At 42.5% G+C, this 144,179-nt stretch overlaps 1 long non-coding RNA gene across 2 annotated transcripts; it reads right to left on the reverse strand.

Moving 5' to 3' along the window:
* Positions 1–2,550: 2,550 nt before the first annotated feature.
* LOC103220871 (uncharacterized) lies at positions 2,551–68,944 on the reverse strand. 2 transcript variants are annotated; one of them, XR_012095188.1, is made up of 6 exons: positions 68,830–68,944; positions 67,363–67,553; positions 63,726–64,008; positions 61,472–61,609; positions 52,896–53,031; positions 2,551–4,585 (listed from the first exon to the last, which is right to left on the reverse strand). It is a non-coding gene; the product is annotated as an uncharacterized lncRNA (long non-coding RNA). The 2 variants fall into 2 exon arrangements; XR_012095187.1 differs by lacking the exons at positions 2,551–4,585; positions 52,896–53,031 and having other exon boundaries at positions 60,218–61,609.
* Positions 68,945–144,179: the final 75,235 nt, after the last annotated feature.

Consider the following 144,179-nt stretch of genomic DNA (forward strand, 5'->3'; position numbering starts at 1 on the left):
GGGATTGCAGGCATGAGCCACTGCGCCCGGCCAGAATAATAGAATAACTTTTTAAAATATCTAAGGAGCGGCTCAGCTGAGATCCTTGCTTAATCCCTTCCAATGGTTTTCAATCAGAATACACCTCAAGCCCCGCCCCTTGACTGGGAGCTCTGTGTGATGGCCCCGCCCTCTGCTCTGCTGTCCTGATGTCACAGGCTCCCTGCTGCGCTCCCTGTGCCCTGGCCCACTGGCCTCCTTTCCCACTCTCCCACACGCCATGCTTGTTCCCTCATCAAAGCTTTTCCACGTTATCTGGAATCTCTCCCCAGGTACTTGAGTAATTTTATATGCTCTTGATTGTTCAGGTCTCAAATAAAATATCTCCTAGAGGGTTTCCATGAGAATCTACACATGTGGGCCCCAGTACCTAGCATTCTCCAGCACAACCAGTCTGTGTACTTTCATGTCACTGGGCAGTACTAAAAGCTGCAATTTTTCCCATGGGATATAGACTCCAGGACAGCATGAATATTTTCTTTCTTACTTATCATCGATTCCACAGGATCTAATACAATATACACTTGTATTATATTTAGTGTGTAGTTGGCACTCAATAAATATTTATTAAATCAATCAATAAATCATTATGAATTACACGGCTGTCAGAGTTGGGGAAATCTTTTCCTAACTCATCTCAGTGCTTGTATGGGTTCTCTCTAGATATAATGATTGGATAATGTCTTAGCACTGAGTCCTGGGATGAGAGAGGTGTGGAAGTGGTGCAGGCAACACGGGTGAATACACACAGTTCTGAGTGGCCATAAAGTCATACTTGTTTCCAAGCTGGAGGTTCAAATGGAACTGGAGATGTGAAATAGCACAGGTCACATGAATAAGGATTACAAAGGTTCAGCACAATGTAAAATGCCTGAGTTAGGAGAGCACCAAGTATTCTGGCCAAAAGCCTTTGAAAATATCATTGAAATTTAAACTTAAAGGCTGGTTGGGTTTGATGTTCATTTTGACAGTTCTTCTGCTCTTCCTGTCCAGTGCCCAGGAACAGTGCCTGATGCATAGTAGGAGCCTAGTGAGTACTTCAGGATTCACACGGAATGATGAAGCCGAACACTAATGCCAGAGTCAGCTGAAAGTCTGCATCTGGGGAGGCACGCAGCAGAGAAATTTCTCAGTGCTCAAAGCCAGTGAGTTCTTTAGAATCCAGACAGAGAAACAACAAATGGATGAGATAAGTAAATGTGATGTCAAAACCTGACTGTGGTGTTACAAAAGACATTACAGACAAATATCCCGTATAAACATAGACTCAAAGCTCTTCAACAAAATATTGGCAAATTAAATCCAAATACACACACACATATGCATATGTATACATTATGCATTATGACCAAGTGAGATTTATTTCTGGAGTAGGAAGATTTTTACGATATTCAAAAATTAATCAATATGTTGGAGTCAAGACAAGGATGCTTACTCTCATTACTTCTTTTTAAACATTATACTGGAGGTTCTAGCCAGTGCAATAAAACAAACAAATGAAAAGAAAAAATTATAAAGTTTAGAAAGAAATAAGTAAAAATCCTTTTTCTTCAGATGGCACAATTATGTATGTAGAAAAACCCAAGGAATATAACAATTACTAGAATGAATGGTTATTTTGGAAAAGTAGCAAGATACATTCTAAATACACAAAAACAAAAATTAGGCTCTATCAGTAAAACCAAACTATATTTGAAACAATTAGATTAAATACATAAGCCTTTGGTAAGTCCAATGAACATATAAGAAGAAAAGACTTTGATGAATAATTTATACTCCAGAGAGAGTATATAATTCCAGATTTGGAAAAGCTCTATTAAAATTGCAATTTTCTATTTTATGAATTGTTACCAAAAACTAAAACTGTTAATCACTCAGTAAAATAAGGATTGCAAACATCTACCAAAAAAAAAGTGACTGTAAATTAAATAGTGACTAGGACAGAGCTAATTATAGATACGTTGATATATGGAGATTAATTCGCGCACATATATGTCCTACCTCTGTCCAGCTGAGAGGGCCTAGAAGCAGTGACATCCTGGTAGCAATAAGCATACCTAATGCCCAGATCTTGCTTTCCAAATACCATTCTCCAATAAAAGAACCCAAAGCTCCTTAGAGAAATGGCTGATTCTAAAGATAGAGTAAGAAAAATACAAACTAAGACTGGAACGTCTTGAAGTGACAAAAGTAAGAAAGTGCTAAAAAAATTAAATAATAATAACAATAGATGGAGGCATGTCAAAAGGACACAGAAGTCAACCTGAAAGAGCCCAATGGTCAAAGCTGAAATACTCTCAGCAACAAAATATATAATAATGGATTATTCCAATAAAATGAGTAGTTATGAGTTCATATTAATAAAAATGAATGTATGAAAGCATTAAACATGAAACTACAAGAGACAAGTCTCCTTACAGAAGAATTTTTTTAAAAGTTGATATCCCCCATGCAAAAAGGTGAGGTTTAATTTCCCTGTTCTTGAGTGTGAGCTGGACTTCATGACTTGCTTCCAAAAAATTGTATATAGGAATGAAAAAAATAGAAACTTTCCTTGTGGTAATTTGGCAGATACTCCCTTAACCATGTTGTCAAGATTAACATCACCAGTAATAAGTTTGGTTGATATCCTATATCCATTGATTAGATGAGATGAGAAAGATACTTCCTTTTTGTAGAGTTCTTCCCTAAAACCTGTAAGCCCAGTCTAACCATGAGAAAACATCAGACAAGCAAAATTTAGTGACAGTTCACAAAATACCTAATTAGGATTCCTCAAAAGTTCAAAGCCAGGCAATACGAGAAAAGAATAAGAAACTGTCACAGCCCAGGAAAAACAAAGGAGATGTAATAAACAAACATAATGTGGTACCTAGATTGGAACCTGACACAGAATAGAAAGTTAGTAAAACAATTGACAAAATCCAAGTAATGTCTGTAATTTAGTCAATAGTATCATACCAATTCTCATTTCTCAGTTTTGACAAATGGACCACAGTTATGTTAACAGTAGGCGAGTGGGGTGAGGGGCATGTGGAGACTTTCTCTGTTTGTAAATTTTCTGTAAATTATAACTATTCCAAAATTTAAAAGTCTTAAAAATATACAGAAGCAATCCTAAATATTATATAGCATCTGCCTTGGTCCATTATGCACTTCTATAACAAAATGCCGTAAACTGGGTGTTTATAAGCAACAGGAATTTCTTCTTCACAGTCCTGGTGGCTGGAAGTCCAAGGGTTAGGTGCTGGCAGGTTTGGCATCTGGTGAGGCCCTGCTTCCTGATTCATAGATGGGATCTTTTCACTTTGTCCTCACATAGTGGGAGAGGTTAAAGAGCTCCTTTTGCCTTATTTGATAAGGACACTAATCCCATTCATGAGTTCTCCACCCTCATGGCCTGATCACCTCCCAAAGGTCCCACCTCCTAATACCACCACCTTGAGGCTAGGATTTCAACATAATGAATCTTACAGGGGTACAAACATTCAGTCCATAGCAGTATCCGGACCCCAGAAGAGACACCAAACCCACTGTGTTTTATAAGGTGATTCTACCAAATATGCAAGCAACTGATCATTCTTATGTTTTGCAAAACATTCCATGGCATGGAGAATAATGGGCTAATTTCCAGCTCATTCTATGACGCTAGTGTAATTTTGAAACCAAGAGACCAAAAGGGTATCAAGAAAGTATGGAAGGAAGAAATAATGAAAACAAAACAGTAAGTCATTATCATGTATGAACTTGTACATCAAATCCTAAAAAAATAGTAAATTAAATTTGTCAGTATATTTAATGAGCAAAACATTATAGAAAACAAGCAGTGTTTAATCCAGGACTTCAAGTAAATTTCATGTTTGGTATCTTAATAAATAGGAAAAAAGAAACATGATTATCACAATAGTTACTGGAAAAACCCTCTGATAAAATTTAGCATCTCTTCCTGGTAAATAGCTTTAGCTTGAAACAGAGGGAACCTTTTTAACCTGCCAAAAGGAATTGTCCAGTAAACCACAAGAAGTCCCTGTATGAAAGATGAATCATTAGAGACATTCCCATCAAGGGCAGAGACAGGAAAGTGAGGCTCACTGTTACAAAAACTGTTCAGAATTGTTCTAGAAGTTTTAAACCATAAATGAGGTGAGAATTTTTAACTATATGAAAAAACATAGTACAACATTTCTCAAAGTGTGGTCGCTGGACCAACAGCATTAGGTAGTTAGAAGAACGAATTATCGAGCCCCATCCCAGACCTCCGGAATCAGAAACTCATAGAGTGGGAATTGGCAATCAGTGCGTTAGCAGTCCCGAGGGAGGCTGGGATGTATCCTAAAGATTGAGAAACTCGCTGTAGTCAATGCTGTTGGTTTCAATGCTGTTGGAAGCCAGAGCACTCCAACCCCCAACTGCTGTGAGTGTTGGCTTCCAACATTTTGCACCTGTCCGCTTCTCCTGAGGACTGTGCTCAGCTGAAGGAAGTCCACTTGCTCAGAAATGCCGAGAAGATTCTGCTTTCTTTCTGTGGGGGATTGCTTTCCAGACCCTCGAAGATATAAGATCCACAGATGCTAAAGTTCCTGCTATAAAATGGCGTAGTATTTGCATATAACCCAGGCACATTCTCCCATATACTTGGAATCATCTCTATATTACTTATATCACCTAATACAGCCTGTAGCCAATGACTGACTGATACAGGGACGTTGAAGGCAGCCCCCTTGCTTCAAAGTAGCATAACTCTATGATGCTATTCGCAAGCCAGAAGGCCCTGTGGGGTCAGGCTGAGGTTGGGCCACAGCTGAGGCCACACCTGCATGATTTTCCCCTTGCCCTGGCCTGCTATCCTCACTCCCTGACAGGTTTCACCTAAGAACACATTTTCCTGGAAACCACTGGCCCAAGAATCATGTCTCAGGGTCAGCTTCTAGAAAATCCAGTCAGACATAGATTGTAAGTTGAGTAGAGGGGGTGCTTAATTTTGAAAACCATCATTTTCCACCTAGAGATTTTTAGATAACCAACTATGAGACTATTATAATAGCTCATACTTAAATAGCCCTTACTATATGCCAGGTCATACACACACACACACACACACACACACACACACTCATTGAATATGCACAACATTCCTCCAATGTAGACATATTATTTTTATCCTCATTTTATAGATGAAGCAACCAAGACACAAAGAAGTTTAACAATTTTTCACATTGCCATACAATTAAAGTTCTTTATCAATTGAGTAAAAGATACAGGTTCAAGTATAATTTAAGAATTTGCAAATAGGTAATTGAAAACTATTGGAAATTTAAATTCATCATTAAAGATTTTAAATAAAAAGAGTTTATCAAGTGTGGACACAGTTGATGATTATATTTGCAGATCACTCTGTTTGGTTTTCACTGCAGACATTTACTTACTTTTATAGAAAGCTCTGGCAGAAAAAGCAACACTCACCACGTACAGGTATCCTTTGCTCTTCCAATTCTTGCTTTCTAAATTTAGACACTGAATAGATTCAACCAATTTTTGGATTACCCCATGTTATATGAATTCTCCCTACTTGCTATTCAAAACTCGGGTTCAAAGGGATTTGGAGAACACAGTTCTCCACACTACCTGAACTTGCTATCGAATTCTCACTCTCCAACTTTAGAAATGGAATAGATTAAATTTGGAGAAACACTTGCATTCCATCCTATTCTCTCTGTCTTTACTACATTAGGCAAGGCCCTCATACTAGCTTTGGCCAAGGCAATGTGAGCAGAAGGGACCCAGGAGAGCCCTTCCCAGGCTGAGCTTCAGAGGACCTGGTGATCCTTTAGCCTCACCTATGTTGTAATGCCGTGCCCAGGAAAAACACACGTTGCCTTTGGAGCAGCCTCAGGACGTTGGGACCTTCATTACTCTGGCTCCCCAAGCAGCTGTGCTGAGCTGAGTCCATGCTACCTTCAAAGGATACTGGTATGCATAAGAAGAAAGAGCATTGCCATGTGGAACCACTGAGATTTTGCAGTTAATGTATTGCCATAGTGTATCCTAACCTGTCCAGACTAATACAGCAATCTTCTATTAAATCTCAAATAAGAGTAAACTAAGTAGTGTTGAAAAAATTGTCATTATACTTAAAGAAAGATAAAGCTAGACTTCTTTCATATAATGCAAAAGTAATGCCCTAATGAAATTAGAGTTGTCCCTCTATATCTGGGGAGAATTGCTTTCCAGACCATCAAAGATACAAGACACACGGATGCTCAAGTTGCTGAAATAAAGTGACATAGTATTTGCATATAACCCAGGGACATTCTCCTGTATGCTTGAAGTCATGTATTACATACAATACTTAATACAATGTAAATGCTATGTCAATAGATATTATGCTGTATTTTTATTTGTATTTTTAATTTTTGTATCATTATTTTTATTTCATAAATTTAAAAAAATAATTTGATGTATAGTTGGTTGAATCTGCAGATGTAGAACCCAAGGATACAAAGGACTAACTATAAGTAAAAAGTATAAGAAAATGTGAAGCCTATTTTAAGTAACATTTTGGTAAGACAGGCATTTTTATGCAAGGTATAAAATATAGGCATTAAAGAAAAAATGACAAATACGACCACATAAAAATGTAAAAGTTTCTTATGAAGAAAAACAAATTCAAGATTTAAAAAACAATTTTCAGTTGTAGAAACACCTTTGTTATATACCTGTGCACACACACAAACATGCACACAAACACACACACACAATATGATTTTAAATAGTATCCAAACTATTTAAAAAGAAATTCTATATATCAACTAAGAACAAGATATCACCTAGTAAATTTTAAATAATAATAAATGAAGGATATAAATTGACATATTACAGATGACAAAAACAAATGAAAATAAGATATTATTTTCATTCTTTAAATTGGTAAAAATTTTCAAAGAATTATAATATTTAAAGACAGAATGTGAAAAATCAGACTGTATCATGAAGTGTTGTTTTCTATAAGTAGAACAGGCTTTTAAAGGACATTTTAATTGTATATGTTGATTTAAAAGATACTTTGGTTCACCAGTTCCATCTCTAGCAACCTCTCCCAGGGAAATATTTACCCGTGTGCATGAATATTTGAATACTGTTTTTGTGACGTTGTTTGTAATAGTCCACAATTAGAAATATGATGTCATTAAAACGAATTAGATTACATCCATATTAAAGAACATCATTTATGTATGAAAAATAAATTATTAAGACACTTTTAGTGACATGGAAGAATGTCTCATATATAGTGTAAATGAAAAAGAAAATGAGCATAGAGCAATTTTTTATATAAGAAGAAAGGATACCTGTATGAGTGATCACACGTTACTTCTAAGGATACAAAGTAGCTCTTTAAATTCTAGGCTATAAGCATTCTTAAATGTATTAAAACGAGACTACATGCAGAGCATTCTATTCAATCAACTGCATATGTATATCCTGGAACACTCTTCCCAGATCTATTCATTCTCAAGTTTACAATATGTATTCTTACTAATATTTACATATTTTTTAAATGGATTCACTTTTATTCTCAAGTAAATTTATTGGTAAACAGTTATGCTGTCACATAAATGAAAGATAAATACAGTGTTAAATGCAAAAAAGTTATTCAGTTCACAATAAAATTGTACAATTAAATACTGTGATACATTATGTAATGCAAACATAATAAATCCAAACATTTAAAAAAATGAATAACTGAAAATAAACTTCTCAATGAAGGAGAGAGATGTTTCTGGTCAGTCATATAAAAGATATATGTAGCTGGACACTTGGGAGTCTCTATACATATGATAATTTAGTTTCTTTGGTTTTAGCTAATGAGCACCAAATTAACTTACATGTGGTTGAAAAGGGTAAATGATCTTCTCTGACATTGTTAAATACTGAGATTTAATTGGTATTTTAAAATAATTGAGTTACCTAATAAACTGTTACTTCTGAAACACTCCACAGAGTCACTTCTCCTGCTGAATATGTTTATGTGTTTGCATGGCGATATCCCAAAAGAAGAACAGCAATGTCTAGGAGTCACTGTTGCCATCTGACTTGGAGAAATACCCGTGGATACCGTGTATGAAGTCTCTATTGTCTTTTCATGATGTTTCAAATTGTTTCAGCTACGTTATATGAGTTTATAACCAGGTTGGTAAACAATAGTGTTTTAGATATTTGATTGAATGAGTGAATTTCATCAGAAGACTCACTCCCAGGATCTGGGTGCATTTGTGTGATGAACAATTATAATAATTGCTGGCCCTGAGAGATCCTTTAAAATAGCATGCACACATTATCTCATATAATTCTCACAATCCCTGACATAACTGGGATTCCCATTATACAGTTAGGAGTTAGAGGTTCAAAGAGGTAAAATGCCCTGCCTGGGATCACATAGCAGTGTAATGATAAAAATCAAAATATGAACCTCAAGAATGTTGAATTCCAGAGTGTCCTGTTAACTTCTAAATTGGAATCAGAGGCTGCAGCTACATGCCCCAATGTCCTCAGCACAAGGAGTCTCATGTCTCCACCATGGGGCCTTATCTCGGGGAAGGGGGAATCTCTGGCACCAGGGCCCCTAGAATGTTCAGGCAAGGGGATACCTGGCACCACTGTTGAAAGTGCCACAGTCATACCTTAAGTGAGCTGTTGGCCAACAGAGTGCCTGTGAGGCCAGGCATGTGTGTGTGTGTGTGCATGCGAGCTAGTTGAATGTTAACATCAGAAGCCTGGAGGCACAGAAGTCACCCATGAGGAACTGCCCTTCCTACTTCCTAGCTTCCTTTCCCATCCCTTTCTTCCTCTCAGTTCCCAACCTGCACACCCATACAGGCAATCCAACCCTAGCTCTGTCTCCTGTTGCAACACAATTCTATGGAAAATCACCCTGAGATTGCCATGGTAAACACATTATACTTTCCGAACGACCAAACAAGATTAAGAACAAAAACATTCTGGGGCCAGGCATGGTGGCACACGCCGGTAATCCCAGCACTTTGGAAAGCCAAGGCAGGCAGATCACAAGGTCAGGAGTTCGAGACCAGCCTAGCCAACATGGTGAAACACCGTCTCTACTAAAAATTAGCTGGGCATGGTGGTACCCGCCTGTAATCCCAGCTCCTGAGGAGGTTGAGGCAGGAGAATTACTTGAACCTGGGAGATGGAGGTTTTAGTGAGCCGAGATCATACCACCGCACTCCAGCCTGGGCGACAGAGCAAGACTCCATCTCAAACAAACAAACAAACAAACCACTCTAATGCCTGGCCTTCCTGGCAGATGCATGATTTAGATATGTTTCCCAAGTATACGATTGAGTTTTCTGCATTTATGTTTCAATAATCTCTTCAATCTTCACTGAAATCATCAATCCCAGTCAGCAATTAACGTGCTCAGACTTCCCTATGTGTATCTGAATGATCCACTTGCACCTTCTGCTTTCAGGACTCCAGAATCTGTCTGAAGTTCCAGGTACTAATGCCCATGGTCCAGATCTAGGCAGGATGCTGAGTTGACAATTCGACCTCGCTTCCTCCCTGTGGTATCACCTACCACACGGTGCTCCAGCCCTAACCCAGACTCCACGTGGAGAAGCAGCCTAACGCTCTGATCTGCTGTCGAATTGTGCCATGTGGTCTTTAAAAGCTTTTGTCTTTTTCGTTTTTTCCAAACAGTCAAGATGAAATTGGCTTCTGGTCAGCAACTCGCTTTCTTTCCCTCCTCTGAGGTAGAGTCGCCAAAAAGGATTTTGTTTTGTTCCATTTTGCCTGCAACGATATGGATAGCCAAATGGGACTACAAATTATCTACATTGTTTTTATGAAGAAAAATATATTTATTTTCCTCGTACTTGGAATCGTCGCTTGCTAGGGCCAGGGAACCGATGTTGTCCCCTGATTTCTGTCCCCCTCTCACCCTAATTGGAGAGATCTGAGCACACCAGAGGATGTTTGTGGCTAAATTGGGGTATTATGAAAATAGTTCACAAAGCAAGTGGAAAGCTATATATAAAAATGATATTTACTTCTCATTTTAAATGAAGCCTAAGACAAAAGGCATATAGGTAAACACAGCTGCAACATTTTTAGGCATATAATCAAATGCAAAAATAATATTGGAAAACTATGTTAATTATTGTAATTAAATTGTGAACGGTATTGATAGAAAAATATCTTTAAAACATATAAAATCAAAATGGAGCTTCTCACATTACAGGAGTTTGCTGTATTGTATATGATGTGCCTAGATGGAGGTGCCATTTAGCAAACTGCCCACTACTCTCCAGTAGTAGAGTAGAGGGAAGGAAGGGCTGAGGGACCAGAAAAGGACTCTAGACCTTTGCATAAATCTTAGCCCCAATTCCATGGTTTTGGGGAGTAAGTTTGCTGACCAACTTCTGAAAGTTGGTAGAGAAGAGTCAAAAGGGCCTAGACTTTTGAGTCAAATTTATCCGTGTTTGAAGCATGGCCCACCCCTCTCTTAGCAGGGTGTTTTAGGATCCACATCCCCAGCTACAACAGGAGACAAGGGTCTTGAGATCTTTACAAATCCAAATTCCACTCAGATAATATAGTTTTCCTGGGAAAAGGAAATGTGCCATAATCCCAGCATTGTTTTCCTACATTGTTACTATATGGCTATGAAGTTTTTAGCCTTGCTTCTAAATGGGGGTTTAAGGAATGGTTCAGCAAACTTGGCTCAACCTTAAAGCCCACCATATCCCCAAAGTCTAGAAGAATCTGTCTTTGGCTGCCTTTAATCTTGGAATTCGCTTTCCTCCTGGATACTTGTGTTCAGAAGACACTTTGGCCCCAACAGAGGTGTCTAAAGCAGTGTCTGACTCTTCTTCTGGTTTACCACGTTCCTCTTGAGGATCCTTCTGAGTGCAGAAGAAAACTGGACATCGACCAAGAGGTTAACGGGTGCCATTTCTCCTTGTTACTTTGCATCATCCAAGAAAAAGAAATACTTCTTCAATTTTTCCAATCAATTGCACTCACAGCAAAGGTTGGTTGAGGAGCCACTCTGGAGCCTTCCCATCTGCTGCTTCATGGAAATGTTTGTACAGGATCTGGGCTTCCTGCCCAGCCCCGTTTCCATCATAAGTCGTGTGTTTCCTGTGCATGTTCTCACTCCACACATTAACCCCCTTTTCAGTTTTCACTTAAGTCTTATCTCTCACTTGATGAGCAATTTTTTCACTGGCTGGATCATTTGCAACAGTTTCACAAATGTCTTTTTCTCATTTCTGTAGAGAGAAATTGGTGAACTTGTTCATTCCTCAGATCTGAGCCACTGCTGAATTCATTTCTCTCTTTAGTTTACTCACTTTTATATTCTGGCGAAGAAACGTACGTGCCTTAGCTTGTCTCACTTTTTCTTCATTTTCATCATCTGCACTAGCAGTTGGCCTTTTTTGGGGGGGGGGAGGGGATGGACAATTATTTCACAAACAAACTAAATTTTTAATAATTGAATACAAATCGCTGCATATACAGCAAACAGAGACACTCTGAGCCACCCAGGAGTGAGTCAGCTGTCACAGTAGGAGGGCTCAGCCATGGACCTCAGCTGCAGGGGACAGGCAGGTACTTACTTAGCAAATTATCACAGTATTTGCTGAAGGCCTGCTCAGAGTGGCAGAACCAGATAGATCTGTTGAACCTCACACCCCGGGCACCTCCATAGCACATTGGAAGTCACATAAGCCAATCAGCCTCCAATAACCTGCCTGTCAATTGAGAATCATGATGATAATGATGCCTGCTTCACAGTATTGTGACGATTAAATGAAATAAGATTTGTAAAAAAAGTTTGACAAAGTGTCAATGCTCTGTTATTATTTTCTACCCTCTCACAGAAATCCCATTTAGAATATCCCTCCACTCTGCAACCTGCCAAGTTGAATTTGTGATTTAAGGGCGATGCGGTTTGGTTGTGTCCCTACCCACTTCTCATCTTGAGTTGTATTTCCCATGATCCCCACATGTTATGGGAGGGACTCAGTGGGAGGTAATTTAATCATGGGGGTGGTTACCCTCATGTTGTTCTTGTGATAGTAAGTGAGTTCTCCCAAGATCTGATGGTTTTATAAGGGGCTTTTCCCCTCTTCACTCAGCACTTCTCCTTCCTGCCACCATGTGAAGAAGGATGTGTTTGCTTCTCCTTCCACCATGATTGCAAGTTTCCTGAGGCCTCCTCAGCACTGTGGAACTGTGTGTCAATTAAACCTTTTCTTTATAAATTACCCAGTCCTGGGTACATCTTTATTGGCAGCATGAGAATGGACTAATAAAAAAGGTCAGAACTGAATCTGTGTGGAGAAAATGTAGTGGGGAGGGGGTATGCAAACTCTTAGGAAGTAAGTGTCTTCACACTCAACAGGATATAATATAGTAACCCTTGTGCTTTGCTTTTAGACATGTAAAATGGTTTAGGTTCTGTACAAAACAGTGTGGCTGTTCCTCAAAATTTTAACCACAGAGTTACAATAAAATCCAGCAATTCATCTTCTGAGTGTTTACTCAAAAGAATGCAAAGTAAGGACTTGAACAATATTTGTACTCCAATGTTCTTAGCAGCTTTATTTACAATATCCAAAACGTGAAAACAATCCAAATGTCCATGAGTGGATTAAAAAAATGTGGTAAATACCTATAATGGGATATCATTCAGCCTTAAAAAGTAATGAGAATCTGATATGTGCTACCACATGAATGACCCTTGATGTTATGCTAAGTGAAACAAGCCAGACACAAAAGGATAAATATTGTATGTGAGGTATCCAGAATAGTCAAACTCATAAAGACAGAAAGCAAAACAGAGGTTACCAGGGGTTGAAGGGAGTGGAAATGAGGAGTTAGTGTTTAATGGGTACAGAATTTCACTTTGGAAAGATGGAAAATTCTAAATCTGGATGGTGGTGATGGTTACACAGTAATAGCAATGAACTGGACACTTAAAAATTGTTAAAATGACAAATTATATGATACATATATTTTATCAAAATAAACAATAAATTATATATATATATATATAAAAAATACTTTAAGTTCTAGGCTACATGTGCATAACGTGCAGGTTTGTTACATATGTATGCATGTGCCATGTTGGTGTGCTGCACCCATTAACTTGTCATTTACATTAGGTATATCTCCTAATGCTATCCCACCCCCTCCCCCCACCCCATGACAGGCCCCAGTGTGCAATGTTCCCCTTGCTGTGTCCAAGCGTTCTCATTGTTCAATTCCCACCTATGAGTGAGAACATGCGGTGTTTGGTTTTTTGTCCTTGCGATATTTTCCTCAGAATGATGGTTTCCAACTTCATCCATGTCCCTACAAAGACATGAACTCATCCTTCTTTATGGCTGCATAGTATTCCATGGTGTATGTGTGCCACATTTTCTTAATCCAGTCTATTATTGATGGACATTTGGGTTGGTTCCAAGTCTTTGCTATTGTGAATAGTGCCACAATAAACATACATGTGCATGTGTCTTTAGAGCAGCATGATTTATAATCCTTTGGATATATACCCAGTAATGGAATGGCTGGGTCAAAGGGTATTTCTAGTTCTAGATCCTTGAGAAATCACCACACTGTCTTCCACAATGGTTGAACTAGTTTACAGTTCCACCAACAGTGTAAAAGGGTTCCTATTTCTCCACATCCTCTCTAGCACCTGTTTTTTCCTGACTTTTTAATGATTGCCATTCTAACTGGTGTGAGATGGTGTCTCATCGTGGTTTTGATTTGCATTTCTCTGAAGTCCAGTGATGATAAACATTTTTTCATGTGTCTGTTGGCTGCATAAATGTCTTCTTTTGAGAAGCGTCTGTTCATATCCTTCACCCACTTGTTGATTTTTTTTGTTTTGTTTTTTTGTTTTTTTCTTGTAAATTTGTTTGAGTTCTTTGTAGATTCTGGATATTAGCCCTTTGTCAGATGAGTAGATTGCAAAACTTTTCTCCCATTCTGTAGGTTGCCTGTTCACTCTGATGGTAGTTTCGTTTGCTGTGCAGAAGCTCTTTAGTTTAATTAGATCCCATTTGTCAATTTTGGCTTTTGTTGCCATTGCTTTTAGTGTTTTAGACATGAGGTCCTTGCCCATGCCTATGTCCTGAATGCTATTGCCTAGGTTTTCTTCTAGGGTTTTTGTGGTTTTATGTCTAACATTTAAGTATTTAATCCATCTTGAATTAATTTTCGTATAAAGTGTAAGGAAGGGATCCAGTTTCAGCTTTCTACATGTGACTAGCTAGTTTTCCCAGCACCATTTATTAAATAGGGAATCCTTTCCTTATTTCTTATTTTAGTCAGGTTTGTCAAAGATCAGATGGTTGTAGATGTGTGGTATTATTTCTGAGGGCTCTGTTCTGTTCCATTGGTCTATATCTCTGTTTTGGTACCAGTACCATGCTGTTTTAGTTACTATAGCCTTGTAGTACAGTTGGAAGTCAGGTAGCGTGATGCCTCCAGCTTTGGTCTTTTGGCTTAGGATTGACTTGGCAATGAGGGCTCTTTTTTGATTCCATATGAACTTTAAAGTAGTTTCTTCCAATTCTGTGAAGAAAGTCATTGGTAGCTTAATGGGGACGGCATTGAATCTATAAATTACTTTGGGCAGTATGGCCATTTTCACCATATTGATTCTTCCTATCCATGAGCATGGAATGTTTTTCCATTTGTTTGTGTCCTCTTTTATTTTGTTAAGCAGTGGTTTGTAGTTCTCCTTGAACAGGTCCTTCACATTCCTTGTAAGTTGGATTCCTAGGTATTTTATTCTCTTTGAAGCAATTATGAATGGGAGTTCACTCATGATTTAGTTCTCTGTTTATCTGTTGTTGGTGTATAAGAATGCTTGTGATTTTTGCACATTGATTTTGGATCCTGAGACTTTGCTAAAGTTGCTTATCAGCTTAAGGAGATTTTGGACTGAGATGATGGGGTTTTCTAAATATACAATCATGTCATCTGCAAACAGGGACAATTTGACTTCCTCTTTTCCTAATTGAATACCCTTTATTTCTTTCTCCTGCCTGATTGCCTTGGCCAGAACTTCCAACACTATGTTGAATAGGAGTGGTAAGAGAGGGCATCCCTGTCTTCTGCCAGTTTTCAAAGGGAATGCTTCCAGTTTTTGCCCATTCAGTATGATATTGGCTGTGGGTTTGTCATAAATAGCTCTTATTATTTTGAGATACATCCCATCAATACCTAATTTATTGAGAGTTTTTAGCATGAAGGGCCGTTGAATTTTGTCAAAGGCCTTTTCTGCATCTATTGAGATAATCATGTGGTTTTTGTCTTTGGTTCTGTTTATATGCTGGATTACATTTATTGATTTGCGTATGTTGAACAAGCCTTGCATCCCAGGGATGAAGCCCACTCAATCATGGTGGACAAGCTTTTGATGTGCTGCTGGTTTGCCTGTATTCCATTGGGGATTTTTGCATCGATGTTCATCATGGATATTGGTCTAAAATTCTCTTTTTTTGGTTGTGTCTCTGCCAGGCTTTGGTATCAGGATGATGCTGGCCTCATAAAATGAGTTAGGGAGGATTCCGTCTTTTTCTACTGATTGGAATAGTTTCAGAAGGAATGGTACCAGTTCCTCCTTGTATGTCTGGTAGAATTTGGCTGTGAATCCATCTGGTCCTGGACTTTTTTTGGTTGTCAGGCTATTAATTATTGCCTCAATTTAGAGCCTGTTATCAGTCTATTTAGGGATTCAACTTCTTCCTGGATTAGTCTTGGGAGAGTGTATGTCTCCAGGAATTTATCCATGTCTTCTAGATTTTCCAGTTTATTTGTGTAGACGTGTTTATAGTATTCTCTGATAGTAGTTTGTATTTCTGTGGGATCGGTGGTGATAGCCCCTTATCACTTTTTATTGGGTCTATTTGATTCTTCTCTCTTTTCTTCTTTATTAGTCGTGCTAGCAGTCTATCAATTTTGTTGATCTTTTCAAAAAACCAGCTCCTGGATTCATTGATTTTTTGGAGGGTTTTTTGTGTCTCTATCTCCTTCAGTTCTGCTCTGATCTTAGTTATTTCTTGCCTTCTGCTAGCTTTCGAATGTGTTTGCTCTTGCTTCTCTAGTTCTTTTAATTGTGATGTTAGGGTGTCAATTTTAGATCTTTCCTGCTTTCTCTTGTGGGCATTTAGTGCTATAAATTTCCCTCTACACACTGCTTTAAATGTGTCCCAGAGATTCTGGTATGTTGTGCCTTTGCTCTCATTGGTTTCAAAGAACATCTTTATTTCTGCCTTCATTTCATTATGTACCCAGTAGTGATTCAGGAGCAGGTTGTTCAGTTTACACGTTGTTGAGTGGTTTTGAGTGAGTTTCTTACCAAGCAAATGTAAAACAAAAAAAGGCAAGGGTTGCAATCCTAGTCTCTGATAAAACAGACTTTAAATCAACAAAGATCAAAAGAGACAAAGAAGGCCATTACATAATGGTAAAGGGCTCGATTCAACAAGAAGGGCTAACTATCCTAAATACATATGCACCCAATACAGGAGCACCCAGATTCATAAAACAAGTCCTTAGAGACCTACAAAGAGACTTAGACTTCCACACAATAATAATAGGAGATTTTAACACCCCACTGTCAACATTAGGCAGATCAACAAGACAGAAAGTTAACAAGGATATCCAGGAATTAAACTCAATTCTGCACCAAGCGGACCTAATAGACATCTACAGAACTCTCCACCCCAAATCAATAGAATATATATTCTTCTCAGCACCACATCACACTTATTCCAAAATTGACCACATAGTTGGAAGTAAAGCACTCCTCAGCAAATGTAAAAGAACAGAAATTATAACAAACTGTCTCTCAGACCACAGTGCAATCAAACTAAATACAACATTAAAGCTACCTATAAAAAACAAATTAATCCTGTCATACTAAGAATGCTAGCTGAGTAATAACGCGGTTTGCAAATTAATTTCCTTTTCTCACTGTTTAGACAGTCTCAATAATCATTTTTTTGGTGTCACTAAGATGGTTGTGAATTCATCTGACTTCGTTGTAGATTATAAATAGACTAGAGGTCATTTATTTTGCCTTCATCTGGTCCTTCATCAAAATATTCAATAAATGTTTGGTCTTATATATGAAAATGTCCTTCCTTTTGCACCCTAGGTTGTGCCATAACAAGCAAAGTTTTGTGGATTTGTGAGACATAAAAATATTTGTAAGTATTTTTCACCATTTTCCTAGATTTTACTAGCTTTCTCCATGTAAGCCCATGTTAGAGCGTGGGCCATGAGATCCCTGTGGGGTGCCCAGCTCTGAGGAACCCAGCCATGCAGTGCCACATCTAGGCTGCCATCACTCCATCTTTCCTTCCTTCTCTCTCTCAAGACCTCATTGCACAAATCACGTTTTTTAATGTCCTCCATTCTGTTTGTTTTTATCTGTTGATGACATCTTTGTCCCTCTTTTATTGCAATCATTCCCAATACAGATGATCTGAAACTCTAGCCACCAGAAGCCAACATTCTTTCAGTGGATAAAAAGGAGTTCCAACACTTTTTCTTACTAAGGAAATGGATTGCAAGGGATGGTGAATTATTATAATAGTAAGTGTCCAATAAATGTTTGTCAGTTGAAGTCAAACTGTTCTGAGAAATAATGACAAGGCATTATTCTGAGGTTTCATTTAAGAAGTCTTGTCCCAAGCTCCACTCAAACATGAAGGAAGGGCAGTATTACTCAGTAGTTAAGGGCATTCACTTTGGAAACAGCCATAGTTGGGACAGAATCCAGTCTTTACCACTGACTAGCTAAAGGACACTAAATTTTAGAGTCTTCTTCCTGGGCATAATACTTGTGAAGGGAAATCAGGCTTGCAAAGTGCAAGGTCTATGTTTTTTTTGTACATACTAGTTACTATGCTTATGATAATAAAATGGAAAAGTATTTTTCTCTGTGTTTTATTACCAGGAATATTTTTACCCTCCATTTTACTCCTTTATAAAATATGTTTGTGAATTATTTAAAAATACATTACTACTAACCTAGATTTGTTGCTTCTAGTGCCTAAAGCTATAATACGCAATTGGTATTCCCGAAGCCCCTCATCCAAAAGAATTGAGTGAAGGCCCATGTTGTAGGGTCATACAATTAGTGATTTTATCAGTCTCATCCCAGATTTCTCCCACCTCTGGGTCCATGCTATTCCCTGAGATATTCTTTACTTGTACATCAATGAGTATTAATGGGTCCATGTTTATGGTCACTAGTTGGAGGGAATGGGTCCCTTGAATTACAGATATCAGCAAATAGCCCCCAAAGTACCTTCAAGAGTCATCTAAGGCTTCATGAGTATAGTGAATGGAAGGAGCAAGGAGATATGGTTGGTTTTTCCTATCCCCTTCATCTTTTAATCATAAGTATCTAGTCTCATTACTCAATTTGTGCCAGTTCAAGTCTGCACTAAAGTGAAGTCAAAAAATAATACAAGTCTGATTATCTTTGAAGAAAGCTATGAGCTTTGCATTCCAGTCGGAGATTTTCAAAGACTGGTCCAGGACTCTACAGGGAGTGAATGTGTGTACTGAGTTGGGAGCATGACTTTTCTGACTCTTGGTCAGGCCCCATCCAGTAGCATCTGCAGATTGGGCCCCATGTGTTGAATGCTCAGAGTTCAGTGGCTGTCTAAGCAGTGTATGTGGGGGGGCTGCAACTTGGTTGGCTGCAATAGGAAAAGAGCTGTAGTTTTCCTCCAATTACTGCTTTCAAACACGCTTTGGAGCAGTACCCTTCCTGTTCATGTTTACACTAATTTCTGGACAGTCTCTTTTATGATCTTCTAATTTGGTAATTGGGACTTAAAGGTTTAGAAAAGTCCCTTTCACCTGATTCAAACCTTCACCCTATTCCCAGTTCAGGCCCGACTCATAGCTAGAGGGCCTTCAGTGCAGAAGGAAATGTGGTCTGTTTTTGTTGTTGTTGTTGTTGTTGTTGTTTTTAATTTGTATTTTAATTCCAGGGGTAAATGTGCAGAATGTGCTCTACAGAAAAATTACGTGCTCTGTGGGTTGGGTGTAGATTATTTCATCACCCAGGTAATAAGCATAGTACCTGATGGTAGTTTTTCTATCCTCACTCTGTTCCCAACTTCCATCCTGAATTAGGTCCTGGTGTCTGTCATTCCCTTCCATGGGTGCTCAATGTGTAGCTCCCACATATAAGAAAGATCACATGGCAATTTAATTTTCTGTTTCCTCATTAGATCACTTAAAATAATGTCCTGTGGCTCCATCCATGTTGCTTCAAAGGATGTGATATTCTTTTTCGTGGCTGCATAGTGTTCCATGGTATATTTGTACCATATTTTCTTTATCTAGTTCACCATTGATGGGCTTCTAGATTGATTCCATGTCCTTGCTATTGTGAATAGTGCTGTGATATTCATGCTCTTGCCTGGTTTAGTTACCTCCTCTTACTCCTGAGACTAGCACCACAAGGGTCAGAGTAAAGTGGAAGACAACCTAAGAAAACGTACAGAAGTCTTAACTGGATTGATTTTGTTATGAGATGTTCACTGAAGTCCTTCTCATGACTTACATTCCAATACTGGAGTTTTCTTTGGAGGCGGATGTACAAGTTTTTCAGAAGCCATGGGCAACATGAATACTGCATGCTTCCCAGAAACATATGGTGAGCTTGTCAATCCCCTTTTGGTGCCCTCCCTCGCATTACCAGCTCCTATGCCTGCAACTCCACCCCACAGCCTTGTGATGCTGGCTACTCTCTTGGTCTTAGTCTCTTCAAAGCATCCCAAGTTTGGCTACTTTCTTCGGGATCCACATAGCCCAGGGGAAGCTCCATATTACAGCCAAGGCTACTATGTGCTGCCTCTTCAACATCCATCAGCTTCTCCCTGCTCAGACTACATGGAGCGGAGGGTGCAGTGGCAGTGCCAGCTGAGCCCTAGTGTATTTGGCCCAACAAGGAAAAAATCTAGCACCTTCCTCTTTAAGGGGGGTGGAGGGATTTAGCCCAAGGAGGATAAATCTAGCACCTCCCTCTCAAAAGGGAATGGGAGGATTCATCGCTACTTCTCTTTTCAAGCACTTATCAAATATATCTAGACCAGTAAAGTTTCATAACATATTTTTAAATATATGAAAATAGGCTTTCTGTGAGTGTGTGTTGAACGGACAAATGAATAAATGAAGATATTTTCATGAGTGGAGACATCTCCTGTGTATGTACTCTGTTCTCAAGTAGATCAAAACTTGCTAACGATAGAAAAAACACGGCATCCTCCAGTTCTTTTAGTCATATGACTGCACACTGACATTGATTTAGACCCTATTGAATTGCTTAAATATTCCATTGATATATTTCTTGCTCCCCATTTTGATTATCGATATTTTGAAGTTATTTACCCACTTAATACCATGACAAAATTATTGTGCTGATATACCAAATTAGAAGTATGAAAAGGATAAAATAGCATACAGAGATAGGCTTGGAGTTCTCAGAGGAGAGGAGAAAGGCCACTGTTATGTGTTGATCATCTAACAAGGTAACTGCTGTGCGACATCTCCCTTATCCCTTATAACAATACAGCAAGGTGGCTAAATTATGGTTGCAGAATCCTGGGCTGCAAGAAATTAAATATGTGACTATGAGGATGTGGCTGCCTAATAAGTTGCAGAAGAGTTCAAATCCATATATGTTTCAAAAACCCCTTTTGCTTAGTCTTGGTGAGCATTGAGGTGGGAGAAGGTTGTGTTTTTCATGCTCTGGTGCTAAACTGCTCTTCTGAGTTTCTTTCTCACTGGACTCGTTTTATGAGGAGAACATACAAAATAAATATATTCCCACTTGATCCTGAGTTCTATGAGACAGGGAATATATGTTCTGTAGATCTCAGCTCCCAGTGTTTAGATACTACCTTTGCTGGGCACTCAGTGAATGCTCTGTATCTTTAAATAAATTAATAAGCAGAATTAATAAACTGTATGTGGTGAAGCTCAGTGATACCCAAGAAAGAGTAGCAAATACATAAGTGAATACCTTGAATGTGATCATCTAAAGACAGGTTTTGGGAAATGTCCATATTTTAAAATTTAAAACAATTCTGAAATTTGACACCTTTATTCTTTCGTGAAATATACTGGCAAAAAAGAGAGAGATTTTCATTTGAGAATAGTTTTCCTTCGTAAGACAGGGATGAGCAGATTGCGGCAGCTGAATGGAACATCCTGGCAGACTGCATCAGGAGAATGATAACATGAGAATCAATGTTTAAAACATTCCCCTAAAAACCAACTCTCAAAATTTTTTTTAAAAAAACAATCTCAGAAATGCTGAAATATTTGGAAGATATGAGCAGGAATGAACAATTACCTTCATCTTATTTAAATCTTTCATTTCCTAATTGTCCCTGGTCTGGCTCATAAAGATCTCTAGATAAAGTTAGTTGACTTTAAATATGAGTGGTAAGCTCTTTTACAACTTTTTAAAAATATGTCTTTTAGGTTCCTGGATAACCTGTAGTTTTACAATCCTGATCTGGAAACCAGGAGCTGCCACAAATGATGGTGCTAAATCTGTGCTTGAAATGGTGGGATAGAAATGCAAGGTGACTTTACAAAGGATGGATGATTTGAGTCTCTGTTCCTACATCTATGCTTTGATTGTGCAAAAGAAGTCCTTACTACTTCTCCACCACCAATTCTGGGGACAGTTCAGGGGTTTGTGGGCCCAGCCTACATCATTCTTCCCTGCTGGATGCTTCCTGGTCTTGAACATCGGACTCCAGTTCTTCAGTTTTGGGACTCAGACTGGCTCTCCTTGCTCCTCAGTTTGCAGATGGCCTATTGTGGGACCTTGTGAGTTAATACTTCATATGCTCCCCTATCTATCTGTCTGTCTATCTATCTATCTGTCTGTCTATCTATCTATCTATCTATCTATCTATCTATCTATCTATCCATCTATGCTATGCTATTAGTTATGTCCCTCTAGAGAATTCCGACTAATACAGTGGGCATGCTGATTTGGGTACAGAAATATTCTTACACTTGGCATTATACTAGCGGGATATTTCTTACCTTCTGGTGCAAAACCCTCCAAGAGCGGACTTACTAGATATCTTATGATTGTGTTCATCTGTTTCTCAAATTGCTCCGGACTTCATATAACCGGGGCAGAATTTTATAAGGGGCAGCTCTGCCTTCCTGTTTACATATCTGTGTATCTGCTCTCTCTTAATCAGACTGCTTAGATAAAAATTTCAAATACAGCTCTGAAGATTCTGCATTTAGGAGTCCATTCTATGATGCTGAGACTCTCCATTTCAAATCCAACTCTCAGTCAGTAATACTCCCACCTCACTTGTAAACCATGTTGAGGAGGCACTACCAGCTCTCGCCTACCCAAGCATTTGTCTGCATTCCTTGCTTCTAAGAAGGCAACAAGGCCAGCTTTTAACAAAATTATAACAATAGTGTTGATCATCGTCATCATCATAGCAACATTAATACGTCCAGGATACATTGCAGGTAAAAGTAGGTTGAGCAATAAAGGCATTCATTATCTGCATAAGATACTCAGGGAGAGGAGAATTCCTTGACTAGTCCATTCTCCTGCTCAGCTGCATTGCCAAGAACTCAGGTTCATTCCTCCTCTCTGCTCCGCATACTTAATGTGCTGATTTTTGTCCTCAAGCTCACTTCTTTTGTGATAACAGGACGGACGCCTGCAGCACACATTCCTACACAGCAAATAAAGTCAGAGGAGGCAAATTCTCTCCTTGACTTCAATTTTTAAATGAGAGAAAATTCCCACAAGCCCCCTGGCTTGCATTCTTTCAGTGTCATTGGCCATATTGCCAGCCTATGGCATGCCTCAGCCAATCAATCAGCAGTGAGGGCAAAACATTTATCGTGATGGGCTTGGACCAATCATGATACACACGAGACTGGGCACTCTCCTGAAGCACATGGCTAAAATGGAGGACATCAAACACAGGTAGCCTCTACAATAAAGACGGAAGGGCAAGGGAGTGAATCCAGATGCTACATATCTGCTTTAACAGAATTATGCTACATTTGTATTTCACGATGAAGCCTAAAGCCAGTGAACAGAAATTAACCCCATGAAATCAGTGCCTCATTCAGCAAATGAGCAGATATTCTTCAGTACCTATGAAATGCAAGATTTTCTGCAAGCCACTGGGGAAAACATGATCAATTATACATTATATTGAACATGTTTCAATTCACTTATTTTTTCATTCATTTACTCAATGAATATTCATCTGGTAAATAGTAGTGTACTTATTACTATTGTTAATTGGTAAACTACTTCCTGCCCTACAGAGTCTTGTCATCTGGTGAGGTAAACAAAGCATTAACATTCTTATTTAAACATTGCTTACACAGTCAAGTATAGTAGCATCCTGGAGCCGGCTCATACAGGCTCCTGAGAACCAATTCTATGTATTCCTTTCAAAATTTAGAGTAGCTGACACCATTGAAATTAGAAAATGCTACAAATCGGAAGACACACACACACACACACACACACACGCACACGCCCCACAGAGGCTATTAGTAAACATTAACCAGCATGCCACTGGTCATGTGACAATAAAAGTTGAATCATAAATCATGAACTGTGAGTAATACTCAAATGACGAGTACAACAATGGGCATAAAAAGAAAGCCCAACTAACTTTGACCGCTATCCATGGTAGGTGCTCAATACAAGTGTGCTAGATGGTCAAATTAAGGAAGGAGGGAGAAAGCAAGCTACCAAGAAAATTTGGGGGGAAAAGTGGCATTTGAGCTGGATATTGAAGAATGGGTGGAATTTGGATAGTCAGAGAAACAGGAGAGGGCTGCTCATGGAGAACAGGATGAAGACAAATCCTGAGGCAGAGAAAGATCTTATGATTGTGTCCATGTGGCCGGAGTGCAGAGTGTGTTTGCAGGGCCGGGGAGTGAGGTTACAGCTTACTCAACCTCTTCTGAGCAGGCCTGTGCAAGTCAGTATGCTAAGGTTTGGAGTGGTGGAGATGGACAAAATAGTGCCTTAGAGGCAATTCAGCCAAAGTGCCCTGTTCCCTGTTTGAAGTTTGGATCATCCCAATTCGTCTCTTGATTGTACTGGTCATTAAATACCTTAGCATCATTTTTACAGGAAGTATATTATATTTCTGCATTCTAGCTCACATGGATGTATTGATTACTTGGTTAGTTATTACCTATTTTACTGCAAGATGAGATTGACAATTTACCCAAGCCCTGTGATACTAGAAAACAGGAAACAGTAAAGACATCTCACATTTTGTCTTCTGGGAAAGGCTTTATGCAAAGAAACACTTCTCCTCCTGTGACTTAGAGAAGACTCCAAGGTGCCTGTTTATTTGCCTATGACACAGGCAGAAATAGACCGTCCAAATTCCATTCATTGCCCCGTAAATGATTGACTGAATTATTTTTACCCATTGACCAATCTGGACAAAACACCTGCTAACTTGCCTTAACCAAACTATTTACGCTTCCCTCCTCCCCTACAGGACCCTAAATTTGGCCCACCCCCAAGCGCTGGAACCACCACGCCACCTGCTCACACGTGTGCCCTGTACCTGGTTCTTTCTAGCCTTATTTACATCCCACTATAAAAGAAAATTTATTTCTGACTTGTAGATATTATGGTGGGAGTATTCTCTCTACAGCAGTAGTCTTTTCCCTCCTTATTGCAAAAATCCTCCTGAAAAATATCTTTCCTTACCTAAATGCAGATTTGTTTTTATTTGACAGAATTATGTTTTAGTCAGTCCCTCTGTGCCTGAAAGCCAGGCCATTATAAGTCCTTAGTGGTCCCAATGGAGACCTAAGCTCTGCAAGATAAACAGAAAACTGCTCTATCCGGGGAAAACAGCTCATGCTCAATGTCATCAAAGATGACAGGCAGGTTAAAGCAACGGGATAATCTCACATCCACAAAAGAAATCTAGGAAGTGTTTGCACGCGACATCTAAAGAACCTTACTTTTCTGACTGACTTTGACAATTGTAAGGAACATGTGTTGAGAGTCTTTGAGAAGGGTAACTGGTTCATTAATTTGACATTCCTCCACAACAAATAAAAACAAAAATTAGCATCATCGTCATATAATGAATATATTCATAAGGCAAGAAAAAATTCTCATTGGTACCAAAGATAAAATATAGTCTGTGATTTTAGAATCATCAATTGGGACTTCTCTATGTAAGAAAGTATGATATTGGAACCAATACTAAACTGGGCTAGCTGAAATTTACAATTGTTTCAGACCCACTTACTAGAACTATATTGATTAAAAAATATTTGAAGTCCTATAAGAGAATATTATATTTTAATGGACAGCTTGAAGTGCATTTAAATACTCATATAATTAAAAATTATGTATTTTACTAAAATTACTCTGATTTAACTATTAACCTGGTTACATCTACAAGAATATGGTATCTTATGTCAGTTTAAGTAGCTTTATGTATTTGAAATTAATAACACAAAAGAAAGACACAAACAAAAACTAGATATGAGATCTGAGGATGAAAAGCTTTGCTGCCTTCTTCCCTCTTTTCTCTCCCTCCCTTTCCCCATACAGCTCAGACAGCCATTTTTTGTAGTTGTTGTGTTAAGAAGTGAAGTATTAAAAATACATTGTTTTCACTGTAGTATTTCTAAACTTAGAAAGGAGAACTAACTTCCTCCCAGTCAACTCGCTCATTACTAGGAAAACTTAGAATTCAAAAGAATCAACCATCCCTCCTCTCCACTTCTCTAGTCATTAAAGTTGCATGTTTTGCACTGAATTGGGTTATCAGAAGCAGTATGACATGTTCTTTCGTGGCTAACAGAGAAAATAAATCAGATAACATGTCCTTTATTTCAGTAAAATTTATAGGTCTTAAGTATCAGTGAGGTAGAGTTGCCAGAGTTAGCAAATAAAAATCTAGAACACTCAGTTAAATTTGAGTTATTTCTAATCACCTATACATATGTACACCGAAATAAAATAAAATGTTGCAAGAGACATATGAATACTAAAACATTAATTGTGGCTAATCTGAAATAATCATGTTTTATACTTGTTTAACTATATTTATTATATGTGATTTGGCGCTTCTTAATAGTTCCTTGCTTTACAGAACTTCCTTACACAATTCGTTACAGTTAGTGTCTCTGTTTCTTTACCTCAAAACATAGCTTCTGCATATCTAACTTATTCTGTTCTTTGTTCATTGAAAATAATGCTCAATATTAGCATTATAGACCAGTTTATTGACTATATATTGGCACTCTGAGAATTGCTCTTCAAATTTGATTTGTTCAAGCACAAAATACCATGTTTCATGGTTTAACTTATTTTTTCCACACTTCAGGATTACATTGAATTTCCTGATCAACTTCTTGAAATATTATTTTCTGGCCAAAAGAAACAAACAAACAAAAACCATGTTGTCATCAAATTTTATCATCTTCTTCAACCCTACATACGTGTTTCCTAAAATTTGCTTTTGTTTCTGAAATTGCTTTTGGAAGGGTCTTCACATGAGAAAAAAAAAATATTACAAAAGCAAAGGGAAATTTGTTCTGGTTTTGATTACTTGTACCCACAGTTGCCATAAAAGGTGAGGCATTTATATCTTTGATAATCTTTATAATAGTTAATGGAACTGTTACATTTTCAAATTTTGCAAGTAGATTTTTACCTGGCACTTCTCATTTTCCTCCAAGGAAGAGTTGAAATTGTAAGGGAGGAACAGTCTCTCTCAAATCAAGCCTGAGCTGATCTTGCATGAGGTTTGAAGAAACCCAGCCTGCAGAGGCTGGTGTGTTCCAGAGGTGAGAGTGTAGGGGACTCAGGATGTGAGCTGTGCCCCTGGTCACTAGAGTTAGCTGACTTTCAGAAGCACTGTCACTGGGGTGAAGACTGGCAGATTGGCTGTCGTCTATAAGTGAGGGGCTGTCACTGACAGGCTGACTTTCAGGAGCTGGAGCTGTCATTGATTGGCTGATCTTCAGGAGCGCAGTTACTGGAGGGAGGCTGTTGCTGACCGGCTGCTTTTCAGAAGCACAACACAAGTGAGGCTATCAGGGATTGGCTGATTTTCAGAGCAAGTGCACTGATGTGAAGTTATCTCTCATTCACAGCTGGAAAGTTGTTCACTCCTTGGGACTCAGGCCAGAGAGCGATCTTGTCCTTTCTTGAGGGTGAAAAGATGTACTTTTAATTTTTCTCAGTCCCTCTTTTGGCCTTCCCTCAGCCGACCCTTTGGGAAAGACCAGAGGAAGTTGTCCAGATTTTTGTGTGTAGAGGCATGATTGTCAGCTAGGTAAATGACTGAAGCGCCAATTACCATGGCAGAAAAATAGCTCTATGAGCCAGTTTTTGTAATTTATTGGTAAAGGCTGAGTCTGGGACATTTAGGGCTTCCTGATAAAGTCAATATAGGACACAAGACAAAACTCATTAAATACAGGGCGTATCCTGTACATGCAGATGTCTGTCACCCCTTCATAGGCCCTGACTACAGAGGATATGTTATCACTCCATGACCCCTTGCCACATGGACAACCACGAGTAGAATGAGCTAAAATGTTAAGATTAGGTCTGATTATTTAGCAAATGCAGTAGATGGGATCCTTGTCCGTGTCTACCCATCATTTCCAAATCTATTCATTAGACGCACGTCTGTGCTTTCTTGGAACTTAACATTTTCACACTTCGTGTTTCTCCTGAAGCACATGTGTTTGAGTGGAAGATTTCCAAGATGAAAATCTCCAAGATGACACTCCACAAGCTCACATTTGAAGTGTAGGAATACAGACATTACAATATCTGCAAGTTCTCTCTGCATGGTCTACATGGTGAAGGCTTGAGGGATGTCCAAAGATGTCATTCATCCTGAAACATATAAACATGAGGAAAGAGAAAGACCATTTGGTTCACCACATCGCATTGTTTTTGAAATCTAATTGTTGATTTAATGACCTCTCTCTTTTTTGCCTTAACTATTGCCTGGTAAGCTATTCCACATATTCATGATTCTCTGCATGGAAAAAAAAAAAAAAAAAAGAAGAAGAAGAAGAAGAAACACTTCCTGACATCTGTTCTGAATTTGTTTTTCTTTAATTTTCATTTATACCCTCTTGTTCTATCATCTGTGTTGGGCTCAAAATAGGAAACCATGTTGACATTTTCCAAACCATTTAAATTTTATGTTCTTTAATTAAAATCCCCCTCTTAACTAGATAGACATCTAACCTGGTGGGTAGATGCTGTAATACTACATCTAAATGAAGACAATTTTTTAAAAGAATCTTCTCCCTCCTACAGAAAAAAAAATAGAGATCTTGAAGTTATAGTATTTCTGTGTCATCCAAAGCCAAAGGAGATTCACATACTTTTATTTTTGCCCTAAACTTGCCTGAAACTGTTTGAAATAGTAATATAGAGCTTCATGTCCCACAGCACGGCACCACAGGCTGCTTGTTGTAAGCTGTTTTTTTTGTTGTTTCGGGGCAATAGTATTTGTGTTGGTCAGAAACCATGGCTATGCAGACTAATTCCAAATTTCTCAGCTCATATATCCTGTTCACAACCTTGAAAGCTAATATAAGCTCCTCTACTCTAAACCATTGCATAAACTACATAAATAAAAGAGCCCTGTATTTTTTTATGAGATATAGGGGCCATATCAAACTTAAGTAGAAACAAGTAAAGGGCTCTCTTCAGGTGAGATTCTTAATGATGTTGGAACCAATGTGTTCAAGACTAAATTATTTAAAAGCAGAGCCATGAACCTCATTCTGTTTAATATCTGTAGGCCCCTCCCTAGGATTCTAGAAGACTGCCTTGCAAATAACTGATGTTCCGTGGTTTTTCTTATTTTATTGTTTAGATGGGCATATATACCTTGTGTATGATAAAGAAGGGCAGAATATCTGAGAAAAAAATTAAATTCAGAATATCTGAAAATCTGAGAAATGTCTGAGAAAAAATTTACAATTCAGAATATCTGAGAAAAAATTTAAAATTCAGAAATGTGATCAAAATATATTTGTTTTTAAGTACTATGCTAGAAATTAGACTTATAGTAGCAAACCAAGCAGATCTGGTACCTGCCGTCATGGAAACTTATTTTCTAGGATGAAGCTAGACAATAAACAATAAAACCAACAAATACATGCAATGAATCATAATGAACTCTATGAAGGAAAAATTGGAATATTACAAAAGATTAATTAGGAAGCTCAAACGTTAGATTTGGTTGTCCAGGAAGACTGCACCAAGTCTATGACACTTACGGTAAGACCTGAAGGATAGAGTAAGAGGAACAGTGTTCCCAGAGGAAGGAACAGTGTTCCCAGAGGAAGGAACAGCAGGTGTGTGATGATGCTCTGTTGTCAAGGCACTGTCCCACTCCCCACTCTCTACAGTGGGAGCAGAAGCTGGGAATGATGCTATTTCTTAGGATCCTTTATCCCGTGAGGTTCCCGGTTTGCCAACAAGAGAAACCTACATGGATCTGGAAGCAGAAGTGGTGCTGACTCCACAGCTCTCTAGAGCTGGACACAGCCAGACCTGGAAGTGGAGGTGGGCTTCACAGAGAGTACTGGGCAGGCAGTGTGGGTACACCTGTCTGGCTGATGCAGACTGCGGCAGTTGGTGGGAGTTTTCAAAGGAGCTCTTGAAAATTGTAGCAGTTTCCTGGCAAGCCTGTGGGAACAACCACCATTGGCCTTTCAGGCTAAGGTCCCAGTGTCTGTTCTCATCTTTCAACTGGAGTGCACCTGACCTTTTCTCCCATGCTCTGCCAGTGTTCATGTAAGCCTAATGCTCATAGTAAACCCCGTTTTCCCAGAATACTCACCATAACTCAATTTTTCTATACAAACTCACGGTGACATGGCACGGGAAAGTCTTAAGGAGGGAAGGCCCTCGGCATGGTCAAAGAGGTCAATACCAGTGAGATGCAAAACAATATTGCCTTAGAGAATAATTCTGGGAAAACCCGTCATTATAGCAGGTCTACTAGCACTGGGCATTTGGGAAGTTTGTGTACACGTTTCCACCCACCACACATGTTTTCTGCTTTTGTAAGCTGTAAAGATCCAACAAGCTTGAGAAGTTCAGATATTGTTGGTCTTTCTCCACTCTGATCATTCTGGAAACAGGTGATATGTTAAGTAGAAACAAAAACCTTGCTTTTCACTACCTCTAATGGTATTGTTCGAGCTCTGGAATGGGCTCTGAGATACACTGGGAACGTACACCATGTCAAGGAAACTGTTCCACTATTCTCGAAGCCCTGACACGGCAGGATGTTGATTATTTAGAAATTACAAATTAGATTCCCATTAAAATACATATAATTAAGTGATTAAATATGGGGAAGTAATGTCCTGCAAAATATTTACAGTCTACTAACCATAAGCAAATTGTTTGTTTAAAAAAACAAGCACACAAACATAGTCCTCCTGTCTAGGATGGACTAAGATCATAGATCAGAGAATTTTTGTTGTTTTTAATCAACTCTAAGTCTGACTTTTTTCCAATAAGATTGGGTTTTCAAAGGTACCCAGCTCAGGGGATGACAGACAGAGCAACTGATGATCCTGTCCCTCTAATGATGATTTGTCTTCCCCTGATGGGAACCCGAACTCTGCTAAGCCATGAGGTCAATCATCACAATCTTTGGTTTTTGTTTCTCAAGACATAGAGATTATGAGATACTTGTTTCTATTTTTATAATTAAGATATAATTTATATATAGTGAAATTCTCCCTTCCAATGTACAGTTTGTACATTTGGACAGTACAGCACAATCAAGACAGTATCTCCACCATACTTGGCCTCCCCACCCTTGCAAATAACTTTTTTTTTGCAAGTACTTTAATAGGTGGATCTGAAACATGAATCGAAAGTCGTCTTTGGAAGAGTGTGCTGAGGCAATTCCCCATCCCGTCCAATAGTCTCTCAAGGTTTCCAATGCAGGAAGACAAATGGATGACATTCGGAATTCCAGCAGGCGTGTCTGCCCAGCCCTGGCATCACACAGACCAGGGTCTACACCTGATCCTACCAAATTGCCCAGTGAGTTCTTGGGAAAATCCACTGGAGTTACTAATTCTTAGTTTTCTCTTCTGAAAAACATCATGGGGACAATGATGCTTATGCACAGTGCTACTGAGAGCAGTAAATGCAGTGTGAGGTGTTTCACACATAGAAGGCACGGAGTCAGTGGTACCTCCGGCACTCAAGACTTATCCCTAGTGAGTCCAGTGTTTACCGGGGTGGACTGAATCCTGCATCCTCAAGTCTGGGTGCCTCCATTGCATCTGGAAAGGAGGATGAAAGGAAAGAATGCCACCACTCAGACATGGACATGTGATGGAAGAAGGGGAAAGAAGAGCTAGCCAGCACATCTGGCCTTTAAAGCTTGTACCGTTTATCAATCTATTCACATAAAACATGATAAGGTGACTTCTTTTTATTTCCTCTTTTTCTCTCATTTCAATCTTGGAGCTTTATTGTCCTCTTGCATTTGGTTTTCTTGGTATAATTACTTACTCTTTCTGAACTGCCTGTCCTTTCAAAGTGCTTACTTTGTGCTGTCACAGAAGTACACATTTTTGGCCAAAGTGATGGAATTTGCAGCCAAATGAAAAAGAATATGTGCAATTAATGAAAAAACAGCAATGGACTATAATTTACAGATTATTTGGCAGGAGCTAAAAGAGTGAGACATGGCCCACTTTGTTCTCAGCCCTGGTTCCTGTAAAGTCTTCTTTCCATTTTATGCAAATAATGTAACAGAGAAAGGAAAACTAGGGATTATAAGTGTGGGAGAATTTCACAATGCCCTTTCACCCAAAGGGACAAATATTTGATGATCTACAACAAGATCCCGCCATGCCTATTACATGCCCCCAAATGCTACCATATTGAACTAATTCCTCCCTAATTGCTCTGTTGCAAACATAATTTTCCACGTAATTAAAAAAATTTGCACAGCATCTTCAAAGATGTTATACAAACTAATCAAGTAACTTGATATTAAGGTAAGCTTTCAAGGAATTTGGAGTTTGGGGTCATTTGACACCCATTGAGTTGGATGGAAGAAAGATACATACACTCTTCCAGGGTCTCTGAAAATGATCTTGCCATAAGAAACATTGTATATATGGGTTTCTTTGCTCTGATTGTAGGGAATAAGTTAGTGAGAAAAGAAACCATATATCCTATGAAGTGAAGGAAAGAGCAAAGATTTATGTCATCAGAAAGATTTCAGCCTCCGCTTCATTGCTTATAATTTCGTTACTTAGTGTAAGTTGTTTAACCCATCTGAGCCTCAATTTCCTTCCTGGTCTATAAAATGAGCCTACTAGATGTTCATCAAATCTCACACTGGATACATAGACAGGGCCAGATTGTCCAGCACCCTGCAATGCTTGGATTTTATTCTTAGCACACTGGGACACCATTGAACTCATAAGGAGAAAAATAATGTTTCCTCACTACATTCTCAGTAGACTTCTGGATTGGTTAAGGCTTTCTGATTCAAAACAAAAGGATTTAATTCTGGCTAAATGAAGAAACCTGAAAGGATAAAACCTCTGAAAAACTTGCTCTTAGAAAAGCTCTCTGAGCATCTCAGCAGCAGGAAGGAGCTGATCCTCAGGCTCCAATAGCCCTGGTTCTTCTCACCCTTGCTCAAGACTCCAGTTTGGGAGTCAGCATCTGAGTGCTTAGCTTGGATCACACACAAACCCCTCGGCAGAAGTGTGGGGCCGGGGTGGATCCTCAACCTCTAGCCCAACCAAGGTTAATGCAATGGAGGAAAAACTGTTCTCAAGGGACAATGATGATGTCTTCACCAAAATCAGGACTTCGATCCTCAAAGGGCATAAAAAGCAACCCCAACTCCACCACAGTTACTGGTTTGGGGGAATCAAGAGTGGAAGAGATGAGATTAGTTAGAAGTGGCTGCAGCGACCCAGGCAGGAACCAGAGGTGGCCTGGACCAGACACAGCAGTGCAGGGAAGGACAAGAGGAGAGACCTGAAATCGAGTTTAGATGTAGAACGAGCAGCACTTGCTGATGGGCTCCATGTCTGGGTTAAGAAGAGGGGAAGAATAAAGCTTTCAGGTTGAGGATGGCACTCAATGGACTCGATGATCTGTGATTCATCCTCATCTATCACCAGGACTGCCTTATTAAAGGAAAGAATAAATGCATATGGCATAGAACATGCTGAGCTTAATATATGCATATAGGGAACACAGATATGCATGATGCATATGGGCCATAGCATCTGCAAATCTATTTTAATAAGCACTTTTATTAAGCTTAAAAACAGCCTTCTTATATATTTTTTTAGTTTGATGAACATATTTTAAATTATTTCTTGACTCAATGGAGCATTTTTTAATTTATACATATTTTGAGGTCTTCTTTTCTATCTTTCTCTCTCTCTCTGTTTGTTTTTACTTAATGGAACCCTAATCCAACTTCCCTGGGCACCGGCCCTCTGCGTGCCCCCACCCCTTGGTAAAACACAAAGCTCAACAGGCAGCGTGAGAAAGAGTGATGGAGGGAGGGGAGGGCACCGTTCCTTTCAAAACTAAAAATATCTTCTCAAATTCTAGGATATTGGTTCACTCCTCCTCGAGACTATTAGAATGAGTTTCAAAAGTTCAGAGACTATTTTGGTCGGAAGCCTGAAGTTCTTCGAAATAACAGCGAGCAGCTGCTCCTCTCCGCTCTTTCCAGCTATAAATACAGGGCACTCGGAGACATTTTTGAGTCAGCCACAGAGGGTGTGAGCACTTATTTTCTTTTAAATTTTTCTTCCATTGTGTCATATTTCTCTATAAAGCAGAGGTGGGAAATTAATAGGCCCAGTGGAAATCAAGTTTCATTTCCCACCCCCCCACACCCCCCACCACAGGAGAAAGAGCCTTATCTGCCTTGTTGTTCTGCTTTGGGAAGCTCTGATGTCCCATTGAAAGAGGAAGGTAAAACCTCTCTAGATCACCCTCTGTGCTCTGTACTCGGGGATTCCTCAAGGTTCCCAGAACATCAACGTGACAGTGGGGAGAAGTCAGGGCTCTGGGGTCTGTGGTAACTGAAATCTTACCCTTGTTCCCACATCTATCAGCTGGGTCACTCAGAGGCGATCCTAGGTCCTGAAGATTCTTTCTCGGAGGCAATGGAGCTGAGGATGCCACCTCCCAGGAGGGTGATGAGAACGAACACGGCCACCTATGTGAGAGCATCCCCTGGGCCACATGACACCTGGTAAGGGTGGAACTGAACACATATTATGTTCCTTACCCTTTTCTCCATGTATGTGAGAAGTGGTGGAATACACAGGCACGTCTTGGTGTACATGTAGGCCCTGTGCCCATCAGGAATGCTGACTGCTCTCTGTTTAGACTTCTTATTATAACAGGGGGGCCATAGCTGGACAGAACAGATGCCCTCAAGAAGCAACAGGGCCCATGAGCAGGTGGACACCACTCTCAGGGAGCCCTGCTGGGCTGGCACAGCTGGCCCAGCCCCCACCGTGTGGTCTGTACCACACATGCTTTCGTCCACACTTCAGCGTTGACTCTGGTTGGGCTACCCTGAGTGGTATGGCCTCTGCCCCACTGGAGAGCATCCTTCCTGGTCACCAGCAGGGCCTTGTGCCCCAAACACAAGGAAGGCCTCTGGAGCTGTTTTTAGGGAAGCCAGGTCTCGTGGGACTGGTGAAAGTCAGTTTATAAAGCTTCTCTTAGGGGCTGCTTCCGAGAGCCTTTAGGTTTCCTGCAAATCCTGCAAGGTGGAGTTACTTCCCTCCCAAGGCAGGCAGAGAGAGCCACCCTCTTCCTCCTTTAGCTCACTGCCAGCAAACCCACCTGCCATCAGGGTCACTGGGAATGGCATAATTCCGTTTTTTCTTGAAAGACAATATAGGAAAGCTATTAGGAGCACGGACTCTGAGTCAGACCAACAGGTTGGAAGCATGATTTTGCCATTTGCTAGCTGTGTGACCCCAGGGAATCAGCTTAACCTCTCTGTGCCTCTGTGTCCTCCTCTATAAATGGCATAATAAGAAGACCCATCTCATAGGGTTGTTATGGAAATGAAGCAAATGAATGAATGTAAGGTACTTAGGAGAGTGAATAACATAAAACGAATGTTGGCTACTAGTGTGTTATTTATTTAATTTCAGAGAAAGCTACAGGGACTAACAACCCTGGTTTGAAGTTTTCCTTTCTTATCAAGTTGATGTGAGCATATTTTATTAAGAAAAGCATTATGACAACATGGGATAATGTAGTAAGGAAAAGGCAGCCCAGCCTCCTTCCTGTTACCCATTGCTATGGAAATAGTGGACACCGATCTTACTATTCCTAATTACATTTTACAGAAACAATTGTCTAGGTGGGCCTTGGTCAAAGTCGGCTGTGCGGATTCACAAAGCAGGAGATGACAGTCCTGAACTTTCCAACTGCCCGTGCTACGAAATCACGACCTCGGCCCGTACCTCCCACCCCTTCCCTGCTCCCGGCCAGATTTTCAGAGAAGTGTCTACTGCAGTGGCTCAGCGTGCTGTGAGGCTCAGCCCTGGCGGGGTGCGGTGGCTAACAGTGACTGCATACTTTCTGGTCATATTTCTAGGAACAAACAAAAAATGGGGGGTGGGGGGAGGGAAGAAAACAAGAAGGAAAAAAATGGCATCAAAACGCCGAGAATGCAGGCGTTCAAGGTCTTCGGGCTGTAACCCCAGCGAGAGTCTGGGATTCCCATTTCCTCGGTGCCCCTCCAGGCTCCTGATGAATCTCCACTAAGTCAATCTACTCGCACAGCCCAGCGACCCCTCGCTTCCACATATCCCTGGCTCACAACAGCACTTTGACTTCTTCTTTTGTTTATTTATCCATCTCTTCCCAGGTCACCACATCCCAGAAGGGACAACGCCGAGGCAACAAGCTGAGTTATCCATGCAGCCAATAGGGACCTTACACAGACAACACCGGCATGGTGTGCATGAGTGACCCCAGGGAGGCACAGTCACTTCGCATTTACAAGATACTACAATAGCTAAAAGCAGCCACTGAAATAATGAGAAAGAGTTGAATTTTTTTCATAGTCAATATTCGAAGTAAAAGTATGCATTCAAACTAAAAGAGGCTACAAACTCCTCATCTGGGAATTCCACTTTTTTCTACTGCCCACAAGGGTGAGCACTCATAAGGTAGGTTATGGAAGCGACAGAAAATTTAAAAAACCACGTTCTATTTACACATGTGAGCTGACGGTGTGTGGAATTGTCCATTTTGAAGCTGAAGCCGTCTGAACAAGTTGAATTTTGTCTTGGCATCACTGGGAAGTCATGGATGGGTGACATTATCAGAAGTACATGTTAGTAGAATCCTGTGGCTCTCATTACGTTATAAAATGTCATTAATGTGATAACAAGAAGGTGCATCTCATTGTCAGCTTTGTATCAATATGAGTGAGGGTACAAATTCCCTTTAAATTCTCTTTAATGCCGTCTCTTTAGACTTTAATGCTAGCCTCTCTCCTATCCCTGCAGGAACCGTGAGCCAACAGCAGGGAGAAGGGGCTTTCAGCAGCTGCCAAACATGACATTTCTGGACAGGCCACCTCACCCTCGGCAGGGGACATCTGGAGAGCAGCCTTTCATCTGTCAGCCTCTGCATGTCTGGCTACCTGCAAGGGGCCTGGAGCCCAGGGTGTGTGTGTGGCTGAAGCCTGGCTCTTGTGCCCAGCTGGGCGCCAGCAGTGCTAGGCAGTGAGGGAAATTTCCTTGCTTCCAGCAGCAACATCTGTTCTGGGAAGCCTTTGTCCATTCCTCTCTGAGATGCACGCATGGCTCCAGCCAGCCTGGAGGAGTGGTCTAATCAATGACAATGCCTGCAATCTGACAGGTGCGGGTCCCCCAGTGGACCACCTCCTGTGGCTTGGGACCAAAACATTCCAGGAGCAAAAAACTGCCTGTCGTGAGCTTGCCACCTGGCTCTGGGGTGTGTGGCATCAAAAAGAAACAATGCATTATTCACCGATTCCACAAGAGCAGACACTTGCAAAGGGGGCATCCTTTGCTCCCAGGAGATGTGAGCTGAAGATGGATGGCCCTGTCTCAATGGGCAACAATGTGGCCTCCCCTCACTCACAGCTAATCCCGGTCATGCCCTCAGGTTAGGATAGTCTCCTGCTCTTTTGATGGAGGGAGCTTTTGCCCTAGAAATACAGAAATAATTTTTGGCCATGTAGGAAGGTTAAGTTGGTTTAAAAAATGGAGAGAAACATTGCCTTGTCTGTCCATTTATAAGCCCTCAAAGGTCTATTGTGTGGTTAAAGAAGACATAGGTGAAGTGTGTATATATAAGTATATTCATGTCTGTTTTGTAAGTGCACAAAAAAGACCTAAAAGAACACAGAATGCACTGCAAGCAGAGGTCAATCCTGGGTAGAGAAGGGAATCAAGAGGGTTGCTGATGGTGGTCCTCTACACTCTTCCCTACACAATCTCTATTCTTTGCTTCCAGTATAATATAATGTGCATATTGAAAATTATTACTAGATGATGGCATGGATGCTTGGCTCATTCAAATGAGATTATGAAGCAAAAGGAATATGAGTCTCTGATTTGGGGAACTCTGTGTTGAATTTCTACCCCTCCCCATTCATCCAGAGGTACAGTGAGCTGGGCTGTCCTTGACTTGGAGCCAAGTCTAGGTTTGAGCATAGCTCTACCACTAGTAGGTGGCATGTAGACTTTGAGCCTTACCTTCCTCCTCAGTAAAATGGAAATAATAAAATGTACTTCACAGGTCTGTCACCATGGGTTAAATAACATAGCTCAGTTTTCTGGTGCCAAAGAGTGTTTCTGCCAGTGTTGCCATAAAGCACTGCCACCCTCCCAGCCCCACTGTTCAGGGAGGGCCACACACACCTTCACATTGGTTCCTCACACAATGCACCGCAGCCCACCTGGCTCATGCTGATTTTCCCAGCAGTCCCTGAGCGGCGCGAAGGCAATGTCTCTTTCTTATCTCTGTTTCTGCAGAGCCTAATTCAGTGTGGGAAACATATTCATTAACAAATAAGGAATACAGACTAAGTGACTATGTCAATGGATGAATAAAAGAGTAGACAAAGAAATCTACCAGTGAATCAATCAAACATTCAGGTCTACATGTTTAAAAGACTATTATCCTTTAAAAACATGCCTTTCCTTTATGGAAGATGAAGATGCTGATGAGGATGGTGGCTGCAAACATTTATTGAACCCACACCAGGATCCAAAAAAGTGTTCTAAGAGCTTTATGTGGCTTAAGTCATTCAATCCTACCCACTTCCCATGAAGACATATTCTCAGTGTCTTCATTTTGTAGATGAGGAAATGTTCAAGGCTTCTCAAGTGACAGAGCCAGGGTTAGCACCAAGGCAGCCTGACTTCCCTGCCAAAGCTCTTACTCCTTACAGTGCCTCTCACTTTATATCATCTTTCTCTGTGTAGTCCCTAAGGGTAAGAAGAAATGAGCTGGAATCGGCTGGGCGCGGTGGCTCAAGCCTGTAATCCCAGCACTTTGGGAGACCGAGGTGGGTGGATCACGAGGTCAGGAGTTCGAGACCGGCCTGACCAACATGGTGAAATGCCGCCTCTACTAAAAATACAAAAATTAGCCGGGCATGGTGGTGCTTCCCTGTAATCCCAGCTACTCAGGAGGCTGAGGCAGGAGAATCACTTGAACCCAGGAGGCAGAGGTTGCAGTGAGTCAACATTGCACCACTGCATGGGCAACAGACCGAGACTCCATCTCAAAAAAAAAAAAAAAAAAAAAAAAAAAAAAAAAGTAAAAGAAAAAAGAAAAGAAAGAAATGAGCTGGAATCTGGCCTGAATAAGGAAAGTGAATCTCTTTGCCTTGGCAAGCTCAAGTTGGAGTTGATCATAGATACTTTTCAACCAGGGTTGTTTAGGATGACCCTCAGGAATGATTGCTTGGGTCAATGCTGCAGATGTGCAGCCTGATTCTAAAACGGGTCAGGAGATGGAAGGTTCTCCAGGCCCTGTCCCTCTAAGGTGGAGAATAAATGCTTGTCCTCGACCATCAGGCGCAGACAACGCTATCTCTCCCTCACATCGGATGCTTGCGATTCCTTTGAGAACAGCAGGGAGTTCAGCCGCACAATGCAATTCTGTCATAAATCTTGCTAATTCAGATTGGGTAGGGCATTAGTCATTAAGCACTGGTAAATGACCAATTTTCTATCACAGCTGCTTGCAGCTATATTTGAATGCAGAACAGGGGCTTTCAGACCCACGTAGCAATGAAATTTGTAGTTTCTGGTGGTAATATTCGAGTGGCATCAGACCTCCTTAATGACCAATTTGGACAGAAATCTTGGCAACTTCTGGTTCCTCTCTGGACAACTAAGGAGAAGCAATTGTCATTTAATTTCAGGGACTGACTTTTTCAACTCTTGTAAACTTTCTTTCTTCTTCACAATAACTCGGAAGCAAGAGTCGGCATTTTCACACGCTGCTGTCTTCCCCTACGGCCAGGTAGGAAGTGATTGGGAAACACGGAGGCAACTTGGGAAAGGAAAAGGGAGCAATCTGGTGCATAGAGATGGGCACGCATACAATTATCTGATGATCAGAATGTTAATAAAAAGATTCCTATTTTGACCAGCGTGTCACTTGATGGGAGGAAAAAAATGTGCTTTCTCTGAAGAATGGAATGAAATTACCCACACTGAGAAGAAAAACTGCCTTCCCGACTGTGGGTGAGGTAGTCCAGTAAACACGGTTTCACCTTCTACCACTCCTCCTCCCAGGAAGGCAGGAGAAACTATTTTCTACCGAACTGCATTTATCAGATAAAATTCGTTTTCCCATGAGATGAAACACTGCATGGTGGTTAAAGCAGGGATAAAGAGTTGGACCAGTGGTTCTCAACTGGGGTGGTTCAGCCCCCAGGGATGTTTGTGGTTGTCACAAATGGGGACGGTGACAAACTCCTGAAGATGTCCAGTGAGTAGAGGCCAAGAAGGTTGTTATGTACCCTACAAGGCACAGGGCAGCTCCCTCTCTCTCTTTTTATCTCTCTCTCTCTCTCTCTGACACACATACACACACACACACACACACCCCAGAGAATCATCCAGTCCAAAATGAACAGTGCTAACTTGAGAAGCCTCTAGGAAGATGAGCCTGGTTCATATCCCAGCTTTACTCCTTACGAGCTGTGTGATCGGGGGAGCACATTCGTTGACATTGCTAAGCCTCCGTTTTCTTACCCTGAAAACACTGAGTGTTAGAGGACTTCCCTCTCAGAATTGCTGTGAAGGATAGAGGACATAATGAAAGTCAAGGAGGGCTTCGTACAATGTCAGGCAACCAACTGCATGTCTCGCAGAGGCAGGTACTTATAAATATCTGTTGAATGAGGAAACAAGACTTATCACACTAGGCTAAGCACACAACAAAGAAACTTGGAGTATCAGTTATATTGCCTTCCCAAGGGTGAATCGATACTGTCCGAAAGCCTCCGGATTCTAGTTGCCAGTTTTCAGCTTCTGACGCTTATGCCCCTGGAGGAATCAGGACCTGCCCTTTTATCTAACTGGAGTCAAAAGCAGAGGAACTCATTTCCTAACACCAAGCCCTTGTCCATTTGGTATTCTAACAGGGACTTTGGTAACTGCTTTTAGGAAGTTGATGGGGGCAAGAGCTCATCGAAACCAGCAAAGCTGTGGGCGCAGAGCATCCAATGGTCTCTCTGCTGCCAACGTTGTCCTTGAAGCACTCACCAAGGCCCCAGTACCACACATACTTCCCCTGTGTTCGAAAGAAAAACTAACTCATAAGCAACCTGAGAAGACACCTGAGTCTTCAGGGAGTAGAGAGGGCATCTTATAAGGTTGTTCATTGTGATGTTATTTACCACCAAAGAAAAGTAATGGACACAACAGACACAGCCAACAGAAGAATTGATGAAGTAAATCGTATCAGTAGCTATTCTGAAAACTATTTTTTACACAGGCCACTATTCATTACACATTTATGAATAAAACACATATTTATTATGATTTGAAATTTGTAAAAACAATTATAGAGATATAGAAACATGAATAAAAGATATGCAAATAGAGGATAGGATGACTAGATAGATAGAAACAGACGACAAGAGATATGGACATATGTAAATAAACAAATGTATAGAGATTACTAGTAGTTATTTGGGGATGATGAAATAATGGGATTTGTATGTTCTTCTTTAGACTTTTTGGCATTTTCTAAATTTCCTACAAAATGAGCACATGTTACTTTTACAATTGGGAAAGAAAGAATTGAGGCATAATTATTATGCTATTGGAAAAAGTCCTCCTGTGGACATGGAGTTGGAAAATGTGTATTTCCTCCTCATTTTCTGGAGGATACTGGGATGAGGTAAACAAGTGATCTCCAAGAGAGGAAGAGCATAAGGAGGGAAGAGAGAGACAGTGAGGAAAACAATAAAGAAAAAAGCAACAAACAAACAGAAAACCAAACCAAAGTGCATATGATCAAAATAAATGGATGCTAGTCTTGGCTGTCCTGGTTCCCGGCTGTGAGGCCCTCAGCAAAAAGTTCCTCCTCGTTGGGATTAAGAATAGCACTGTTCACTTTGTCGGTAAGCTTGAAGGAGGATTTCAGAAATGCCAAGTAAACTGGGAAGTGCTGCCCACCACATAAATGTTCACTTATTAGGTTAGAAGTGTTATTTCTTGGAAATAGTCTAATGAAGAAACCTGAGAGCTGGGTTCAAATTCAGGCTCTGTCCTGTGTTAGGGATATGACCCTGACCCAGTCACTTCATTGCTTTAGGCCTCAGTTTCCCTATTTTAAAAATTTGATCATTATCACCCAATTCACTAAATATGATATGTTCAAAGCCACTGTATATAAAAAGAACTATGTTCTTTAAATCAGTATATCTTAAATTTTTATTCATATCAAAGATGATATTTCTGAAATGAAGATCTACAGTGACTACATTTAATAGGCATGTTCAAAATCTTTACAATAAAAAAACATAAATGTCATATACATGTGAACACATACAGTAAAATATATCATGTAAATGTGTCTAACCCCTTGATCGAATAATACCTGCAAATGTACTTTAGCACAAAGGCCCGGGGAGCTATTGCATTGATTACAGATTGCATACAGAAAGTTGTAGGGTTTTACAATTCAAATTAAGGCAGATTATCTGAGATGTACACTGATAATCATGTGACTAGAACATGATATACAGAAAATCCAGGTGGTCTCTGAAAGCCCGGGACATCAAGGGGCAAAGTGTAGATGATCTCAGATGAGCTTTTTCCAAAGATGCCAGAAGGAAAAAGATAACAGGCAGGTGTTTATGGAACAAGCAGAATGAAATTTGTGTTTCTGATCATCAGATATGTTCCAGAATGCGGAGGTGGGAAAATGATAATGGCTTAGTCCCCATGTTTGCAGGCCTCCTCTTCACGGGAGGGCAATGAGGCTGTCCCCAAAGATATTTCAGAAGCTCAAGAACAATGTAAACAATGTGTCCTGCTGGCTCCAAACCAACGTGGAAATAAATCACAGCCACTTTGAACATTGTTATTAAATACTGTGAGACTCCAGGACACCCAGCACTCCTTCCACAGGGCCGCCTTTCCTAGCAAAATCTCCAGAAGCTCGTGGGTGATTTTTAGTGTTCAAAATCGCCCTGGAAGCTCCCATCTCATTGTTGGGACTGGAAGCCAGAAATAGCCCTTGCAGTAGAGGAATTGTCATGACCTCCAAAGCCAGTTCCTTCCATGGCATCCCGGGGGGATGCATCTGAACCCCAAACTCCTGCTCTAAGCCATACTTTATTGGACCAGACACTGTGGTTCTCTTCAAGTAGAGACAGAGAACAATCTTGCCCACAGAAGCTACCTCCACATGCATACCATACCGACACCAGCCTGGGCTCCCAGGAGAGCTGCTTCTGAGAAGCTTTGGGCTCTTACCTCCTCCTAGATGGCAATCTACATTGTCCTTGTAATGGCAGATTCTCCATGGGATTGGCCCACTGGTTGTCTCTCTATATCCCATGGTGCTTGTATTTCAGGAGGCTCATCAGACTCTTCTTCCAGGAAGCCTTGGTCAGAGCCACCCTGCACTGGCTTGCAGTGTACCAAGCACCATGCTAAGACAAGCAGTAAGTTTGAATAACTGAGCCTTGGGAGTAAGGTTGGGCTTTCAGTTCCTGCTTTCTCAAAGGATCCTGGAGCTGTGCTGTGCATATCTGCTCACCTGCACTCCTTCTTCCCCGACCCATCACAGGTCAGTGCTGTCTCGCACAGGAGAGGGTCCTGGCTTCACCTGACGTCCTCTCCAGGTAGATTCACAGGAGCTCTGCATTCAGTGATCATGTGACAAGGATCAGGAATTTCAAAGAGGAATTTCAGCACTGCCTGCACTGAAATAATCAAGTCAGACCTCACAAGGAACAGCAGGTCGGGCAGCACGTTAAGTATCAGGCAGCAAGAGAGCCCACATGCAGGGCACACAGCCTGGGACTGAACCAGAAGAAGGTGCGCCATTGAGGACTTAGCAAGGGGAGTAGCTCACGATGAGGCGAGAAATGACTATTTCTAGTCAGGTCCAACAACCTCCCTGAAGGAATCACAAAGTCGTTCTAAATATCTGGACTATAGAAATCCAAATTTCATCTCCATCCTTTGGAGCTAAATTTCTGACGCCCCTTTCAACAAGATGAGAACCTGCCACTTTGGTCGGAACCAGGCCTGGGCCTCACTGTGAAGGCTCAATGAGGATGACCAGAGCCGGGACCTTGGACACACTGGGAAGTGACCTTCCAACAATGTGTCAGGCCCAAGGGAAGGAGGAAAGAAAGCAGCCAGGGGGAGGCCTTGGGGCAGTAAAGAGATGGACATGGAGGCCATTCGAAGCAGTGAGAGACTCAAGGCGTGAGAAGACAGGCCTGAGGTTCAAGGTGGATCTGTTAAGGTCTGTGATTACAGCCCACTGCCCCAGATGAGGGAGGATGCTACTGAAGGATGTGGAACTTTTTAGGGAACTACCGTGCAGGTTATCCCTTGACCATCCCTTGACTGACCTTACCATTCTCTTTTCAGGTAAACTGAAAAACAAAACCGTTACAGAGGGATACTCACTCTCCACTCTGGTGCATATTCATATTTCTTCTAGATCCTTCTCACAGGATCCCAGATAGGGAAATAACTTCAGACAAAACTTGGAACAAGGCTCCTATCTTCACATAGCGGCCCAGCAGCACATAGGTAAGTCGCCTGAGACCCAGAGAAGTCAAGATTGTTTGTCTAAGAAATCTAATAACTGGCCGGGAGCGGTGGCTCACCCCTGTAATCCCAGCACTTTGAGAGGCTGAGGCAGGTGAATCATGAGGTCAGGAGTTCAAGACCAGCCTGGCCAACGTGGTGAAACCCCGTCTCTACTAAAAATACAAAAAAATTAACTGGGTATGGTGGCAGGTGCTTGTAATTCCAGCTACTCAGGAGGCTGAGGCAGGAGAATCCCTTGAACCCGGGAGGAGAAGGTTGCAGTGAGCCAAGATCGCACCACTGCACTCTAGCCAGGGTGACAGTGTGAGATGCTATCTCAATTAAAAAACAAAACAAAACAAAACAAAACAAAAAACAGGAAACAAAAAAAGGAAATCTAATAACCCAGGTCTGCTAGGACAATTTTCTTTACACCACATGCCAGTGTTTCTTCCTCCCAGAAAATGTACCTGACCAACAATTAGACTGTAAAGAGCTACCTGAAACCCCCAGCCCTATTCTCTTATTTCTCATTATATCCATTAAGGGGTTGAATCTGTGAAATCAAAATATCCTAGCATTAAGAGAAAGGGAAGGCAGATGTTAATCTCAACAAGATTTCAAGTAGTAAGTAGTCCCTAATAATCCCTAGGCTACATGCTTTAAAAGCTAGACATAAGTTCTCCGGCTCTTGGACTCCTTCACATTAAGGAAGTTTCTATCCCTAACTTCTACAACTTCTCCCTTTCTAGGAAGAGTTGGAAGTTACCAGTGGGATCAGGAAACCCACACCCACATCTAACACTTGCTTCTCTCCAACTCTTTGGAAAAAAATCTTACACGTACAGCTAATCCACGAAGACTTTTGATTTCCCTTCCCTGGGATAGAATTGGGATGTAGAAGACAAAGGGGACCAGTTCGTCTAACAGTCTATGAAATCCTGTAATTTGGAGATAAACTGGATGCTAATTTCTCCAAATTTTGGCTCCTGATAATCACAGCTAAATTTTGAAATGCAAAACTAAGCTATGACTAATGCTTTTCTCTCTGACTTTCTCTAATAAGAACACTGTTAGTAGAAGCAGGGGAGAAACATGGAAAGAAGGAATTTTAAAATCATAGAATTTTATTTCAAATACTACCCCCAATGCTCTTGTGTAGACTGCACTGTCATGAATTTTGTATTTTTGTGTGTTCTAATGATCTCCATAAATAGAAGTTGAGGAAGATTCTAATCTCCTTGAAATAAGGAGTTCCAGCAGAAAGATTTTAAGAGTCAGTCTGACCAAAAGTCAAGCTTCAGTTTCAACATTTGTGAGTTCTGTGGCCTTTGACTAATTGTTTACTCCAAACTACAATTTCCACAACCGTAGAATGAGTCATAATTGATTTTGCATTTTTATGAAGATTAGAGATAATATATTCAATGCATTGATGAGTAGGTAGATTGATAATCACTAGTCTTCTTCTTTCTCATGTTTTATGAATTCCCTGAAGACTCAAACCTAGTCTCATCATTCACCTCTTGAGACCCTAAAGAAACATTCTTACTGGATTTGTTGGTGGTGCTTTTCTTCTTAGATTGTATTGTGCCTGAAAAACTCCAGACTTGACAAATTCACCTAAACCTGCTGAGCACAATTTTTTTACCAAATATCCTTTGGATGACACTGTTACAGAAAACATGGTCTGTTCAGTTTCAGGGGGTAAAATGTGTCCCTTTCAATAAGAAGAACTGTCTGAGGCCCTTTCTAGGACTGGCTCTGCATGTGTTGAATGATCCACACCAATAACAGGATCTGGTTCTAGCAGGTCTCCTCCACTTCTGTGGAAAAAACCCACCCACTACCCTTGTCATTCAGCATCTGTTCTCTAAGTCAGGGTGGAGAGCTGTTACTCCATGGGGACAGTCACAATACTTCTCCCAGCCTCCCTGCTGCGGGACCCTCCATTATGCCCCACTAAATGCTAACAGACTCAGATTTCTGTCAACACCGTCCTTACTCTCTGTAGTTCACCTGCTCCCCAGGACCCAGGAAGGAACAGCCTAGCTCTCGAGCTAGACACTGAAAGCCAACACCTGTGCACAACTCATCCTACTCAAGTTCCTACTATTGCCCCTTCTGGCAGCTTACACTCTTGCCCCAATCCTTAGCTCAGGCTCAACATTTCCTTTCTTTTCATTCTGGATTCGAATCCTAATAAAAGATGAAGATGCAGTTCAAATGCCTCTTCTTGAAGCCTGGCTTTCCTCTACAGTTCTAAATAGGCCGTTCTCTTCTTCCCTTCCACAGAAATGGGCTCAACCTGTCTGTGGCCCTGGTCACTGCGTGTCTAACAACACAGTGGACTCACACTTCCATCGTCTCAACCCCGATGGTCTGGAAGGAGCTGAAGGTAGATTTCATGTATGAGTCTGTGGCCCTGCTGGGATCACACGGCATCCTGAAAGACTGTTGGATGTTTAACACTGTAGGCATTGGGACAAATGCCTATAACAAATCCAAAACCAAACCATTCTGACTTATTTTTAGATTAATTTTCCAGTGTATATATACCATGAGTATAGTAACAGATGTTCCTTGTATATTCTAAAATGTATACTCATTAACTATATGTAAATTCAATTGTTTTTAAATTGTTTTCTGCCCCAGTCCCTCAATATCATGTCATTCTTGGCCATTCCTAAAGCCCCGCCCTCACCCCATTAACCAGAGGTTAAAAGTCAAGGACACGGTGAGGATTTCTGCCGCATACATCACTTCATAATTTATATTTCTTGGTAATAATTTAAAGTGGTTTTTATCTTACATAATGAAATGGATGTAAATATTAAAACTCCCACAGAATCAAAGCAGCCTTGTCTTCAAAAACACATCCACCAAGAACCCTTTAATTCGGAACTTAGGTTACACAGTAAGTGATTAAATTATAATAACTAATATTTCTTATTCTTCATCTTAACTATTTTTACTGAGGCTTAATTTGATGGTACCTTGGGGTGCCTTGTTGGTATCTTAAACTTTCTCTAACTACTATAGAATGAGCATTAATCATGGAATCAAAACTTGTGGTAAGTTTTATAATTCATCAGTGGTGCTTTTCCCTAGGAATTCAGCTAAGAAAGGATATTTAGTGAATGAATTAATCTGTTCTCACACTAGTATAAAGACATACCTGAGACTGGGTAATTTATAAAGAAAAGAAGTTTAATTGACTCACGGTTCTGCAGGCTGTACAGGAAGCATAGAAGCTTCTGCTTCAGTGGTAGCCTCAGGGAGCTTCCAATCATGGTGGAAGGCAAAGAGGGAGCAGGTGTTTTACATAGAGGAGCAGAAGCAAGAGAGAGCAGGGAGGGGCCACACGCTTTTAAACAACCAGATCTCACGAGAACTCACTATCACCAGAACAGCACCAACAGGAAAATCCACCCCCAAAATCGCCTCCCACCAGCCTCCAACTTTAACGTGGGGGATTACAATTCCATACGAGATTTGGGCAGGGACACAGATCCAAACCATGTCAGTGAGGAATAATGACTCATTTGTGCAGAGTAAACAGGCTTTGCTACAAGTTCTGCTACGCTGAACTTCAACCGGTTTTGATGGTATGACTGTTCCCACTGGAAACGAAGTCTGTTCGAGGTTCTTGGCCCAAATCTTACAATTAACAAGTTGTAGAAATGATATTTGAATCCAGGTCTGCCATTCCTCTGCTTTTCCTATGACCCTGGTTGGCCTTCCTAATTAAAGCCATAAATCTGAGTATGTCAGGGAAGTTGCTTTACTTCTGAAGTCTAATCTGTTTCTTGCACTGTTTCTACATTCTTCCCTCAACCTTGTTAAGGGGAACAGAAAGACTTCTGCCTACTCCAGTGTATCTCTGATGAGAAATGAGAACTTTGCTCCAATCCTTTCTGAAATGAGAATATTCCAGCCAGTGTGCCCGTGCAGTTACACTGTTGAGAGATCATCCCAGCTCCCTCACGGTGTGAAAAGCAATTTCACACAGGCCTGTCTCCACGCGGCCTGCTCCATGGATTAGCCAGAGAGAAAACACCTGCCTGCTCATCCCGTGCGGCCAGCGGTCATCAGACACAAAATGGGTGTGATCCACTCGAAGCCTTGTGAGGAATCCAGCTGCCCCTGGAAAACCTGTTTGCAAATGGTCACCTGCTTTGCATTGTCCACTTGGTGAGTTTTCTGCATCTGCTCTTTAAATACAACCAACACGTGTATAGCAGCATCATTTTGCAAAACACCGTAAGAAAAGATGAAGAAGCGATTGCCCGCCCTACCTCTGCTGCTCCAGGCCCGCTGCCTTGGGCTGGGATCCGGAGAGGAGTGAGGAGACCTTACCTTCCCTCTCCCCAGCCACAAGTCCTCCCCCACCTGACCATCCAAATCCCATCTACCGAGGATGAAAGGGACCCAAGAGGCATATTTCTAAAGTGCTGCTAAAAGAGGTATTTATAATGGATGGAATTTTCATAATTGCTCTATGTAGGTCTGTTTAAGATATGAAAAAGCTGTTTGAGTTTCATTTGGTGGCAGAAGCTGGAGCAATAGAAACCCTCTTAGGTCACTTCATCTATCCCTCTGCCAGCACCTCTTGTATATTGGTCTTTTTAAATGAAACAAGTGGCTGCTACTGCCCGGGAAACTCATTCCGCTGTCTAATAAAGTGCCATAGGGGAAAATGTTCCCTAGTTTCCAACTGAAATGCCCCTCTTCCAACTTGATTCTTCACTAACTCACTCTCAGTCAAAGGAGATTTCCCCATAAAATGATTTTTCCTTACCGCACACATGTCTGACACTTTAGGGCAAAACTTCAGCTGAGCCTGGCAGGACCGGGGAGACAGGCAGAAGGTGCTGCTCCAACTGCCACCGATCTGGCAGAGTGGCTGCAATACCAGGGATGTGGCCTGGCAAGGCAGCATCACCTGAGGACGGACTCGTTCCCAGCAAGGACTCCTCCAAGGAAACTAGGCTTGTTTTTCTGAAAATTAACTCTGAAATAAAGGGTCTTGCACATGTCTAAGGCTTTACTCCCCAGCATGGGGCCTGGATGCATCCACATCCGCTGGGGCTTGTTAGAAATGTAGACGCCACCAGGCACGGCAGCTCAGCCTGTAAGCTCAGCACTTTGGGAGGCCAAGGGGCGTGGATTACCTCAGGTCAGGAGTTCAAGACCAGCCTGGCCAACATGGCAAAACCCTGTCTCCACTAAAAATACAAAAATTTGCTGGCTGTGGTGGCAAGCACCTGTAATCCCAGCTACTCGGGAGGGTGAGGCAGGAGAAACACTTCAACCCAGGAGGTGGAGGTTGCAGTGAGCTGAGATCGAGCCACTGCACTCCAGCGTGGGTGACAGAGCCAGACTCCTTATCAGGAAAAAAAAAAAAACAAAAAAAAAAGGAGAGAAAGAAATGTGGACTCTCAGGTCCCACCTCACAACTACTGAATCTGAATCTGCATTTTATCCTGACTGCAGTGGAATCACTTGGGGAGCTTTAGAAATTTTGGATGTCTGAACCCCCCTGCCAGAAATTCTCATTTAATTGATCTGGCATGTGGCTATGCATGGGGATTTTTAAAAGCTCTAATATTCAGCAAAGTGTGAATATAAAGCAAACTGCTTTAAGACACACCTTCAGCCGGGCGCGGTGGCTCAAGCCTGTAATCCCAGCACTTTGGGAGGCCAAGACGGGTGGATCACGAGGTCAGGAGATCGAGACCAGCCTGGCTAACACGGTGAAACCCCGTCTCTACTAAAAAAAATACAAAAAACTAGCCGGGTGAGGTGGCGGGCGCCTGTAGTCCCAGCTACTCAGGAGGCTGAGGCAGGAGAATGGCGTAGACCTGAGAGGCGGAGCTTGCAGTGAGCTGAGATCCGGTCACTGCACTCCAGCCTGGGCGACAGAGCAAGACTCCGTCTCAAAAAAAAAAAAAAAAAAAAGACACACCTTCACCTTGCAAAGTTCCTCTAGTAGCCCACCAACCACATCAACCTCCTTGAGCTCACACTGGATGCACCCTGCTGAACACCCCCTGACCTTAGCCCACTTTGCACGAGGAAGCACAGTGGAGGCTGCTGGGGGCTCCAGCCTGGCCCTGCCTTTTATAGCTGTGCCGCCTTGGCAAGCTTCCTAACTCACAGAGGCACACTTATCTTTTAAATTAGATTAATAGTATCACCTGTCTTTCCAGGCTGGAATGAGGGTGAAATGAGAAATGCAAAAATATAACAGGCTGGACAAACCCTCTTACCTCTCCTCTGCCTTAAGAACTATTGAACTCACACTCAAAAAAATCCATAAACCAAAATTGTCCCAAAAGGGAAGGAGGAGGGATCGACTGTCAACCAGTATAGAACTTCAGTCAACTTCTGAAAGATGACATGGCTGGACACCCATCAACAATTGAACCATCAGACGAAACTGATGTGAAGAATACCCACAGGGAGATGGTGGGATGCAACCTCATCCTCCCAGAACATCCTCCTGGAGGTGCCGGGCTGAGGGTCCACAGGAACAGGGAGATGGTGGGATGCAACCTCATCCTCCCAGAACATCCTCCTGGAGATGCCAGGCTGAGGGTCCGCAGGACCAGGGAGATGGTGGGATGCAACCTCATCCTCCCAGAACATCCTCCTGGAGGTGCCGGGCTGAGGGTCCACAGGACCAGGGAGATGGTGGGATGCAACCTCATCCTCCCAGAACATCCTCCTGGAGGTGCTGGGCTGAGGGTCCGCAGGACCAGGGAGATGGTGGGATGCAACCTCATCCTCCCAGAACATCCTCCTGGAGGTGCCGGGCTGAGGGTCCACAGGAACAGGGAGATGGTGGGATGCAACCTCATCCTCCCAGAACATCCTCCTGGAGGTGCCGGGCTGAGGGTCCACAGGAACAGGGAGATGGTGGGATGCAACCTCATCCTCCCAGAACATCCTCCTGGAGGTGCCGGGCTGAGGGTCCGCAGGACCAGGGAGACGGTGGGATGCAACCTCATCCTCCCAGAACATCCTCCTGGAGGTGCCGGGCCGAGGGTCCGCAGGACCAGGAGGGGCATGAGAAGTGGAACTGGATATTAATGACAGAGCCCACCTCCTCACCCAGCCTGCCAGGGAGGAGCTGTCAGAGTGGGTTCACTTGGCCTCCCAATCTCTTCTCATGTGGATGATCAGTCGGATTGCCATGTCTCATGCTGGTACCTGTTGTTGGACTTGTCATGCAATTCTGAGACCCTCATCTGTTTCCCACTATATAGTGACCTCCTGGAGAACATGATAAAGCTGTTGTCATCTTGCTAAACCCATATCTCCATAGTCCACTCAAATAATGGGTGTTGAAGCAAAGTGATTTTTCTAATTTGTCTTTCATCCCCACTCACAGCCTGGAAGCTTTACTCCTGTCCAGTACATAAAGCATGCGAAATTGGGGCTGCTTTTTCTCGAACGTCTAGCTTCCACACTCTTCTTCTGGCTCTACTATTCATACGTGCCATCCCTACATGCCAGAAATCCTACTTTTTAGCCATGCCAAATACAAAAACTCAAAGTAAAGGGGTATTTTGCAAATATCCAAACCATGGCATAAGGGAATAGCTAGCTGGTCATTTCCCACAAGGTGCCATTTTCTATGTAAATTATCCTCTGTCCTTATTTTGCTCCTTACTGGTTTAGAAACCTTCATTTATCATCATCAAAATAGAACGGTTGTATCTTTTGTGACAGTCTCACATTAACCAAGCAAGCAAGACTGATTTATAAACTAGATGCCAATCCACGGCTGACCCACCCACCTTTTATGTGCCAATTCTGCCTCTGGATATATTAATGCAGTCAATTAATGAATTCACTCAAGTTCAAGCTAAGATTGGCAAAGTGGGAGCCATTCTGATCTGTGAATGTGCTCTTGACTGTCTGCTGCTCCTGACCTGTGCCAATTTCATGAGACAGTACTATAGAGTCACGCACCACACATAACACATTTTGGCCAATAATGCATCACATACAATCTTATGGGGCAGTCGTCCATAGTACTGCACCTTTTCTACGTTTAGATGCACAAATACTTTCCATCGTGTTACAATTGCCGACAGTATTCAGTACAGTAACATGCTGAACAGGTTTACAGCCCAGGAGCAGCAGGCTACGCTACCCAGCCTAGGTATATACTAGGCCATACCACTTAAGTTTACGTGAGTGCACGCCACGGTAACATCAAAGAGAGAGGTATTTGCCAGACGGTATCCCTGTCATTAAGTGATACATGACTGATTCTACTGCTAGACTTTTGGAAGGGGAAAGAAACATGTTGCTGTAGTCCTCAAGCACCAAATTAATTGCTATACTCTAAATGGCTTATTCTGTATTTTTACACTCATTTTCTTCTACTGGAATTCACTTTCCATACTTACCTATTTGACATATATTTACTTGTATTTTCGCTTCCAGCCCAAATGTTACTCCTCTCATACGTGTTTCTTCAATCCCATAGGCAGCTCCTGGGAACATCCATTACACTTTGCTCGGGTTCCCCTGTGAGAACTTGTTCTGTGAAAGATGTCATCGTGCGTTGGGTTCTAAAGCAGTAGAAATAAACAAGGCACCATCCCTGATCTCAAAGAACCAACAGATTAGTGAAGCAGATAGAAATTTAGATGTATGATTTTATCTAGCTTTGGTCTCTGGAAACCGTTGAATAAGAAAACCTCTATTTTAAGTCAAATTATACTTAAAGTCAGAGTATGCAGTTGCAAGACAAATAAACTGAGTGTGGCTGAGTTAGACATAAAGAGATTGTATTAAAATGTTGCAGAGTACTTTGCAAAATCACTGAGAGGGGTTGAGCAGCAGATTTACAGATGGTTCACTGGGAACAATGCTCCTAAATCAGGCCACAGAACTGGTCTGCTGAGGACAGCCCTGTGGCCCAGCAGCAGGCTGCATCTTGCACCTCAATGCCACTTACCTGATTCCTGTATGGTGGCACCAGCACCACTTCCCAAGCAAGCAACTGGGCTACAACCACCACAGCCACACCATGGCCACACCACAGAATCTCTGTCGTCTCTGCCCCACTGAGGACTTACAGCCCATGGCATATTTGTCTGATGGTGAGTGCCACGTCTATTCCCAAGGTGCATGGGAGGCTGTCAAAGCCAACTACCTGGCATTTGAAATTTCCGTGACGGGAGGTGGCTTCTATGTCCCGTCAAGGCTCCCAGGGCCCCCAAAAAGTAGCAAAGGTCTTGAAACAGAGAAGATATGCTCAGGTGCTGGCAGTCAAAAATGTGAGATGGATTCATTACGATAAACGCCTTGTTGAGAAAGCAGGACGTTTGGAGGAAGCTCTTAGCAATAGCCTAGGCCAATGTCTACCTGATGGCAAGAACTCCATAATCCCTTAGATTGGGGGGAAAAAAGTGAACGGGGAGAATGCAGAGGCTCTATCTTTCTCCTTTTCTTTAAAAGGAACTTAACTAGAAATGCACGCAGAAGTAAATAAAGGTTACTGATGAACCTTTAGAAAGTATTTGTTATAAGAACCTTTCTGAAACACTTCGAAAGTACTTTATCCAACTACTTGGCCTTACAGATTAAACTGGTGCCTTGAAAGTCTAGGGTCATACCTCCAGGGATGCATGGCTGGTTAGGGGTCAAACCCAAATTAGAACCTAAATCTCCAGCGTTCTATCCAGTTATCTTTCTACTAATTAGTGTTTTTAAAAATGTACACTCTCTAAATTACCTCTGAAAGATTCTTGGCACAATATAGATTCCTAGGCAGGTTGGACTATGGCTGGTCAAAATGGCATCAAGTCTGTTCCATAATAGCTACATTTAACTATCAGACTCTAAAATAGGTAATTAACTATTTCCCAGAAAATTTCTAAGATCCTCCAGGACATCGTTTTTATAAGACAAAAGGTAAGAGTTTAGGTTAATTTCACTTCCCATACATGTAAGTTTAGAACTTGAATAATTTTTCTTTGCTCTGGCCTAACAGATCTGCACACTCTGGTTGGTTGATTAGTACATTTAAGGGGTTCATTCTGGTTGAGGGTGAGATATAAAAAGCATGTGTGGGACAGTTTTCTAGCAACTAATACTATACGCAGACTGTTCGGGTGATAGAATGTTGCATCTGAAGACAGCATTAGATATTCAGCTTTCAATCTCTCCTTATGAGCTCTTTAAAATCCAAGCTGTTAAACAGCAGCTGAAGCTTTATGTTCGGCCACTGCAGCCAAGACCACAACGAACTGGGACGGGCATATGTGCAATCCTGGGGAGGGCTGCTGTGGGCAGGGGCTGGGCTCTGCTGCATCAGTCACACTTCAAGTCTGTAACTTCTGCTTGTTTTACAGGACCCTGAGCATCAAAAGGGGCTACCTCTGTGTAATTCAGAATGGCAGAGCCTCATGGGAGGGGATTGGAGAGAAAGAAACAAATGGTTTCCAATGACTAAGAGCCAAAATGAGGACAAGGCTTTCCTCAACTCTGCAGAAGGACAGAAAGTTTCAGCAGGGGAAGCAAACTTCTCCAAGCTTTAGAAGTCATCCCATGATACTGTGGATGTTCCGTGGGAAATTCCCTTGGAACTGTTTCAAAACCAAATTTCCCACTGTCCCTGTAAACCAATTCTTTCTCCAGGATACTTCCTCAGTGGCCGGTGCCACCTCCCATCCAGCCTCCTTTGCTAGTGTAGGGTGAACATTAAAAGTCTGCTATTCAGACTGATAGAAACACTGACTATAGCTATTTCTAATTCCTAGAGAATTGACATTTCTTGGAGTCTATAATTCTTTTGCTTAGCAAAATACCTTACTGTCCTATTTTCTAAGTTGAAATCCCCAAGACTTACACTGGAAAAGAAGAGACGAATTACTCAACAATACAAAAAGAGAGGATGCCAAGTAGTCTCGGTACCCAAAGAGGGAGTACAATGCCTGGAAAAGGAAAACCGGAGAAGACAGGAACAGATAATGAGTCATGAAGCACATTTTTGTAGATAGTAGTGAAGCCAGAGGTACAAATTATCATGACTAACCATCAGAAAGAGTTGTGCTAATAGCCCTGTGGCATTCTGAGACAAAGCAGGGTCTCTTGGGGACAGACACAAGGCTGGAGCCAAGACAGCACCTGGACAAGGAGGGCAAATCTCCCAATTCGAGAGGGACAGGTAGGTAAAAGCTCATCAGAGCCTTTACTTGCCTCTGTGAATGAAGCAGACACAGTCATTCCAGGCGGATGGATCTGATTGGAAGGACTGAGAGGACCACAGGGTGGGGTGCAAGACTTCTGAGTGGCATCTGTTATTACAGTCATGAGCAGCATCTGACTCTGATTGGCACATCCACATCCTGCTGTCAGAGTTTCTAAACTTGGGAATATCCACTGGACTTCCTTTGCCTCATCCTGTTTGCTGTGGAGTCCGATCTCCATCCAGATGGCACTGGCATGTGCAGATAGAGTTGTACATTTTTCTTGGGAAGAGTGATAGTTATTGAATCCTTCTCAGAAAAGCTCCATGGGTAGAGCATAGGTACAAAAATGGAATGCTAGTCAAAGAAGTATGTAAAATGTTCAAAGAAAATTTCTAGGCTCTGGACTGTGTTATTTCCTAGAGCTATTGTCTAATTTTCAAAAGGTTCAAAAACACAACTCTCACAGAAATATGAACACAATGTCCAAGTTCTACTCAGTTCATTAATTAGTGAGGAAGCCGCTAAGATGTTAATACAGATTCAAAGGAGAATTTGCGGAGCTGGATATTTATGGACAGTTTAATATGAGAATATTAGGAAAAGACTGCTTAGGTGAGAGACACAATTGATTGATATTTTACGAGGTCATAAGCCATATTTGGGAGGATGTTTCCCCCAGTGGATGGTAATTATTTGCATCTCTACCAGATGAAAATCTATAAGTTAACTTTGCCCCTAACGAAGCTGTCAAATAGCTCGGTCAACAAAAAGTCAATCAAAGATGCAAAACCAGCTCTGCACTGAGAAAATACTTACTAATCTTTGCCTATTTTCTAACTTCAGATAACTTTTCTGATATTAGAAAGCTCTCAGACAGCTCCTCTTAGGATTCTCAGGCAGAACTATATTAGCATGAACTACAAAAGACAGTTCACGGATCCTATTAATTTCTCAATATACCTTAAAATAAGGGTAAGATGAGGGAATAAATGTCTCAGTGAATGAGGCTCCAAGAAGAGCCTAGACAACATTTGGCCAAATTAAAAGAACAGACTGCTCAGTGGCACGTGTGTGAAAGGATATTTCTTCCCCTTCTGTCGCATATGGAAAGACTTCTTAGAGTACAAACTCCAATAGGAATGCACTCTTTTGCTAGTTCTCTAGTGGATGAAGAGTAAAGCTGATATTTTTTCCATATAAGATGAGTACGCTAAGCTACACATCTAGAGGAAATTGCCCTATTCATATATTTTTGTTTTCTTTTTCTGAGCTTGCCCAAAGGAATTTGGCAGTCTGTCATCAAAAAGGAAGAAAGTATTGGGTTCTAAAATGCTAGTTTCTGTTTCTTTTTTCATTTTTTAAAATAACGTTGTTTTACTATCTTGCCCTTCAGAGGAGAGTGTTTTCTCAAACACAGGTGATATGGTTTGGCTGTGTGTCCTCATCCAAATCTCACGTTGAATTGTAATCCCCATGTGTCAGGGGAGGAACCTGACGGAAGGAGATTGAATATTGGGGGGTAGATTTCCCCCTTGCTGTTCTCGTGATAGTGAGTGAGTTCTCACAAGATGGTTTAAAAGTGTGGCACATTCCCCCCCTTGCTTTCTCTGTCTCCTGCCACCATATAAGACGCCTCTTGCTTTCCTTTCACCTTTCGCCATAATTGTTTCCTGAGGCCTCCCCAGCCATGCGGAACTCTGAGTCAATTAAACCTCTTTCCTCTATAAATTACCCAGTCTCAGGTAGTTCTTTCCAGCAGTGTGAAAACAGACTAATACATCAGGTATCAGCATAATCTTTCATTTCAGGAGACTATTTTAGCAGTTTCATTTGTAGCTAGTCCTCCTGTACTGAAATCTTAAGTAGACCCATATAATGGTCATGCATGAAGAACTCTTTTGTATGACAATGAGTGGTCAACTGGGTGCTGAAGGGACACCTGCACCTACCCCGCCTGGGGGAAGTTCGTCAGTCCACAGCTCTGGCGACCTAGCAGAATCTATGCTCTGCTCAGGTTAGGCCAAGATCATCCAGACCTGAGTCCCACTTCTATGAGTAGCAAAGCCAGCCTCAGTGACCAAATCCACCCAGGGAGCTCTAAGAGTTCTCAAAGCTTGTTTGCTTGCTGGATGAGCAGTAAACAGGTGTTACAGCAGCTTCCTATGAGCCGTCAGTGCCCCCATCCTGGACTCGACTAACTTTGTGATCTGATCCAGCTCACCAAACAATCTGAAACTTTTATACTTCATTCCCTTTCCTGCTCTAGGAATGAGAAACACTGAATACATCAGCCAAATATCTGTATAGCCAGACTTTTCAGTATAACAAGGTTTCCAAGTCCCAGTCACATTTAGATCAAGGCGCATAACGCAACAGATTTCTAGGTCTAACTCAAGAATTTTGATGATCTATTACGGTTTGTCATAATGAGATTTAGCCTTTACTATAATTTAGGGCAAGAAACACTGAATTGGAATCTTAAGTCCAAAATTGTTGTGTAGAGGAAGCTCTCTCCAATCACTTTATAGAATGCATTGATTGCTGGAAATATCATCTTACTCATTCCATGTGTTTCTAGATTTCAGTTTTCTAAGTGCCATAAGCCTACCTAATTTTACCATGGGGCATCTGTAGATATATTTCTACCAAGGAATAAAAACTTCCATAAATCTATCCTGTGAGCTGTAGATGCCATTATAGCTTGAGGGTTTTTTTCCGCTTTTCCTAAGCAAGTTAATAATATTTAAATGGTTTAAATGACCATTTTCCTGTTTCCAAGCAGAAAATCAGAACTTATTTGTGTATTATGGTAAAATACAGGCAAATAATGCCTTAGCCTGGCATCTCTCAATCCTCCACTTAAATGAAAACTGATACCTTCAAGGTCATAAAACCTCTGCCTTGAGAGAAACAAACCGAGAAGCCCTAATGATGCCCGTTCAGAAGGCAGGACCTTGGTCAGGGCATGAAGACTCGAAAAATCAAATCAATACGGCCGCCAGAGTAATACAGAAAGTGGGCCGAAGAGAAGTGCCGGCCTAAACTCCTCTGTCGGGGATTATACGAGCAGTTTTTGTGACCATTTTAAACATTTCTCACATACTTTTGGCTTTGTGGAAACACATCCCCTCTCTTTATATTCACATCTGTTTCCCATGTTAGAATATAAACATATTTAAGAAGTATACAGACATCCTTTTCTATACTTCCATGTATTTAAGATTTGAATGCATTCAGTTGCAGGCACCAACTGTACTTTAGAAAGGCACTGTTGATTCTTTTTTGGTGAAAAGTATGCACATTAGTGTTTCCTAAGAAGAATGTGCAAGAAGGAATGTATGAAATGAGCCTTTCTCTTGCCATGTGGGGCTCAGAGTAATAGTAAACATGTTGTCACTTTTAGTCAAAAAACAAAAACATATGAGAGATGATGGTGAAGGGATGACTTCAGAATGTGTTATCTGAGGTTTCTATTTTATCCCTCACTCCTATACACACGTGCATGGGCATGTGTGGGTGCGTGTGTGTGCACGCACGCACGCGCGCACACACACACACCCACACACTTGAGTTGCATGTGCAAAGCTGCAGAGAAAAGTTTGGGAGATTGGGATGGTGCGTCTTTGGAATCCAGGAAATGAGGGCTGGAGATTCTGGAACTCTGTGGGATCCATGTGAGCCTTTCCTGAGAGTCGGGGAGGAATGTGATCTTGCTTGACAGAGCCAGACATAATGGCCTCTGTTGGACACCAGCTTTGGCTGCAGACTGTCCACAAGTGATGCTGAAAGAAGGCCGGGATGTCTGTAGGACATGCTTAGACTAGTTGACCCGAGAAGTGTTTTGGTATAATTAAGGAAAAAGACCATGACACAAAGAAAAAGGAGGTGTTTTTTCATGAAATGTTAGCAAAGCTGAGAATGGCTGGAGAGGGACAGGGCAGTGTGGAGAGGCCAGCAGGGTACTGGGGAGATGGGAGACGTTTACATGGAGGCTGTGAAAGGGAGCTTAGATAGCGAGCTCCTGGATGCTGTGTAAACCCCAAGTCCTGTCAAGATACACATCACCAAGTCAGTGACTGCTGTGGAATGCAGCTTGTGCCTTCACCACTTCAGAGCCAGCTTTTGGGGAGAAGGTGACCCTGGGCCTCTGCTCTTGGTATCCTCTCCTGTCCTTTCCTTCCTTAACCCCCATGCAAGCCTGCTCAGTCCTTTGTCTCTGGGGCGATCACATGAGTACACGATTGTTGCCCAAACTGGGACCTTCTGGTGACAGCAAGGGACGCATGATGAACTATGACGTGAGGCTGCAGCAGGAACTGGACCCTCTCAGGCAAATACGCAGCCACTGATTTTTGCTCCAACCTGAGTTGACTCCAGTATTTTAATCTTCCACTGGAATTTTTCTTTCACAGATTTTCTTCATATTACTGCAATTTTAGGAATTAGAGAAAAGATGACAAGATATATTTGGTAACATAGAAATTCCCTCTACTCCTTAGAAGACAAAAGAATAATTTCCCTGGCTCTATCATTTATTTATTATATGATTTGTGGAAATTCCTATAAACTTTCTGTAGCTCTATTTCTTCATTTGCATAAGGCAGTAATAATACTGAATGATACTAACAAGAAAAGTTGTGAATATTTCATGAGAAAATTCATGATGAAGGGGCTTTGCCAAATGTAAAATAGCTCCTAAATAGCTATTGTTTTAATCATCATAACTGTCATCATTATTATCAGCTTCTACTCTAACGAAAGCTAAGGGACACTCAGAAACTGCATGCTGAATTATTGATCTCTGTTCATATTCATTTTTAATGTCATCAAATTGTTGATAATATAACATTTAACCCTTCTAAACTTCACTTGAACAAAGGGTAACAGGGAGGTGTCAGTTCGGAAGAGAGTGGGCACTCAACATAGACTGACTTATGATGAAATCCGCATTCCAATATTTATGAGGCATGAACATTTTCCAAAGAGTGACATGGGAAAATTTGTTTCCTTGATTTTCTATGTTCAGCACTCCAAAATCTAACATGGCAACAGGGTAAGTGTGGGGGCATCACTGAACGAACATGCATGAAAATGTATTTACAGTCTCAAATCTCAAAATACGACATGATGAAGTTGCAAATGGGCAATTTATTCTCAATTACAGAAAGCGTTGGAGAGATTTTCTTTTGTGCTTTTAGAATAGTGGAGTGGAGGAGAGGTCCTGGGAACAAACGCTGCAGGAGGAGGTCTGTGCTGGGAATCTACGTCAGCCCACACTTTATGACCAGGGGAAGTGATCTCAGACTTCTGGGTGTGACGAGGAAACTGGCTGAGCTAGATTCCCTCTAATATTCTTTCTAACAGTCTAGCATCTTGTGATTATTCGAGAAAGGAAACACGATTAAAAGTAGAGCAAAACACAGCTTAAAACCCCATTTACCATCGCGTTCTTGAGTGACTGAGGAGGGAAGGAGAGCCTCTCCATTGTACGCTCCTCTTTCATGTCTTAATGATGATAATGTGACGATGATTATGTTGATAAAACATGCTGAGAAAACCTTTTTGTGTATAGAATAAAATGTTTTCTATGGCATTTTTCTTTCCCAGTGAGAATTGATTTGAATCATGATGCCTTACACACAATTTCCTTATCGGTAAAATAGTCATAAGAATGAGATGAGAGATTTGGAGTCAAATAGAACTTGTTTCTATCTGCCAGACAGAGCTCTGCCAAATTCTAGAAAGTATCCTTATTTTCTCCATCTGTAAAATGAGATGAATACCTTATCATGGAACGCAACGTGCGGTATTATGTGCAGAGCACTTACCTGGATGCCTGGAACACAGTGAGGCTCCAGGCCACGCATACTTCCTTCATTCAGACTGGCACTCGCTGCTGCACCCTGGCCCTTTTTGAGCACCTGGGTGCAATGACAAAATGAGCAGTCATTGCTTTTGCTGTCAGAAATCTTAAAGGCTAGTGTAAGGATATTAATTAAATAATGGCACTAAGAAAAATACAACTGAAAACTTTCATAAATGCTCTTATCAAAGGAAAAAAGAAAAAATGGAGGTCCATAAAAGAACAGACGACAAAGAGCTAATTTGGTCTGGGGATTTACGAAGTCTTCTCTGATAAAATTGTATTTGATATAAAATCTGAAATAAAAGAACGAATAAAGTTGATGTGGAGAAAGAATAGGAATAGCTCTGCATGTAAGCAGAATAGGAGGTGCAAAGATGCGGGGCAGGAGGTGACCTTGGGTTGGATGACTGGGCACAGTGAGCGAAGAGTAAGTAGCAAGTGATGAGGCTGCGTATGCCTGAATCACAACCATGGGTATGGTTCAAGTACGTTCCTGCTGTGTTAAAGAAAGCAGGGAATGAGCTAGCTCAGGGATTGGTAAGGTTTTTCTGCATATGGCCAGGTAATACATATTTTAGGTTTTGCAGACAATGGTCCCCATCACAACTATTCAACGCTGCCATTGTAGCATGAAGCAACCGCAGACAATACATCAACAAGTGGGTGGGGCAGTGTTCCAAAAAGCTGAACCTTGATTTTCTGATAATTTTCACATGTCAAGAATTACTGTTCTTCTCTTGACTTTTTCCAACCATTTGAAAATACAAAAATTATTCTTAGCTCACAGTCTATAGTTGGCTAAACTGAGCTAACTAATTGTTGGATTTTTTTCTCTAGGCATTTTATGTTATGCCCAAGACATGCCAAGGACATAGGTAGGAGCGGTAGGGGTGAGTACATACCAGTGCCAGCCTCCACTGTGCCCACAATCTAAGCTCTGATCTAGCCAAAAACTCCGAAAGAATTAACAACTGGCTAATTGAATGAAAAAGTGAATCAAATATGAACTGAATGAATGAATGAAGTGAGTGGTTACAGGAAAGAAAGTCTGATGAGCTGGATCCAGCTTACCCATCTTCTTGCACTTACATTTGCCGGACAGTTCTTACAGGCAAAGACTCACTTTGCATAGATAATTAGAAACATTTTGTGAGTTAAGAGAGAAGAGAGGCTGGCCTGAATGTTACTATGGAGCATGGGCACATTAAAAAGGATCCAAAAAAAAAAAAAAAAGTCTGCTGGTCTGTGCTGGAAGAGACATCTTCCAATTCCCCCAAAACTGAGTTCAGCCAAGTTGGCATATGCAAAAGCTTCACCATTGTCTCTTTCAAAGAAGAGACACGTCAAGGGAAAAACAAGAAGCCTAGCGGTTGAAGAAAAACGGAAAGAAAACACACAATTGCTCTTAGTCTGTCATTTCCCCCACAGAGTAGTAAATAAGAGCTTTGATACATAAAAGCAGTTATCAAACAGTAACAAATTAGTTCTTCACCATCTGTGATCCACGAGAGGGGGTGACAGTTTTAGTGCAAGATTTTAAAATATGAAATCAACTATTTATGAACTGGGTTCAGAGTCTCTGTGTCTACCCGGCCTCTTCAAGCACAGCCACAAGAAAGCACTGAGGTTTTCAGCTAACAAAAGCCATCAGTGGTGGCTCCTCTCTTTAAAATGGGCTAATTACCGCCTGACATTTGTAAACAAGATGTTTCCTCCCCTACTGCAGCTTGCCATACTCACATGCTTTCACTTCCTTTAGAGAAACCAGCTTCACACAAAAGGCTGGTTGTCAAAAGACCCTCAAGGCACAGGAAGCGCAGCTCCCTTGCTACCTTGATCTGGGTTCTGGCCAGATGCTCCTTGATCAGCCTGGATCAGGTGCCCCAAGTCTTGCCCTTGGGCTCCTCAGTGATGCTACTGGAGCCTACCACCTTCCTGTCAATCAAGCCAGTCATCCTCAGTTCTCCAGGATTGTCTGTGTTACTTGGCTGTTGCTGACTCCAGGCAGGGCCCAGGCAGGCTTGACCAAGCAGTGGGTCTCCCAGGTGGCAGGGAGCACCTCTTCCTCCTCTTTCTCCCCTATCCTACCTGAATCTTCGCTGGAGAAATCAGAGGGTGCCAGACCCTGATCCTCAGCCAGGATTGGACCCGCAGTGCCGCCTTCATCTTACCTCATACTGTCATGTGAGACTTCTGAGAAGGGTTGCACGTCCTCAAAGGAGCTCCTGGTTCCTACTTTGGGGTCTGGGCGTAGAGTTTATAAATGAAAGTATATGGTTTTCCAGAAACCGAGGGGGAGAAAACACCACCGGATGTTCGATCTGATGCCTCTTCTGTAAGACATTTCCTCCCTCCATGAGTTATTGTAGATTTCCAGTCCAGTTCCTTGCCTCTATCTCTTGCTCTCCTCCTCCTCTTATTTCTCCTTTGTTCTTTTTGCCCAGCAGGAGCAGGCTGAAAGTAAGTAAATAACAACTTACTACATTTGCTATTTACTATAACAGTTTAATAAGAAAACAACCAGGTTTGCAATCAGAAAGAAAGTGGTGTTCAAATCTTGCTTTGGTTATCACCTCAGCGTGTGTAGCAGGAGAGTGACTTCAGTGTTCTTTGCCTCCATTTGCTTGTCTGTAAAATAGGGATGGTCAAATAGATCAAATGAGGGCATATATATGAGCGTGGTTATTACATGCCTGGCACATAGAAAGTGTTTGTATTAGTCCATTTTTGCATTACTATAAAGAACTACCTGAGACTAGGTAATTTGTAAAGAAAAAAGTTTAATTGGCTCATGGTTCCACAGGCTCTACAAAAGGCCTGGCTGTGGAGGCCTCAGGAAAGTTACAACCATGGAAGAAGGCAAAGAGGAGGCAGGTATGTCCTATCCTCTGGAGCACGAGGAAGAGAGAGCAGGGGGAGGTGAGGAAGAGAGAGCGGGGGGAGGTGCGACACACTTTTAAACAGGTAGATCTCATGAGAACTCACTATTATGAGAACAGCAAGGGGGAAATCTTCCCCTGTGATCCAGTGGCCTCCCACCAGGCCCCTCCTCCAATGCTGGGGATTGTAATTTGACATGAGATTTGGGTGGGGCCACAAATCTAAACCATATCAGTGTTCAAAAAATATATAAGCTAAATTTGGTTAGGCAATGAGAGCCTATTTCATGTGGGCAGGTGACTTAATCTCTCTGAAGTTCAAGGGAGATCCTGTAAATGGGAACCTTTTACAAACGACAAAGTGCTAGGCAAGCAAAGGACAGCATGACACTCTGCGAAGTCATTGTGATACCTTACAGTATTGATACGGAAGTGGGGCAGGGAAGTTCTGGGAAGGGAAGGGCATGGTCCCTGGCTAGGGCTCCACCCCTGGGCTTGTGCCCATTAACCTACGTGAGGACAGGTGCTCCTGTTTTCGAGCCCAAGTGTTGCATTTCCCAAGACCACTGTGGCCTGCCACACCCACATCCTGTGCCTATAAAAACCCCAAGACCCTGGCAGGCAGAGACACAAGTGGCTGGACATCGAGAGGAACACATCAGTGGAAGAAGACACAAGTGGCTGGACATCGAGAGGAACACATCAGTGGAAGAAGACACAAGTGGCTGGACATCGAGAGGAACACATCAGTGGAAGAAGACACAAGTGGCTGGACATCAAAAGGACATCGGTGGAAAAGCACACTGACTGACCACAGCAGGCCAGCAGAACAACACGGAGTTTGGCTGGGGCAGGCGGAGGAGAACCTGGGCAGCTGAGCAGCCCGACTCCATCTCCCTTCTGGCTCCCTCATCTGCTGAGACTTACTTCCATTCAATAAAACCTTGCACTCATTCTCCAAGCCCACATATGATCAGATTCTTCTGGTACACCAAGGCAAGAAACCCCAGGATCCAGAAAGTCCCCCATCCTTGGGATTGAACAGTTAAACACAAGCCACCTGCGGATGGCTAAGCTGAAAAGAGCGCCCTGTAACACACGCCCACCCACTAGGGGTTCAGCAGATAGAAACATTCATCCCTAGACACTGCTGTGGGGTCAACCCCACAGCCTGCCCATCTGTATGCTCCCCTAGAGGTTTGAGCAGTGGGGCACTGAGGAAGCTAGCCACTCCCCCTGTCGCACGCCCTGCCTGAGGGACAAGGGAAATTTTCCTATTTCAATATCAATGAGAGGTCCCTATCTGAAAGTTACTAAGGCCATTTCTTACAGCTTTATCAACCAATAGACCCAAATGCACATTGGTGGTGACTTTTAAAATTCCTTAAGAGGTTTTTGACACTATGACTTCTTCACATGGGAACTTGCAATGATTTGTTCTTTGACCACTGCTTGGCCAGGTGCTGGCTGTAGGAATATTCCTATGCTGACTGGTTTACACACAATCAGACTATTGGGAGAGGCCTGAAGGTGCTGACTGGTTTACACACAATCAGACTATTGGAAGAGGCCTGATCTTCAGGAACTCTTGTCTGGAAACTGGCTGGCTGCAAATCCAGCACAAAGTGTACTTTTCTTCCTCAGTTCTGAAATTAAAGGGTATCTCTGTTATTTATTTACAACATTTATTTTGTTTTGTGAATTACTAACATAATTCAAACCAAATCAAACTCAAACCCAGAAACAATAGCCTGATGAATTTTTAAAGAAACTTTCCAAAATAAGTCAATGTTCTTGGCTTGGGTTATGTTTGAGAAGTTTCCACCCCTTAGGAAGAGTTTTGATTTGTTTCTTTGCTTTGTGAATGTTAGAAGGCATTAAGAGCCATTACACAGGGGATCCCATTGTCTCAAATTGGAGGTGCTGCTGACATCTAAAAATTTAGAGAAATGAATCATAATGAGAGTTATTTATTAGGCACTGAATAGTTTATTATATGCCAGGCACCAGGTTATACATAATTAACATATTTTAACTCTAATGTTATTATCTCTATTTTACAGATGTAGTAACTGAGATTCAGATAAATTTTATAACTTGTGTTAGATCATACATAATTGAGGCAAAAATAAAACTGAAACATTTTTACTTCATTCCCCATGTCCTTTTAAAGACTATACCAAAAAACTGTTAGTTAATACATGAATTCAGTAGAGTTGCAGCATACAGAATCACCGTACAAAAACCAATTAGTCCTCTACATACTAAAACAAATTGTCCAAAAAATTAATTAAGAAAACAAGCCCATTGAAGATAGCATCAAAAAAATAATAATAAAGTACTTGGAATACATTTAACCAAGATGGTGAAACATCTGTGCACTGAAAGTTATAAAACAATGAAAGAAATTGAAAAAAAAAAAAAACCCACAAATAAATGGAAAGATATTCTGTATTCATGGATCTGAAAAATCAATATTGTAAAAATGTCCATACAATGCAATGGAATCTATGCATAAATAATCTCTATCAAGTTTTCAATGGCATTTTTAAATAGAAAAAATAATTCTAAAATTCATATGGAACCACAAAATACCCCAAGTGTGTAAAACAATCTTGAGAAGGAAGAAACAAAGCTGAAGGTATCACACTTAACTGCTTTCAAATTATATTACAAAGCTATTGTAATCAAAACAGTATGGTATTTGCATAATGACAGACACATAGACTAATGGAACAGAATAGAAAGCTCAGAAATAAATCCTTGCATATCTAGTCCACTAATCTTCCACAAAGACACCAAGAATAAACAATAGAGAAAGGATCATCTTTCAGCAAATGTTGGGAAGCTAGATATCCACATGCAAAAGAATAAACTTGCATTTTTATACCATACACAAAAATAAACACAAAATGAATTAAAGACTTACCTGTCTTTTATTTTCCTGATACCTTCCCCTCATTCCTGTACTGCAGGAGACTGAGCCCCTACACACTTTTGTGATGTCATCACTGGGTGTGTTTATTTGATGGTTGATTTTGCTGTACCCGAAACCTCTTTTCCCATTTTCTAATCATTTTTTAAGGCATGCTGACTCTTTTTTCTTCCCTTCTCCTTTCTCTGGGAAAATACAAGAAATAAAGGCTGATTGGTACTGAAAGGAAAAAAAAAAAAGAGTTATATGTAAGACCTGAAATTGTAAAATTTTTAGAAGGAAAAAATAAGGAAAAAGCTTCTTGACAGTGGTCTTGGCAGTGACTTTTTGTATGTGGCACCAAAAGCACAAGTAACAATAGCACAAATAAACTAGTGGGACTCCATCAAACTAAAAAGTTTCTGCACAACCAAGGAAACCAAAAATGGAAAGGAAACCCACAGAATGGGAGAAAATATTTGCAAACAATACATCTCATAAGGGGTTAATATTCAAAATATGTAAGGAACTCATACAACTCAACAGCAAGAAAAACAACCTGATTTAAAAATAGGCAAAGTACACGAATACACATTTTTTCACACAATACATACAAATGGCCAGTAGTTATATGGAAAGATGCTCAACATCACTATGCACCAGGAAATGTAAATCAAAGCCACAGTGATATATCACCTCACACCTGTTAGGATGGGTGCTATCAAAAAGTCAAAAGGTAATAAATGTTAGAGAGGGTGTAGAGTCATAGGAACCCTTATATATTGTTTGTAAGAATGTAAATTGATACAGACGTTATGGAAAACAGTATGGACATTCCTCAAAAAATTAAAAATAGAACTACCCCATGATCCATCAATTCCACTTTTGAGTATGCATTCAAAGGAAAGGAAATCAGTAGCTAGAGAAGATGTCTGCAGCTCCACGTTCATTGCAACATGATTCACAATAGCCAAAATATGGATAAAATCTAAGTATCTGTGAACAGATGAATAGACTAAAAATGCGATATACACACACACACACACACAAACATACATATATGTCATGGAATATTATTGAACCTTAGAAAAGAAGGAAATCCTGACATTTTGCAGCAACATTGTTGAACCTGGAAGATGTTGTACTAAGTGAAATAAGCCAGACACAGAAAGACAAATATTGCATCATATCACTTCTATGTGGAACCTAAACAACTTGACTTCTTGGAAACAGAAAGTGGGATGGCTACCAGGGATTAGGGGACAGGAGAAATGGGGAGATATTTGTCAAAAGGGCACACACTTTCAGTTATAAGATGAATAAGGGTCGGGCAAAGCAATGCATGCCGGTAATCCCAACACGTTGGGAAGCTGATATGAGAGGATCTCTTGAGTCCAGGAGTTCAAGACAAGCCTGGGCAACATAGTGAGACCCCATCTCTACAATTTTTTTTTTTAATTAGCTGGTCATGGTAGTACGTACCTATAGTCCCAGCTGCTCTGGAGGCTGAGGCAGGAGGATTACTTCAGTTCAGGAGTTTGAGTCTGCAGTGAGCTGTGATCGTGCCACTGCACACCAGCCTGGTCAATAGAGAGAAACCTTGTCTCTAAATAAATAAATAAATAAATAAATAAATAAATAAATAAAAGATGAGCACTACCTGGAGTTCTAATGTACAGCAGATAACTACAGTAAATAATAAGGTATTATGTACTTGAAATTTGTTAATAGAGTAGATCTCAAGTATTCTCACCGCAAACAAATGGTAACTATGTGAGGTTATACATATATTTATTAGCTAGATTTTGGCAATCATTTCACAACATGTACTTATATCAAAACATCACATTGTACACCATAAATATATACAACTTTAATTGCCAATTAAACCTCAATAAAGCTGAAAGACAGAACAAAAGTTCTTTCCATTTATCTTCATCACCCTTCCGTCCCTCATGCACACACGTGTTAACAACATGTTTTCCTTTTTTTTCTTTCTCTCATGTATTTTCCTAATGAATATTTTCAGTTAGCCCCAGTAGACACTGGGAAGTAGTAAAGGGTCTTCCCAGGGACACTATTCTTTTCCCAGTAAATTACTGGGCACCACCTTGCCTGTCTTTAGTATACTTTTCATTCAGATGTATTTACATCAGCCCTCAGCATGCTATATGCATCTGAGAAAATTCATTGAATAAGGTATTATATAACCAATTATTATATGTAAGGGAATTATTTTCATCATAATCCCAAATCAACATCCCAACTACAAAGTCCATTCAGAACCATTAAAAATGCATTGTGTGAATGAAACAAGTGAAGAACTGAAAATGGAAAATATGATTCAAATATGATTCAAATATAAACACTACTTCACTTAAAACCCAACAGAACCTCATTCTCACTTCTAAACTAACTCATTTTCACTTTGCTCCTGTGGTTACTAAGAGACATGATTTATTGTAAAGTGTATCTCGGGGCTGCTTCCTGAGCCAGGAAGAGAAGTTGTCTTTGACATTCCTTGACCCTCATCCTACCTTGAATTAAATACCAGACCTGTCGATTCTACTCCTCTACAAGGGTCCACTTCTCTCCGCTGTCACTACCCCAATCCCCACTTGAATTCCCGTGTAGCCAGCTGATGGACTTCGCTTCTACTCTAATCCAGACTCCCTGTGGCAGCATAAGCGAGCCTTCTAAAACACATCTGGACACACTGTCCCTGCAGGAAACTCTTTAGTGGCTTCCCCTTCCTCTTAGGTCACGTTGAATCCATGAGAAGGGCCCCCAGGTTCTTTCTCACCTGGCCTCTACCTCCCTTGCAAACTTCATCTCTCTTTGCACACTACCCCACCGTCTAACTCTACGTTTTAGCCAAAATGAGCTTCCTTCCTTCTTTTGTCTCTTTCTCCTTCTCTTCATTACCTCCCTTCCTCTCTCTTCCTTCACCCTTCCTTTAATTTTTTTTCAGAGCAGAATGTGCCTCTTGCCTTTTCCTTCAGCCTGGACTAGCCATGCCTCCTTTAGACCTAGCCAGCTGAGATGTAGCTTTGAAGCTCTGGACTCGAGTTGTCCTTCTCTGGGAAGCCTTCCCTGTCCCCTCCTCTAGTGAGGTAAGACACTGTGGGCCTCCTCTGTCACAGCATCTGCCTCACTTGATGGCCATTGCTTGTTTGGTTGCTTGTCTTCCCCATAGACCCAAAAGCTCCATGAGACAAGGCTCTGTGGTTTTCTCACCATCAGCGTACTGCGTCTACCTGTAGGAACAAATGGATTTTAAATGTATAATACCATTCATAAAAATGCAATGTGCTATCTAACTTGAAGGTACACCACTAGCAACCCCAGGGAATTTGGGATGGAGCTAGAATCAGAACCCTTCTCTTGAGACTCCTCATTCAATACTCTTGTAAGTTTGGGTTAAAGAAAGGAGCCTGGCATCTCGGATTGAGTCTCAGCAGCATCATATCCAAGCAGAGTGACTTTAATCAAATAACTCCTTGAGCCTCTGTTTCCTCGTCTGTAAAATGGGGTTAATAATACTCACCCTGTCTACCTCTCAGTGATGTGAGGGGGATCTATTGAGATAATGTGAAAATGCATTATAAATTTTAAAATACTTTAAAAGGTAGATATACATTGGTTAGAGAAATGAAAAGAATACCAGCAGCCCCCACTCTGTGGAATAATAGCTAACACTTAACATATGCCAAGGGTGGCTGCACCTCCAGCCTCCTCTTCCTTCCAACCACCCCAGGCTAATGAGGTGTCTTCATGCCTATAGCAGTGTAGAGGAACAAAACTGATGGGAAGAGCTCAAGTTTTCATAGAATCACACTTGCATGGCAGGAAGCCAATACAAAAACAGCCCAGCGGACACCTTGCTAAATCACCATGTTGAAGAGTAGTGATGGTCATTATGGTAATGGAACAGCAGTGGATTAGATTCCTGGGGCTGCCATAACAAATTTTCACAAACTAGGTGGCTCCAAACAACAGAATGCCTTCTCTCAAAATTCTGGAGGCCAGAAGTCTGAAATTAGGGTGTCAGCTGGGTAGGTTCTTTTTTGGGAACTTGGGGGAGAATCTGTTCCTCACCTCTTCTAGCTTCCAGAGGTTGCCAGCAATTCTTGGCATGCCTTGGCATGTAGTGGCATCACCTCAGTCTCTGCCTCTGTCTTCACTTGGTGTTCTCTCTCTCTGCCTATCTCTGTTTTCACTTCTTAGAAGGACACAGGTAATTAAATTAGGACCCACCCTAATCGAGTATGACTTCATCTTAACTAAACACATCTGCAAAATCACTACTGTACTTCCAAATAAGATCACTGCTATGGATTGAATTGTGTCCTCCCAAAAGTCATATTTTGAATCCCTAACCCTGATGTGACTGTATTTAGAGACAAGGCCCGAGGAGGTTATTAAGATCTAATGAGATTATAAACATGGAGCCTTGACCCTGTAGTGCTAGTGACCTTAGAAGAGGAAGAATTGTCAGAGCTCTTTCTCTCTGCCATGTGAGGACACAGCAAGAAGGCAGCCATCTGCAGCCCTAGGAGAGAGCCCTCACCAGAACCCAAGCCTGGTACTGTACTTCCAGTCTCCAGAACTATGAGAAGTAAATATCTGTTGCTTAAGTCACCCAGTTTGTAACATTTTGTTATGCAGCCAGAACAAACTAATACAATCACACTCTGAGATTCCCAGTTGTGATAGTTAATACTGAGTGTCAACTTGATTGGACTGAAGTATTGTTCCTGGGTGTGTCTGTGAGGGTGTTGCCAAAGGAGATTCACATTTGAGTCAGTGGATTGGGAAAGGCGGACTCACCCTCAGTCTGGGTGGGCACCATCTAATCAACTGCCAGTGTGGCCAGAATAAAAGCAGGCAGAAGAATGTGAAAAGGCTAGACTGGCTTAGCCTCCCAACCTACATCTTTCTCCCATGCTGGATGTTTGCTGCCCTAGAACATTGGACTCCAGGTTCTTCAGCTTTGGGACTCAGCCTCAGCTTGCAAATGGCTTATTGTGGGACCTCACCTTGTGATTGTGTGAGTCAATACTCCTTAATAAACTCCCCTCTATATATACATCTATCCTATTAGTTCTGTCCCTCTAGAGTACCCTGACGAATACACCAGTGAACATGCGTTCTGGGAGATATTAGTCCCCCCAGTAGTGCTGGTGAACTCCACTAGCTTTTCTTCTTCAGAGACTTTGTTTAAGAAGGCAGAGAAGACAGTAAGTTATTTATAACGATCTTCATTGATATTTCGAATGGAAAGCCTCATTTATCGGAAAAAGTACTTCACAAGGGCTTCCTTGTTTCTCAGTAATCAAAGACAAACGAGAAATCTATGTAATAATGAGAATAATGGTTGTTCTTATTATTATAGTTCAACTGATTTGGGGGATAAGATTTGGTTTAGAAACGTTTGCCTTTCATGTGTTTGCAGTTTTGCTGGTTTGGAAATGTTATTTTTGTTGAAGTCTAGTGCTGCTGCCTCTGCACATGCACTCATTATCCCATTCTTGAATGGACATATGGCACAGAAAGTTCAGAAAATACTGCCCAATTTGTCTAAATACCAATTCATGGCCTCATTCACCATGGGGCCCATTGTGCTGGGAGAACACAGCTGTATAACCTTATCAACACTGGCCAGAGGAGTGCCCACGAGTTCAAATGCTAATCCAAAGCCCATATTTGCCTTGGCACAAGGTTGCTGCACACTTGGAATGTGCAGGTTCGTGAGGGACTTTGAAATGGTTGGAAGACAGAAGGTGAGAAGAGGGTGTTCCTATATCCCTGATCCCTACCTAATTTCAACACCTGTGGCCAACTTTCCTATGCCAGGAAATTGGAAATGAGTATTATTTTCTGAAATCTTTCTTTCCCATTCCCAGCTGATTCCCATAGCTCTTATTTCCAAGGTACGATAATGAGAAAATTACTGAACTAATATTTTCCTCCAAGGTGAAAGTGGTGTTCCTTTCTTAAGTCCTATCTTCCATGCATGTGGGGAACAGGAGAACAAACACAGAGAAATCAAGTCCGGGACTGCCTGTTCTTCATCCTGGATCTGCAGAAACCAGGGACTGGGGAGCATTCAGTCAATTTAATGAATGAGTCACTTCTAACAAACAGTATGTGACAAAGCGCTGGAATAATATAGAAAGATCTCCTCTCCTTAGGAATTTATTAATTCAGTGACTATTAATTGAGCATTTTCTATGTGCCAGTGACTATGGTCCTCAAGAAAAAGATTGAAACCATCATTCTAGCAGTAAAAGAGCTTATAATTATGTGAGGAACACACAGCTTTACTCTATACTACCTCTATAACCTGGGGCGATTTACTTAACTTTCTGGGCCTCGGTTTTCAAATTCACACAATCAAGATATCGATAATAATAATAATAACAACAGTGTAGTATGGAATAGTTATGAGGATTGAATGAATTAAAATTAAAAGAGCAGGCAGGACAGTTTCTGGAGGAGTAGGAAGGCACTTTGGGGGAATACATGACATAGGATATCCCACTAAAGGTGTAATTGTGCTAAGGCAAACATGATGGCAAAAGTAAGGTTGGTGCAAAAGTAAATGGCAAAAATCACAATTACTTTTGTACTAACCTAATAAAAGCAGTTTCTATAAGGACTAGAGATGCAGCTGAGCCCAATATTATCACAAGCGTTGACCTGGGCATAGGGTGTCTGCGAATGGGCCTCTGATGAATACAGCACTTGCTCTTGGGAGGCTCCCCATCCAAGGAGACTGTGACCCATGACAGCACACTGTGTAACACGTGTTCACAGCCTCAGACGACCTGTACTTCCTCACCTCTAAACTCACCTGTGTCCATGCTTCCGGAATGTCCAGCAGGCATTGGGGCCCTCAACTTGAACCCTGTCTGCTGTCTGAGTGTTTTATCGCGAACACGTGCTGCTTATGTGTTACTTTTTAATAAACAGGACGTGCTACTGATGTCTCTAGGTCATTTCCAGCTCAAATGCACTTTATTGTCTTTGTCAATAATGGCGTTTGGGTTCCCATTTCCACTCATATAAAACAGCTGGTTTGTGTGTGAGGTGGGGGATAGAAAATGGGAGAAGCGTGCTGCAGGAGTCCGCAGACTGGCTCTTCTCTCTGGCTTCCCTCCTCATGACAGACGCTCTCCCTCCTCATGATAGGTGCTGTCTCAACCTAGGGAACAAAAGGGATTTGTTTTGTTTGTTTCTTTCTGAAATGCTATATCAGCCAAGGAACAGGGACAAGAAAACGTCAAGAGCCACCGTGGTGTCTGCAGTCAAGGCCTCAGCAGGGCACGTGTTACACAGTGTGCTGTCACGGGTCACAGTCTCCTTGGATGGGGAGCCTCCCAAGAGCAAGTGCTGGATTCATCAGAGGCCCAGAATGTGGGTGCTGCAGAACATCTGACATGGCAGGTGTCTGGTAAATGCCTAAGGGACAAGTGATGCCAGATGCCAGGGGCTGAGCAGAGCTCTGGCACTTGGGAGGCAACTGGCCTGTCCAGGCAGAGCTGGGCAGGTTTTCTTCCCAGGGTCTCAAGCCGCTACTGAGAGTACAGGTGACTCTTGGACAGATTCCACTCTGGCTCACTGCAGGGTTCACCCCAGCCCAGAACCCTAAGCAGAGGGCATCCACACGTGTGAGAGTGTGATCTGCTCCTCCCAAGAAAGGCAGGCTTGCTCTGAGAGGATGAAAGGCCCCGGGGCTTGCAGTTTCAGAAGCCAGGAGGAAGAGCCTACCTCCCCCAGTTTCAGAGGGGCCCCTTCTACTTCACCCCCCTTCGTGGGGGATGTGAAGAACATCCAGTGTTCTCAGGTCCACCTCTTCACCTCCTATGAGATGCTTGAGAGAACAGCACAACTTTCAGGTGTGCAAGTCTGCGTTACAGAATAAACAATGAAAATAGTCCCATTAAGTGTGGAGGGAAAGAACAGGAGCGACGAGGGAAGATTCCAGATCCAGGGCTGGCCCTGCCATCAACTTCCTGTGTGTCTGGGGGAAATCATTCAACCTTTGTGGGCCCATCTCTCCATCTATCAAAGATGAAAGCCACCTGGATGGTGTACGAGGCAGCTTTAGCTCTGGTTTCCTGTGCTCTACTCCCCAACATGGGATCATCTTCCCAAAGATGTCTGCTGGTGACTCGCGCCATCCCTCTCTGTATTTCTCTGCAATTCTCCTCCCGGGGCTTTGACCCAGAGACTCGAATATGTAAATGCTTCCTTTTTTCATCCTCCAACAGATGTGCTTATCTGGTTCAGTTCTAATTGCAACTAAGTCGAGCCATGACAAATTCAGTACATTCTGTTTCTGCTTCAGAAATACCTGGTAGTATTTCAAATGCAAAATTACAAAGAATTCAGACATCAAAGTGGCCAAACCATGTGTCCTGTATTACTAGCCTATGTTCTCTGTATCTACTCAGTGATTGGGTCTTAAAAGTTGGTTGTAGTTTCTGTGGATTGCAGTAAAAAGCTGAAGATTACCTAAAATTGGGATGGTTTGTATTTAGCTGCTAAAGAAAGTCCTCCTTAACAGAATAGAATAATTACAAACAGATCTTTGCTGTTATTTCTTTTTCAAAGAGTGTTTAACTTTTAATAATTTTATTCAGTTTCAAGCCCTAAGCAAGAACATATGGAACAATTAATAATATTTATCTGTTAAATGAGCTTTCTCCCATGTAACGAATACTTTGAACGTATAATTTGTATGACATACAGTTTTCCCTAACCTAAAATTGGAAAATCCTTTAGCTAGTACACCAAAATGTCTGAGCTGGAGAAGTTTTCATTAATTTGCACAAGCAAGCATGCACCAATTCTTGTTTGGATTAAATTTTTTACAACTCTAATGGAAAAGTTGGAGGAGACCTACTCCAATCCTTCAAATCCCTTTGCATCCAACTTACATTTCTTAGACCTTTTAGAACATGTAATATAATCCTTAAGAGTAGGAAGCTGGTAAATCAAGATAATAATTTCTCTCCAGCTTAACTAATCTCATAGTAAATATGGACTCTTACTATTCTCTTGGCTTTGGCTGCCATGTTTATGTATATATTTCCTCAACTCCAGCAGTACTTTTATTCTCACCAATAAGTCTGTGTCCATTTCTTGAATCCTTTATGTAAAAGGTATAGCATCTTCTTCACATGCAGAAGGAGAGAGTTTCCAACAGTTATTTGGAAATATTAGCTCAGTCACCTAGGCAGGGGGATTGTGTTTCTCCCATCCTCCCCTCTCAGATCTTTATAGGAATAAACAGAGGGTCTTCCATTCACTGCTTCCAAAAGCTCATGCTTTCCTTTCCTTTGATTGTATTTCAGCCTTGCCTTCAGTCCCCTTCACTTCCATGTGAATGAGATGGATTTCAGCATTCTCCCCAAGCTCACTTTCCCCCAAAATTCTCAGTTAATGATTCCTCAGATTTTATCCTGTCACTCTTGGTTTTCTTCTCTCTTTATCCCAGGCACAGAAAATCCTATGTTCACCCAAACCAATCAAGAGCGCCTACTTCAATGTTTATGTGTTAGGCACACTTGGAGTTAGTTACTCATCCCCAGGGAAAAGGTAGAGTCTTTTCCCACTCTACCTTTCAGACCTGGCAATGCCTGCATGTTCTACGAATTTCCATGTGCTCCCTGCAGCCAAGTTCACTTCTGCAAATAAGCTAGTGAAACAGTGTTCACCACCAATTCTATGATCTTGGATGTGCAAATTTCTGATTTTCTTATTTTGCCTTTTTCTTCGTATTCTCTTACTCAGTTACTAAGGTTTTTTGTGGTTCCTTTTATCATTTGACATGCGCCTTTGGAATGGTACTCATTTCTTTGTTGAGCTGGGTAAGAGGTGAGGAGGAGAAATGTTCTATCTTCTTTTCTTCATCGAGATCTAATTCACTCAAAATACATTCCTATAGCTAATAAATGATCATTCTCTCAAGTTGATGATCTCATGCATGTTCAAGAGTTTGCCATATTTGCAGCAGTAGACTCAAAATCCTAAAAATTTAAAAAACATAAATACAAAACCCAGTACATGGAAGAAGGGTCTTCTACGTACTGAGTTTTGAAATATGCAACAGAAACCAAGAAATGTGTCCAAGTCATTATATTCCTAATTGTCATGCTTCTTATTGTACACTCTCCACATTTTGAGAATTATTTATTCAGGAAAAGTCACTCATACTTTCCACAAATATTTACTAAGCAATTGCTAAAATTTGTGCAGTGTGCCAGGTAGTAGAGATGCAAAGATAGAACCCTCAAGGAAGACCCAGCAGACATAGCTTGTAACTAATGATTGCAATGCAATATGTCACTCCATTCACGGAGGTACTTAAGAGGGTTACTGGAACACAACCAGCATGCTCAGAGGTGTCAAGAAGCAATACATGAAGGTGGCCAGATTTGGACTGAGACTCCCTGGACAAACAGGAGTTGACTGGATGTACAAGTGAATAAAGGCATGAAAGGCAAGATAAAAGGCATCAAATCATATCAACTCAGCAAACTAATGTCCTGACACCAGATTTCCCAAATGTCTCTAGAGTGATATGGTGAGGGGTGGTGGGGCAGGATGCTCAGGTAACTAATTAGCTGCATGTTCAGTTTTCTTAGGTTCAGTCTGTGTCAATGCTAAAACCAGATCACTGGATTCCTGCCTCTGGCTCTTTTCATGTTCCTGAAAATTACATTTAATAAATTGTAGACCTGTGAAATCTCTGTGCTGCTCATGTTAGTCACTTTAGTTGCATTAATACTTTTTTCATCAGGTATTTATGATATTGAAATATAACTAATATATCTATTTCAATATCCCAGATCCCATCTTAAAGAAATAAGCTAAAACACACCAAAAGCTAAAGAATTGCTTTTGTCCCCTATATATAAGTTTTTCCGCATTTTGCATATTCTTTCATTGTTTCAACATTCAGCACTTCTCAGTGAGGATACTTTTGGTAAGTCACAGAAGTCCTTCTTCCAGGCTCCAATTCTAACCACCCCTTCCTGGCCTTGTGATGGAGCCATGTCACTTCATCTCCTTAAACTTCTGTTCCATCAACTGCAAGATGGAAACAATGATAGTACCTCCTCCATGGTGATGTTTGTGAGTACAGCCTGAGTTTATCCATGTGAAACTCTCTGAATTGTACCTGAAACTTAGAAAGTGCCCAATAAATGTTGTCTGTGATTTTTAAATTTTCTTTATTAAAACAATGGGTATTTACTTTTTCGAGACTAAAATGCTTCACATTAACTTCACACTTTATGGGCAGGGAGTTACTATAAACTCTAAATGATCTGATACCAGTGCCCAAGGGACATTCTTATTTCACCCAAGTGAAGACTGTGCTACAAAAAGGCATTAAGCACGGGAGAGTGGTTTAATCCTTGCCTTCCCTGACTTCATCTCACTCCTAAGTCTTCTGCCCTGGATAACGAGGGGCTCATTCTCTCGTGGGCACTTGTGTGGCTTCTCCTTCCAGGGCCAACCAACTCACCAGCTAACTGGGTGTCCTACAGTTCAAGTCTATCCTGACACTAAATGCCCAAAGTTAGACTCCGAGTTCCACGAGACTGCCCTCACGCCAGACACCAGCCACAAATGGGATGTCCAGGTCACCCACCCTCTGCCGGCCAACTACAAATTCAGGGTTGCCCACAACCCCCTCTTTAGGTTTGATCATTTTCTAGAATGACTTGCAGAACTCGGAAAAAGAGCTTTACTGATGTTTATCAGTTGATTGTAAAGGATGCCACCTAGAAACAGCCAGGCAGAACAGCCCCACAGGACAAGGCTGGCAGAGGGCATGGAGTTTCCAGTTCTCTGCAGGGGTGCCACCTGCCCTGCACCTCAGTGTGCTCCTCAATCTGCAAGGTCCCCAAAGCCTGTTGTTTAGGGGTTTTATGAAGGTTCCATTGCCATTGGTGACTGATTTCAATTTCTCATCCTGAAGCTATCTGATCCCCTTTTATTTCTCTAAAAGTCCTCTCACCAGAATCTCCAAGACAGTAAATTCCAAGGGTTTTAGGACCTCTGTGTCAGGAACCAGGGACAAAGACCAAATACTTATTTTCTATTGAACCACAGGACCTCAGTTTTAAAGATCTGCTGACCCTGCCCAGGCTGACCTGATGCACGAAGCATGGAGAGGAACCCAGGACAGACCACGATACAGATATCTCAGCCCCATCCGGCCCTGGCAGAGCCATGCCACCTGGGACACAGCACTTATCTGCCTGGCCATGTGCCAACTGCAGAGCCTCCAGCCACAGCCATCGCGCATCGGTGCTCCTTTCCTGGGAACCTTGTATGCATAGGCACCGTGCTGTGAGTTACACAGGAACTATTGCTAATCCTCCCCACAGCTCAGCCAGGCGACTGTGGTTATCCTGACCTCAGCGATGGAGAGAAAGGGATTCAGACAGGGGAGCTTCTAGTCAAGGACACCCTGCTAGGGAGTGAGGGTCAGTTTTCTGCCAGCAAAACATTTCTGTCTCACTGACAGCACAGAGACACAGCAGCAGATTCCACAGGTAACCTTTGGGGGACAGTCACACATCTTCCCTGGGACCCCTCCACATTCCCTCTCAGTCAGATGTTGTCACATACCACCTCTACCCCATCTCCCAGAGTTTATCCTCATTCCCATTTTCTCATGAAACTTTTAAGTCCTAGCTGCAGTTGAATAAACAACAGCAAGAATTTATATGCCCCTTTTTAACTGTGCAGAACACGACTGAGCCAGGTGTTGATTTCCTTTGGACGAGCAAGGTTTTTCCAGAATGAGTGTGCCTTCTTCCACCTTCCCTGTGCTCTACCTGTTGGACTGACCCCTGGGGCTTCCCGGGCACCAGGTCTCTCCCACAGGAGCCCCCAAGCTTGTCCTGGCCAGTGCACATCTTAACACACGCAGCCTTGTGGGGGCTGACCATCTGTCTGCTTCAGGCCTGCAAACATCCACTTCATCAACTCTTTCATCTGGCTGATTATTTTGAAGCATTTCCTAATTCAAAACCCAGCGGAGGCTTCTTATTCCCTTCCAAACTCACCAGAATCCTAAGAGTCCTCCTGTCAGCGATGGGCCTGCCCCTGCCTGCCCAGGTTCTCTAACACCTAGGCCACAGTGCCCAAAGGTCCCTTTTCCTCAGAGTTTGTTTTCTGGCACCAAGTCCTGGGGCCTATTTTACAAGTAACATCTTGTCTCTGTCTCCTAAGCTCTCTGCAAATGTTCGTATGTTCTGGGATTAAAGTTACATTTTTCCCCCAGCAAGTATTAGAAAAGCTAAAGTTCAGAAACATTGAAATCTCTTCTGTACCTCCTTGGCCATTTCTTTCTTTCTTTTTTTTTTTTTTTTTTTTTTGAGACGGAGTCTTGCTCTGTCACCCAGGCTGGAGTGCAGTGGCCAGATCTCGGCTCACTGCAAGCTCCGCCTCCTGGGTTCACGCCATTCTCCTGCCTCAGCCTCCCGAGTAGCTGGGACTACAGGCACCCGCCACCTCGCCCGGCTAGTTCTCTGTAATTTTTAGTAGAGACGGGGTTTCACCGTGCTAGCCAGGATGGTCTCGATCTCCTGACCTCGTGATCCGCCCGTCTCGGCCTCCCAAAGTGCTGGGATTACAGGCTTGAGCCACTGCGCCCGGCCCTCCTTGGCCATTTCTAATCTTATCCAGGCAGGAGCAGAGATTGTTGTTGCATCTGTAACAGACACTAATTAGTCTGAGCTAGAAGCTGGAGATTATTTGAAAAGAAAGCGTAAGTGTAATTGTACCAGGCAATCACTGTCCAAGCAACTGGTCATCAATAATCAATATGCATTTCCTGCCAATACTCTCCTCTTAGGACAGAATGTGATTCCCAGGATGCACGCTCTATCCATGCTGGCAACCCACCCCCTCCCACCACCTTTATCCTGGAGCTTTCTGAGGCTCCATCCACCCAGAACAAACCCACAGATGCTGCCAAACCCCTACCTCAGCTCCTGCTGTCAGCAGGGAGGGGACCTGGTTGAGGGCAAGGAAGGGACCTGGTTGAGGGCAGGGAGAGGACCTGGTTGAGGGCAGGGAGGGGACCTGGTTGAGGGCAGGGGGAGGGACCTGGTTGAGGGCAGGGGGAGGGACCTGGTTGAGGGCAGGGAGAGGACCTGGTTGAGGGCAGGGAGGGGACCTGGTTGAGGGCAGGGGGAGGGTCCTGGTTGAGGGCAGGGAGGGGACCTGGTTGAGGACAGGGTTCACTTTATTTTTGTCCATATCTTAGAAGATCATGATACACATTGACAACTACATGTGCCGACATGAATCCATGTAATTCAACTTAGGGTGTTTTCATACCACCAAATAAATTTTCTCTCTGGCCCTGAAAGGATGTAAAGCAATTTCATCAAAGGAACAGAGTCAGGTGGAGATAAAGTTAATGAAGTAGGGGTAGAAATTTAGAACCAAGAAAAAGAGCAGGAAGCCACACAGAAAACAGCAAGGGTTTCACTTTAGCATGATGTCCTTGCTTTGTTTGTGCTTTAAGTGATGGATTCCTAAACAAACAAACAAACAAACAAACAAACAAACAAAAAAACAGCCGTTTATAAAAACAAATGCAGTTTGATGTAAAATTGTCAAGAAGGTGCACATTCAGCCTTTCCGTTTCACCTCTATGATGCTGAATATGAGAAATGGCTTTTCAAACGTATTGCCAAAACAGTTTTGGCTACTCAGGTTGGTTGTTTTCTTCTTTCTGATCTTGCATGCTGTGCAAAATTTTGTGTGTGTGTGTGTTTCTCCCTGGCAGCCAGGAAGCCCAGAATGAAATCTCATGTTTGTTTGCGGCAACTATGCTAGGACCATTTAGTATTCATTGTGTCTTTCCTCCTTGCTATGGTCTGATTTGATTAAGGGACAAGGTTACCGCATGTTTAGACCGTCTTAAGAATGCTTTGGGGGGTATTTAACAAAATAAATGACCAGCTGTGACTTAAGCACAAATACATTTAATTATTTCATGGGAAATAAGGACTGGATAGAGCTGGTAGCAAGAGTTGGCTCTGAAGCTCAACAAACTTCACCCAAGTTGTTTCTCCTTCCTGCTCCTTTGTCCCAGTACTGTCAGGAATGTCTCCTCTTAAAGTCACAGCTGTTGTGGCTTCTAATACCTTATTCTCACTGAGCAGCTCTGAGTGAGACAAAGAATGGCTGGAACCATAGCACCTTCTCCTCCAGTGCCTCCCTCTGTTATCAAGGAGCAAAATCTTTCTCCAGAGTCCCTAAGCAGAGCTCTTCTCACATCCCATGGGCCCAAATCCCATCATACCATGAGAATGGATGGGAAAGAGTAAGACAGCCAGCACTGCCTTAGTCCAACCATAACTTATCCTCTGGGCTAAGGATTGGGTGACCATCTGGCAGGAAAACGAGAATATACCACGCAGAGGAGAAAAGTTCCAATTAAAGTGTACATGGCACTTATTACAAGTTAGAAATAATTACAAACATTGGCATTGACCAATTTTTTAAAATTCATTTAACAGCTCTCTGAAGTGTTATTTTATTTTAATCCCCAATTCAGGGATCAGGAAACAGAGATAGGTTAGACAATGTGTCCAAAGTCACACAGCTAAAGAGTGGTTGAACTGGAACTGAAACCCAGGCCACCACGTGTCACCTGGTCTCGCTGTATACATTCATTCACTTTTATGGAAGGGAGTGCAATACAGACTTTTTAGAAATGCTGATTCTCATAGTTTGACTTTTGAGAGACCAAAACTAGACAGAAGATATGAAGGCATAACCCGAGATTACTACATAAAGACTTTAATAGAACCCAGTTCTTTGTAGACGGGGCAGCATCTGTAAAGATGGGCTTTTAGAGCTGACTAACCTGAGTGATTATCAAATACAATTTCTGCAATGTGCAGATGAGAAGACTCCTCTAGAAATGGAAGCAACTTGTGTTCTACTCATAAACTGGCAGAGGCGGGATTAGGGTCGAGATTTTGTCTACCAACTATTCTGAATATATATGATTAATATTTTTTCTTTCATCTATATTCTCCAAAAGCTGCCATTTTCTTCCCCCTTCTAACCAAAGACGATGTGAATGGACAAAGCCCGTATTGCAATGCATGTAGCAGAGGGTATCTGTGTGTGAAACAGTCGGGGCCTGGGGAAATAACACTATGGTTCCCCGGGTACCATTAGCCAGATCTCATCCAGCAATGGCCTGTGCGTGATTAGAAACCGAGCTCACTTTGACAATGTAATACAGTAAGAATCAGAAACAAAGAAAGCATTGCCTGGGTTCTACTCTTGGTTACTCACAACCTCTTTGAGCCTCAGTGTTTACTTTGTGCAATGAGATTGTTATGTCTCTTAAGATTTGTGAAGAATCACGGAGATGATATGCATAAAAGCATTTTTTAACTATAGAGAAAGTCACCTATTCACTTCCATTATTATTACGTATTATTACACAAACATAGGCTCTGGAAATCCCTAAAATATTTTCTAAATCAGCATAGAGATTTTACTAATTGAAATACAGTTGGTCAAATGCTCCAGGTTGGAAGCAGTTTGCCAAGGGCAATGGCAATGAAGAGATATCAGGGCTGATACCTTCTTACAAGAGCACCTCCCCAATACCAGTGGGTCTTCAGTGGCCTTACTAACAGCAGATGTCATCAGGTCCTTGGTAGCTGATGATACATTGGAACCTAGAGAGTTCACCCACCTTTGTAAAGGGCAGAGCCCACTCTTTAGCTGTGTGACTTTGGACACATTGTCTAACCTATCTCTGTTTCCTGATCCCTGAATTGGGGACTAAAATAAAATAACACTTCAGCAGGATGCTGAACCTTCTCTAAAGCTTCAGAAGCTGAGTGCCTGCCTTGGGAACAATTCTAGGGCTTGTTTCAACCGGATTATTTTACTGAATTCATTCAGAATCTTCTTAGTCTAATATCAACAGCAAAGCTAGATATAGGCAGAACAGCACTGCAGCAGAAAAGAACAAGACAGCTAATCTCAATAATGAGGTCTTTAGCTAGAATTCACCGAGTACCATGTGCCAGGAAATGTGTTCAGCATAATAACAAAATGATCTCTTCTTACAGAAAAATAGCGTGAACAGTTCCCTCCCTCTTGATACTTTCTACAGACCATTGAAATGTAAAAAGACAAGGAAGAATTTGGTGGGAGAAAGAATCCTGGATGGATGGAAGTCTGGAGATGCCACTTCTGTTTCTGGCTGTATCAGTGACGATGTGGCCTGCATGGTATTGGAAAGGCCCTCTTCTGGGCCTTGAATCCTTCATTTATAAAACAATGAGACCTGATAAATTCACTTTAAGACCCTCCCAGTGCTGACCTTCTCTGAAACTAGCTCCTGAAAAGAGAGGTTTGGTTTTCAGCTCCTTGAAAGAAAAATAAGAAGAAGAAGAAAAAAAACCCAGTGCAGGGAGGGGCATGCCACGGGAAAGCAGAATCTGCTTCTGCCACTGGTCCTGCTGGTGACAATGAAGATGTTCCCACTTCATGTGCCAAACCAGCTTGTCACAGATAGAGCGTGGTGTGAGCCAGCTTCTCCATAGACTTCTGGCTCCTGCCCATCGGCTCAGAAGGAGCCCAGCTACTGGGGAGAGCAGCTCATGACTCAAAATCACTTCCTGCTGCTAATGCAGCGAGACCTCCATCCAAAGGCAAGCGTGTCATCAGGGTACCCTGGAGCTTGTCTTAATCAATAGGGACAAGATTTCCACATGATCTCTATCCCTTGAGAAATTTTCAGCAGCGTCAATGCTGCCTATTATTGAGGGCACAAGTGTTTCCTCATCTGCAAACATCAGCTTATATCATGCTTAAGCCTACTGGCTTGTACATGTTCACACATGCACACACATGCTCAGGCATGTAAACACATATACACACACTCCGCATGCACACATGTTCACACATGCACACACATGCTCAGGCATGTAAACACATATACACACTCCTGCATGCACACATGTTCACACATGCACACACACGCTCAGGCATGTAAACACATAAATACACTCCTGCATGCACACATGTTCACACATGCACACACATGCTCAGGCATGTAAACACATATACACACACTCCTGCACGCACACATGTTCACACATGCACACATGTTCATGCATGCACACACACACACATACTCAGGCATGTAAACACATATACACACTCCTGCATGCACACGTGTTCACACATGCACACACATGCTCAGGCATGTAAACACATATACACACACTCCTGCATGCACACATGTTCACACATGCACACACATGCTCAGGCATGTAAACACACACATGCTCAGGCATGTAAACACATATACACACACTCCTGCATGCACACATGTTCATGCATGCACACACACACATACTCAGGCATGTAAACACATATACACACACTCCTGCATGCACACATGTTCACACATGCACACACATGCTCAGACATGTAAACACATATACACACACTCCTGCGTGCACACATGTTCATGCATGCACACACACTCATGCACGTACACACACACTCAGGCATTCACACCCATATACACACACTCATGCATACACACACACATACGCCCACACTCACTGAACAATGCTAGCTATTGTCTCTGGACTGATTGAGGACACATGAAGTCCTTCATCCTACAGTCTTTGACTTATGCACTGATGAATTCTGGTGACTACACAAAGAAAATCTACTAGGTACCTTATTCTTGATTTGGACTCCATTTTTCACTTACATGAAGCAGGAAAAAACAAAAATAAGTACATATCTGGGTGCTAGAAATTTTCACTTTAAATGTTAAAGAATATATTTGTCCCCAGAGCTAAAATATTATAAATCTAAAATAGAATCCTAAAGATTGATGGGCTCATATTGAAGGTACCTGATTTTTAAAATCTATTTATACAACTAACTGTACAAGCCAATGATGTTAAAAGTGGTTATATTTTCATATACTTCCATGTTGCTAAAACTGAAATGGTAGTCTGGTTAACCTATGAAATTTTTGCTAGTAGTCAACAAACTGGAACATGATAGGGGGTTAAACCAAACCCAAACCGAACATAAATCAAAACTCTTTGATTCTTGTTCACTGTTAAAGGTCAAATGTCTTCTTACAGCAATAAGCATACATCTGTATTGAACTAGCAGGCAGAGAGCTTGCTGACGGTGATTTCAGGCGCTTTAGGTGCTATAATTCTTCCAAGACAAATTGCACTACGCAGTATTATCATCAGGATTCCAAAGTGCAAGGAGATTTCCTTGAGTTTGGCCTTGACCAGCAGGCAACAAGCATGGAGATGGGGTTCTGTTTGGGTTGGTGATTTTTTGGTTTATGTTTCTTTGAGTTGAGTTTGCTTAAATGAAGGAGGATCATGGGGAGATACCATATGTAATGACAAAGACAGCAGCCTTAGAAGGCAGATGTCATTACTGTTCCCATTTCACAGGTGAGAATATTGAAACTTAGGAACCTAAGTACTAAGTACTAAGAACCTAAGTACCTTCCCAAAGACACTCGTCTGGTCAGTAATAGAGTGGATCTGTGAATCCAGCGTTGCCTCACATGCCCAATCTCTTGCTCTTTGGCATGATTCAGTTCCCTGGAGCACATCATAGCATTTCATGCCTCTAGCCAGACCTGGGCTATGCTGCTTTGACTGGCTAGAATACCCATGGCCTATTTATCTGCTATTCTTCAAAGCTCAAGTCATATATACTCTTTTTCACTTAAATGTCTCTGGTGGCCTCAGATAAAATTATCTATTCCCCCATTTATGTTCCCATAGACTATTGTGAGTACTCATCGTTTGTCTGGAACATAAGGTGGGTGGAAGTGAGTGCCATGGAATGAAGTTGCTATGTTAAGATCAGAAAAGGAAGGGCTTTTTATACCATGGTAAATAATTTACTGTGTAATTATTACAGACTGAACATTTGTATTCCCCTTCTTCCTACAATGCATATGTTGAAGCCCTAACCTCCAATGTGATGGGATTTGAAAATAGGGCCCTTGGGAGGAAATGAGATTTAGAGGAGGTCATGAGGTCGAGGCTCCTTGATGAAATTAGAATCTGTAAGAAAAGAAACAGGCCGTGTGCGGTGCTCATGCCTGTATTCCCAACGCTTTGGGAGGCTGAGGCAGGTGAATCACCTGAGGTCAGGAGTTCAAGACCAGCTTGGTCAACAAGGTAAAACCCCATCTCTACTGAAGATACAAAAATTAGCCGGTCATGGTGGGGAGTGCCTGTAATTCCAGCTACTCTGCAGGCTGAGGCAGAAGAATCGCTTGAACCTGGGAGGTGGAGGTTGCAGTGAGCCGAGATCATTCTATTGCACTCCAGCCTGAGCAACAAGAGTGAAACTCTGTCTCAAAAAAAGAAAAAAAGAAAGGAAACAGAGACCAGAGGTCCCTCCTCTCTATATGTGAGGACACCATGAGAAGGCAGCCATCTGTAAGCCAGGAAGAGGGCCCTCACCAGGAGTCAAATTGGCCTTGAACTTGGACTTTCCAGCCTCCAGAACTGTGAGAAATAAATGTTTGCTGCTTAAGCCATCAGGCAGTCCACTGGGGTTCTGTCACAGCAGCTCCCACACACTCATAATACTGTAGTCAATGAGCATATAGGTTGGATTGTAAACCAGAAAATATCATGGTCACACTATACCAACAGGTATTCCCAATTTTAAAATAGAAAACTACCCTTTTTAATTGTATTTATTTATATAATTACAAGCATCAACAAACATTTCTGTAAAGAGCCAGAGAGTACATATTTTAGGCTTGGATGCAGATCCACAGTTTCTGTCTGTGGGCTGCAGGCCGTGGTTTACCAACGACGATAGAATAGAATAGACTTTCCAAAAGAAACTTACAATTTCTCCAACACTTTTGTTTGCTGGGTAGACATCCAAGTAATTGTTTTTGCAAGAAATTGATTTAGGTATCATTTTATTGCAGATACAAGTGATCAGACACACGCAAATAACTTTAACAGTGTTTCAGCCTCCTTGTGAGGGAAATACACTAAGAACCCATTGCTGTTAAAGCATAGACCAACGCATGTGTATTAAGAATCTCTCAAATACCAAACTTGATGTTTCAGGGGAGCCTCAGCTCATGGGGGGCTCATCCTCATTCTATAGAAGTCACCAGCCCATTATCAGAGCCTCACACTAGTTTCATTTTATAAAAATAAACAAAAGAAAACAAGATCCTACATGGAAAATGTTGCCACCACGAGAATGTGGTCGCCTCTGTCTCTGTTACTTCCTACCTAAAAGCAGGTATTGCTGTGGGACCTTTTTCAAAAACTTCTCATCTCACATGAAGGTTTCCCCACAAGCATCCTCTATTTTCAGCAAATCTCAAGGATGTTTTGCTTGCATTGGGTCAAAGAATCACTCTGATTTATGTAAATAAAACATAGACTAGGAAAAAGGGAACTGATTTTTATTTGTCGCTTTAAGGCAGACATTGAAGTAGACCTTTTGTCTTTATTCAGGTTTGTATCTTGCCCAAAAACTTAATGCAGTCGTCACTCTTCCCCTGAATTTATACATAATGAATTTGAGCCTCAAAGACCTTCCAGGCCACACATCTGGCGTAACAACTGGGTATAAGATTTAAACCCAAATCATATATTCCAAGGTATACATCTGTTTTACCCCATCATATTTTTTTTCTCTCTTATGCTCAGTGAGTTTATCAGAGCTCTTCTCCCAATTCAAAGCAACCCCTCATCTCTGAAGCAGAATCGTTGTCTGCAGTTTTCACATTAACGTGGATTCCTCCTTCCCTTCTCCTCCAGCAAAGCATCCTGAGTAGAGGGGCTCACCGAAGGAAGCAGAAGAGGGGCTCCTCTGGTGGCTCTCCAAAGTGCACAGAGCTGGGATATGGCAGGGATGGGGGAGGCTGGGGGACCAGGGGGTCAGGCAGCTGAAACTGATGAGGCAGCCCACCAGCTATGTCAACAGAGCAGGGCGCCGGAGCGTTGGAGCCCTGGGGCTGATGGAGCCCTGGGCTGCGAGCCTGCCCACAGAGCCGCCAAGTCTAGACTCCAGATGTGTGTTCACTGCTACCCGGCCAAGTCAGATCCAGCGGGTAAATATTCCTACCAGATGACAGTGGGCTCAGTTACAGCAGTGATGACAAAAGACAAAAATAGGAACAGAGTGAACACCAGGCGCTGCTGCTGCTCCTTGGGGGAGGCAAACACACACTCACACACACACACACGTGTGCACACACACACTACATACCTCTCCAAGACATTATTATGGGCAGTAAATCGTATATGTTCTTATATTTTCTTGCTAAGTCGAAATAGTTCCAAGATGAATTGAAGGCTATTTAAGTAAATTAAACACTTAAAATGAGCTGAAATTAGGTGCATGGAAAGGACACAAGCAATTTACCTTCTGATTTTTAACCTTTTGAGAGATGGAGAGCTGAGAAAAAGACAGAAAGCAAGTTTTTAAAAAATTGTTTTAGAATACAGAGCAATGAAATGTTCATTTGTTTGGAGAGTTGAGAGTTGCACAGCTTTAAAGAGACTCAGGATAAAACTGCATGATAAAAGTCTAAAAATAGATCTGTCCTCCAGCTTTCTTCAGGCCAAATGTTTATCACTATCTCCCACACCAGCCCTACCCAGAGAGTCATCAACTGCCTCACCTCGATTACAGCTAGTTCTGATGACGTCATAGGCTGATTTCAAAATGTGGCTTTCAAAATCTGCCTCAAGCAATTGCAGGGAAAGAACATAGGTTTTCAATAATTCCCGGGTTATAATATCTCTGTGCTTAAAATATATTGACACCTGGTAGGAGGTAAAGTTTCGCTTCCTTGTGAAATTACAGCCTTCCATATATCAGAGATAGCAGCTGAAAATGAATGAAATGCTAGAATTTTTTATGAACTCCCTCACTCCATTCACAGTATCCCAGGAGATATTTAGGTAATATTATAGACATAGACACTTTCACTGTTTTCTTACTTTACATCTTGAGAGGATAGGATTTTATTTGGGGGAAAAATAGACCCAGAACTGGAGTCTAGATGATCGCCTTTAAATAAAAAAAAAGGGTGACCCCTGACAACCAGGGAAGGCAATTACTACTGACCAATTAACCACCACTTTCCTGACACTTCACTTGCTTTATCCCCTGTAATTTTCACAAGCAGCCCAAGAAGTTAAGTATATTATAGAATAAACGATTTCCACAGAATCACAGAGATGGTCTGTACAGAGATGGGATTTGAACTCAATCTGCCTGAATCCAAATGGAAATCTAATATATGCTGGGGAAAGGATCTGGGTGGAATGAGAGGCTCAAGTGATACTGACCATGCCATCTTCTGGATAAAAATAGCATTCTTTTCTTTTATTTCTTTTCTTTTTTCTTTTCTTTCTTTCTTTCTTTTTTTTTTTTTTTGACAGATTGTTGCTTGTTGCTGTTTCCCAGGGGTACAGTGGTACAATCATAGCCCACTGCAGCCTCCAACTCCTGGGCTCAAACAATCCTCCCACCTCAGCCTCCCCAGCAGCTGGGACCGCAAGTGTGAGTCACTGTGCCTTTTTAAACTTTTTTTTATTTATTTTTATTTATTGTATATGCATGTGTGTCTGTGGAGACGAGGTCGTGCTATGCTGCCCAGGCTGGTCTTCAACTCCTGGCCTTAAGTGATCCTCCTGTCTCAGCCTCTCAAAATGCTGAGATTACAGGTGTAAGCCAACACACCCCATATTTCTAAATGTAAACTTTCTCATATAATAATTTGATGAGTTCATAAAGTATAAAATCTTTCCGTTCATTTTCAGATGAAAAATAAAACTATATCTGCCTGAGTTGCTTGAATGAAAATTAACAATGCATTGAATCTCAGCTAAAAACAAACAAAATCAATAGTATCTCAGAGATTCAGTACAGCCATAGGTCCTCTGACCACAGCTGGCTACATCATTGACTTAAACTTCATAAAAGCACCCAATTTAAACCTATAATAATGTATCTGAGTATTTCTCTTATCTCAAGGTCATTATAATAGAGCCTCAATTCTCATTATCACATCATAGTCTCTAAAATTCAAATTATTTAAATTGTATTATTTATAGTCTATACATATATTATAAATTTTACTATTTATTATTCAAATTTTTTATTAATTGGATACTTAATGAAAGGAAGTGCATGCTACCCACTTTTCCTTTATTTATGAAAGAGAAAATTTGAGTCACCCAAAGAGGTGAGAAAGATATGGAGGCTGTCCAGATGGTTCTGTCCTTGGCCTTTTTTCTCTGCTTACGCATCATCCAAGATTCCATTCACTGTCATCATTTCAGCCGCCTCTGCTATGTAGTAAATGTTCCTGATTGTGCCTTTGGCTGTAGATATGTATGACATTTCCACCTTTTACCCCAGAAGGGACAAACCAGGCTCTGCCCCTTCCTTCCAATGAGCCTCACTCCTTCCTATCCTCCTCCCCCCACTTCCCCTTGCCCTCCTCTCTCTTCTCCCACATGCTTCTTTTCCTCCTCCCCCTCCTCCTCCTCCTCTGAATTCTCTAAGAACAGCGGAGCCAAAGCTGGCTACTCTTCTCTCTTGCTCCACTCATCTAATCAGTTTCCAAACCACATACCCTGCCTCCTCTCTGCCCCCTGGCCCACCTCTCTCCTTCCCTGTGCCATTGCTCAGATGGAGACTCACTGTTCTCCTGGGGTCTACACTACTTACTTTCACCTGTTCTGCCCATTTCCTGCCTTTCTGCGTTCCTTTTGCTTGATATTCTCCCGCAATAGGCTTTCCATTTGTTATGGATGGTATGTGTGTGTGTCCTTCACAAATGCATATGTCAAAACACGAAGCTCCGATGGGATGGTATTAGAAGGCGGGGGCTTTGAAAGGCGATAGGTTCTGAGGTTGGAGCCCTCATGGTGGACGTGTGCCCTCGTAAGGGGAGACAGGAGAGAGCTTGCTTCCTTTCTCATTACTGTTTCTACCATGTGAGGATACGAGGAGAAGAAGGCCATCTTGATACCAGGAAGCAGATCCACCACACACTGAATCTGTCAGGACTTTCATCTTCGCCTTCCCAGCCTCCAAAACTGTGAGAAATCAACGTCTGTCATTCAAGCCACCCAATCTATGGTAATTTATTATAGCAGCCCAAACTGACTAAGACATCATTGTTCTTCCTAAAAGGAAACGCACTTCATATGGCTTTTAGGCTTTGTATGCACCAGCCCAGCCTCATCTGCTGTCCCAATGGCCAGGCTGCAGTCAGAGGACCTTCCTTTTGTCCCTTGCACTTGTATTATTTTACCTCCACGGAGATTTTGTTCATGCTGTTCCCTCTGCCTGCATTGTCCTTCCCTTCAATTTGGCCTTGGCAATTACTGCTCATCTGTCAGCTCCTGCTTAATTGTTAATGCCACGAGGAACATGTTTCCTATGCTCTCCGGCTAGACCAAGGCAACTACTGTACACTGTCATGGTGCTATGGGGTCTCCTCAGTCATCTAAGTTGCAGCTTTTCATGTATTCATGTTGTTTGATATATATCTGTCTCCTTTGTGATATTATAAACCATGTGCGGGCAGAGACCTTATCTGGCTTTGCTGGTCATTGTAGCTACAGTTCCTAGCACACGTTCTAATACATGAATAAACGCTCAATAAGTATTTGTGGACAGAAGGAAAGAAAGATGGTAAATGAAAAAGAGGGAGGTTTATTAGTTTTCTATTGCTGTCTAACCAATAACTGTAGACCTAGTGGCTTAAAGCAACACAGACTCATTGTCTCCATTTCCGTGGGTCAGGACTCCGACACCTGTTCGCTATATACTCCCGTCAGAGTCTCACAGGGCCAAAGGCAAGGGCTCAGCCAGCTTTGTCCTGTTGTGGAGACTGAACAAGGAAAGATTTGCTTTCTTGCTAAAGGTCAGCTGGTGGCCAGAGCTCATGGAGGCTGAGTTCAGGTCCTTGCCAGGTGATCCCACCTGTAGACCTTCTTACTTTTCCAATTACTCTACTTCAGAAAGAGTCATTTTAAGGCTCCTTAAGGGACCACCTGAGCAAATCAGGCACACCTGGATAATCTACCTTTTGATGGACTCGAAGTCGCCTGATCAGTAGAGCTGTCACAGGAGTGATAACACTGTCTTCACAGGCTCTGTGGGCAATCTGAAGAGGGGGCCATGGGAGGCACGCACCTCCAGAAAATGAGATCTTGGGGAATGTCTTGCCCACAGAAGGACGCAAGTTGTAGCAACCAGACAGGTGAACATCATTGCTTCTCAGGGTAGATGTTGGTTAGAATAACAGGCTTTCAGAACTTTGCCACATGCTGGTTGAGAAATGTTGACTAAGTTAGAATCTTTCTAAGTCTTCATTTCCAAATATATATGATTATAATAACAATAGTATCTTCTTCAGGTGTTTCTATGAAAGATTAAATGTCTTCAGCCACAAAATGCTCTGAGCAGTATCCCTGGGACATAGGACATACCCATGAGAGGGACCTGTCTCTGTTGGGATTCTTACATGGCTTTTGGGAACAATGGATCCAGGATTTGAAACACGGATCTTTCCCGGAATACCTAGAACATATGGTCTCCAAAATTAGAAAGGCAACATCCAATAAGCAATATATTTCTGGGGGAAAAAATCCCCTTGGAAACAGGAAGCTAAAGAGAAGACAAAAAAAAAAAAAATCAAATCCAGGCCTGGTAGTTACCTATTTCATTAAGGAACATTTACACCTTCCTTAATCAAAGAGTTTTTAAACCTTATTTGAGGGAAAATTATATTATTTTATAAGTTTTCAGTAAGACACATAGCAAGTGTGAGCAAAATAAAAGAGACTTTGATCTGACTGCCTATTTTTATTCTGTTTTACACCAAGTTATCTGCTCCTAAATCAAAGTTAATAACATTTTCCACTTAAAATGCCCCCAGCATCCTACCGTAGTTATTTCTCATGTTTCAAACTCCCATTCTTGCTGATGAGGGCTTTCTTTTCTACCTAATTTATTTGGATTCTGTTTTCTCCAGTATAATGTAGGAACTTCCCACAGAGTTGATGAGATCACTTCCTGCTGCCTCAGCACAGGGTCGAAGCTGAGTCAGGCCTGGCCAGGCCACCACAAAGGTTGTCATTAGGACTGATTGTCAGAGATAATGTAAAACCTCAAGAAATGTCACTGACACCCAGAAAATGGAAGCGAAAACCTACCTTGCAGTGCCATCCACTTATACCCTGTGATCCTGCCGAAACGTCCTCCTGATCTATGGCTGTCACCTCCTTCCCATCAGCCTTCCTTGCTGGTGACAGAATGGCACCTGCACCCTGGAGGAGAACCCTCATAGGCCATGCTTGGTCCCTGGGGTTTGGGGGCAGCTTGGGTTCATGAAGGAGAAATGATGTGGAGGGAGAAGCCTTAGTCTTAACCTCTGGCATTGCCACTTGCTGCCACCATCTGTTTCTTTGCCACTGTGGGCTCTGGTTTCTGCTTCTGCACCCCCTCAATGGGACAGTCCCAGCACCTGCTATACCTAACTCCTGTCTCTGTTGTTTGTGGAATCAGATGTTGGATGGGACTTTCTCCACTTGTGAAACCTGGTTAGAATCTGGAGTGAGAGCTTCATGCCGTTTCCATGATTTCTACAAGTGCCCCCACCTCGATGCCTCTGCCCCCAGTTCTGTGCTCATTCATCCTATTCAGCTGCATCTTTTAATCTAATGCCCTTTGGCATTTCAGTCTCACAATTTTACTAAAGGTGTGAGGGCTATTTGGAAGCATCACATTCTATATTGTACAGTCTCTGCCATTTGGTTAATTGCACCCCTTCCCTCTAAGTCTTTATGCAGTCAGGTCTTCTAGGGCGTGATGTCCAATTCCACAGGCTGGGGCTTTTCACAGGCCAGCAGGCAGCCAACACAGCCTGTCCTGCCTTCAGGAGAACTTTGATGGATGGAACAGTCTCCGTCTCACAATAGTAGGGCCTAGTAAGTTATGATATGAAGGTCTTTGGGAGTACTTTGACACTGGTGAAATAATAACAAATGTCAGGTATAATTAGTGTCTTAGACCATTTGAGCTGCTATACAAAATAGCATAGACTGAGTGGCTAAATAACAGAAATGTATTTCCTGCACTTCTAAAGGCTGGGAAGCCCAAAATCAAGGTGTTTTGAGATTCAGCGTCTAGTGAGGGCCTGCTTTCGTGTCCTTAGATGGTACTTTCTTGATGTGATCTCATATGGGAGAAGGGGTGAGGGATCTCGCTGAGCCTCTTTTATTCAGACCATAGAAATTCATATTATTTTGAACACGATGGGGCATAAAAACTTCTGCAAGGACAACTGAATGGAATCGGCAGCAAGTCCTAGTGATGGCTGGCCTCATGGCAGAACTCAGACTTTCAAGTTCAATGTGCATCTTTTAACTAAAGACATCACACTTTGGAGGTATGATCCTTAAATATGCAAGTCCTGCAACCATAACTCCATTCACCTTGCAAAAGCAAAAATCTAATTATAAGTTGGGTCCAGAACCAGACCAGAAAGGATGACTTGGTCAATGGCAACACAGTTTCATTGAAAAATAAAGCCAAACATGTGTTGGATTGCTTCTTTCTGTCTATTCTATCAGTACCATGAAAAGAAGGTTGAGCAAATATTTATTAAATTAATCAGTGTCTCTTGGAAATATTTTGCTATTCTTTTTTCTAATATTCTGTGAAAGAGAAAATGCATACAAAATGATATAAAGAAATAAAGAAAAATATAAACAATAACAATGCACCTAAAACCAGCTGAAGAAACAAAGTATTGCAAACACAATTGAAGCCCACTTTCAACCAATTCTTCCCCAACCTCTCTCTTCCACCTTCCCCGGGGATAAGCTCCCAGAGGTAACCACTGGCTTGAACTGGATTTTTATCATTTCCAGAGTTTTCTCTGTCTCTTTTCTTGTTTGTTTCCTTGACTTTTCCTACATATGCATGTGCTCCTAAGCTATACTTCCACATTTCTGTATTGGAGAGCTTTCTAACCACTGTCCTGAGGCGCACTGGTGTGCCTGGAATGTCTTACAAGCTGCCAAGCACCTTAGTCAGCCAACGGCTCCATAACAAAGTGCCATGGACTGGGATGTCAACAAGAGATGTTATTTCCTCGCAGCTCTGGAGGCTGGACAGCTGAGATCAAGGTGCCCACAAGGTTGGATTCCCGAGTCTTTTCTCCTTGGCTTGGATATGGCACCTTCTAGCTGTGTCCTGGCATGGCCTTTTCTCTGTGCACCTGCATCCCTGTTCCTTCCCCTTCTCATAAGGACACTAGTGGGGTTAAAGTCCCGCCTTTATGATCTCATTACAGGAACCATCTCTAGAAACTGTTATGTTGGGGATTGGGGCTTCAGCATACGAATTTGGAGGGACACAGTTCAGTCCACAGTGTCATGTCAGTCATCTTTTCTGCCCTCCACAGTCTCGCTGATGTATAAGTAAGCAAACATGAAACAATGTTTCATGAAATCACTGCCCTTGAGACACAGGAGAACCACTTGGCACACTTGCCCACCCTCCACCACCCTGGCCGCCTTTTTCAGAACTCAAGACTCAGAATTTCTTTGGGGAAACTTCTCTGATTTTTCACATTCCCTATAAGAATATACTTGGATGATATTCTTGGGTATGAGCTTGGTTTCTCTTCAATGGAAATTCAATGCCCACTTTTTTCATCCTGATCATTCACAAGAATAATGAGTATATGAGGGAGAAATGACAGACTCTTTCTTATTTAAAGCCTCAACCTGTTTGGTGTACATTTCTCTAGCAGGATCTCTGGAATGTGGAAACTCCTGGTCCATGCAGATCAAATGCTGTTACTAGTTTGAAAACAAATTAGTCCATAATAACTCTTCTGAACCTGTCCTCAAACAGCCCTCTCTGTGTATCTGCATCCCTGTTCCTTCCCCGTCTCATAAGGACACTAGTGGGGTTAAAGTCCCACCTTTATGATCTCATTACAGGAACCATCTCTAAAAACTGTTATGTTGAGGATTGGGGCTTCAGCATACGAATTTGGAGGGACACAGTTCAGTCCACAGTGTGGAATTATGAAATTATGAAAGCCAGTGACAAGCACTACGTTTCAGGCAGTCGCTCCATGGTCCTCCCCAGAGGAACTCCACCAACACTGACAGCTCGGGGCTAACTTATTCTCCACGAATTATCCCAGTTGCCTGCAATGCAACACAGCTGTCTCTGCAAGAGACCCTTTCCCCTTCCCCAGGGACAGCCTCCATTCTGTGACCAGTCAGTGCAGACAGCGGAAGGGCCTGGCCTCCTGGCCTCCAGATAGAACAACACTGAGTCCAGAACTCCCTGTGGGATCTGGGAGGCCTTTGCATGAACTACATTTCAGTTAAACCATTTCATTTGTTCTATTGTCCCCGTTTCACTCCTCCATAGAGGCACACCGCCATCAACTTCCTGACTCAGATTTCTATCTGTATCTGCTGCCTGAGGAACCTGACTTAGAGCAGTTGGTGCCAGGCCTGGTCTGAGGAACTGGACTCTAAAATGGAATTCCGGAAGTGGGCAGCCATCTGGCCGACAGGCAGTGAAGACCCTGTCACTGGGAGCCAGGGACAGAAGCATGAAGAGCCCCAGCAAGCTGCACTGCAACTGTTCGTTTCACAGTCATGAACTAGGAAGGGACACACTGCAGGGCACACACACGGCGCGAGACCCCACACATTTGAGAAATTCAAGGGATAGGATAATTCTGAGGACATGAGACTCCAATGACCATTGTTGAATGTGACTGATACTTTGGGGCAGAACACTTGATATTTAGGTCTGGAAGTTCATTGTCAGTGTAGCAGAGCTCCAGTGGAAGTAGAATCTCAACTTCAGCAAAGTTACTACCACGCCAAGGTTATATCCCTATTTGGGAAGTTGGGTGCTGAGATTTGGGGCTGGAGCATGGACATCAATGCTTTTGAAAATTTCAAGCCCCTTCATCTGTCCAAACCTCTGGGTGAGCAGAAGTAACCCACTCCTCCCTGCTAAGATCAGGTGACCACTGCCTTACAAGATAATGAGAGCCAGAACCACTTCCTCCCTATCCCTCACCCCTGCTTAAGACCTATCCCACCAGCTCTCCTAGCTACCAGGTCAACACGAAAGTCTCAGCACAATATGGCTGGGAATATGTTGGGCCTGCGGAAAAGGAGAAGGACTGTTCCCCAAAAGAGCTGCAGGGCCTTTTACCAACATGTATCAGCAGGAGCTGGGAGAGCGGAGCCTGAAGACCTGGGATCAAGGTGAAGGTGAGATATAGGAGGACAAGGGCAAAATCTCCGGTGACCAAGGGTTGAGCACGCAGGCTAGGGCCGTGGGGGAGGATGCTAACACACCGTGGAGGCACTGGGAAGCCAGGAGAAAGCACCAGCCTATGCTAAGTGAGACAGGAATCCCAGAACATCTCAGACATGAAAAAAGAAATCAAAAGTCTCAGAGAAGTGGGGTTGCTGGTGCAAATGTGCCATAGAAGACCACTTGATTTTAACAGGGAGGAGTGGAATACCCAGCAATACCCAGCCAATTAAGCATCACAGGAGGGCCTGGAGGCTGTTTTCCAAAGCGAGAAGGACCACCCTGTTGAATAGAGCATCAGTTTCACAGGAAAGCTCAGTGCGGCTGCTTTCTACAAGTCAAGACTGACAGTAGGTAATGCTGATACAGAACTGTGTCCCCTGATATCCATAACACAATAGGATTCCCTAAAATCAAAAACCAGGTGGCAGTGATTGATCATTAAAAGGAAGGTAGGTGCAATGATTGTAATGATTGGCAAAATCTGTGTGGCATCCAGGAACCCTGGCCCACAGTCAGCTGTAGAGATGCTGAACCTGACATTCCCAAGGGCAAGAGAGATGGGCAACCAGTGAGTCAGGAGGCAAAGGGATGGAGTTAGTTTATATGGCACTGTATTGTTCAAGAGAAGGAGAAAAGCATTTGTTAATATAGATTAATTAAGTAGTAGTGTTATAATTCTTAGGGTAGCCACTAAACGAATGCAGGAAAGAAAGGGAAAAGAAACATAGATAGATAGAAAGCACAAAATAATATAAATATATCCATAATTTCATTTGATATAAATAAAGTAAATGACCCAGTAGAAACATAAAAAATGCCACAGAGTGAAAAAAATTCCAAATATAATCTATACATACAAATCATATCTTAAACAAAATGTATAGAACTGTTAAAAGTAACAAGAAAGAAAAGTACACACCATGCAAACACCAACCAAAAGAAACCTAGTATATTAGATATAGTACATTTTGAGGCAAAACTCACTCATAAAGATTTTTGATCATAAAATCACAACAATGGAACATTAAAATCACCCAGAAGATAAAAAGCTATTCTAAATTTGTATGCAGTCAATAACATAGTCACAAAACACATAAGACAAAAGTTGCTACCACTACAAGGAGAAATAGAAAAATGCACCATCATATGAAAACTTTTGGCACAACTCTTATTATTGATTGATTCACGCAGACCAAAACAACAATAACAACAAACGAATAGTGGAATATAGAGATTTAAAGAACTTGATTACTAAACTTGACTTATAAGTACATAGAATGTTATCTCCCAAACTACAGAATACAGGGACTTTTAAAGCACACCAAAGACAGTTACAAAAATTAACTATATACTGGGTCATAAACAAATAATGACCAATTTCTAAAAGAGTGAATTTATAGTGAGTGTGCCCTCTGATGGCAATGCAACTATGCTAGAAGTCAAAACGCACAAAGAAAAGATAATTATAAAATACATATATGTTTAGAAATTAAGAATTCCATTTAGAAATAATCCATGAGCCTATGGAGAAATCATAATTCATAATGGAAATTAGAAAATATTTTTAAATGAAAAGTTAAAAAATACATATTAGAATTTGTAGGATCTTTTCTAAATACATATGTTTAAAAAGAAAATTATCACAGCTTAGCTCCCACTTATGAGTGAGAACATATAATGTTTTGTTTTCCTTTCTTGAGTTACATCACTTAGAATAATGGCCTCCAATTCCATCCAGGTTGCTGCAAATGGCATTATTTCATTCCTTTGTATGGCTGAGTAGTATTCCATGATGTGTACACACACACACACACACGCGCACGTGCATGCATATGATATCATATAGATATATATCAGATATAATATCTATGTAGTATATCATATATGATATATGTAATATAAATATGTATGTATGTAATATATATCTTATAGGATATATATAAAAATGTCTTTCCATATGTATTATACATTCTATATTATATATACATATAAAATATGATATAAAAATATTACTTAGCCCCCACTTATAAGTATATATATCATATATATCATATAAATCATATATCATTTTATATATTATATACATCATATATGCATATATATTTATATATGATATATATCACAATTTTTTTATCCACTCATTGATTGATGAGCATTTGGGATGGTTTTACATTTTTGCAATTGTGATTTGTGCTGCTGTAAACATGCATGTGTCTTTTTTGTGTAATGACTTATTTTCTTCTGGGTAGATACTCAGTAATGGGATTGCTGGATCAAACAGTAGATCTACTTTTAGTTCTTTAAGGAGTCTCCACACTGTTTTTCATAGTGTTTGTACTAGTTTGCAATCCCACCAGCAGCGTAAAAGTGTTCCCTTTTCACCACATCCACACCAACAGAAAACCATTTCTTCAACAACCCCTACATTATAGGGAAAAAATTGGTTGTATTAAATTTAGGAGCTAACCATGCCTTTGTCCCAGCTCTAGCACAGCTCCTTCTAGAAGCTTCCTCTGACTCCCCTGAGCATCTTAATGCTTGCTGTTTTGATCCAAGATCCTAATACCACCCTTACAACGTTGTAACATTGTCTTGTAATTTTCACACCTGTCACACTGGACTTTGAGTTTCCTTATAGCAGAAACTGTCTTATTGATCTTTATCCTCTGAAACTTAGCAAACTGCTTGCCACACAGAGGATGCACAATAAATGGAAGATGAGTTGTTAAATGCAAGAGTGCACCTACTGATGACATTGCATTTATCTGCTCATCTTACAGGGCATTACTAAGAGTTTAAGATAGTCTTCCTGCACTTGTAATGAGAAGTTCTCCTTTCAGATTCCCTTCTACATGATGCAAAAGGCAGAATGTGTACAAAAATCCAGAGCAAAGTTTGCTAACAGAGTCCACAACTGTTCACCAAGTCTTTGTGTAGGGATGTTTCTAGTGAAAACACAAATGTAGTTTATGGAAAAATGTGTTTTTATGTTGAAATCCTCTGGGTTTTTCTGGAAGTGGTTCGGCTGGGCGCACAGCGTGCACTGAAATCTCCTGTGAACTGCTTGTGCACTACTGGATTGTTGCATTTAATTGGGCAACAGCTGGTGATAATTTTCTGTGTATGGAGTGAGGGATTTAGTGACTGATTCACTCTTTGCATTGTGTTTCATTATCTTCATTTTTGTCCTTTCAGCTTTTGTAATGGGCTATAAAGGAGTGTGAGGCAGAGAGGAACTGGGAACCCGACATGAGGCAGAGTCCTGAGATTTGCAAGCTGGGCACCATGTGCTGTTTCTTCAGGAAAAGCCTTTGTTAGCCAGTGCACAGACTCCCAATGCTTACCTTAAAGAAACGTCTGAGATTCACTTAATTCAATGCCATCCCTCTCAGCTGGTGAAACAGAGGTGCAGAGAGGCAAAGGGGCCTACCTGCAATCACCCAGCAAGCCAGTTGCTGAGCAAGGCTTCAGGTCTAAGCCTACCTCCAGCTCTGTGTTCTTTCCCCAGTACTGTAGTCTCTCCCTCCATCCCCCTCAACTGTCTTTGTCAAACATTACTCCCACCCACTCCATCCTTGATCAAGCTATAAGAAGGTCTGAGAAAAAGGCAGAGCAGTGACCTGTGATGTTTGACCTTTGAAGTCCTCTAGCTCTTCCCAAGCGACCTCAGCAGAAGTCTGAAAACAAAGCAGAACACCAAAATCCCTAAGCACAGTAGGAATCCTCTCCTCCTGAGAATCAATGAGTGATTGTTGTAAAGCATTACACAAATGTCGTACTATCATTGGACAATCATCTGGCATGTATGTGCTGGCTGAGCATGTTAACAGGGACCTGGATAGTCCTAAGAGATGACTTGTCAATCTACAAGATGCCCAAGAGAAAAGGAAGTTCAGAGTTGAAGTCGTTAGAGAAAGAACAGTAGCTGCTCATCATTAGAGGGTAATGGCACTCAAAGGCTCTGTTATCCTACCCACTGGGCCCCTGGTGCCAGGAAATTAGGCTTGGCCTGACTGCCTTACTCTATCTTTTTGTGTTATCTGAAATTCGATGTCACTTCAAATACTTTATGGAAACAGGCAAGGGATGGATGAATGGATAGATGGATGACAAACAGGCAAAGAGACAGAAAGATAATAAAAATAGATGCTATATAAAAACTGTAAAGAAACAGCTGGTTTCTTCAGAGGACAGGATGCACCCTGCCTCAAGTCCCCTGAGCTGCCACTTGCACCTGGAGTGTTTTTTCTTGGCTCCTGGTGACCGACAGGAGACAGGGCTTTCCTGCAGCCTTGTCTGCAGACAGTGATGGTGGCAGGAGGTGGATATGACGGGAGACCTCAATTCCCTGCCTTGTCTTCCTCTGCAGCTTCCAGGGAGCAGGGAACAGCACATGAACACAAACGATGGGAGTTTTGTGCCTATGTGTCCAGCTGTTCAGGTACCAAGGCAAATGTAAATGCACCACAGCAAACGTGTCACGTGGCAGCTGCCATCCCTCAGTTCACCCTTGGCCAGTCTCTGAGGAAGGAACATAACCTTGGGCAGAAACAAGGAGGGAGCACAGCAAGGAAAGCTCAGGAGGTTGTGTTACCAAAGCAGAGCTGCCAGCCATTGTTCCGTGGAGAGTGACTTAGGTTTGGAAGAATGCCAGGGAATAGTTCAGCAGCTTGGATGGAATGAATGGAAGGAACATAAATGTACCTTTTGTTGAATGACAGATATGACATGTATGTCCTCAGACAAAAGAAAAAGAGCCAGAAATAAGAGAAAACGTGACCAGAAAAAGCTGACTTCTGAGTAATTGATATTTCTTTTGTGGACAGTGTGAATCTTCAACTGTAGGCTTTCCCTTTTTGCTTTGGTTGCCAGGGAGCCCATGCTTTAATTTTCAATTCAACTTCACTAAGCAAGTAACACCTTATGGAAAAAATTCCTATAACTAACTTTCCCTCTGGTTTTATCATACCATTTTATTTATATTTTCTCACATATTGACTTAAAACATCCATCTACATATTGCTATTTTATTGTATTATAGTCTCACAAGCTGCATCAAAAAATCTTTGGAACAAAGAAAGGCAGGAATATATGCATGTAGGCCAGCAAGATTTGAAAATAAAAAAGCATTAATGAGTGTTCTAAATGCAACTGGAACCCAAAAATAAGGCATGAGAAGGAGAGCATGGGGTGCCAGGACACTTTTGTCCTGCTCCTAGTTGAGTGACCAGATGCCTGTAGCATTGGACTGATTATCTCATCTCCCCTGAACCCAGTTTCACCAAGGGTAAAAAGGGAAGAGTTGTTTAGATTGCGAATAAGATCCCTACCAAATATAATTTATTATTTGAAATTTGTGCAGCTTGTGTGCACCTCCCAGGAAGAGGGTTGGACTTGGGAGAGGAGTTTAGGGCCAAAGGGTGCCACCCTGCAATTGAGACACTGCTTGAGGAAGGAGGCACTGAAGCCTGACTGAGGAGTAAGTAGAGGTTCCAAGGACTCTGTTATTCGAATGAGGTAAGAGTTGGCTTGGGAATTGGCAATTGAAAAGTGGAGAGAGAAGAATTTGAGCTTCCACTTTGTTGAACTCAAAAGATCTATGTGAGAAGAAAGAGGACTTTGCCAAGGCAGGACAAAAAGGGGGCTGAGGGCACGCAGCTCAAACCCCAGGACTTGGGAGAAGTGTGGCTACAGAGAGGAACCACATTCCTGATGTCTCCTCACAATGGTGACTTTTGAGAAATCCCAAATGGAAGTCAAGGGCAGCCGCCATATATCCTGACAACCGCAAGATGATTATAGCTTCGGGAATGCAATTTAGAACCAGGCCACAGGGATGGGTGGAGCCTGCCTTGGTGGGAGTGGAGGACTCCAACTGTGTTCCATTAGGGCTGCCCAAATGCATGCCATACATTCACCCATGGTGATGTAGCTCGGCCATGTGTTCAATATTCTCTAAAATCACAGTCACATCAATGGAGCATACTGGCTCCTATGTGGCTGGAAAATGCCAGAACATGGCAGAGAAGGCTAACATCTTAACCCTCACTTTTTGTGGAAACCTCAAAGATCCATTCTGGATCTTAATAAGTGGAATCCAGTAAAAATTTGGTGAAACCTGATCTTACTGCCACGTTTGGTCAGAAAATCTGGGATTTCTGCAAATTGGTTGATTAGGACAGATATATACCAACATTTCTGACCTCAGAGCCAATGACCACTCTGTCAATCAAGCAGTAGGTTTGTGAGTGTGTGTGTGTGCATGTATGTGCATGTGGGTGTGCATGTATGTGTACGTGCATGTGTGCATGTGTATGTATGTGTGTGTGCATGCATGTAAGTGCATGTTTGTGTGTACATGAGTGTATGCCCGTGCTGTGTGCCATCTCTGCACTACTGTGCCTTACCCTATAAACACAATATACTGTTTTCCCGCTTAAATTGCCTTATCCTATGAGTGGGCCACCCAATCCAGTGTCTGTGTGGCTCAGAGCAAGGTCTAAAGAAAGAAAGGTGAGTGTCTGTCTCCTGGGACATGTAGGATTTTAGAAAGACAATGTCAAGTGCAGATGTTTGAAGCAATAGGAAGAACAGGGATATGGAACAAAACAGAGCTACCTTCAATCCCAACTGCTTCCAAGCAGCAGGTCCCTAGAGAAGTCTGGACAGCTACCTGGGCCTCCACTTACCTACATGTAAAATGGTAGGAAAGCCCTGCCCCGCGAGTGCTGTGCAGAGTGAGTGCAGCAACGTCTGCAGAGGGCTCCCGGTGCTTAGCAAGCCTCCTTACATCCCTCTTCCTCCCTGTCCTGCCTGTTCTCTGCTGATAGGGGCCTGGCCACTCAGGAGCATGGCCCAGCTTTCTCAGCTATGTCATCCCTGTGGAATCAGTGGGAGTGTGGGATGAAGGGAGAGGTGGTGAAAGAGAGGGGAGATGCTGGGAGTGGCCTTATCGCCAGCCCTCGGCAGATACTCCTCAGAGATAAGCAGCGTCTAAAATAAGAATCGCATATCACACTCCCCACTCCAGCATAGTCTGATACTATGGGAGAGTCCTGAGATAGCCTGGCATTGACCCCAGAGGGAAGACACTGCCCAGAGGCTCCACTTTCCTGGTGCCCTTGTAGGGAGGGGACGGGCCATGGGGGGCCTCCTCTGGTGTGACTGGCACGAGGACCAGAGGGCCAGGCGCTTCTCATCTGCCGGGAGGGAAGCACCAGGGGCTGAAGGTGAGGATGCTGAGGCCTCGGGGAGTTCTACAGCCCAGGCCCAGCTCCAACACTGTGGGACCAGAGAAGAACCTGAGGCTCTCAGCCCCTAGACTTATGCCTTCTCCCCACCAGCCCCTGCTCGCTCCCACAGTGCAGGGGCTCCCCTGAGCCTGAGTGTGGAGCCCCCAACCTGGGAGTCAGGCTGCGGCTTCCCCTTCCCGATAACCACCCCTGCAGCCACCCCTGCCCTATGATGAGCAGTGTGCAGCCTGGCGCGTAGAATTTTAGAAAGATGCTACCGTGGGGGTGACACCAGTGCTGTCCTCCTTGGGATGAGCTGATGCACGGCTCAGAGGAGACTTAGGGCTGGTTGGTTACGGAATTCTGGAGTCACAGGGACACAGAGCGTTGTCTAGAAAGTGGAAAGGATGGAGTGGGCTCCCAGTGGGCCCAGGCTCACATGTTTGCCTTATCAGGTGAGGAGGGGCATAGCGGGAGAAGCTGGAGTGGGATTCTCTAAAACGCAGGGCCCAGAATTGGGGACTGTCTTACCTGGACCAAAGGAATGTACTGTTCAAACCAGGCAGCAGCAAAGAGCAAAAGCCAAAGCAAGAAAGTGAAATAAGAGCTGAAGGAACGAGGGTGCCTGAGAGGCTGTCAGGAGGATCTTCATGCAGCGTGGAAGTCACCATAACTCCATGGAGAGGGACACTCATGCACCTGCCCATGCATTTGAGACTCAGCAACATTTGGATACACCGCTGAGTGAGGAACAAGGAGACAAGAAGACCACGCTGATGCTCCCGGGCACCATCTGGGCTTCATTTCGGAGATTCAGGGGGGCTTCGACCTTGCCGTGGGGTTGCTCAAGAAAAACTCATCACACTTTATCAATTCACTGTTCTCTGAAGAAAATGAATATGGAGCCAGGTGAGCCACAAATACGTCTGCAGTGGAGAAAACGGTTTTATTCTCCTTACTGCAGAAACATGTCTGCTAAACCTGCCTGTGATTTTAAAATGTGGGAACTAGTTTTAAGTCAGGGATAGAACTTAGTATTAGAAACATGTGTAACCCAGGGGGCCTCTGGCTGTTCACCCCACAATCCAAGACGTTGGGGAGTGTCTCCTTAGCAAAGCAGTGACCCAAAAAGGTGAGGTCCTGTCTGTCTCGACAGTATGTGCTTCCTGAGTGCTGTCTCAGCCCCAAAGAGCTCCAAAAGTTGCAGATCAAGTGAAATATACATTTCATAGCAAAGATTTTACTTTCCAAAGTTTTGGAAACTTGACTGTTTCCTACCAAATTAGAGATATATTGAATCCAGTAGGATGTGCCACTTAAGTGTCCTGGTCAAATAATTTTAAAAAGTTTCCAACACCCAACAAAGATAAAACGCCCTCAAATTATTGTCTGAGATCTGTTGGAATCAATGTTGCTGACAGTCACAAGACATTTATCAAAACTGGTTAGTAATCTTTTCTTTGGCTGGATTTTCTTTTCCATCACAACAGTGATGAGCAGATCTTGATTAAGACAGAATGGTCCACACGCATAATAACCCTAGATTTTTAAAAGTATTTGGCAAATGTCAAAGCAAAGAATAACACGAACAATTCTACAAAAATGTGTTCCTATGGTCATGTTCATATCCTTCCAGTTATAGGAAAATGAAACAAACGAAAACATTTAGCCTTCTCAAGTTACCGTAGTTTTGAGCTGACTTAATTTTCCAATCCTGTCAAAAAAAATTCTTAAAAGATTGAAATATGTCAGTATACCTATCCATGTGCATGTAGGACTTTATGTGAACTAAATTATTCACTCAGCAAACAAATACTGGCAACTTACATGGGACAGACACTTGAGTAGGTGCTAAGGCAACTATCCTAGTCACACAGGCGAGAGGGCGCGATTCCAAGGAAAAAGAATGGGCTTGGAGCTTGAACAGTTTTTATGGCCAGGGACACGCGACTCAAGCTCTCTGGGCCTCAGTTTCTGGATGGAATGAGACATCAGTTATCATAGAGTGTCACTGGGAGAGAGAAGATAATAACCATAGATGCTTCACGAAGACAGGAATCACCTTGACCACCATTGCTTTCTCAGTCCTTACACAAATTCCTCTTCTGTTGGGAGCCCAGAATTTTATCAGAAGCTCTGGGAGAGCAGAATGTTCTCAGCTTTGCTGCAATCTACAATCTTTTTATATTAAAAGCTGAGCTTCATCTGTATGATTGTAAAACCTTGGCGGGGGATGGGGAACTCATTAACCCTTTCCTCAAGAAATCTAAAAATACATATATCTGCTTTTTTTAATGTCTTTAGGTTTCAACCTAGAACAGAACATAAAACAAGCTTTAGGGTGACATGAATTGAGAAGGAGCAGAGACACTGGCAAGTATGAAGCTGAAGGGATCCGTGCGTGCATGATATGGTTTGGCTGTGTCCACACCCAAATCTCATCTTCAATTCCCACGTGTTGTAAGAGAGATCCAGTGGGAGGTAATTGAATCACAGGGGCAGATCTTTCCTGTGCTGTTCTCATGATAGCAAATAAACCTCATGAGATCTGATGGTTTTAAAAAGGGGAGTTTCCCTGAACAAGCCCTCTTCTCTGGTCTCCTGCCATGTGAGACATGCCTTTCACCTTCTACCATGATTGTGAGACAGGGAATGTCTCACAATCCCCAGCCACTTGGAACTGTGAGTCCAATAAATCTCTTTCATTTGTAAATTGCCCAGTCTCAGGTTTGTCTTTATCAGCAGCAATGAAAACAGACTAATACAGCGAGATTCTGAGGGCTTGAACTTAGGCAGTTTGGGAAGTGAAAAATAAATAGGCAAATCCTCCAACTATGAGGTGATAGCTCATAGCTAACTTTGTCATACATTAGGGACAGAAAAGAGGAAGTGTGTCCAAGGGACTCACACATGGGAGAGAGAGCCACAAGGCAGGAAGTACCTTAGAGGTGATGGGGGAGCTCCCTTGTAGGCAGGAAATTACTATTATGATTTTTGACATTAATTTTCAAGATGAAGCACCCCATACCTTGTGCATCTGAAGCTCCCCACCACCAGCACAGCAGAGTCAATGTCCAACTCTAAGAATCAGGGTGCACAGCCTGAACTGGAAACTACAAGCATGACATTATTTCAAATCTTTTTTTATTTAAAAAAAAAAAATCTAGATCAGTATATTCTATATATACATGTGTGGGTAGGTGTGTGTGTGTGTGGAGACATATATATATATATATGTCTTAATTTAAAATTAGTGGCATTGCATTTCCCCCAAATTAAATTTGACTCTCTATGAAGTCGCGCGGTGTGTTTTCTGTAACTGCAAGGGTCTTGCAGGGACAGTGCGCATGCAGTTCCCCGGTGAGAGGCAAACCGTGGACAGTTGAGAGGGGATGTAGATGAGGCAGGGGTGCAGGTGGGGTGGGAAGCAATGAGACCAGTGGCTGGGGGCGTCTGGGGCAGAATGGCCATAAGCAGAGGTCCCGGTTCAGGCAGCCTGGAAAGCTCCGAGAGGGTCACCAGATGACTCCGGAAATAAAAGGCAACGGTAGCAAGTGTTGACACTTGAGGAAAGCTCAGAGAGGGTCACCAGATGATCTTAAGGAGTGAGGACAGGTTGAGCGGTATGTGTCTCCCAGAGACGGAATGAAGGGCTGGGTGGAAGTGAGGACAGATGCCTGTGACTTGTTTGAGCCATTTAACTTCAGAAGTTATGGGAGGTGACTGTCAGGCACAGAGGGGTAAGTGGAGGCACTCACAGTGTAAGCCCAAAGCTGCCTGAAATCTGAGATTCAGGATACCAGGGAAAAGCAGGAAGGACACAGCACCTAGGCTGAGAATGCCTCACAAGACAGGGAGAAATGTCACATCTTGGGCAGCTGCAGAGAGAAAGGGCCCCTCAGGAAGACTGTATTTGGCTCATGGAATCATCCAGCAAATACCATGCCAGGCCATGCTGGGTACAGCTAATGTGGGTGAGGACCAGAGCCAGGAAACCAACAATGAGTGACACAGCAGAGAGGTGAAGGGGGCGGGCAGCCCCGAGAAAGAAAACTCAGGCAGCCTCAAAGAGGGTTTGAGCCATCTAGAGTATAGTGGATGCCCTTTGGTGTCCAGTGAAACCCTGGGTTTCCTCTCCATGCCTTCCCACCACCTCCACTCTCTGCTGGCCTCTCAGGTCTCCTGAAGCACAGAAGGAAGAACCCCAGTCACAGAGGCATCCTTTTGCTGAGCACTGACCATGGGCTGCGTCATCCAGCTGAACCCCCTCGGCAAGTCCACGAGGGAGCTACTGATGGTATCCCTGCTTTCCAGTGAGGGAGCTGAGATTATGCAGGATTCAGAAACTTCACTGAGGTCCCAGTTAACAGAGTCACAGGAATGAGACCTAATTTGTCCCAGAGTCCAGCTGCAACCGTTAGTTAGCACTCTGCATGCTACTCAGTTAGTTCTTGCACCTTTGAAAGGAGCCCTCCGTTGCAGCCTTCAGGTACTTCATTGAGGTCTCATAACTGGCTGCATGGCTGTTCCTCTAAGGTCAGATCCATTACCTAGATGCACGTGTGCAGGTCTGTAGAGGTATCCTTGTCTGTGGATTTGGGTCACTCCAAATCGGCAGTAACACAAGGCAAGAAACAGCCTCCTTGACGTGATACATTCCAATCAATTTTTACAAACCAGAAGCCTTCTGGCTCCAGGCCTGCAGATGTTTTCACCAGTGCTGTATTTTATTTTCATGCAAACCTGGATGTTTCTAGGTAGGATTTGCACTCTCTGGCTCCCATCCCCACCACGCCACCTGCAGCAACTTCTCACAATCCTGCCACTCTCTGTGCCCTGAAGGCATCTGAGTTGATTACCCATGATTTTACTAATATCAATGGGTTCATGACCATTTTTGTTGCATACTTAATACAATTTAAAACAAGATCTTCCAGATAAAAAGAGTCCTTGTCCAAGTAAAGGAAGATAGTGATGACCTGTGTACCATGATTTTGCAAAAGTTAGACCAGACAGAAATGCCTGTGATAGTTTTCTCGATTATATACATATGAGCCTCAATGAAGCAAGCTGCATGTCAGCTGATGCTAAAACAAACAGAGTACTCCCCCACAAATAAATCATGACACTAGGTACAATTTTAGAATTTCACTGCACATATATTTTATAATGAGTGGAGGGAGAATTAGCTGACAGAATGGCCTCTGAGGAGAGTTCGCTGTTAGAATTAATGTTTCTTAAAAAAAAAAATTGCAAATCTAGAACTATGGAGATAAAAATTTGTCTACCCCTCTAACTAGCTTTTGGTGCAATGAGCAAACCACACACGATTTGGGACTTCCAGGAAATGTGGGCAGTGAGGTGATGGCAGACTGAAGACCTCCCTTTGCCCCGCTGTGTTCTGATACCTGGAAGGGATCTGCAAGTAAGAGCAGAATCAAAATGCAGATTTAAAACCATTCCTGTCTTCCAAGTGGGAGGAATAGTGTTATTAAAGCCTCAGCCACATCCTGGTCATTGGTGCACGTGGCCTCAGCCGCTTCCACAGCTCTACGGAGCTTCCTGATCCTGACCTTATACAGCACCTGGAGGAGCAGCGGGTGGGCACAAGGCGAGCTTGTGATGGAGCAGGGTTGCAATCCAGTCCCACTGGGAAACCACAGCCGGCACTCTCACCATCTACATCCCCAATTCTATTTTGAGCCACTTTGCCATTTCCCGTAGCTTTCAACTACCTCCAGAGAACTGCACTTGAGATTCACCCCCTGGCACCAGTGAGCATATTAGTCACCGTGAGTCCAAGGAGTTTCACCATGTGTGCTGGACACCTTCACCAAGGCCCTCCTCTCTATGTGCCCTGGAATGCACAGCTCTGCATGCAGGGCGAGGATGCAAAGTGAGCCCAGATGGAAGCAGTTACTAAGAAGACCAGGACTTCAAGTATCAGCTCTCAGCCAAGCACAGGCCAGCCGTGTGTGCAGTTTGCTGCATTTGTAAACCCAGTGCTTTGCAGTTGGAGGCAGCTGTGAAGACAGAGTGGGATCAGAACACCTAGAGTACAACGTGGGGGACACATATGGCCTTAGGGAGCCATAGCCAAGGATGGTCTGTGCTACTGTGGGTCCCTCTCCCAGCCACAAATCAGGGACTATTCAATTCTAGAGATGCTCCCCATGAATCATCACCCCTTCGCTTCAAAAGGCAGAGTCTTTCAGGTAGAGCTTTTCAGGTGGAGGCTGGTGAAAAGTGGAGCTGTGTATCTTCATCCATTCTTCCAGGCAACAGTAATCTACTGGGTTAAGGTCGTGGAGTCACCAAGGCTCCTCTTAGCAGCTGCTTTTTCCGGAGTCCAGCCCTGACCCTCCACCGGTGCAGACCCAGATGCTTCAGTAATCCACTGGGTTAAAGTCATGGGGTCGCCAGGCCTCCTCTTAGGGGCTGCTTTCTCCAGAGTCCAGCCTGACCCTCCACCGGTGCAGACCCAGATGCTTCTGTTGCCCTCATTGTACTCGAGACCGGCCCTCATCAAAGCCAGCCTTGGCACACCCTGACAGTGTGTTCACACCTCTTTCCTGTCCATACTGAGTACCCCTTGTCAGCAGAGACGAGGCCTTTTCATGTCTTATCCTCAGAAATAGATGTCCTCCTGGAGCAGGATCCCTGCTCCGTCAATGCTTGCTGTTGCAGAAGCCCCTGTGATGCCCATCTCCCGCTTTCATGCCTTCGCATGACCTGCTCCCCTTGAGTCCGGGACAGCTTCATGACCAGCTTCTGGTGACTATCACCATGGCAAAGTGATGGGACGTCACTTCAAAGATAAGGTTATAAGATTATGACTCCGCTTGGAAGTGGTACTCTCATTCTCTCTCTTTCTCACTCAAACCTCCCCCAGGAGAAGCAAACTACCACGTCGTGAGCAGCCCTCTGGAGACGCCCATGTAACACTGAACCACCGCCTCTGACAACATCCCTGAGGACCCGAGGCCTGTCACCCAGGAGGGTGCACCTGGTCCTCCATAGCCTGAACCAAAGCTCGAGTCTCCCCATCCCCTGGCCACACAAACTGCGAGGCAATAAGTGTCTGATGCTTTGAGGCACTGGGTGCTAGGGTAATAGATTAGACAGCCTGAGATAACTACTGCCCATGTATCAAGAAACGGTGTGGATATAACTGGGTGTCCCTCTTTATGGTCTGGAAATGTGCCCCCAGTTGTGGCACTCCAGTGCTCCCATGCTGAGATTGACGGGAAGTCTAGGATTCCTCCTGCCCGCTGAGTTCCCTGGCCAGGCCATCGCACCCTGGGCCGGGTCCCCCGGCTGCACCGTCACACTCTGGGCCGGGTCCCCCGGCTGCGCCGTCACACTCTGGGCTGGGTCCCCCGGCTGCGCCGTCACACTCTGGGCCGGGTCCCCCGGCTGCGCTGTCACACTCTGGGCTGGGTCCCCCGGCTGCGCCGTCACACTCTGGGCACTGTCACACTCTGGGCTTGGTCCCCTGGCCACACCGTCACACTCTGGGCTGACTGGGCTTGTCCCTGATTATTGCTGGAGCCAAAACCCAGGGAGGCACATTGAGGTCCAGTTTCTCTGCCACAGCTGCAGGAGCTGGCTCCAGAGGACAGAGGGAGGGCTGAGACCGGGCAGTGGGCAGGACCTTGGTCTCCTCTGCTGCCTCCAGGGTCTCCTATCTCACAGGCAAATCCTAAGCCTGGTTCCTACCCATGAGAATCGGAGCTTAGGTGAATCCAAGAAACATGGACTCCACGCGACTCGGTCATGACACGGCAGAGTCACTAAGCCAGAAGCCACTGAACCCCAGACTGCACAGCCCTGGCTCCCCCATGGCCTGTTCCAGCTCCCCCCTCTGATATGCAGAGTTCAGGGAAGAGGCTCATCCCTCCAGCTGGCTAGGACCCTGCTCAGTGACTTGGGCCCCACCTCACAGCCTTTTGGATTTAATCACTCTGACGGCCTGAGGGTGAACCCTGCACTAAAAGCCTAGAATTGGGCCACTTGCCCATGACAACAGCCTCATAGACCCAAAATCACCTCTCCCCCTTGACCCTTCACAGGGATACTTAGCAGCCCACGGCCCCAGCTCTTCCTCTCAAGAACCTTAACTTCGGGGGCATCACTGCCCTTCCCTGACTCCCTGACCAAGGTCAAGCAAGGCAGAAGGAGCTGGGATGTGGCCCTGAGCACAGCAGCAGAGAAGGCGTGGCCCGGGGTGAGGAGCAGCTGTGAGCGTGGCTAGACAACAGGATGAGGCTCCTCGAGAATCTGAAGAGGAGGCTGGAAAAGGCATCTGTGGCTGTTTTGCGAGAGCCTTGAGTTTCACTCTAAATAAAGCTTTGGGGGATTAGCCTGTGGGCAGCCACTTGTCACTGGAGGAACTAAAGGCAGAAGCTGTCCAGGTCAGATGTGTCTGGAGATGATCATTCTTAATAATGTCCACCCAGTGCTTATTTATGAAGAACCTACTATGCTCCTAGCCTATCACAAGAAAGTTAAAAGCATAACCAAGTGTAGTTTCTGTGTGGATTAAACTGGCAGATGTCTCAGTGGCTCAGGCCCTGCAGAAACACCTATTTGCATGTGAACTCATTTATTATGTGGTCATTACTGTCCTGTATCAGTTTGGAACATACAGTTCTTTGTTACTAATTTCTCAATATCCTATCTACCTGCCTAAGTGATATACAGTTGCATTTTGTCAGTTAGGAAGTGCTTCGTGATAAAAACTTCTTACTGATTCAGACTGGCACCTCTTCCTTAACTCTCACATCCAAACCCCTGTTATTATGAATGAAAAGGGTTTAAGTACTTTAAAAGAATCTTCTACGTTCAGAGGATTGGCTCTGGGTAGAGGCAGCGTGGCCTACTCCATAAAGTCCTGAACATGTACAGTTGCCAGCCCCAGTGCTAACAGGCTGCTTGAATTTGGAGATTTTGCTTAACCTACCTGAATCTCAGCATCCTTATTCAAATCAGGAACAATAATCATGTCTACTCTCTGGAGACTCAGGTGGCAAGTCTAAGGCTGACGAGAAGGTCTGGGTTCTTAAAGATGCCCCTCGTCTGTCTCTGAGGGGAGTTGTGAGGACGCACTGAGGATCCGGAATTCTGTCACAATGCTATCGGGAACCAATGGCTTGATTAGCCTGAAGCCTCGTCATGATGATCTCTTTCTAAGTCACTTCTGTTCTGTGGGTCCTCAACCCGAAAGTTCCATATTGAGAACCCATCAATACCATTATTCCACATGCCTTCTGGTCTTTTCATGGAGAACCTGTCATGTCGAGTCAAGGATATGCTCACTGGAATTAATGAATGGAACTGAGTCCTTGGTGTTCCTAGGGAAAGAATGACGGAGGATTGTCAAATTCAGTGAAAAGGTCAGCATGGCTGTAGCATGTGAAGATTCCCTAAGTCCTGGCTCAAATGAATGTGCAGAATGTCACCTACTGAAGAGGACAGACAGCTGTCTCAAATGACACAAAGGGCTGAGAAACAAAAGCACACATTTTGTTCAGCTACTTTGGAGTGATGAGGAAATCCATTTACTTGACACTGAAGTGTTAGAATTCCACAATTTATATGTGTTGTTATATCATTCATTTTTATTTTGTTCCCCCAATTCATTTGCTCACTCATTTAATAACTGGGCCATGTACTTCCATGTACTGAGCATCTCCTATGGGCAGGCAATGTGTTCAGCCTGCAGTCACAGCAGTGGAATGGCTTTCATCCTCAGGACAAGCGGAGGAGGATGGTGGTTCTGCCTCCCAGGGAAGGAGGTCTACTCATCTAATGCCCACAGCTGCAAGGAAGGCTGTATTCATCATGGTACAGCTCAGCACAGACCCACGTGGTGCCTGCTTCATGGCAAAGATTACATTTAAAGACTCCCTCTGCCTCTATGTCTACAAGCATTGCTGTGATTTAAATCATGCTCTGACAGCCTCGGGGACTTGCCAATCCCAAGCAGACCTGCATCTTACCAGCTTGCCAGGTGCCCCTCACCACTAACCCATTGCTTCAGCTGGATCAAGCCACTCTGGGTCCAAGATGGGGCTTGCACCACTGGGCTATAGCACGGTTTGGTGTGGCTTGTGACAGCCTCAAACAGAAACCAGAATGCTGAATCACTTTCTCTGTCAAGATGCACTGAGAGTCACATACACCCTGAGTATCAGCCTGCCTGAGAATGTTCCAGAATGGTGGAGGTGAAAGCAGGCCTCCGGAGACTAATGGCTGAGATGACATTCTCCAGAAGGATCTACATGTCAAGGTAAGAATTCTTCATTCCTCCCAGCAATTGCAACGACGGTGAAAATAATAAAACAAGAACAGCAGCAGAAATAGCAACAAGTCTGATCACTATTACTATGTCATTTACAGCTACTTCCAAAGCAGATCTGAGACAGAAGAGCCATTTGGGAGGTGAAGGAAACACAGAGAGCTAGGGAAGGAGCAGCTACCCAGCCAGGTGTCCTGCTGGTTTTCCCAGCTGTCCTAGCAAATTGTGACAGATAGAGTGGCTTAAACATAGGAAACTTACTCTCTCACAGCTCCAGAGGCCAGAAGCCCAAAATCAAGGTGTCGGCAGGGCCGCATTTCCTCTGAAGCCTCTGAGAGAGAAGGCTTCTTGCCTCCTCCTGCTCATGGTACCCCAGGCCTTCCTTGGCTTGTGACCATACCACTCCATGCTGCCTCCATGGTCACCTGACATCTGCCCTCAGAGAAAGAAGCTCAAAGAAGCCCCCGAGACTCAGAGTAAGTAGCAGAAGTAAGTCTTCCTCAGAGCCACACCTGCACTGACCCCAAGAACCCCCTTAGCCTGCACAAGAGCATGCCTCAGTGCACACTCCAGTCCTACCTTCCCTGCTCTGAGACACTCTCCCTGTTAACTACAGAACTGAAGAATATCCAAGGCCACCTCTCCCAATCTTCAGACTTCCAAGATGATGCAGTGAGTCCCAAAGTCACAACAGTAAGCCCAGGTTTCAGAGGCAGGAGACAGAGGGCTGAGGGAGAAGCAGAACAGCTGACCTCTGCAGGGCAGCATGGCCCCTCTGCACGTTGCCCATCAAATCCCAACAGCAGCTCAGGAAACTGCTAGCTCAGCCACACAGGTGAGGATGCTGACCAGAAACCTGCATTGCATTTGACCACTTTTAGTCACTAGAAAATGATTATTAGAAAATATGGTTAACCAGACAGGATATTACAATGGCTTATGCCTGTAATCCCAGCACTTTGGGAGGCCGAGGCAGTTGGGTCCCTGGAGGCCAGGAGTTTGAGACCAGCCTGGCCAACATGGCAAAACCCCATCTCTACTAAAAATACAAAAATTAAGGCCGGGCATGGTGGCTCACACCTGTAATCCCAGCACTTTGGGAGGCCAAGGTGGGTGGATCACAAGGTCAGCAGATTGAGACCATCCTGGCTAACACGGTGAAACCCCGTCTCTAATCAAAATACAACAACAACAACAACAAAAAGTAGCTGGGCGTGGTAGTAGTGCCCGTAGTCCCAGCTACTCGGGAGGCTGAGGCAGGAGAATGGTATGAACCCGGGAATTGGGGCTTGCAGTGTATGACAGAGTGAGACTCCAGCCTGTATGACAGAGTGAGACTCTCTTTCAAAAAAAAAAATAGGCGGGTGTGATGGTGCATGCCTGTCATCCCAGCTACTCCTTGGGAGGTTGAGGCACGATCATTGCTTGAACCTGGGAGGCAGAGGTTTGAGTGAGCTGAGATTGCGCCACTGCACTCTAGCCTGAGCGAAAAGAGTGAAACTCCGTACCCTCCCTGCTGCCAAAAAAATAATAAAAATAAAAATGTGGTTAACCATTTGGGAAAAAAAATAATAAAGTTGTATCTTTTCCTCATCCTTTTTTATCAAAATAAATTTCATATGGACCAAAACAATAATGTAAAGAAAAAGACATTAAAATCATTCCTAAAATTCTGGGTGTATGTGCTTATAATCTTGTGGTATAAAAAGACATGGTATGTTATCATGGCTAGAAACATATTTTAGGAAAAGATTTATAAGTTTGAATATATGTTTTTTTAATCTACATAGTCAAAAAACACAACAAAAGAGCTTAAAGAAAACTGACTATTGGAAAAACTATTTGTCATAAAAAGATAATATTCTTAATATGCCATAAGTGCTTTAAAAGTAACAAGATAAATATTTTCAAAAAGATGAGTAATTCCTGAAGAAAGTAAAAATTACATAGACAAAAAATGTGTAAAAAGAGCTTTAACCTCTCTTCTAATTAAAGAAATATGATTCAAATAATACGTTTGTATATATCAGAGAAAGTCTGAACAATGCTGGGAAGAAGATTCAAAACATTGACACATTCATGAATTGTTGCTGCAAGTCTGGGGGTCTGTTTATAAAATTATATCAGTGTTTAAAACACGTGTATCACAATCACATGGCCCAATGATTGTATTAGGTACATTTATCCCAAAAAGATATTCAATTAATTTTCAAAGATTTATGTTTAAAAATATTCACTGTAATGCTATTAGGGAAGAAGAAAATAAAAGAAACAGAAACATCATAATTGAAATATCCATCAGTAATGGAATTAAAAATTATGGTATATTCCTAAATGAGGTAGAAAGCAACTAATAAAAATAATGGTATAAATCTGTGTTCATGGATATGGAACAAGCGTAACTGTGCTAATTAGATTCGTGCACAAAATTTCAGTGATTTAAGAAGATAGAAATTTATTTTCCACTCATGCAAACTCAACAGGAGGAGGGCAGGAGTGGGTGCTTCCCTCCCAGCTTTCCAGAGGCCTGTCACCCTCACCGTATGGCTCTTGGGACTCCTAGAATGGATATCCACCCAGCAAATAGGAGAAAGGAGAGGAAAAGAGAGGGTGATGGGGGCGAATGTTATGTAGTGGTCCTAGAAGTAACATGCACCATCTTGACCCACAATTCGTCAATCAGAACTCAGTCCCCGGGACCCGGCTAGACACAAGATACTGAGAAAACAGTCCCTGGCTTGTCAGGCTGCTTCTCTGCTGTGGCTCCACCTTATTTGAAAGGGATGGGAGAGATTGAATTACAGTGGAAGGGAAGGCATCTCTGCCCCAGCAGAATATCATTGACTGAAAGGGCACAACTAAGAGAACTGCATCTGCTATGGAGCCATTCTGGGAAAGTCTGGGACAGGCACACGCACATATTCAAAGCCTCTCTCATGTCGGTGGGGGCGCTTAGATCGTGAATCTGCCTCGTGAGAACTGCTTTGTTATCCAAATCTACTTGGTTCCAGGTTGGGAAAGACAGGGAGGGACACCAGCCATAGTTCAAAAATAATCTGCATTGATAAGGTTTCTGAATGTGCTTAGCATGGGTTTGGATGTGTGTGAGTGTTCGTGCAGACAGAAAATCTAGAACAATGATCACTGTGTGTGTAACAGTAGTTATACCTGTGAAATAAGATTTAGGGTTAGTTTTTACTTCTTTCTTTTATGTTTTCATATCCAAAAAAATGTCCTCACATTTAAAACAGTGATTTGATATTCGGGGGGAAAGTCATAACACCGTATTTATTTGAGGTGGGGGCGAGGAGTATAGTCTTTATGCTTAAACACCCTGGGGTGGGGGTTCCCAGCCTCCGGGGCTGCAGACTGGTCCTGGTCCGTGGCCTGTTAGGAACCAGGCCGCACTGCAGGAGGTGAGCACCCATGACCTGAGCCAGCCTGGCCACCCGAGCTCCGCCTCCTGTCACATCAGCAGCAGCATTACATTCTCACAGGAGCGCAAGCCCGGTTGTGAACTGCGCATGCGAGGACCTAGGTTGTGTGCTCTTGGTGAAAATCTAATGATAAATGTAAATGCACGTGAAATATCCTCAAACCATCCCCCAATCCATGGAAAATAGCCTTCCACAAAATCAGTTTCTGGTGTCAAGAAGGTTGGGGACCACTGCCCTAGGGGATGTCTTTGATGAGGGCAGATCCTCACACTCACTCGAGGTTTTTAAGCAGGGGGTTGAGGGGATGGAAGGATTTTTTTTTTTTTTTTTTTTTTTTTTAATAGAGTTTCACTCTTGTTGCCCAGCTGGAGTGCAATGGTGCGATCTCAGCTCACCTCAGCCTCCGCCTCCCAGGTTCAAGCGATTCTCCTACCTCAGCCTCCCGAATAGTCGGGATTACAGGCATGTGCCATCACTCCCGGCTAATTTTGTATTTTTAGTGGAGACGGGGTTTCTCCATGTTGGTCAGGCTGATCGCAAACTCCTGACCTCAGGTGATCTGTCCGCCTCAGCCTCCCAAAAGTGCTGGTATTCCAGGCGTGAGCCACCGTGCCCAGCTGGATGGATGTGTTTTAAAATGTCACCTGGCTTCAGTGGGAAGGAAGAATCAGAGCCGCCTGGCATTGTGTGCTCCATATAGAATACTTGCAAGCTTAAGCTGCACATGAGAAACTAGGCAGCCTGGGTTAGCCTGTCAACATTAAAGGGACAGGGAAAGGAAAGGGACCCTCAGAGGAAACCAAGAAAGACTAGGGAGATGAAGAGAAAGCCTGAAGAACAGGGTGGCATGGAAGCCAAGGAGATCAATTTTTTTTTGGCAAAGAGGAAAGTCTGACAAAGCCAAATGTTGTAGAAAAGTCAAATGAAATAAGTACAGACATATTTCTTTGAGTTTGCAAAAAGAATAAGTTTTTCTTAAAAGAACGGTGACATTGGTGGTGGCCTGGTGCAAGCAGTCCCACAGCAGGGAAGGGAGGAATGCTCCCAGAAGCCACTGCCACCAGGCATGGAAGGTAGTGGAGGTGGAAACACAAGTTGAGCTATGAAGGTGGGAGAGTTACAGGACAGGAGCCGAAGGTGAAAGGGGAATAAACAGAGTATTTGTTTCTTTGATTGTTTTTTTGTTACTGTTTTGGGGGCTTTGTTTTTGTTTTCTTGTTTTGGAGACTGGGTCTCATTCTATTGCCTAAGCTGAAGTGCAGTGGTGCGATCATAGCTCCCTGAAACCTCATATTCCTGGGCTCAGGTGATCCTCTTTCCTCAGCCTCCTGAGTAGCTGGAATGGCAGCACCATGCGCAGCTCTTCCTTTTTTTAATTTTTTTTCTTTCTTTTTTATTTATGATGATGAAGGGTTAGACAAGCTTCAATACCAATAGAAGGAGAGGTTGAAGAGAGAATACATTTCCTTGGTAAGTGGGGAGAGATGGTATAAAACCAGAAGAATGACCGCTCTTACACATAATGGGAAAGGAGGAAAAATAACGATGCTTATTAAAATAAATGTGAGAGTTTGTGATCAATTCATTGAGGAGACTGCATCACTCAGAGTAGACTAAGTGTTTTAACAATAACCCCTCAATCACAGGCTTCTCTTAACAGTCTTTCTGCTGTTGTTTTCTTGACTGTCATTGGACTGGAGGTGGTGGACATCACAGCGCTCCATCCAGGGTTCCAGGACCCTTTTATCTCGAGCTGGAGCTCCACAAGCCTCTGGGGACCCCAGAACTCTTCCTTGGATCTGCTAAATCCAGTTCAATAACACCTGAAGATGGCGTTCATAACTTTTGCCAACAATTGCACTGGTCAAAACCCAGTCATTTGCTGCAAGAGCACTAGGAATGTTTTCTAGCTGTCGACCCAGGAAGAGAGGGTGCATAGACGTTGGTGAGCATTTGCTTTCTCTGTTAAAAAGAATTTTATTATTGTTACTGCTGCTTCTGTATTGATTTTGTTAACAGTTGGACATAGATTAGCTTCATGACCTGAACAGTAGGCCCTCAGTAAATCTTTGAGGAAGGAGAAAAGGAGGAGAAGGAGGGACAGAACAATTGAGGAAGAGAGAAGGCTGTTTTTATAGACCCGAGGCTGGTTTTTTACACAGGTATAAAAAATGCCTGCTTAATTGGTGTGATTTGAGAAGGCATCTTTTTATAAATTTCTGTAACAAAATGAAAACACAGTTATAGCAGTTACCATCTCCACTCTGAAAAATGAAGTCAGCCGGTCCAAAATTGAAGCCTATCAGAAAGATGTCTTAATTATAGGTCAGTAAGAAGGTACCAGAAGCCAGAAGGACATCTGATCTACCTCATACACACACAAATAAGCACTGATGCTGAGAGTTACAGCTTTTGTGCCCTTTGGGGTCCCATTTAGCTTTTTGCTTTACTTTCCATTCACTCACTCACTCATTCATTCATTCATCATTCATGCCTTGATGGCATCTCAGAATCAAATATTACTAGTGTTCTAGCATTCCGCATAAAGGTATAGGTTTTGGCCAAAGAGTGTCTGGTGAGTGCATTACCATCTAGGGTAACAAAGCTGGTTTACTTATGATAATAGAGCAACTTGTTCCTCACCCTAAATTATGCAGCAATATGTGGATGAGTCTACAAGGCTCAATATCTTACCAAAAATTTGCAATGTCAGTCTGAACTGGTATTTACAAATGAAGAGATGTTATTAGTGGAGCAATTTGGTTAAATGAATATTGTGCCAAATTATCTCAAATTTATAAGATAACACTTAAAACAATTTTATGGAAAATCACTTCCAAAATTATACCCTTATGAAGTACACACATTAATAACACACCACAAGGACACGTAAATTATATAAGAGTCATATCCCTTTGCAGTTGCATACATTGAATAATGTGATGTTTTTGCAAGAGCAAAAGGTGTACTATATTATTAAAACATACTGGCATTTTAAAATGTTACATTAAAATCACCATAGACAACTAGAAGATACAGAGGCACTAAAGACATAGTGTTTTGAGCAGGATGAGATTTGTTCCCCCTTTAAAGGGGAAAATAAAAATACAAGACCACATGTATGAAGGGAATGAGATGAGCTCCAAATAGGAACTAAGAAGAGAAAGTCCCACCTGTAGCTATTTTGTAAAGTTTGCTACACTGAAATGAATCAAATCATCAAAAGTATGAAGAATTCAGTTATTTAGCAATAACAAAGAAACACCTCTTTCCATGAACTCCTAGGAACTGTGGCGACTATGCCAATGGGAGAAATGAGAACCACTCATAAGGCTAAAAACGATGAGTCAACACCCCACATGCTCAGAGAGCCCAGCCATGTGGAATGGCCCACAGTTCCATCCATGCACCACGCTGTTGTGTACATGTTCCCATATCCTACTTCTGTGGATTACAATTCTGCTGCTGCAAATACCTTTCCTTCTTGCCTCTCATTCTCTTCTTCTTTGGATCCTCTGGTGAGTCCAACTTCATCTTTCAAGATTTGCCTTTGGAGTCAAACCACTATGAAGCCTTTCTCGACCCGAGTCAGGGAATTACTACTTCTCCATTTGGTTCCTCCTGCGTCCCCTTCAGGATTCTTGTTGGTTTCTGCATTATCTCTTCACTAGGCTGTAGCTGTCTTCATCATCACTCTGAACCTAAGCCTCAGCATTACTACTGTATCAATCTGTTCTCATGCTGCTAATAAAGACATACTGGAGACTGAGTAATTTATAAAGGAAAGAAGTTTAATGGATTCACAGTTCCACATGGCAGGGGAGGCCTCACAATCATGGCAGGAGATGAAGAAAGAGCAAAGTTTTGTCCTACATGGCACCAGGCAAGGGAACTCCACTTTATAAAACCATCAGATCTCATGAGACTTACTCACTATCAAGAGAAGAGCACAGGGAAGACCAAGCCCTATGATTCAATTACCTCCCATCGGGTCCCTCCCATGACACATGGGAATTGTGGGAGCTACAATTCAAGGTGAGATTTAGGTAGGAACCCGGCCAAACCATATCAACTAGTAACACAGATGGGTGCGTATTTGTTGAACAGTGAAAGGAGGAACAAGTTGCTGTATTGTCATGAGTAAGCCAGTTTTGTTCCCCTAGATTGAGATGCACTAACTACACACTTTGGCCATAACCTTTGCATGGAATATTACAACATTAATAATGTTTGATTCTGGGAAGCCATCAAGGTAGGAGCCTGTATCAAAATGAATAATGATTTGGCAGTAAGGTAACCTAGAACTGTGTGGTGGTTTGGCCATTTGGTAGTTGTTTTGTGGCTTTGGACAAGATTTTGTACTTCAATAATCCTTAGTATCCTCATTGATAATATGAGGATCATGGCATGGGATTGAATGGCAAAGGCTTCTTGGAGTATAAAATCCATTATTCCTGATCAACGTTAGTACTTAATTATATATTATTGTATCTTTTCTATGTCTAAGGTCTATATATCCTAGCTCTTCAAATGTATTGCAAGGTCATCTAAGACATGGTATAGACCATCTATTCAATCATTTCGCAAAGCATTTAGACAGGCTTCTATATTAAGGGCTATGACTGTAGAGCCCAGAGGCCTGTGTTCAGCCCTGGCTCCATCATTTACAGTTTTTACGTCCTTGGGAAATTTTCTTCTGTGTCTGGTGCTTTGAGTATGTTGTGCAACCTCGCTGAACCCACATTTCAGTTTCTCCACCTGTAAAGAGGAATGACAACGCCGTACTTCAAAAAGGTGTGTTGTTAAGAAGCCAGTGAGGGTTTTTTCAGATGTGCCAGCCTCACACACTGCAAGAAATGCAGCCAACAGCCAAGCATGCAAGTGCGGAGGAAGGAAAGACCATGAGGAAAATTTTACTCTTTCCTTCTAAACCCAGCTTACCATAGACATCACAAGGAACATTCTTTGCATAGCTGATAATCATGAATGAGGCATTTCTCTTTAGCTCCATCATGGTGCAGTAGAAGCAATAGAAAAAAAAACTTTTTTTGAATTAAGTTGGGACTACACTCCCACTTTATGGAAAAATATATAGCTCAAATGGAATAGGCAGACAGAGGCCTTATACCAAGTGATGCGCTTTATTCAGTCATGACAAAATCATGTCATGGATTTCTACATAATCGCAAAGCCACCTAGAAGCAGAAAACACAAGCCACTGTTGAGTAGGATTCTGAGAACAAAATGGTGAGCAGATTGAGAAGCTGGCTGAACTCCCAAAGGCCTTCAAGTCAGGCTGGGGACAGGATCAATGGCCTCAGTGGTGAGGAACGATGGCATCAATGTGCTACTTATCTCTGTGATTCTGAGTGTAAATGCCCTGGTCCCTGGAGTCCATAGGCATGACAGATGATAACTAATGGGCCAACTTCTCTCCCTGGCCCAGACTGTGCTGATGCCTAGCCAGTATCTTTAAACAATAAGTGAAGTTTGGAGATGAAACAAACTCCACTAAGCTGTGCCCATTACTGACTACATCATGGCATGTCATGGCATGTCATGGTTAGGGGGTAGAATATCAGAAGCTACCTTCTATGACTAAACTTCAATGTGATATAGAATTTTTCATTGACAGATTTCTACCCCTCCTTGAACTCAGCCACGCTTCTTGTATTTGACAGACATTGTCTCATTGCAACTCTGCCAGGAGGAGAAACACAACCCTGTCTCCTAAGGGCTTAAATCTATGGTGACCAGCAGGTTTCACTTGCTCTTCCTTGGTCTCTTCTCTTAAGTCTACCCCTTTCTTCCTATGCCCAGCAAGGCAGGAAGTAGGGTGAGGGCACTTAAGGAATAAAATAAAACCAAGGGTACCCCCTCCAAGAAACAAATACAGGTCTTCAGAAGGGTCAGTGCTGGCCAACTGTCAATCAGCCAGTGAAAATAACTGAGTTTCACCACCAGCAAGCTGCTAAGAAGACAGCATAGCCATATAAATTATTAAGCTTGTGCTACAAAGAAGACAGCCCTGGATTGTTGTGTTTCAATACACATCTGCCCTTACCAGCAGGTGAAAACTATCTTTCACTTGGATCTGAAATTGCCTCTGCCAATATGTTCACCATTCAATCCTGGGAGCATCAGGCAGTGTATTACAAAGGAGAGCTTTAATTTAGCACCCCAAAATATGTGTGTTTAAAATAATCAGACCTCGACTTTCTAGTTGCTTCTAACCATTGCATACTTTCAAGTGAAACGCTTTTAATAGGCAGGAGTGGAGTCAGGTATCAAGCTAGCAAATGTTTACTAAGAAGCCACTTTTCATCTTGCCCTGTAAGATGAAAGATGGCTCTTTAAGATCAGGCGAGAATTTTAAGACAGAACTCCTGCCCTGAGATTATAATCTGAAAAAGCAACACCAAAACAAACTACAAGAGAACAAACAACTTGGCTTCATATATACTTGACGCTCAGTTGTGTGGTCAAATTATGAAAACAAAATGGGGAAAAATGAATAAGGTTTGAATAGACTTGTGGCTACCGCATAAGTTGGTATTTCAGCTGAAGATGGACAGAAGGTTCCCTTCTTAATGTGAGACACATCCATTCTTACTTAGAAAGTTTTTCTGAGCACCAGATAGCCCTCTGTACTGGGAAGCAGAAGGAAAGTGACAGCTATCCACACCTGGCCATGCTCCAGCAGACCACAGACACCCCACAAAATTCTGAGAGGGACCTCAAGGTTCTACTGCAGTGGAAGGGAATGAGTGCTTCTTGAATGTTGATGCAAAAAAACAAAGTTACTCTAAAAGTTTAGAAAACCCCACCTAATTCTTTCACCATTTGACATAGGGGTGCTATGGTGGTAATGCCATAGGAATACTGAGAAGTCGCACACGAATGCAACAATTATTCCAGTTTGGTGAACAGTCATATGAAGTTGCAAAACTAGGCAATACATTTAGCTTTCTGTGCAGATTAAGGGGGCCTGACAGCCAAATTTCACATGCGCTTGAGAAAAAAAATTCCCATCCATGGTTCCTGTTGCTAAGCGAGGGCTGTCTTGCATGTTCAGTATTGAGGCAATGTTGAAGGCAACCACCATCGAGGCCCTGAAGGAAGAGCCTCAAGGTTAATGATGCTCTTAACTGGGACATACTCTGTTTTCAGACCAGTGCAGAGTGCTTCAGTGCTGTTTTTGAAACATGATTCTATCCCACAAACCCATACTGAGCATCTATTGTGTGCCAGGCACTCTGCAAGACACAGGAATCTAGAAATAAATATACTCTATTTCCTGAGAAACTAGTCTGGCAAGAGAAAAAATAAGCCATAAGTGTAAGCATGTGACAAGTATTATAAGAGAACTATAGAAATGAGATGAAATGCTTCAAAGAACCACATTTTCACCATCAGTGCAGGTATAAGGCAGAACTAAACTACAAAATTATTAAGTTTTATGAAAATGTTTGCCCATGATTTTCTCCTTCATCAAAATATCATTAAATATTTGTATACAATGTAGAGTTTTTAATGTGATATGAGCTATAATCATCAATTTTTATAATCCACAAACTCATTTATTGTATTCGGTACCATGATCATCCTTTTAAGAGCAAAAAAATTGAGATGCAGAATAAGAGACTATCAAAGCCACATGGCTAAGAACTATCAAAATGAAATAATTAACCTTGGACCTTAGACTTTAAGTGTAGCATTTTTCTCTTTACAATGTATAATTAGTTCCATCATAACTGCAATTCTACAATTTTCTATGATCCAATTATGTAAATAATTACATTAAATGTAAATGGTCTAAGTTCATGAGTAAAAGATGGAGATTATCAGATTGGATTTAACAAAAAATAGGGGAAAAGAAAAAAAAAACAACTATCTGCATTTAATGTTAGATTTAAAAGGTGAGGGTCTTGTGGCTACCACTTAGGATGCAGAAAGCTGGAAAGAGCACTGCTCCTCTCCTCAGTATAACCAGAAAGGTAGAAAACTTGCAAGTTCACAACATTTCTAGAACTCATTAGAGACCTGAGGTCTCAGTACAGTCAATTAATCAAAAATGTAAGGAAAGCCGGGCAACTAGAAGTGAGAGTGGACATACTTGCTTCCTGGAGTGGAGACCAATGCCAGACAGGCCAATAAGAGGAATTCAGCGATCATTGAGAACTAAGTGGGGGCTAACATGAGGCTAGAATCCTGGGGACCACAAGCTCAGAGGTCAAGTCCCACTTGCTTCTCCATGAACCTCTCCGGGTACTCACAAGAAAGCTGGGGGAACAGCAAGAAGCTGAGGAAGCCACCTTGGCAGCTCCTGAGAGGGAAGCAGCAGCAGAAGAGGCACGGAGCCCACCCAGATTTTTCTCCCCTATCTCCTTCATGGAATAAAAGGCAGAAGCCACTGGCAGAAAGACACAAAGCTGATTGGCCAGGTGAAAATTCACTGCAGCTAGAGAAAGGAACAGAAGACAAACAAAAACAAACCTGCTCTTACTGCAAGGAGGTACAAGACAAAACCCAGGTCTTAGAAAATTAGACATGCCCTTCTTCTGGGGAGGGGATGATTACTGAGAGGTTCCATCCCTGAGACTAGGGACACAGGACACAGGACCTGTCTAAAATTGAGGCTGACCCAGGATAACAGAGAAAACGCCTTCCTGCCCCCACCACTGGCATGAGTGGGGCATGCCACTGGTACCTGATATGCCTGGAGGACTTCAGGGGAAGAGAGAGGCTGGGAACGGGGTGGAAAGCACAGCACAGCTCATGGTTTCTTACAATGTGCCAGGAAAAACCCAGATCGTCTCTCAGAGCAGGATTGCATGACACCATCAGGAAGAGGGCAGAACGTAAGCCTGGAGACACAGAGGGGCCATAGGGTGGGGCGACAATGAGCACGGACTCCAGCAGCAGGGCGTGAAGAGCAGACAGCAGGTTCCCTGGGGAAGAGAGCCCTGGGGAAGCATAGGCACCTAAGTGAGTTCTTCAAGTTAGTGCCTGAGATGCATCTTCTTGCGAGGAAACACAGGCTCCTAGATTTATCCAATAAACCATGTATTTGTTGGATTGAAAATCAGGATCTGAGAATGATTCGTGATGTTATTGATGGGAGACATGTAACAAAGTTATATGAATTAAGTTACAGTTAGCGGATTTAGCGAAAAGGTGTATCTGCTCTATAGGTTGACTGGAAATTGGATCCCTCCTTGTGACTAGATTTCCTGTTGGCCCTCATCCCATCAGCCCCTGAGCTCGTGGCCGGACACCTGTGTTACCCTAGGCTTGGTGCTGCCAGGACACGGGTGAGGCAGAGCCACGCCCCAGGGCGGGCGCTGGGCCTCAGTTCCACCACTGTTTTTCTTTACTGGGTTGAATGGTACTATGGTCTGATGTTGGCGTGTCCCCAAAATGCATGTTGAAATCCTAACTCCAAGAGTGATGGCATTAAGAGGTGAGGACTTTGGGGGCATCAGATCCTGAAGACAGAACCCCATGAATGGGATTTATGCCCTTATAAAATAGGCCGAAGGGAGTGCATTTGCCACTATCACCGCGGGGATGCAGTGAGAAGGTGCCATCCATGAACCACAAAGTGGATCCTCAGAACACACCACCAGTGCCTTGGTCTGAGATTTCCTGGCCTCCAGGACTGTGAGAAATAAATTTCTGTTATTTATAAGTTCCCCAATCTACGGTGTTGTTTATAACTTCCCCAGTCTATGGCATTTTTGTAACAGCCAAAAGGGACTAAGACACACAGGAGTCCCTCCTGAGGCTCAGGGGGTCTTCCTGGGACCCTGCCTTTTTCCATGGCTCAGCCCCACACTTCTACCCCTGCTGGCAACTCTGGCCCTACTCTTTTTTCATCTTAGATTCCTTCATCCCATGACAATTGGGATGGAGAAATCCCCCTGGTTCTCTGTCCTTGCTGCAGTGGAAATCAGGCCCAAGGGATCCTCACACCCCACTCACCTCAGAGGCACGGGCCGGGCAGGGGAAGCAGAAGAGGGAGAGCTCTCAGCACCCCTCAGACCTGGCTGTGCTCCCCTTCCTCCTTCTCCCTTCCTCTCTGTGCTGAGAGCCTCAGGCTAGCTCCCCTTCCCAAAGCTCCTCCACTCAGCCCATGGGGCACCCCATGCATGCTGAAGACACCCAGAAACCAGCATCATTCTGGGGTCCCCTCAGATCCCTCCCACCCCACACCCCCAGTGGAAATCTAGAGCTCCAGGGACCCTGCAGGCAGGTTGATGCCCACATCTGTGGGTCCTGCCCCATGGAGGAGCAGCTCCCTGGGTGTTTCCGCACACTTTGAGCACCACTTTCTCTCCACCTGGACCTGGGTGTCTCCACCTGAAAGGAGACGGAGTGGATGGTTGACACACTCTGAGCTCCACACTCTAAGGTTCACTTCAATCTGGCATCTGCCCCATCTTCATACCAAACCAACTTTTACAAAGGCCATCAATTACCTCCGTGTTGCTAAATCCAGTGGACATATTTCAATCCTCTTCTAATTTGAGCTCTCAGCAGCATTTAAAACTGCTCGCTCCCTCCTTCTTAAAATAACCCATTCCCATGGCTTTCAGAATGAAACCCGGCCTTCCCTCCCATCTCTACAGGCCCAGTCTCCCTGATACGGCCATGGCGCTTGGACAGGAGTGTTCATTTTCTAGCCTCTTTTTAGTTTCTATGCTCTTTCTGGATCATTTTGTCCAGACCTCTGCCTTTCATACCCAGATATCATCAAATGCTTGTCGCATCATAGCTCCAACTTGGGTCTCTCCTCTGAATTCACAAAGCCAGTTTCCTCCTGAAGAAATTTAGTGGGCTGTTTTAAAACTATCTCAAATCCATCACATCAGATGCCAGCTTCATAAATCCTTTCCCTGCAAACCTGGTCCACTCCCAGTGTTTCTCATGTCATCCAAGCATCACCAGTCATCCTTTGACATAAGTCAGAAACCTAGAAGTGATCTTCCATACCCTCCTTTTCCTCAACTTTCATACTCACCATCTCATAGAATCCTACTGATGCAACCTCATAAATATCTTTAAAAACCACCACCTCTGCCCTCTCCATCCCGCACCCCAGGCTTAGCCACCAGCATCTGTGTTGTGGACCTGAGCAATGATCCTCCAGCGTGTCCACACAGACCCCTTCTCCTCCCCGAAATAGGCCACCCAAGTCTGCCACCGGAAGTCCACATCTTGCCACCCTGGCTCACTGCTCTTACAATGAAGCCGACATGTCTATAGGCTCTACATGATCTGGGCCCCCAACTGCCCAGCTTCATCTTGCAAGAGACCACCCTGGCTCTCCCTGATTCCAAGCATGCTATCACTCTCAGTACCCGGGACTGTGTGACCTCTCCTATGAGGTACTGCTCATGCTCGTTCTTCAGACAGAAATGCCTCCTCTTCCTCCTCTTCACCTGTATAAATCCCACCCACCTTCACATCTCGGCTCTAGAAGTTTCTTAGGGGACAATGCTTCTGTTGAGTACCTGGTAAGCAGCACTCGAAAAGCTCTGTTCTCTTTCACGATGCTTTCATTCTGCAATTCTCCATTCGTTGCTTGTTATTTAATTAAGCACACTCTCCCTTACTGAAGTTCTGTCAGGGCAGGGACTATGTCTGAAGTTGCTCACATATCACAGTGCCTGGCACATTGGTAGACACTTAATAGAAACCCATCTGAAGGAATGAATAATGCTACATCACAAATTAGATTTTATATCTTTACATCGATCGGCATGGCATTGCAAAGGTAACAATGGGTTGGGAAGGAATCGATGTGGCTTCAAGCCTCACCTCTTTGGGTGTCTTGCTGTGTGGCTGTAGGTAAGTCCCTTCCACTGCCAGGTTCCTGGTCTATAACATAAATGTATTGTTCAGCTGACCCCTGAGGTTCTGTCCAGTTGGTGTTACAGGATTTCCTGATTTGCCTTGGAATGGACATCAAGCATGCGGTGCTCAGTTGGGGAACCTGGATCGGAAGAGCCAGGACACTCCTAAGATGCTCCCGGTTGGGGTTTATAAAGCCCTGGGGTGTCATCTTTTTAGTCAACGCCACCCACAGGAACTTTGGTGCAATGTTGCAGGAGCTGAAATCCCAGTGTCTCAGGGAGCTTCTCAATGTCATACGAAGGACTCCAGCATACGAGGCATGCCTGTCAATCTATCTCTTGGATTCCAGTTAACCCCTTTGATTTCACTTACAGCTTAATCTCCGGAAAAACTGATGTTCAAGTGAATCCAAGACAAGTAGGAGTTTATTAACTGTATAACCACAGGTCAGTTTCCTTAATTACTAACGGGATCATTGATAAACTGGGTATAAAACCAGGATGTACATCTAAGCCGGTGCTCTCTAACAGAACTTTTCATGATAAGGGAAATGTGCATATCTGTGCTGTCCAAAATAAGAGCCCCTGGCCACATGTGGCTATTAGCACTTAAAATGTGGCGACTGGGACTGAGGAACTGAATTCTAATTGCATTTAATTTAAATTAAACTTAAATAGCCAAATGTGGCTAGTAGCTATGCTATTGGACAGTGCAGAAACTAAATGTAGTGAAGGATACATATGAAGTAGCTGGCACATAAGAGATCCACAGGAATTGTAGCTATCTCCTACCCCCAGCTCCATCGTCATGAAAGTGACTAGATAATCTTCCTAAATCCGCCAATCCCCTGATCCCTGTTTAAGTTACTGCATTCAAGAAATCCAGCTTGTAAAAAGTAAGTCCCAATAATGTTATAGAAGAGAATCGTAAGTCCTGACTTCTGTGAGCCCCAGGCACAGCACACATTCATTCATTCTCCATGCATGTGTCCACTCAACAAACTCCCTCCAAGTGTGTTCTCTGTGGGGAACCAGGAGATGGTGAGGCGGCTCCTGTGCTTCCGAAGGAGGCGAGGGTGAGTCCTGAGCTGTAAGTGCCTGGTCTTAGTCCTATTTCCTTAAAGAGTTTCTCCCCTTTTCCCTGAGATTAGGCCCATTACCAAGTACCGAGTCCCTTTCTATGTTGATGCAAGTTAGGAGCAAAAAATGAGGTAAGAGTGATAGATCCCATTTATAGTCCATAAGTAAAATGTATGAGGCCAGTTTTTTATATGTAATGTTTAACACGAGCAACACACACACATATATATTGTGATGGTTAATATGGAGCGTCAACTTGATTGAACTGAAGGATGCAAAGTATTGTTCCTGGGTGTGTCTGTGAGGGTGCTGCCAAAGGAGATGAACATTTGAGTCAGTGGACTGGGAGAGGCGGACCACCCATCCCTCAGTCTGGGTGGGCGCCGGCTAATCAGCTGCCATTGTGGCTAGAATAAAGCAGGCAGAGGGACGTGGAAGGACTAGACTGGCTGAGTCTTCTGGCCGCCATCTTTCTCCTGTGCTGGATGCTTTCTGCAGTGGAACATCAGACTCCAACTTCTTCAGCTTTTGGACTCTTGGACCCACAGCAGTGATTTGCCAGGGGCTCTTGGGCCTTCGGCCAGACGGAAGGCTGCACTGTCAACTTCCCTACTTCTGAGGTTTTGGGACTTGAACTGGCTTCCTTGCTCCTCAGCTTGCAGACAGCGTCTTGCGGGACTTCACCTTATGATTGCGAGTCAATTCTCCTTAATAAACTCCCTTTCATATATATATATATATCCATTCAATTAGTCCTGACCCCCTAGAGAACCCTAACACACACACACACACACACACACACACACACACACACACACACAGAAACTGACCAGCAGACCCCTACTATTCAACACTCTAAATGATGACCAGCAGACCCCTACTATTCAACACTCTAAATGATCACCAACTGAAAATGAAAACCCATGTTAGGAGTGATATTTACCCTGCCCAACACTCCTTAATCCAATGGAAACTCTGGCTCATATGAAAAGATGGGGTAAATTAAGCCTTGATGAAGCATAAATAATTAAGATCAGGCCATGACCAGATAGGAAGGAGATTCCAAAGAATAAAATTAATTTGTGAGGGAATATAACTGTCTGTGGCTCACATTTATTTCAGCTACAGCCTGTGGAATGTTTGTCTGGTATTTGTCAAATGGCAGAGTTCATTTTTTCTGACTGCCTCAATATGAATTTCCAACTAACCTAGTTAACCTCGAATTTCAAAGATTAGAGAAATGAGAATTATAAAAGCAGGAAACTAAAGCCAATAACAGTAATTGCGCTTTGCAACATAAACAAAAAAAGTCCAATGAAAACACACCCCACCCAATGTCATTAGTCATTAAAGCATAGACAAGCTCAAGCTCACACTATAAGCCTTTTTTTTACTTTTATCTCTACCTCCCCTTGCCCCCTCCCACATATATATATATATATATATATATATATATATATATATATATATACACCTTTATAGTTATATAACAATTTGTTTAGGTGATTTTAAGCTCAAATGATTATTTCGAAGATGTTTGAAGGGAGAAGAACAGCATAACCTCACAACTTTCAGAGCAGGTCTGCAGATGGCTGAGGACTTGAATCTAGTTGGAGTGGGAGAGAAACAGATACCTGGGGATGGTTGGTGAGGACAAGAAGATCCGTTTGATTGGGCACCAGTTGATTAGATCCACTTCCTGTTCTCCATCCCCTACTTCCTGTCACAGTGCAGGTAGAACCAGTGGTGGACTGGACGTATGCTCTGAGTGCAAACCTCCCCTGCTGGAGTCCACTCTGAGTGGGAGCATATAAGGCCCAGGAGAGCTGCGAGTTCCAAGCAGATGCCACTGACACCTTGATATCTCTGAGGCGGAGGAAGATGGAGGAACCCCAGGCTGGGGAGGGCCGAACACCAAGAGCACCTCCATGGCCCCTTAGTCAGAACCTGCTTCTCCACTTGGAAGATGGATTCCCACACAAAGACGTGTTGAGCTGCGTGGAAGGAGAGAAGTGTCTCTGCTCACTTGTTTGGTGTTGTAGAGATACAGGGACAGGGTCCCTGCACAAGGTCTCATGCCATAAGCACAAGAGGAAGGAGTGGCTGCTCAGTCACCTTTGTGTGTGAAATTTCCAGACTGAGGCTGTGCTATGCCTGGATGGGGCACCTGGATAACAAATTCGCATAAGCAGCTGGAGCACCAGGGTCCCCACAAGAATCCTACACAATAGCAAAATGGAGCCTGAGAACCAAGCATTCCAGAGCTTCCTTTGGAGCCTGTCAAGCTGCAGCCCCTGGGCTCCCACAAGGCCTCGCTTAAGGAGGTGTGTGCACAACACACACACATATGCACACAGCTGCAGCCTGATTTACACACATACAAACACATCTATTTTCTAGAGTTTTGGTGCTCAAAGTGATCAGCCCAATGTTGCCTCTAGAGTCTCATTGCAACGCTCTGGCTGAAGCCCAGGGCCTATGAGGACACCTCTCCAGTGCATAAATCCATGAACATATAGCCTTGAACCTCTACTCCTGTAACTTCTGAAAGTAGAGAATTCCTTATTGTAAAGTGCAGGGTAATTTCCAAACTGATTCTGGGTCAAAGACATTAGGCTATACTCTTCTCTCAATGCATTAAAACTTTCCTTTCTTCCTTCACCCATCTCTTCTTTCAGTAAACCACCTCTGTACATCCTACCCTATTCTAGGCACTGAGAAAAAATACAAATAAGTGAGGCTCAGAGCCTTCCCTTGGGAACCATTCATCCAAAGGGAATGATATAATCAGTAAATTGGTAATAAAGTGTGTTAAGCTTTACAATAAAATCAAGCCCAGCCCAAGAGGAGTTAAGCTGAGAAAAAACATTCAGCTCATGACTGTTAGAGAAGACTTCAAAAAGATAATGATTTTTAATCTAGATTTTGAGCTAAAGAAAGTGCCACAGAACAAGAGGTGGCAGGACCTCCCAGTCATGGTGAAATGTTGGTTCCTGACCACTGTGATCTTGCAACGTCCATACAACAGTGCCCAACAAACATGTGTATTTATATATACACAGGTATATATATAAACACACACACAAACACACAAACTCAACCACAAGCATGCATACCTAGAGTTATTTCTATATACATGCATATCTAAGAGGTTGAAAAACATTAGTTCACACATGTATCTCTGGTTTCAACTCAACACAAAAGAGTTCATTTTGGTTTCCTCCCTTCTGGATTAGCAACCCTTACTTTTACAGTGAGAAACCTGGCGTCCATCATCCTGAGGCTGTTTGCTTGTTTCATCAACCTCCCTTTAGTAGCCAGCCACACACCATGGCCTGAGCCTCTGTGCACACCCTCCTCAGCCTGCTTGGGCTCTGATACCTGTGAGGTCACAGTGATAGCTAATTTTATGCGTCACCTTGACTAGGCTAAAGGATACCCAGGTAGCTGGTAAAACATTGTTCCTGGGTGTGTCTAGGAAGGAGATTCTGGAAGAGATTAGCATTTGAATCAGTGGACTGAGTAAAGAAGATCTGTCATCACCAATGTGGGAGGGAAAGGAAAATAATGTAGGCAGGTGGCACATTAGTGACCACCCTCCAGAGCCCAGTGCCTTTGAATACTCAGCAGCTCCAAGGCTGAGACCCTGACAAACTGTGAAGATGGATCTGGCATCCCAAGGCTCACCTGACAGAGAGAAGCAGGTAATATAGTTTGGCTCTGTGTCCCCACCCAAATCTCATGTCAAATTGTAATCCTCATGTGTTGAAGGAAGGTCCTGGTGGGAAGTCATTGAATCACAGAAGCGGATTTCTCCCTTGCTGTTCTCTTGATAGAGCGCTCATGAGATCTGCTTGTTGGAAAGTGTGTAGCACCTCCTCCTTCGCTCTCTTCCTCCTGCTCTGCCATGGTAAGACATGCTTGCTTGCCCTTCACCTTCTGCCATGATTGTAAGTTTCCTGAGAACTCTCAGTCAGGCTTCCTGTTAAGCCTATGGAACTGCAAGCCAACTAAACCTCTTTTCTTTATAATTTTCCCAGTCTCAGGTAGTTCTTTATAGCAGTGTGAGAATGAACAAATACAGCAGGGCAGGAAGACGACCCCTCACCTCCTCTCCCTAGTCGTCCTTCACGTCCCTGAGGATGGATTCCACAAGGGGAATGTATTATTTTCACTTAAGAATTTCACATAGGTAAGTCTGTTCATTGACAAAGTAAAAAAAAAAAAAAAAAAAAAAAAAAAAAAAAAAAAAAAGCTAGTCTTTCTAAAGCCATTAATTTCAACTTGAACATCTTGTTATCAGTTTTATAAACCTTCTATATATTACATCACTTTCAAGAGAGACTTTGATTAATGTTTAGTCCTAGTTATATTTTCTTAAACATTTTCAAATGTATTTATAATTTTAATATCTCTTTAATAGGATTTCAATTGTGAAAATTTAGTTATTTCAATTATTCTGATAAAAACTAATAATTCCAATACTGAATGCAAACTTGGTAAAATTTTCATGTCTTTTTCAATTTTAGAATCACACATCCCTTTTCTCTTTCCTTCTCTTCCTTAATAATTCAGTACTAAAGTCATGTGGTGGCACAAATGAGGCAGGGGTCTGCACTGGGACAAGGTGGGACAGGGGCTTCAGGGCAGGGTGTGAAGCCAAGCTGGTAATGCGGGTATCTGTATATGGTGAGGGGATGCAGGAGGGGTCCCAGTACAGGATGTGAGACCCCTGTGGGAGGGTTAGGATAGTGACTCTGTGCAAAGGTGGCCTGGCATGGGGGCTCAGGGATGCAGGTGGTGGTGAGAAGGACACCCACACGGGAGCAAGGCAGTGTGGTCTGTAGTGTTGGAGCTAGAATGAATGAGGAGGGGTCTCTGCGGAGAGGTAACTGTATTAGTCAGATTTCTTCAAAGAAATAGAGGATATACGAAGATAAATAGAAAGAGATTTCTCATGAGGAATTGACCCACATGATTATGGAGGCTGGGAAGTTCCAAGATCTACTTCCTGCAAGTTGGAGTCTCAGGAAGGTCATTGGTGGAGTTTCAGTCCAATCCTGAAAGCCTGAGAACCAGGGAAGCCCATGATGTGAGTCAGGGTTTAAGTACAAAGGCCCAGCAACCAGGAGCTCCGATGTCTGAGGGCAGAAGAAGACAGATGTCCCAGCTCAGAGAGGGGAACTCCCCCTTCTGCCACCTTTCTGTTCTATGGGGGCCCTCCAGAGATGTGATGATGCCTGACCACGTTGGTGAAGGTGAACCTTCCTTACTCAGCCCACTGATTCGAATGCTGATCTCTTCCAGAATCTCCCTCCCAGACACACCTAGGAACAATGTTTTACCAGCTATCTGGATATCCCTTAGCCCAGTCAAGGTGACTCATAAAATTAGCCATGACAGTGATCTCACAGGTATCAGAGCCCAAGCAGGCTGAGGAGGGTGTGCACAGAGGCTGAGACCATCATGGGTGGTTGGCTCCTACAGGGGGTTTGATGAAACCAGCAAATAGCCTCAGGATGATGGACACCCGGTTTCTCACTTTAACAATAAGGGTTACAAATACAGAAAAGAGAGGAAACTAAAATGAACCATTTGTGTTGGGTTGGAATCAGAGATATTAATCAATGATCTGATGTTGTTCAACCTGTTAGATATGTATGTATATAGAAATAATTCTAGGTGTGCATGTTTGTGGTTGAGTTTGCGTGCGTATATTTGTATATACATGAATACACATGATAGATTTCCTTTCCCTGTACTCTAGGAAGTTCTGGGATTAGCACACCACAATTGCAACTCAGATCGTGTTTTCTAAGTACCACATTCCACTGGTGGAAGTGGCAAGTTCCAGGCTGTGTATGAAAAAGTAGAAGATGGGTCTGGAGCATCTCATGCCAAAATATAAGGACCTACTCCAAGAATGATGAAGACTTGTCAATGGACACAGAAGCCAGCTTGAAGGCTTTCCACTAGCAATATCTGGCATAATTTAAGCAGCAAAATAAAGATCGTAACAGATTATAATCCATTGAATTAAACAGGAAACCATAATTCCATACTGATAAACATCAATAAATTGAAAATTTGATGAGAGACACAATATATTCTAAAAATAGTACTCATCAAACCGTACATCATTAGTAAAAGGGAACTTTGAAACTTTATACGATGCATTGAGACAAATGTTTGCCTCTCAAAAATGTGTGACCTGAATCTAACCTTAAGGAAATAGCAGATTAGCCAACATTGGGCGATTTTCTACAATGTGGCCTGTAATCTTCAAGCATTAAGAAAACAAATCAAAGAAAGACTGAGAAACTGGAGAAACGGACTCAGGAAGAAAGAGACTAGCTATGCATGGCAACTAAATTTAGCACACAATTCTGAACCAGTTCCTTTGGACACTGTTGAGATGGTTAATAAAACACAAATAGGGTCTGAGGACTAGCTGTGTGAGAACGTTAACTTCTTAATTTTGATAGCTGTATTACGATTTTGGAAAAAATGTTCTTGTTTGTAGAAAATTCACAGTGAAGTGTCCAGGTATGATGGGACATTAGGTTAGCTACTTACTCTTAAATGTCTCAGGAGAAAAAGAAATTGTACTATACTGGCAAGTTTTCAGTAAGTTTGAGACTCTTTCACAAGAAACATTATTTTTAAGAAATACAGCTACAAATCTAACATCACTTAAACATTTTCAATTCCATATGTCAGATCTACTGTGACAAACTAACAAAACCTTTACAAGTTCAAATATCAACTAATACAAAGAATATTCCTATACTTATCACTATAATATATCAATACTATTGTAATTTTCTTTACCATCTCTATACTTAGTTCTGCATCTTTTTGGATTAAAATGTTTATTCACTAAGAAAACAATTACACCATGCCACATAAACTGAGGCCACCATCGAAAGCTAAGCAAGATTCCTTACTCTGGGGGCTCCTATTCTAGCCAGGATGTGGGATTTGAATTTGCACGCACCTATAGTAGTAGATCTCACAACAAAAAAGACACATTGACCCCTTCTGAAACCATTATGGTAACAGAGACCCCACATCTACTCCCTAAAATTAGACAGTCCAAATTATCTAGATTCAAGTCATACATGGCCTCATTCTGCATAAACCTGAACGTGTTCATGCACACATCCACACACTCTCTTTTCACCGGCCTTTTAGATCCTGTCACCTGTCTACTGCCCAGTTCCTCCCTGACATCTTATAGACATTCAAAGACATTCAAATTCCATTAGAGTTGATTCTGCAGCTCTTCTATGTGTATGTCTTTTATGTTTTTTGGACCCTGACTTCTAAAACCAGATTAATAACCCTCTTCAAAGAAAGGGTATGTGACAGAAAGCGTATGATACAGACATAGGTATGAGAAAGGTCAAAATTCCTACAGCATCCAAAAGGATATACAATTTTTGACCTAGGATCTATATACATTGCAAAAACTGTCCATGTAGTCAAGTTTGGGGAAATGCAAGGGCAATTTAACAGCAATCATTTCCCTTTGCCAAAGAACCCAGAGGCTACAAGGATGAAAATTAAAAGTAATTGCGAGATTACCATTTTTGGAGATAATGATATGTGCATAATAAATGAATAGGCTGCATTTCCATATATTAAGGCATTTGGACACATTAACTGATTCCGCTAATGACATCTTTGGGACAGGCAAATGAAAATATACCTACCGTTCTTCCAAAACTTGACAAATATATTTACCTTTTTAAATGAAGACATGTAGTTAATATATCACTATCACTATCACGCCTTCTCCGTTCTCTTCAAAACACTCTGCCAAGAGTGTTTGCTAGTGCACTTTCCAGTTCAATGGACCTGAATTCATGTGCTGACAGAAGCCGGTGGCCACCTTTCAGCAACAGGGTACCTCTTTACATGATTAACACTGTGTTTGCTTCCAATTTCAGGAAAAGGAAGGCTGGCAAGTAATTTGCTTGGCAGGTGGGATTAGTCTGGTTTTACAGTTGTGCCTTTCCTTAATCAAATGAGGAAGTCAAGGCCCCTGAGCCTCTCTGGTGGCTTCAGGCTGCATCTGTGGGCACCCAAGGATAGAGAGGTCTCCAGGTGGGACATGGCACCTGTGCAGGTATTTCGATGTGTTATTGTTAGACACACACACATTTGGCATTTAAAGCAAACTAAAAAATTCTTAAAGTTTCTTCTGAGCAACACTGTTTTTTAAGCCTTGTCCTCATTCCTCATCAAGATTTTTTTAATGCAAGAAATAATCTCTCTCAGATGATTTCCTACTTTAAAAATATGTGCCATGTTTATTTGTACAAATAATTTGAGTTTATTTAATGTATATTTGAATGTTCACATTGCAAGAGAATAACTGCTGTAGTCTTGTAACATCTTCCCCCTCAGACGCCCATATTTTGTGTCTTTATTCCCTTCAATTAGAAAGAGCTGCCATCCCTAAGTCAAGGCTTCATTTCATTTTTATATGCTCTTTAAGATTTAAGGCCAGGCACAGTGGCTCACGCCTGTAATCCCAGCACATTGGGAGTCCAAGGCAGTGGAACACTTGAGGTCAGGAGTTCAAGACCAGCCTGGCCAACATGGCAAAATCCTATCGCTAATAAAATACAAAAAAAAAAATTAGCCAGGCATGGTGGTGCACGCCTGTAATCCCAGCTACTCAGGAGGCTGAGGTGGGAGAATCACTTGAACCTGGGAGGCAGAGGTTGCAGTGAGCCAAGATTGGGCCACTGCACTCCAGCCTGGGCCACAGAAAGAGACTCTGTTTCAAAAAAAAAAAATATTGACTAGATTATTTTTAGGTTTCTATTCTAAAATAACCAATTAATAACAATTCAGGGAGATAATGCACAAGATTCCATGGGAAGCATTGCTGGCTTCTGTCAGACAGAACTGGGTCTGAATTCTTTCTTTTTCATTTAATGTTTATTCAAAGAACAAAAATGGTATAAAGGCATACAATGTGATGATCTGATATAGGTATATATGGTGTATTGATTACCACAATCAATGACACATCCATCAGCATCCATACTGGCTGTTAGATCCCCAGACCTTGTTCATCATATGACTGAATGTTTGTACCCTTTTATCAACATCTCTCCATTTCTACCACCACTCAGCCCCTGGAAACCATGATTGCATTCTTCACTTCTGTGAGTTTGATTATTTTCGATACCTCATACAAGTATAATCATATATTATTTGTCCTTTTGTAACTGGCTTATGTTACTTAGTATAAAGTCCTCAAGGTTTATCTAAGTTGTTGCAGATGGCAAGATTTCCTTCCTTTTATAAGGCTGCATAGTATTCTATTGTATATGTATACACAATTTCTTTATCCATTCATTAATTCATGAACAGGTCAGTTGTTGTCATGTCTTAGTTATTGTGAATAATGCTGCAAAAAACATGGAAGTGCAGATATCTCTCCTAGCTACTGACTTTTGTGCTTCCTTTGGATATAGATCCAAAAGTGGGATTGAGGGGTCATATGGTATTTTCATTTTTTGTAGAGTCTTCATACTGTTTTAATCAATATCTGCACCAATTTGCATTCCCATCAACAGTGTACAATCATTTCCTTTTCTCCATATCCTTGCCAATACTTATTATCTTCTGTCTGTTCAGTAATAGCATTCTAGGAGGTATCTCACTATGGTTTTGACATGCATTTCCCTGACAATTAGTGATGTTGAGCACCTTTCCATGTATCTGTTGGCTACTTGTATATCTTCTTTGGAGAAATATCTATTCAGGTCTTTTGACCACCTTTTCATTGGATTATTCAGGCCTTTGCTATGGAGTTGTATGTGTTCCTTGTATGTTTTGGATACTAACCCCTTATCAGATATATAGCTTGCAAATACTTTCTCCCATTCCATAGAGTTGTCTTTTAATTTTGTTGATTGTTTCATTTGTCATGCAGCAGTATTTATTTTTATTTAGCCCCATTTGTTTATCGTTGCTTTTGTTGCTTGTGTTTTTGGTATCATTTCCAAAAAGTCATTGGCAAAACCATGTCAAAGAGTCTTTTCCCAAAGTGTTTTGTCTAAGAGCTTTATAGTTTCAGGTAGTTTTGGCAACATATTTATTGAAGAGACTATTGTTTCCTCATTGTGTATTCTTGATGCCTTGTCAAAGATTATTGATCATATATGTGTGGGTTTATTTCTGGGTTCTCTATTCTGTTCTATTGGTGTGTCTGTCTGTTTTTTATGCCAGCCATACTGTTTCTATGAGTATAGCTTTGTAGTATACTTTAAAATCAGCCAGTGTGATGCCTCCATCTGTGTTCTCTCTCAAATTCTTTTGGTTGTTCAGGATATTTTGTGGTTTGATACAAAGTTTAGATTTTTTAAAATCTTTTTTGGATCTTTTTTTCTATTTCTATGAAGAATGAACTTGGAAGTTTGACAGAGATGGCATTGAGTCTACAGAATAATTTGGATAGTATGGATGTTTTAACAATATTGATTATTATTGTTAATGCTGACCTCTTAAAACGATTTTGAAAGTATTCCCTTCTCTTCAGTTTTTTAGAATGACAATGAAACATGAATGATCAATTGGTTTCTCAGTTGTCTCTACTGGGGTTCTTTCAAGTGATTCATATTTGTATAATAGCCATATACTATTTTACATGTAGGAAGGGATCAAATGTTTTTATTGATTTCACAGAAATCCTCCTCATGTACCTGGTTCTCACATTTGTATTCATTTTCTACATAACAAATTGCCACAAAATAGTGAATTAAAATAGCACATTTATTATCTTACTGTTTCTGTGGGTTAAGAGTCTTGGTATGGCTTAGCTATTTCCTCTGCTTAGCATCTCACGAGGCAGCAATCAAGGTGTGGTCTGGGCTACATTTCCGTCAGAGGTTGGATGCGGGCAGATCTGCCTGTAACCTCCCTCATATTGTTGAAATAATTAATCTCTTTGTATTTGCAGGACAGACATACCCAATTTCTTCTTGGCTGTTGGCTAAGACAGCTCTCAACTCTACAGGTGTCTTATGGTTCCTTGTTGCATGGCCCACCCATAAACTCTCTTGCAATATGGCAGATTCCTTCTTCAAACCTCCAAGGGAGAGAAGTCTTCTTATGTGTGCTATAAAGATGAGGTGTGTATATGTGTGTGTGTGTGTGTGTGTGTGTGTTATAATATCCCATCACTGTTATCATATAAAATAAACTGTTCACAGGAGAAGATTAAATGGCAAGACCATAGGGCCACCCTAAGGTCTGTCTGCCACAACATTTAAACCATTTATCTGAAATTCTTTTGGTAAGAAGTATTAGAAAACATTTAACACAGCATGTAAATTAGAAAAGATATCACTGTTGGAGTGTTGTCATGTGCCCTCCTGTGCTTCTTTGGGGAAGATTTCAGCAATAGAAAACCAACAACTCCCTAGCAAAGGGCTAGACTTTCTGGTAG

This window comes from Chlorocebus sabaeus, chromosome 14 (assembly GCF_047675955.1).
Source record: "Chlorocebus sabaeus isolate Y175 chromosome 14, mChlSab1.0.hap1, whole genome shotgun sequence".
NCBI classification, from domain to species: domain Eukaryota; kingdom Metazoa; phylum Chordata; class Mammalia; order Primates; family Cercopithecidae; genus Chlorocebus; species Chlorocebus sabaeus.